This window comes from Capra hircus, assembly GCF_001704415.2.
Source record: "Capra hircus breed San Clemente chromosome X unlocalized genomic scaffold, ASM170441v1, whole genome shotgun sequence".
In the NCBI taxonomy this organism is placed as follows: Eukaryota; Metazoa; Chordata; class Mammalia; order Artiodactyla; family Bovidae; genus Capra; species Capra hircus.
In genome coordinates this window covers 48,099,645-48,243,823 of record NW_017189516.1, presented here as the reverse complement: position 1 = coordinate 48,243,823, position 144,179 = coordinate 48,099,645, and the positions used below count along the sequence as shown (strand labels likewise).

The 144,179-nt window shown below is 40.6% G+C and overlaps 3 protein-coding genes and 1 pseudogene across 4 annotated transcripts in view; 3 read left to right on the top strand and 1 right to left on the bottom strand.

Annotated features, from left to right (window-relative positions):
• The window catches only part of LOC106503841, a 3,727-nt pseudogene extending 1,961 nt beyond the window's left edge, over positions 1-1,766 (bottom strand).
• The window catches only part of MBTPS2 (membrane bound transcription factor peptidase, site 2), a 48,065-nt gene extending 8,748 nt beyond the window's left edge, over positions 1-39,317 (top strand). Inside the window, exons 4-11 of one of the 2 annotated variants that reach the window (XM_005701028.3) lie at positions 7,205-7,308; positions 9,260-9,387; positions 19,756-19,874; positions 20,778-20,958; positions 29,086-29,180; positions 29,534-29,729; positions 35,050-35,125; positions 36,226-39,317. In XM_005701028.3, coding sequence (XP_005701085.2) covers positions 7,205-7,308; positions 9,260-9,387; positions 19,756-19,874; positions 20,778-20,958; positions 29,086-29,180; positions 29,534-29,729; positions 35,050-35,125; positions 36,226-36,448 — 1,122 coding nt within the window. In that variant the 3' untranslated portion in view covers positions 36,449-39,317. Of the gene's footprint in view, positions 1-7,204; positions 7,309-9,259; positions 9,388-19,755; positions 19,875-20,777; positions 20,959-29,085; positions 29,181-29,533; positions 29,730-34,438; positions 34,501-35,049; positions 35,127-36,225 lie in introns of those variants that run through there. The other variant, XM_018043875.1, reaches the window with a different exon arrangement.
• YY2 (YY2 transcription factor) lies at positions 13,953-18,364 on the top strand. Its single transcript, XM_005701001.3, has one exon. The coding sequence runs from the start codon at positions 14,683-14,685 to the stop codon at positions 15,829-15,831; it is 1,149 nt and encodes a 382-aa protein (XP_005701058.1). The 5' UTR covers positions 13,953-14,682; the 3' UTR covers positions 15,832-18,364.
• A 53,443-nt stretch (positions 39,318-92,760) lies between the features above and the next one.
• SMS (spermine synthase) lies at positions 92,761-141,880 on the top strand. The gene is made up of 11 exons (XM_018043925.1): positions 92,761-93,099; positions 113,042-113,162; positions 116,612-116,702; positions 117,254-117,318; positions 123,184-123,359; positions 124,209-124,363; positions 124,792-124,881; positions 132,865-132,979; positions 133,957-134,036; positions 139,985-140,100; positions 141,366-141,880. The coding sequence occupies exons 1-11, from the start codon at positions 93,051-93,053 to the stop codon at positions 141,403-141,405; spliced, it is 1,098 nt and encodes a 365-aa protein (XP_017899414.1). The 5' UTR covers positions 92,761-93,050; the 3' UTR covers positions 141,406-141,880.
• The last annotated feature ends 2,299 nt before the right edge of the window (positions 141,881-144,179 follow it).

Sequence of the window (144,179 nt, the reverse complement as noted above, 5' to 3'; positions counted from 1 at the left end):
GGCTCTTTGATAGACTCCAACTTAGACTTGACTGTAGTGGAGGAGACTTCAGTGATGCTTACGTGGCATCATCCACAGGCACAAAGAAGCTAACAAGCTTTTTAAATTAATTTTTTATTTGATAAATTTGACATAATTTGTAAATTTAAGGTATACAGCATGTTACTTTCATACATTTATTTATTGTAATATTGCCATTGGAACAATATCTATCAGATTATATTATTATAGTATAGTATTATTGATTTTAGTCTTTATACTGTGCATTAGATCTCTGTGGCTTATTTGCCACTCATTGCAACTTTGTACCCTTAAACGCTCATTCTTATCAGCACCCCCTATCTTCTGGTAACCACCATTTTATGCTCTTTTTTTTTCTTTTTAACAGATTGGACTTTTTTAGATTCTATATATAAGTGATACCATTTAGTACTTGTTTTTCTCTGACTTATCTCACTTAGCATCAAGTGGTCAAGGTCTATCCATGTTGTTGCAAGTGGCAGGATAGCTTCCCTTCTCATACATGAATAATATTCTATTGTGTATGTATATTGCTACATTGTTTTCATCCATTCATCTATTGGTGGTCATTTGGGTCATTTCCATAATCTTTGCCATTGTGATAAACATCGGTTCAGTTCAGTCACTCGGTTGTGTCTCACTGTTTGCGGCCCCATGGACTGTAGCACGCCAGGCTTCCCTATCCATCACCAAGTCCTGGAGTTTACTCAAACTCATGTCCATCAAGTCTGTGATGCCATCCAACCATCTCATCCTCTGTCGTCCCCTTCTCCTCCTGCCTTCAATCTTTCACAGCATCAGGGTCTTTTCAAATGAGTCAGTTCTTCACATCAGGTGGCCAAAGTGATAAACACAGATATGCATATGCCTCATCAAAATATTTTCATTTCCTTTGGGTGTATACCCAGAAGTAGAATTGATTGATCATGTGTTAGATCTATTTTAACTTTTTGAGGAACCTCCATATTGTTTTCCATAGTAGTTGGACTAATTTATATTTCCACCAACAGTGCGTTAGGGTTCCTTTTTCACCACATCCTTGCCAACACATGAGTTGTCTCTTCTTTCTTTTTTTAAAAAAAATTTATTTGGTTGTGCTAGTTCTTACCTGAGGCATGCAGGATCTTAGTTTCTGCTTGCAGGATCTGGTTTCCTGATCAGGCATCAAACCCAGAACCCCTGCACTGGGAGCACCAGGGAAATCCCTCTTCTCTGCTGATGATAACCATTCTAACAGGTGTGAGGTATTATCTCACTGTGGTTTTGATTGGCATGTTCCTGATGATTAGTAATGTTGAACATTTTTTCATGTGTCTTTTGGCCATTTTGAGGTCTTCTTCAGAACTAGTGCTTCTGCTCATTTTTTAATCAGATTGTTGGGGAAGGGGTTGTTTGTTTTTGTTAGTTGTTTATATATTTTTGATATTAATCTCTTATCCAGTACATGGTTTGCAAAATTTTTCTCACATTCTGTAGGCTGCCATTGATTGTTTCTTTTACTATGCAGGAGCTTTTGAGTTTAACATAATGTCATTTGTTGATTTTTCCTTTTATTGTTTGTGCTTTTGGTGTCATGTCCAAAAAAAGTCATTAACTGAATGGCAACGTGATATTTAGAGGAGAAATTATTTCTTTTGTTTTCTTTTCCACTTATTCATAGAGCTCACAAAATATTGACTCTGTTAGGAGAGCCATGCATTGGAGCCATTAAGAAGTCCACTGCTCTCTGTGTATCTACCTGGCATGTTTTTGTTTAGGTTTGTTATATCTCCTGACTTTTATATGAGCGCTTGTAGCTCAAAGAACTAACTTTCTGTTTATTCTGTAATTATCTGTGGCCTCATTCAGTATTAATTCCCAAAAACCTGATACTCTATGTTATTGAGAGATCAGTATTCTGGTACATCTAATGCCCTGTGTGATCATGGCTGAGACAGATGGGCAGTCAAGTACCATTGCCAGCAAATAAGACCTACCATCTGTTGGTGTAGTCACATACTCAAATCCTTACCTTATTTCATTATTAAACCCATTGACATAATAAGGAAAAGGAATCAATATCCTGTTGGGTCAAGCCTACTGATTTATTTGAAATAAAGGTAAGATAACCTGAATAATTTATGATATAGAGGAAATGTATGAGAATCTTAAGTACATCAGTTTAGAGAGGTATCAGAGATAAGAAAACTATAGGTCTGAATAGACAGATACCTGGCAACATGGGAAAGGAGCAGATATGTAGAAAAAGGTACACTGATGTTGGCCTTGGAGTACACAATGAAGCAGGGCAAGGGCTAATAGAGTTTTGCCAAGAGAACGCACTGGCCATAGCAAACACCCTCTTCCAGCAACACAAGAGAAGACTCTACACATGGACATCACCAGATGGTCAATAGTGAAATCAGATTGATTGTATTCTTTGCAGCCAAAGATGGAGAAGCTCTATACAGTCAGAAAAACAAGACCAGGAGCTGATTGTGGCTCAGATCATGAACTCCTTATTGCCAAATTCAGACTTAAATTGAAGAAAGTAGGGAAAACCACTAGACCATTCAGGTATGACCTAAATCTAAAACAATGGAAGTGACAAACAGATTCAAGGGATTAGATCTGATAGACAGAGGACCTGAAGAACTATGGATGGAGGTTTATGACATTGTACAGGAGGCAGTGATCAAGACCATCCCCAAGAAAAAGAAATGCAAAAAGGCAAAATGGTTATCTGAGGAGGCCTTACAAATAGCTGAGAAAAGAAGAGAAGTGAAAGGCAAAAAAAGGAAAGATATACCCATTTGAATGCAGAATTCCAAATAATAGCAAAGAGAGATTTTTTTAAAAGCCTTCATCAGTGATCAGTGCAAAGAAATAGAGGAAAACAATAAAATGGGAAAGACTAGTGATCTCTTCAAGTAACTTAGAGATACCAGGAGAACTTTTCATGCAAAGATGGGCAGGTCCTTGATGCATGCCCAAGGACAGAAATGGTATGGACCTAACAGAAGCAGAAGATATTAAGAAGAGTTGGCAAGAATACACAGAAGAACTGTTCAAAAAAGATCTTCACGACCCAGATAATCATGATGGTGTGATCACTTACCTAGAGCCAGACATCCTGGAATGCAGAATCAAGTGGGTCTTAGGAACCATCACTAAGAACAAAGCTAGTGGAGGTGATGCCATTCCAGTTGAGCTATTTCAAATCCTGAAAGATGATGCTGTGAAAGTGCTGCACTCAATATGCCAGCAAATTTGGAAAACTCAGCAGTGACCATAAGACTGGAAAAGGTCAGTTTTCATTCCAATCCCAAAGAAAAGCAATGCCAAAGAATGCTCAAACTACCGCCCAATTGCACTCATCTCACACTCTAGCAAAGTAATGTTCAAAATTCTCCAATCCAGGCTTCAACAGTATGTGAACTGAGAACTTCCAGATATTCAAGCTGGATTTAGAAAAGGCAGAGGAACCAGAGATCAAGTTGCCAACATTCATTTGCTGGATAATAGAAAAAGCAGGAGAGTTCCAGATAAGCGTCTACTTCTGCTTCATTGACTATGCCAAAGCCTTTACTGTGTGGATCCCAACAAACTGGAAAATTCTTTTTTTTTTTTTTTTTTGAAAATTCTTAAAGAGATGGAAATACAAGACCAACTGACCTGCCTCTTGAGAAATATGTATGCAGGTCAAGAAGCAACAGTTAGAACTGGACATGGAACAACAGACTAGTTCCATATTCGGAAAGGAGTATGTCAGGGCTGTATATTGTCACCCTGCTTATTTAACTTATATGCAGAGTACATCATGAGAAATGCCAGGTTGGACGAAGCACAAGCTGGAATCAAGATTGCCGGGAGAAGTATCAATAACCTCAAATATGCAGATGACACCACCCTTATGGCAGAAAGTGAAGAACTAAAGAGGCGCTTGATGAAAGTGAAAGAGGAGAGTGAAAAACTGGCTTAAAACTCAACATTTAGAAAACTAAGATCATGGCATCTGGTTCCATCACTTCATGGCAAATAGATGGGGAAACAATGGAAACAGTGAGAAACTTTCTTTGGGCTCCAAAATCACTGCAGATGGTGACTGCAGCCATGAAAGTAAAAGATGCTTGCTCCTTGGAAGAAAAGTTTTGACCAACCTAGACAGCATATTAAAAAGCTGAGACATTACTTTGCCAACAGAGGTCTGTCTAGTCAAAGCTACAGTTTTCCCGGTAGTCATGTATGGATTGAGAGTTGGGCTATAAAGAAAGCTGAGCACGGAAAAATTGATGTTTTTGAACTGTAGTGTTGGAGAAGACGCTTGAAAGTCACTTGGACAGCAAGGAGATCCAACCAGTCCATCCTAAAGGAATTCAGTCCTGAATATTCATTGGAAGGACTGATGCTGAAGCTGAAACTCCAGTACTTTGGCCACCTGATGCAAAGAACTGACTCGTGAAAAGACTGATGCTGGGAAAGATTGATGGCGGGAAGAGAAGAGGACAACAGAGGATGAGACAGTTGGACGGCATCACCAACTCAATGGACATGAGTTTGAGTAAGTTCTGTGAGTTGGTGACGAACAGGGAGGCCTGGCGTGCCACAGTCCATGGCCTCGCAAAGAGTCGTTCAAGACTGAGCAACTGAACTGATGTTCTTGAAAAGAGTTGCTTAATAGGGTCTGAGTAGAGAGAACTTCAGATAATGAGCATCATAAAAATGTACATATCCTCTGACCATTTATTTCCACCTCTGGAACTCTAGGTTAAGGAAATCATTCCAAATTATAGAAAAAGTAGTATTTATCAAGCTTTTTATCCTAACCTTTATGAAGAATTGGAAACAACCACAATACATAATTGAGGATTGCTTAAATTATGGGATTGTCATTCAGGGTAATTTTATGAGCACATTAAAAATGATGACTATGAAAGCTAGTTTCTTAACTAGAGAAAGAACTCTTAGAATCAATGAATTTAGAAAGCAGTCCAAGCAGCATGGTTTGAATCTCTTCTTCAGTTACTAAAAAAGGCTCCAAAGTGAAATCCCTTTGTTATACACAAAAAGAAACTGTAATTGAATTAAAATTAAACTGTGAAATTAAAAAAGACCTTGAAAGGAGAAAAATCAAGTTTCTGTTTATAGGAACACAGAATGAGAAAGACATGCATAAAATTAATGGCAAAACCATGACTATAGATATATTTGACTACATAAAAATTTTTATGTATAAAAAACCAAAAGCAAAATAAAAAGACAAAAAACGTGGGACTACATCTATGGCATGAATCACAGAAAACAGATGATTGATATTTTAAGTGATCTTACAGTCAATAAGAAAACACAGTACTCTAAGGAGAAAAAGAAAATGGACAAGTCAGGAGTAGGCTACTCAAAAAAGATCTCCCGGTGGTCAAAAAGTAGGGGAATGGGTGTTCAACTTAATAAGCATCAAAGAAATAGAAATCAAACGATGGGATGCTTTTTATTCCTCTGAAATTGCAGATTTGAATAAAATGAGTTTGCCCAAGGTTATGGAAGGGTCTGCTTTTGGAGAGCAGTTTGATCTGTGTCAAAATTTTTAAAGTATAATTGTTTTTATTACCTCTCTGTTAGGCATGATGTAAATGGTAGACAAGGATTATCTCTTGCAATCCTCAGAATCACCCTTTTAGGTAAATAACATGGTTATTTCCATATTAATGATGTAGAAATTGAAGTGTTAGAGGAATAATCCAAACTTCAAGGTTCCTTATATAGTATAATGGAGCCAGAACATCAGACACACCTGATGTCCCCAGAGTGTGAACCAACCATGCTTGCCTAACAGTTTATCCCCTAGATATTTATGTATCTAAGACTGAATATGTTTATCACAGTATTTTGTAAGAGCAGAAACCTTTCAAAACAATTGAAATGCCCAACAGTCTACTCCATGAAATACAGTGCAGGTATTAAAAAGCATATTGAACCAGAAAATATTTATGGGAAAATGTTTGTAATACTATTAAGTGAAAGGGGCAGATTTCAAAACCATGTTTATAATAAAAATATAGTTTTTAAAGACGGAGAAGCTCTTTTGCTGACGGAGAAGTCAGCAAAAACAAGACCGGGAACTGACCGTGGCTCAGATCATTTTCTCAGTCAGCACCAAAGAATTGATGCTTTTGAACTGTGGTGTTGGAGAAGACTCTTGAGAGTCCCTTGGACAACAAGATCAAACCAGCCCATCCTAAAGGAAATCAGTCCTGAATATTCATTGGAAGGACTGATGCTGAAGCTGAAACTCCAATACTTTGGCCATCTGATGTGAAGAACTGACTCACCGGAAAAGACCCTGATGCTGGGAAAGATTGAAGGCAGAAGGAGAAGGGGACCACAGAGGATGAGATGGTTGAATGGCGTCACCAACTCAATGGACATGAGTTTGGGTAAACTCTGGGAGTTGGTGATGGACAGGGAAGCCTGGCGTGCTGCAGTCCATGGGGTCGCAAAGACTCAGACACGACTGAGCGACTGAACTGAACTGACTGATGTTCCATATGGCTTTCTTTTTGCATTAAACTTCAATTTTAATATATTTATGTGTCATTTTGATAGTGCTTTTCTCACCAATGTACTAGACAAACTGATGAAATAGAAAAAATGAAGGGTATGGTGCTCCTACACCAATAAGGCACTTTTATTATGCTCCCTTTAATGATCAACTCTCATATAACTTGATAGTAGTAAAATGAAACTGGCTGAAGAGGGGGTGGAGACTTCCTGTATCACTCACATAAGTACTTGAAACCTTGCAATAACACTTTGGCAGAAGGACTGGGAATTGTAACAAGAATTCCCACATTGGGCTTCCAGCCCTGAAGGATGAATCAGCTGCTGACTCCTTCACTGTCCCTCTGACTTTCCTGGCACTCTGCCAGGTTCCCTAATTCTTCCCCGTGGTAAAGAGTTTGGGAAGCTAATATTTCAATGTTTTAATCTAGTGTTTCCTATTCGCTTTAGATTGATGTGCTTAGTTTAAAAAAAAACAACTGGTGTTTTAATTTTTATTGTGATGGGAATGGAGAAGTGGACAATCAGTGTTTATATTACTTTTAGCTTACAGAACATTGGATTTGGAAGTTTAGATGTTAGTACAGAGTGAACATCCAGGTCTCTTGGTGCCCAAGTGTGTATTTGTTGTTGTTTCTATGAACAGGTTCCTGGCATTAATTTACCCGTCAACCAACTGACCTATTTCTTCGCTGCAGTCCTCATTAGCGGTGTTGTACATGAAATTGGACATGGAATAGCAGCTATTAGGTAATATTTCCCTCTTTCTCTCTCTATATATATACAGGATGCAAAAAAAAGCATTTCATTTAGAAGGACTTATTACTAAAATGTGGGACTTCCCAGGTGGTGCTAATGGTAAAGAACCCACCTGCCAGTGCAGGAGAAATGAGAGACACAGGTTTGATCCCTGGGTTGGGAAGATCCTCTGGAGTAGGAAAAGGCAACCCACTCCAGTATTCTTGCCTGGAGAATTCCATGGACAGAGGAGCCTGACGTACTACAGTCCATGGGGTCACAAAGAGTCGGGCATGACTGAAGCAACTTATCATGCACACATTACTAAAATCTGCTACATTTGATACTTTTTCTTTCTGTGACTACTGCCCAGTGCATATCCACCATTATTACTTTAAGCTACCTTCTCTTTTGTAGACATTAATATATTGATGAATATGCTTAGTTAATTGTGCACATCTATAATCTGGGTCTTTCTATCCTTTGTCCTTTGCCAGCATGGTTATATCCTCATGGTGCATCACTATTTTCATCCAGTCCCGAAACCTATTCTTTATATTCATCATTGGATCAGAATGATAACCACTGCAGTCAAATCCCACCCACCTGCCTTCTTAGTACTTACTTTGGTTCATCATCTGAAATACTTTCCTGCTTCTACTCATGGCCTCTGCTGCCTACAGCAAGAACACTGAAAGCTCTGGGTTTGTTAACAAATATCATAGCCTGTCTAGAAAACCAAGTGGGAAAAGATAAGGGAGGATGAGACCTGGGACTTGCTTCAAGTATCATGCCCTGTTCTTGTCTTGACTCTCCAAGTGTATCATTGTAATTATACCTGAGCATTTTAAAGTCTCCTAAATGTGTGAAATCGTGATAGGGGAGAGAGGTTGAGTCACAACTCCCCTTTATTCCTGATAATGAACACACATACTGATGGGAATGTGTTTCATCCTTTGGGTGTGTAGACCACATAAAAAGTTTTAAAGGAGAAGATTTAATCATTTCTTATTACTTTCCAGTTGCTTATGAAAAGAGTCTGTTGACTCTCATCTTGACAGAGAGTCTTGACCCTCATCTTGACAGAGCATATACTGTTACACAGGTGTGCCATGTAGTGGTTTAAATGGGCGGCTAGTTTTTTTTCTTTCACCTTTGCTTCCTCTTCTTTAGCTCTGTAGCTTTTAGGGTTTTACATAGAAAAGCATTGTTATTAACAGTTTAATAATTCATAATGTGTTTGTGAAATAGTATGGGTAATTTTTTATAAAATCCCAGTTGCTGAGGAAAAGTGAATTTCACAGTCATCTTAGATATTTAATGCTAGGTGACAGCACAAAATATTTAGATGATGCTTTTTGTCAGAGTAGCTGTGTGGTCTTATGAGGCTTTTAAATGTAATTCCATTTTTAGAGAATGAGTTGATTAAAAAAACAGTTCTCTTGAGGACAATCTGAGGCATTATGTATTTTAAAATGTACTTAACATTAATTCAGCAAGAATACATTTAGATAAAATGCCATCTTTACAATAGCTAAGACAAATATAAATATTTAAATTATTTATTAATATTTGAATTCTATTTTCTACCATCTCCTTCCCTGAAAATAATTCAGTAAACCATAAAAATGTTTTTTTTTAATTTCTCATAGAAATACTATTGCTTTGTATTTGTGACTAATTTTAAGTTATTTGCTCAGCATATTGGTTTCTAAAAATTTTGAAATTATAAGTCTATTTCAGAATGCCCTGTTTTACAAAATATAATTTCACTGATAACTAAATCTGTATGCTATTATAAAACTATGATATATATGTATATCATATATAATTCTTTGTCCAGAGAGACTTGTATTTTAAACAAGAATTTGAATCACATTGGGGCGTTTTATGATTATATGCATTATTAATTTGAAAAATGTGATATTAGTAGTAAATTCCTTTTTCTTATGTGATTTCTTAGGGAACAAGTTCGATTTAATGGCTTCGGGATTTTTCTCTTCATTATTTATCCTGGAGCATTTGTTGATCTGTTCACCACTCATTTGCAACTTATATCACCAGTCCAGCAGCTAAGGATATTTTGTGCAGGTAAAATATTTAAATTTCTTTATATATCTGTGTGTTATTAGTGGTTTTATGGAAAGTACTCACATCACAAATGAAAACCATCTCACTTTGTGGTTGATAAACTCAGATTATAAGACTTTGAGTTCGAAGTAGTAGAGCAAAATAATTTACATTCCAGTTTTTTTCCCATTTTTTAACATGAGTTATTTTTAAAAGATTAAAAGTAAAATGAGCAGAGCATACCATGAAAATGTGGCTAAAGCATTGAAGTAGACATGTTCAGTTCAGTTCAGTCACTCAGTCGTGTCCCGACTCTTTGTGACCCCATGAACCACAGCACGCCAGGCCTCCCTGTCCATCACCAACTCCCGGAGTCCACCCAAACCCATGTCCATTGAGTCTGTGATACCATCCAACCATCTCATCCGAAGTAGACATGGGATGTCACTAAATAATCATAAGCAGTATAATCCATGATGAAAATGTAATCATGCGTCTTACTGAATAAAGTAACAGATCATCAAAACAAAAATAGAAAAAAGTACCAGGAAAAAACACAAATGTAATAAAGGAGGCTTGTCTCTCAGCAAATGGCAGTTATGTACAAAAAAGTCTTTATCGTTGAAGCTCTGATTACTAAGATAAAAGTCAATAGTAACGTCAAACGCTATACCATGACAGTTTATTTTCAAGTGCCCAGGAAACTAATAAAAATTGGCCAGTTAAATTCTAAATCATAATTGCAGTATTTTTTAAAATGGTAATGAAGTAATGTGTAAAGTTTTGCTAAAATGAAAAGTCACTACCTTAGGCAATTGTTATGAAATAAGAAATGAAAGTAAATCAGTTAAGTAGTCAACTAAAGAAATGAGAAAAGAACTATGAAATAGGTAAGAATTGATGTAATTAGTATAGATAGATAGATACAGTTCATCAATCGTGTCCAACTCTTTGCGACCCCATGGACTGTAGCCTGCCAGGCTCCTCTGTCCATGGAATTCTCCAGGCAAGAATACTACATCAGTTCAGTTCAGTCGCTCAATTGTGTCCGATTCTTTGCAACCCCGTGGACTGCAGCATGCCAGGCTTTCCTGCCCATCACCAACTCCCAGAGCCTGCTCAAACTCATGTCCATCAAGTCAGTGATGCCATCCAACCATCTCATCCTCTGTCGTCCCCTTCTCCTCCTGTATCAGGGTCTTTTCCAATGAGTCAGTTCTTCGCATGAGGTAGCCAAAGTATTGGAGTTTCAGCTTCAGCATTAGTCCTTCCAATGAATATTCATGACTGATTTTCTTTAGGATGAACTGGTTTCATCTCCTTGCAATCCAAGGAGCGAGCGCCTTTTAATTTCATGGCTGCAGTCACCATCTTCAGTGATATTGGAGCCCAGGAAAATAAAGTCTGTCACTGTTTAAATTGTTTCCCCATCTTTTCGCCACGAAGTGATGGGACCAAGGGATTCTCAAGAGCCTTCTCCAACACCACAGTTCAAAAGCATCAATTCTTCGGCACTCAACTTTATAGTCCAACTCTCACATCCATACATGACTACTGGAAAAACCATAGCTTTGACCAGATGGACCTTTATCTGCTAAGAATACTACAGTGAGTAGCCATTCCCTTCTCCTGGGGATCTTAGCAACCCAGGGATCAAACCCCGGTCTCCTGCATTGCAGGCAGATTCTTTACCATCTGAGCCACTAGGGAAGCCCCATAATCAGTGTGAAAATACACAAAAAGTGTAATAAATTAGAAAAAAAACTTTTAAATTCAAGAGTTCTTGGAAGAACAAAAAAAGATTAAGCAATGGAGAAAACATTTATACAGAATTAGCAGTCAGATTGGGGAATGACAACTGATACAGAGAAATTTTAAACAATTATAAAAGTGTTCTTTGTTCATCTCTGCAAAAAATTTTCACAAACCTGGATAATTATTTTTTAAATAGCCTAAATTAACCCCAGCAGAGATAGAAAAATATATATAAATAGGATGATTCAGTTCAGTTCAGTTCAGTCGCTCAGTCGTGTCCGACTCTTTGCGACCCCATGAATCGCAGCACACCAGGCCTCCCTGTCTGTCACCAACTCCCGGAGTTCACTCAGACTCACGTCCATCGAGTCAGTGCTGCCATCCAGCCATCTCATCCTCGGTCGTCCCCTTCTCCTGCCCCCAATCCCTCCCAACATCAAAGTCTTTTCCAATGAGTCAGCTCTTCGCATGAGGTGGCCAAAGTACTGGAGTTTCAGCTTTAGCATCATTCCTTCCGAAGAAATCCCAGGGCTGATCTTCAGAATGGACTGGTTGGATCTCCTTGCAGTCCAAGGGACTCTCAAGAGTCTTCTCCAACACCACAGTTCAAAAGCATCAATTCTTCGGCGCTCAGCCTTCTTCACAGTCCAACTCTCACATCCATACATGACCACTGGAAAAACCATAGCCTTAACTAGACGGACCTTAGTTGGCAAAGTAATGTCTCTGCTTTTGAACATGCTATCTAGGTTGGTCATAACTTTTCTTCTAAGGAGTGTCTTTTAATTTCATGTCTGCAATAGGATGATTACCACAGAAGAAATTAAGGAAGTTGAAGAATGGTCCTGAAAGTTCAATATGTAGAATTATTTCAAATCTTGAAGAAAAGATTTTTCTTTTCAATTCCAATTTAGCATAAACTTTCCAGATTACATATAGAAGGAAACCAAGAATTTTTTTTAAAGTCGGTGTACTAACACTGCTGTATCCTGTAAATCACACAAAAAAATTCTATAGACAGTTGGTGTATTTAAACAACACAAAGATGGCTTAACATTAGGAAACGTTATATGTGAATGTGGTAAACACTGATTACCCTTAAGGGAAAAATATCACCTCAGCAGATATTGAAATGGGTATTTAATAAAATTCAACATCCATTAATGCTTAAAAAACGAAAATCTTTCGTAAAAGTGGAAATAGTTGGATATTTACTAATGGTATAAAACTTAAAAGCATTTCTTTTTTTTTTTTTTAGTTTTTTATTTTTTAAATTTTAAAATCTTTAATTCTTACATGCGTTCCCAAACATGAACCCCCCTCCCACCTCCCTCCCCATAACATCTCTCTGGGTCATCCCCATGCACCAGCCCCAAGCATGTTGTATCCTGCGTCAGACATAGACTGGCGATTCAATTCTTACATGATAGTATACATGTTAGAATGCCATTCTCCCAAATCATCCCACCCTCTCCCTCTCCCTCTGAGTCCAAAAGTCCGTTATACACAGCTGTGTCTTTTTTCCTGTCTTGCATACAGGGTCGTCATTGCCATCTTCCTAAATTCCATATATATGTGTTAGTATACTGTATTGGTGTTTTTCTTTCTGGCTTACTTCACTCTGTATAATCGGCTCCAGTTTCATCCATCTCATCAGAACTGATTCAAATGAATTCTTTTTAATGGCTGAGTAATACTCCATTGTGTATATGTACCACAGCTTTCTTATCCATTCATCTGCTGATGGACATCTAGGTTGTTTCCATGTCCTGGCTATTATAAACAGTGCTGCGATGAACATTGGGGTACATGTGTCTCTTTCAATTCTGGTTTCCTCGGTGTGTATGCCCAGCAGTGGGATTGCTGGGTCATAAGGTAGATCTATTTGCAATTTTTTACAGAACTAGAACAAATAATTTCAAGATTTGTATGGAAATACAAAAAACCTCGAATAGCCAAAGCAATCTTGAGAAAGAAGAATGGAACTGGAGGAATCAACTTGCCTGACTTCAGGCTCTACTACAAAGCCACAGTCATCAAGACAGTATGGTACTGGCACAAAGACAGACATATAGATCAATGGAACAAAATAGAAAGCCCAGAGATAAATCCACACACATATGGACACCTTATCTTTGACAAAGGAGGCAAGAATATACAATGGAGTAAAGACAATCTCTTTAACAAGTGGTGCTGGGAAAACTGGTCAACCACTTGTAAAAGAATGAAACTAGATCACTTTCTAACACCGCACACAAAAATAAAACTCAAAATGGATTAAAGATCTAAATGTAAGATCAGAAACTATAAAACTCCTAGAGGAGAACATAGGCAAAACACTCTCAGACATAAATCACAGCAGGATCCTCTATGATCCACCTCCCAGAATTCTGGAAATAAAAGCAAAAATAAACAAATGGGATCTAATTAAAATTAAAAGCTTCTGCACAACAAAGGAAAATATAAGCAAGGTGAAAAGACAGCCTTCTGAATGGGAGAAAATAATAGCAAATGAAGCAACTGACAAACAACTAATCTCAAAAATATACAAGCAACTTATGCAGCTCAATTCCAGAAAAATAAACGACCCAATCAAAAAATGGGCCAAAGAACTAAATAGACATTTCTCCAAAGAAGACATACGGATGGCTAACAAACACATGAAAAGATGCTCAACATCACTCATTATTAGAGAAATGCAAATCAAAACCACAATGAGGTACCACTTCACACCAGTCAGAATGTCTGCGATCCAAAAATCTGCAAGCAATAAATGCTGGAGAGGGTGTGGAGAAAAGGGAACCCTCCTACACTGTTGGTGGGAATGCAAACTAGTACAGCCACTATGGAGAACAGTGTGGAGATTCCTTAAAAAAAATTAAAAGCACTTCTATTAAAGCACTGGTCTCTAACCTTTTGGGAACCAGGGACCAGTTTTGTGGAAGACAAAAACCAGGGGTTGAAGGGTGGATATGGTTCAAATGGTAATGCAAGTGATGGACCAGTGCTAGTCTATGGCCCAGCACCTTGTATTAAAGGAAAAGACAGGCATTCCCACTATCACTGATATTGTTAAACGGTCTATAAATGTGGGTCAGTGCAATTAAATTTAAAAAAGCATAAATATTAGAAAAGGATAGGTCTTCTCCTCCCCCCCACCCACCCCCGCTATACTCATACAGGTGGTGGGGTAGAAGGGGATAATTCAATGAAAATGAAACAAAAAAATATGCAGAGCCTGGTTGCTATACTGAAAAGAAACACTTGCTTAGCACAGGTCCCGGGGCGGGAGAGATGGCGCATGTGCGAGCGTACAACTGTGGGCACGTACTGCACTGTGGGCACGTACAACTGTGGGGCGCCTCAGCGTAGAAGCGCATGTGCAAGGTGCCGCAAAGCGCATGCGTGCTGCCCACCCAGGAGCACTTGCGCCTCTTCCGTCTCGTGCTCTGCAACCGCGCACACTTGCAAAGCACGCGGTTTTCTCCTTTCGGCTTCTTTTTTTCCGCGGCCTTTTGGTCACCAATCCGCTGATTAGTAGCCTCTGAAGAGCCCTCAGCCATGGACTCCCACGAGTCATTCTACGTCGCAGACGACCTGGAGTTGTATCCAGAGATTGTGGGGCTGCAGCAGGTGCAGGTGGCGCCCCTCCCTGAGGAGAGCCTCTACGAGGAGACCCCGACTGAGGAGAGCGTCTCTGTGGAGACCATGGGGACTGAGGCGATCAATGAATACAATGATGTCGCCAGCAATTGGTTCCACGGTGGCCACCACTATCCGCCTCTGATTGCGCTGCAGCCTCTTTTTACAAACAGCCCAGCCCAGGGGGACTGCGACCAAGAAGTCATGGTGCAGACGCAGGAGGAGGTGGTGACCTGCTCCCAAACCGAAAGCCTTCAGGCCAGTGACCAGACTATCATCCCAGGCCTCGACGACAGCTACTTTGAGCAGACCTTGGCTCCTCTGTCAGGCTCCAAGTCTTCCTTAGCCTGCAACCGCACCAGGAAGCCCAGCAGCCACGGCCAGAAACGCAACGGTAAGAAGGGTTACCCGGGCGGTGAGGCGACGGCGGCGGGAAGCAGCTCCGGGGCAGGCCCCAAGAAGTGGGAGCAGAAGCAGGTCCAGATCCAAACCCTAGAGGGTCAGTTTTCTGTCACCATGTGGTCTGCAACCAATAAGAAAGACCCTGAGGCTGGACAGACTGAGAACTCAGTTCCTGATTATTCAGAGTACTTGACGGGTAAGAAACTGCCTCCTGAGGGAATTCCTGGCATTGATCTCTCAGATCCCAAACAACTGGCCGAATTTACTAAAATGAAACCTAAAACCAAAGATGATGTGCCGAAAACAGTAGCTTGCCCTCACACAGGCTGCTTGAAGATGTTCAGGGATAAAGCCGCTTTGAAAAAACATATGCACACCCATGGTCCCAGAGTTCATGTCTGTGCAGAATGTGGCAAAGCTTTTGTTGAGGGCTCAAAATTGAAACGGCATCAGCTGGTGCATACTGGAGAGAAGCCGTTTCAGTGCACCTTTGAAGGCTGCGGAAAACGCTTTTCCCTAGATTTCAACCTGCGTACCCACGTGCGAATCCATACCGGAGATAGGCCCTACGTGTGCCCTTTCAGTTGTTGTAATAGAAGGTTTTCGCAGTCAACTAACCTGAAATCTCATATCTTAACACATACTAAGAATAAAAATAACCAGTAAAAAGACGGGAAGACTCTTCCCAGTCTCAGAAAGCATTTTCCAGTTGTGTAATTGAAAATGAATATGCCTCTCTTTCGTATACTGTTTCTAGAAAAGAATTTTGTGACTGACTCCAATATATCTAAGGGTTAAGTTTTGATAGATTTAGTAAAAATAAAAGGTGAAAAAAAAGGAAAAAATAATTCTTCATATAACATTGTTAAGAAGTTTTGTCTTGTTCTGTAGTTTTGTCTTGCTCTGTAATACCATTTGAAAAATAGGATTTTGTAATGCTTGCTTGTGAATCTCACATCAAAAGACTGCTCTTTAAAAAAAAACAGACTGTTCTTTGTCCAATTGTGATAAAAATGGGACTTTTCACACTACTTTAAAAATGAAGTTTTGCCTATTGTTGCAATTTTTGAAGTTCTGTATTTTCTAAATGTTCATGTTTATACTTTTTAAGAATATGTTTAGTACTAAAAAAAGAATATGCTTAGTAGTTCTGTGTATGGTTTTTCTGGAAGTAGATAACTTTGCTTGCAGGTTTTCTTTAAATGAGTGAGAAGTTACATGTATATATAACATTTTACAGTTTAAAAAAACTTATATAGGTTTTGTTTGCTATCTTAATTTTGGTTGTATTCTTTGACATTAATGCATGTTACATAACAGTGTTTTAACTGCATTGAATTAGTAGTTTTGAATATTAGATAAGTTGTAATAGTCAGTTTAAACCTGTTTTAGTCTTTTTACTCCCCCCGCACCCCAAATACTGCCAGGTGCTGTTGTTTAGTCCTTTCTTTGCCTGTTCAGTTAGGGAGTGGTGCTCAGCTGTGGAATACATTGTGTACGTAATGACTTTTACCATTTGGCATGTAAATCCTTTATAATAGACAAAAAATAAAATACCTGTTCTAAAGAAAAAAAACTTGTCTTTATAAGTATTGTAGCCAGAAAAATAGAGAAAATGGGGAGGGTGCTAGTGGCATCTGGTGGATGGGTAGAGGCCAGGGTTGCTGCTAAACATTTTACAATGCACAGGTCAGTCCCCTACAGCAAAGAATAATCTGGCCCCAAATGCCAGTAGTGCCACTGTTGAGAAACCTTGCTCCAGAGAAAGTAAAAACGGTAACAAAATTCATTTGGTGCACTGAAAAGCAAATCATTAATGAACAAGAGGTTGTTTAAATAAAGGAAATAAAGGTACCCACATTGCAACTTAGCAATCATTGGCAAATGTGAAATCTAGCAGGGTGGTCTGGTACCAGCTGCATCCCTGATAAGAGATAGGAGGCTCCCCAGAGGGTCAGCGAATCAGTGTGTCTATGTGCCCCTCTGAGTGTTGCTTGGATGAGAAGAGCCAGGTTTGTACGGTGGGGTCATCCTGGTAAAGAAGAGATAGGGTATAACATTTAGGCAGTTCTGTTGGACTGTACCATCGTGAGTAGTTGAGGAGAAAGCTGAATATAGCACATGGGAGTGGTGGCAAATCTAACCAGTGGGGATGGATTTTGTAAAATTGTGAGACTAGCAACAGGGTGTGGAGTGGTGGGAGGGGTGGAATAGCTGTATTCCTAGATTAGTTTCACTAGAGTAAATTCCAGTGGGTCAAAAAATCAGAGGGGTTGTTTTTTTTTTTTTTTTGTTATTTTTTGTCTTAATTTTGTTTTTTTAATTAACCTCCAATTAAAATAAATAAATTTATATTTTTAAAAAAAGGAGCCTGAAAAAAAAAAAAGATCTATGAAAGCAATACAAGAGAACACAGATCTTCTATAATCTTGAACTGGGAAAAACTTAATACAAAGGAGCCATTTGACCACACCAAAACTTAAAATATATGCATAGGCAAAACTATAAACCTAGCCAAACAAACTGGAGGAAATTATCAAAATACCTCATATAGAAGACCAAATTCCTCAATGTATGTATTGCAAATAATAATAACATAAATAAAAACAAATAATAAAACAATATAATAATAACATAAAAACAAATAACATAAAAATAACTTTTAATTCAAAAAATGCAAACTGACAATGGATAAAAGTAAGCAATTCTCAAAAAGCAATATAACCATTTAATAACCGTGAAAAACGTACAAACTCATTCATATTTAAAGAAATAAAAATGAAGACAAAGATTTTACTTTTCACCTGGCAGATGACAGTCTAAAATGATGATAGTGTTGTTTAGAGTTGTTTAGAGGGTGGGGAAACATGACAATTATAAGAATATAATGCAGACTTGGAGGTTCACTTTAATGCATATATTTTTGACCTAACAATCCATTTTTGTGTAATTGTCCATACCTTCAGAGACGTGATCTTAATCAGACGCATAACATCATGAGCAAAGTTGTTGCAACGCTGTATGAAAAAGTTAAGACAGCCTAAGTGATCATTAGTAGGGAACCTTATTAATAAGTCAGTATGTTTTTTTAAAAAATAGGTTACTCTAGTGGATATAAGGAATAAGTTAGATATGAATGTGCAGATAAGGGAAAAGTCAAAAGTATATAAATGAAAAAGCAAAACACAATTTCAGATAAATAGCTGGATACCATTGGTGTTTTTAAAAGATCTCTCTGTGTATAAAACAGAAAGGATTGTTTACCCAATTATGGCTTGGGCTAGAGGAACATCTTGCAGTGTTGTGGTACATGAAACATATATTATTAGCTAGAAATCTGGCTGCTGTAATACCTAAAAATAACAGTGACTTAAATACTCATAAAACATTAGAAATGTAAGTAGTTCAATGCTGATAATGGTAATTCTATGATCTGGAGGACTGAAGCGCTTTCTGTCTTAGCTTTACGATTTCCAGCGTGCAGCTTCTATGTCGTAGACTCAAGTTTAGCTCCATTATAGCTACATTCCAGCCAGTAAGACAGTCCCCTTCACCTCTGCTCGCATCCTTTTGCTGAAGTACAGTCATATGGCCACAGTCCCCTTAGATCTGGGCGATGTCTTTAAGTTACATTTCTGTCATTACAGGACACTGGTGCTGTCAGCCTCCTAGGATTTTGGAATGTGTGGGGTGGGGGACATTGGTTGGTTGTCTCGGTGACATATATATGATATGTATCCTGTCTTGTAAGCGGCAAGACCTGCACACCTAAGAATCACACTGCCCAAAGAGCTGGTATTTCCTCCACCCTCCCCATAAGAAAAACTGTACTGGAGAGCAAGGATTGGTATGGCAGGGGCTGTTACCTGGTGGTATGCTACTGAATTTTTAGCATATAGCCCTGGAGGAAAGGGTAGAGAGCTCTGATAAACCAACATTTGCTCCTGTCTGTGGTATAAATACTCCCACCATGGCCAATTTGAAGGCACCAACTGGTGCCTCCTGGTGGAGGAATTGGTTAAAGAGGCCCAGTCAGCTGTGGCAAGCTGGTAGGAGCCGGTTCCAGCACAACATTCAGTTCATCTATCTCTATAGAGATGGTGCAGATAGTTTATAGTCTTGATGTAAGATACATACCCCAGTTCAGCAAGAATGTTTTTTACTGCATCATAACTTTTATTTGATAGCTCTGAAATTCCTTTCAAAGATCACAAGTATGTTTAAATGAATACATAACATTTTCTGAAAAAAAGCTATGGTAAGTAAAAGATACTCTATTCACTATATACACATACACACCCCTTCACATGTATAATAAATGTATATATATTGAGAGAGAATGGAGACTCTAACAGGGTTAAATCATTAGCCTGTGGTCTTCCTAGTGTTATAGTAACACAGTCATTTTAGATTTCAATATTTGAAATGAAAGAAGCTTATAACTGAACATGTCTTCTGTACTAATAAATTGATCTATCTGCCTCACAGCTTCTTTTGGTGACTTTCCTAATATATCAGAATGCCGAGGTGTAATGAAATACAACTACCCTGCCCCTGGTTGAACTTATTCTTTTTGTTCCCTCTTTTCAGGTATCTGGCATAATTTCATCCTTGCACTCCTGGGTATTTTAGTTCTTATTCTCCTTCCTGTAATTCTCTTGCCGTTTTACTACACTGGAGTTGGGGTGCTTATCACTGAAGTTGCTGAGGTAAATGATAAGATTGTCTAGGGTATTCCACCAGATTTTGTGAAGTAACACAGCATTTTATGTCAGGAACTTTTATTCAGATTCCTCTCGTGTACAGAATGTTTAGTTTTTCCTAAAGAAATTACAGTAATCCTTTCAAATGGAAGAAATAGTTTTGTGAAACACACTGGCTCTTTTAAAATACTGAAAATTGTTTCTGTTCTGAGTTACAAGAATGATATCAAGATTTTCTACCTGTAATTTGTTGATAAAATGCATCATTTACCTTTACTGTTTGTTTCATAATTGGGCTTTTGAGTCAAATGTCTTTATTCCTAAGAAGTAAGAAAGATGAAACCTAAGCTAGCCAGCCAGAACATTTCATGGGAGTTTTAAGTTATTAATGTCTTCAACTCTGTCTTTCACTCCCTTAGACTACTATGATGGTATCAAGTCGTCTCTTCGCACTTTGGGAAGAGAAAAATTACCTTTGTGAACAACTGACTCACATACTGATGTGCTGACAGTATTGTCTGCATATTTGGGACTGTGTTTAGATAAGGTCTTGTCTTATCATTTTCTCCCTTGGTGGTATAGGAAAATGAAGGCATTCTGGCAACCACTTTCACAAAAAATTTTAATTAGCAGCTTGGGGAAAACTGTCATTTTAATCTTAACTGTTGGTGAGTGAGGTTTGTTTGTTTTTTCAGTTGCAAAAAATTCAAAGTCTTAGTGAAGTATAAAAAGTATAATTGTTGGGTTTTATTTTGTTATTTTTCTAGGACTATACATCATGGATTCAAAGCTGGATGATCTTTGCATTATTCAAAACTTTCTACTTAATTCAGTGTCTTTATTATTTGCTCAGATTAATCATAGCTTGTCTTCACACATTTTCTGATTTGGTTCTGCCCTCTTACCAAGGACTCACCTGCAATTGGACCCAGAGGCCTTTTTGTGGGAGACCTTGTCACCCATCTACAGGATTGTCCTGTTACCAATGTACAAGACTGGAATGAATGTCTGGATACCATCACCTATGAGCCCCAAATTGGTTACTGTATAAGTGCATCAACTTTGCAGCAGTTAAGCTTCCCAGTTAGAGGTATGTATATTTTCTTAGTATGATTTAATTTAGGACTGCAAGCAGCAGTCCTTGCCATTCGTTAATTCTTAGATTATGTGTATAGATTTATTTTGTTCTAACTTCCTTAAAACAAATCAGTAAAGTAATAATAGGCCTAAACGAGTAAACATCCTTCTTGGTAAGTTAGATAATAATATGTATGTTTTGTCTATTATATTTTGTTGTTGAACTTCTAATAAATTTCATCTTTGATTTTCAGAACTCTAGAATCTAATTCAGCATTTAGATAACACTTGTGTTTAGTCAGCATTCAAGCTCAAACATAACCAATTAACTAAATTCCAGTGATTAAATACCCTTGTGCTATGTGGATGGTGGCATGTCCAAAGCTATTTGGGGTAGGGTTTTTTTGTGTGGCAGGTGTCCAGAGAAAATCATCTTGATGTCCAGAAATACTTCCTGAAGTCAGATCTGTTGTTCTGTCTTGGAGGCAGCAGAGTGAAGCAAGTTTACCTTCAGAAGCTGCCAAATGTATTTTCAGCTCTTCCATCTCTGGAAAATCAGTCTCCCAACTCTTAATACAAAACCCTGGGGGTCCAAATTATTGAAAGTGTTGGAAAGTGCAAATTATACTCACATTTTTAAATCAAGAAATTCCTGAGTACTTTTATACATCTACTGGGGTTAAGAAATATGATTAATTATTAAAAATAATTTTATTAAAGTACCATGTGTAAAGTGGCAAAGTAGTAAGAACTGGTTTAAATTTTTTTTCATATGTAATCTTCCATGTATAACCTATTATTTAAGATTAATTTTTATTTGTTTGGCACACTGGGTCTTAGTTGTGGCACACAATATCTTTATTTGCTGCATGCAAACTCAGTTGGAGCATGTGGGATCTAGTTTCCCCACCAGATATTGAACTCAGGACCCCTTCTTTGGGAGCTTGGGGTCTTAGCCACTGAAGCACCAAGGAAGTCCCTCTAACTCATTTTTTTTTCCTCTAACTCATTTTTAAGAGCTCTTTTTATTGCAAAAACTTTTCACACATAAATAATTGTCAAGAAAGTAGTATAGGGAATTCCCTGGAGGTCCAGTGGTTAGGACTCTATGCTTTCACTGCCGAGAATGTGGGTTCAATCCCTGTTGGGGAAACTAAGATCCTGCATGTCATGCCTTGTGGCCAAAAAGAAAGAGGCAGAGTAATATAAATGAAACCTCATGCATCCTTCTCTCAGCTTCAGCAATTATCAACACTTTGCCAACTTTTTCATCCAGCCTGTCCACCTTTAAAGGAAATATTTGAAAGCACATTCCAGGTATCCTGTGATTTCACTCATAAACCTCAGCATATCTTTAACAGATGATGACCTTTTAGACATGACCACAGTACTATTATCACACCTAACAAAATTAACAATAATTCCTAATATCTAATTGGTATTCACACTTCCCTGGTTTTTTTTTTTTTCTTTTTTACAGTTGGTTTCAGTTGGATGGTATGTCTTTTAACAATTCCCTCTGACACTGTTTTAAAAAAATCATTTGTTAAAGAAACTGAGTCATTTGTTTTGTCAAATTTATCATTAACATGTTCAAGTATCCCCCACATTTCCTATAGGTGGTAGTTAGGTCTAGAGACTTGATTAGATTCAGCGTCCACTTTTGACAAGGGCAAAAATACCTAGGTAGCACTCAGTACTTCAAATTGCATCTCATGCTTTTCCATGTATTGCATCTTTTCAAATAGGTATATAATCCACAGTATCTTCTTCTGTAAGAGAAGAATCCATTATTTCATACTTAAGTCCTTTATCATTTTCCTCAAGTTTGTCTAAATTTGGTATAACTAGTATTGAATTACCAAAGCCAAAATGACATTATTATCAAATAAAATTTCTCTCCAATAAAATCATTTTATTTAGGATATCTATGTTTCAATGTTTATAGTTAGTCTTTTCCTGGCAAACAGAATGGAAGTGAAATTTTTCTTGAAATACTCCAGAATTCTTTCCTTATTAACTTTTTGAGTATTTTACTATTATGGATCCTATGCTACATTTTGGAGGTATTTACTTAAAAACCCAAAGCAGGTTTACCGCACTCCCACACTAATAAAAAAAAAAATCAATCCCCAAATAATAGTTCTTCAGTATATATTTCATCTCCTTAGAAGTGACTGCATTAGGATACTTGTTGATTTTATATTGTGACTGTATCTGATAAACCTGTACCTTCATTTAATCATTTTTTAATGGAGTGCCTATACTTAGCCAGATTGCAAAAATCTTAATGACTGTAAATATAACTTAAAATAATATACTAGATTAATTTAAATGACAGGCTTGGACATTTAAGAAAGCTACGGATTGATATTGTTTTACATGTATCTAGGTACATTTGTTTGGAGAAGGCAATGGCACCCCACTCCAGTACTCTTGCCTGGAAAATCCCATGGACAGAGGAGCCTGGTAGGCTGCAGTCCATGGGGTCCGCAAAGAGTCAGACACGACTGAGCAACTTCACTTTCACTTTTCACTTTCATGCATTGGAGAAGGAAATGGCAACCCACTCCAGTGTTCTTGCTTGGAGAATCCCAGGGACGGCGGAGCCTGGTGGGCTTTTGTCTATGGGGTCGCAGAGTCGGACACGACTGAAGCGACTTAGCAGCAGCAGCAGCAGGTACATTTGTTACTGTACATTATAATTGAGAGCATAAATATAGCCAAATATGGTAATATAAGGTAACCTATAATCCAAAAATAATTGATACTCAATTTAGAATAAAATTAGGTATGCACAATTAAAATTTTAAGAATTTATACCACTTCAAAACAGTAAAGCCACTTTGAAAAGATCTGACCCTGAAAGTGCCCATAAGCTGTCCCAGCAATCATTTCTGGCCTTATTTCATACCCTGACTTTCCTAGGTGTATTATTAGATTTGTAAAGCTATTCCCTAAGATATTAAGCATACTAGATGTTCTCCTTTAAATGTTAACAGGTGGATTTCTGGCAAATTTTTAAAAATGTGGTAAGTCTACATGAAATGACCATTCATTTTATGAAATTGTTGGGACCTTCTGTTTTTCTTCTGTTGATCCTTTCCTTTTTTAAACATTAACCTGCTAACCTAGGAGCGGCATCAACAGAGCCAAGGCTGGGTTTATTCTATGTCTCCCCTTAGTGCATGGAGTAAGCCTAATGAGCTTGTCCCACACTCCTTGGAGATCGAATGGTCTTTCCAGGAAGCCCAGAAAGGATGCTGGGTGAGGGCTTGGAGACCTTTGTACCTAGAATAGATCTCTCCTTTCATTCTGAGTCAGAACAGAACAAACTTTTCCCCTGTTCATATTCAAACCTGCCATTAGTTCCATTTGAATGGAACTAAAAGTTACAGACAAGAACTTGTTTGGTTCTTTTAGTGGGACATATTTTTGGCCTCACTGCATGGCCTGTTAGTTCCACAAGCAGGACTCATATCTGTACCATCTGCAGTAGAAGCACAGAGTCTTAACCACTGGACCACCAGGGAAGTCCCTTTGGACTATTTTCTAACAAGTAGCTTGCATTCTCTTTCTTTAGTTTGAGGGGACACTTCATATATGCCTAAAGCTAAGTTCCTTTTTTCTTTTTTGTAAGTGTTATCTTGAGTATTTGAGCTGCATTTTTTAAAAGTGTGAGATTGAATACTAAAGGCAACTACTACCTAAAATTAATCTGTGAGCCCAGACTCCTGCAGCCTCTTTGAATAACCTATATTCCTGTTCAGAGGAGGTGAGGGCATATACGTATAACTGCCTGGCAAAGGGAGTGTTGTCCTGTATTATGCATCTTTAACTGAAGTGAGAAAAGACCATTCCTGACCTGGTTTAAGATAATGTAAGGAAAACTCTGGAAATCTTTTCCATACAGTTTGAGTACCCAGATTGTTTTTATGCCCAAATCTCTCATGTTCAGAGAAAAAGTGTATGTTCTCCCATTGTGAGTATCAGGGTAGGGTCAAGGTTTCTTTGCTCTTATCCATTGAAAAGAGAGAGAGTGTGTGTGTGTTTATAATTTTTTAAACTGTTTTTTACTAGGTGGTGCTGGTATAAATTCTATAAAACCAAGAATAAATAGGTTTGCCTGCCTATATTGGAACTCTAGTTACAGTTAAATATTTATTAAACTAGGGTAAGAAAATTGTTCAGTTCATTTTAGTGATGTAGAAGGTAGTGAAGACTGAACTATAGACTGGAAAAGTTTCTTCCTTCCAACCTTATTCTAAAATAACCTCTGGTTTAGACCATCCTTTGAAGACTAGACTATATCTACAAGTATCTTAGGGTACATTCAAAATATATAGGTTCTCCCTGTAGTGGAATTGTGAAACTAATCTGATCTTAATTTTCCTAGTTGTTTCCCCATCTGGGAAGATTTAAGGGACAATTCTAATCTCCTAGAGTTAAATCGAAGCCAAGAAAGCTTCTGGGACTTCCCATTGCATTCTCTCTTTTTTTTGGCTATACAGCTTATGGAATCTTAGTTCCCCAGTCAGGGATCGAATCTGAGCCACCCGCAACGGAAGCACGGAATCTTAACCTCTGGACCACCAAGGAAGTCCCCCCACTGCAGTCTTGAATATGCCTTCCAATGTAGAATTGAATCAGGCTCTTGTGTTGATGCGTGTGTGCATGCTCAGTGGTGTCTGACTCTTTGCGACCCCATGGAGTATAACCTGCCAGGCTCTTCTGTCCATGGGAGTTCCCAGACAAGAATGCTGGAGTGGGTTGCCATTTCCTTCTCCAGGGGATCTTCCCAACCCAGGGATCGTACCCATGTCTCCTGCTTAGCAAGCAGGTTTTTTTTTCCACTAAGCCACCTGGGAGGCCCCTCATGTTGATAGCAGTATAGTAATGTGAAAATTACCTTTGGCGTCCCTGTTGTATACGTTAAGAATTGGAAAAAAAAAAGTATTGAGTCACAGAAATTAAGTGACTTGTCCTTTAATGTGACCCAGTAGAAAAGATTGTAAAATAAAAAATATTTTTAAACATATATATTTTTAAAATTGATAAACAGAAATGTCACAGTTTACTTCTCACATGATAACAAAATATTAAACTCTTTAAATGGAAAATTTCATATTTCAGGAGGTACTTCATCTTATCAGGGCAGCCACAGCCATTGATTTGTGTTTTGATTGGATTAATCACCATAAGAAGAAAGCATAACCCAGAGGTCACATATTAGTGATACGGTAGAGGCCAAATCCAGCCTTGGCACATGTGTATGATTTGACTTGCCTGGCAGTCCAGTGGTTAAGACTCCACACTACCACTGCAGGGGGCGTGGGTTCAATCCCTGGTCAGGGAACTAAGATCTCACATGCCTTGAAGCCCAGCCAAAAAAAGAAAAAGTTTCTCATGAGAGTCCAGACTTTGTATTTATCTTGAAATAAAATGGATCATCTCTTGACCCTCAGTCCCAAGTCAAATGGCCTGGCTGCTTACGCTACTTAAAATAGGGTATGTATTCTCTAATTCCTCACAGTCCCCACCATTTCCAATTTCCAATTTTTCCAATTTCCAATTTTTTCCACATACTATCCACTTTAAGCTTTTTATTAGACATGCCATATCAACAGTGATATTAAATTAATGACTTTCAATTCTCTGTTGCTGACACTCCTCCATGAAAAGCTAAGTATCAAGCATCAGAGGTAAATTTTTAAAAATCATTACTGATATAAAGGCAAGTAGCATAGAACATCATCTATGTATTCAGTGCATGTTGAGCTATCCACCTTACATAAAATACTGAGAAACCTTTCCTTCATAGACCTTACAGTCTAATCGAAGAAATAGACCATGTCCACATTACAGTACAAAGTTAAATATAAGGAATGATGAGAGATATTGGGAGTTGTGAGAGTTGATGGCAGTTGGTCTTGACTGAAAAGATGAGGACATGTTTCATAACAGCAACTCTTAAGCTGGTCCTCAACAGTGAGTTTAATTTCAAGAGACTGTTATAAATGAATCTTGGCACTACAGATCAGGGAACTGCTAATGATTTGGTTCAGCAAGAGAACAGTATGAGATAAGGTAATTTAAAAAAAAATAGAAATCTTTGTTTTAGGCTATGAAGGGCTTTATTTGGAAGCAATGCAGGGTCTTTGAAAATTTAAATTATTAAATAAAAGAGCTACATTCTCAGAGTTTTACATTGGAAGGTTAATCTGAAGCATTCAGTATCTAGGACAAGTTTATAAATCAGGTAGGTGGTAAAATAGATGCATTAAAATTCTCTTCAAATGGGTCAAGTGAGAAAGAATTGAAGTCTACCCTTTAGTGGGAATAGATAAAGAGAAGAATAATGAGGTAAATATTGGTGTGACTTGGCAACTGATTAGAGAGCATACTGAGGACTTTTGCCTGGATTGATTTCTTTTTTTTAATTCTAAACACCTTTTTACCTTAGAGTTTACCATTAGGGCTGATGAGTGATTATAGGCACGAGTTTGTGCCATTAGATGCTCATAGTTTGGTTTCATATTTTAAATATTACTCATCACCCAGAATTTAAATACCCACTCAGTTATGGTAAGAAAACAAAGCAAAACCACCCGCACAGCCAGCCATTGCAGAGGAGAAATTGGTGCATCTGTTAGTTTACTTCACCTGTGTTTTGCTCATGTCGGCAGCAATTTGTGTTTAAGGAGATCCAATCTAATCAAATAATCTAGAAAAGAAAGATTTAAAAACAAAAAATCTTTGCCTGAAATAAAAATCCTTATAAAGTCAGATTGCGTATCAACAACCATTTTCATGCTGCTGCTGCTGCTAAGTCGCTTCAGTCATGTCCAACTCTGTGCGACCCCAGAGATAGCAGCCCACCAGGCTTCTCTGTCCATGAGATTCTCCAGGCAAGAACACTGGAGTGGGTTGCCATTTCCTTCTCCAATGAATGAAAGTGAAAAGTGAAAGTGAAGTCCCTCAGTCTTGTCTGACTCCTAGCGACCCCATGGCCTGCAGCCTACCAGGCTCCTCCATCCATGGGACTTGGCCAGCAAGATTACTGGAGTAGGTTGCCATTGCCTTCTCCAACATTTTCATGCTAGGACTCCTAAAGACACTCTTGTTAATAGGAAAGCTTTTTGTAGTATTGGAAATCAGGTTTTTTGTGACCCCATGGACTGTAGGCCACCAGGCTTCTCTGTCCATGAGATTCTCCAGGCAAAAATACTGAAGTGGGTTGCCATTTTCTTCTCCAGGGGATCATCCCCACCCAGGGATCGAACCCACGTCTCCTGCATTGCAGGCAAATTCTTTACCACTGAGCCACCTGGGGAGCCTTTAATTGGTCCTTGCCACACATCAGTTTTGCTCTACAAGTTTGATGTGCTGAATGCAGGAAACCTTCCAAAATAAATGGATAGGAAAAAAAAATTCTGTCCCAGCTGTATGAGTGATTTAACTTCCTTATTCTCCCCTAGATACAGTGAAGCAGTCTACCAAAGAACTTGAAAAAATAAATGACTAATGGGAATAGTTGCCCTTTTTCCATTGCCTTCCATGAATAACTGGGTTACTAGTATGCAAGCAAATATGTGCACATCTGTGTGGTCAAATTGGACTGCCCCAGTTCTGTGGGGAAAACCTGAAGATAAGCCTGGAGGTGGAATAGATATTTGATATGATAGAGATGTCCTTCAGGATGAGAGTCTCTTAGGCATCCTCTTGCTCACTCTGCTAACACCACAGTGCAGGAGTTCTATAATGATACTGGATCAACAGCATTAGGTCATCTAAAAGTAGCTCATTAAGTATTTGTGCTTGACCAGCTGGAGTTACTGCAAAACCTACTGAGACCCTGGCACTCCAGCTTTCTGAGTGGGTAAGTTTATGTGAAGACAACTAAGCTGTGGTCATTGCTGCTTCTTGATTCAACTTGGATGTATCTCTTTTTGTAATGTAAAATCAAACTCTGCAGCAAGTAGCCAGCAATCTGAACTGTCAGTTATACAGTTGTTTCTGAGTTCATATGCATTTTACTTAATTCTTTTTGTCTTGGAAGCAAAATTCTTATTACAAATGTACTTCTGTGCATTGTGTACTTCTTTTAATAACAGATTTTAATAAACCATTTCTCTTTAAGCGTACAAACGGCTAGACGGTTCGACTGAATGCTGTAACAATCACAGCCTTACAGATGTTTGCTTTTCCTATAGAAATAATTTTAATAAGCGTTTGGTAAGTTATCTTTGAAACAGTCTTGATTGCCTGATATAATTATATAATCATGTAGAACTGAAATGGAATCCTTGAAAAAATTGCCCTTTTGGTTTACACCATTTTATTAAGATCTCTACATTTCACATGTCATATTTCATCTGAGAATCTTTAAAACGTTTATAATAATAATATCTTATTTGGCCAGAGTAGAATAATCTAATTTATAGTAGATATACATGAATGGTATTTCCTTTATTGAACTTCATTCCTAATATGTTTGGTGACATAAAAGATACTGAAAGAATTTAACTTGGTGTTTTGCTTGTTAATGAATCATTTTTAGTATTGACTAATTGATGTTCTGTCCCTAGCATACATGTCTACCTGCCCGGAAAGCAGTTGAAGCCACCCAAGTCTGTAGAACCAATAAAGACTGTAAGAAAAGCTCAAGTTCAAGTTTCTGTATAATACCTTCTTTGGAAACTCATACACGCTTAATAAAAGTGAAACACCCACCTCAAATTGATATGTTATATGTAGGACATCCGCTGCACCTTCACTACACAGGTGGGTTTTATTGTGGTAGACCCTCAGAATATCGCTGTGATGGCCTATATTTTTACTGGTAGAGACTCAGTACACACCTTGCATTAATTTCATTTGTTTGATCACTTTTTAAAATCTTGTTAACTTGTTCTTAAGCATTAAATGAAATTTAAGCAGTAGGAAAATAATCTGAATTTATAAAGCAAGATGGAGCTGAACCCCATGTCTACTTATGGAGAAAGACATATTTTTTCTTCACTATCATTTATGTCCAAGTTACATAGATGACCTCTCAGATAATCTCTGAGTGTTTATTAAATTTCTCCAAGCTCCCAAATCAGTAGCAAGAGTAGCATATGCCAGAGAATGCCAGTAATCATAGTGATAATGATGATAAAGTAATTTGTGAATAACACATGAATTTTATATGAATATAATTTCAGAATCAGACCAGCGTAAATGCTTTAACAGTGGCAACATGATTGGATTAAACATATAGCTTGTCCATATGGCTCAAGATCATACAGAAGAACTATGCAAAAAAGATCCTAATGACCCAGCTAACCACAATGCTGTGATCACTCATCTAGAGCCAGACATCCTGGAGTGCAAAGTCAAGTGGTGGTGATGGAATTCCAGCTGAGCTATTTCAAATCCTAAAAGATGATGCTGTGAAAGTGTTGCACTCAATACACCAGCAAGTTTGGAAAACTCAGCAGTGGCCAGAGGACTGGAAGAGGTCAGTTTTCATTCCAGTCCCAAAGAAAGGTAATGCCAAAGGATGTTCAAACTACTGCACATTTGCACTCATCTCACACGCTAGCAAAGTAATGCTCAAAATTCTCCAAGCCAGACTTCAACAGTACATGAACCAAGAACTTCCAGATGTTCAAGCTGGATTTAGAAAAGGCAGAGGAACCAGAGATCAAATTGCCAAAATCTGTTGGATAATAGAAAAAGCAAGAGAGTTCCAGAAAAACATCTGCTTCATTGACTACGCCAAAGCCTTTGACTGTGTGGATCACAACAAACTGTGGAAAATTCTTCAAGAGATAGTAATATCAGACCACCTTACCTGCCTCCTGAGAAACGTGTATGCAGATCAAGAAGCAACAGTTAGAACCAGGCATGGAAAAATGGATTGGTTCCAACTTGGGAAAGGAGTATGTCAAGGCTGTATATTGTCATCCTGCTTGTTTAACTTTTATGCAGACTACATCATGTGAAATGCTGGGCTGGATGAAGCACAAGCTGGAATCAGGATTGCAGGGAGAAATATCAACAACCTCAGATATGCAGATGATACCACCCTTATGGCAGAAAGGGAAGAGGAACTGAAGAGCCTCTTGATGAGAGTGAATGAGGAGAGTGAAATAGCTGGCTTAAAATGCAACATTCCAAAAATGAAGATCATGGCATTCGGTCCCATCACTTCATGGCAAATAGATGGGGAAACAATGGAAGCAGTGACAGACTTTATTTTGGGGGGCTCCAAAATCACTGCAGATAGTGACTACAACCATGAAATTAAAAGATGCTTGCTCCTTGGAAGAAAAGCTATGACAAGCCTAGACAGCATAGCAGAGACAACACTTTGCCAACAAAGATCCATATAGTCAAGGCTGTGGTTTTTCCAGTAGTCGTGAATGCATGTGAGAGTTGGACCATAAAGAAAGCTGAGCACCAAAGAATTGATGCTTTTGAATAGTGGTGTTGGAGAAGACTCTTGAGTCCCTTGGAGTGCAAGCATGGAATACCAGTTGAGCTATTTCAAATCCTGAAAGATGATGCTGTGAAAGTGCTGCATTCAATATGCCAGCAAATTTGGAAAACTCAGTAGTGGCCACAAGACTAGAAAAGGTCAGTTTTCATTCCAATTCCAAAGAAAGGCAATGCCGAAGAATGCTCAAACTACCGCACAGTTGCACTCATCTCACACACTAGATGGTGATTGTAGCCATGAAATTAAAAGACGCTTACTCCTTGGAAGAAAAGTTATGACCAACCTAGATAGCATATTAAGAAGCAGAGAGATTACTTTGCCAACAAAGGTCCATCTAGTCAAGGCTATGGTTTTTCCAGTGGTCATGTATGGATGTGAGAGTTGGACTGTGAAGAAAGCTGAGCACCGAAGAATTGAAGCTTTGAAACTGTGATGTTGGAGAAGACTCTTGAGAGTCCCTTGGACTGCAAGGAGGTCCAACCAGTCCATTCTAAAGTAGATCAGTCCTGGGTGTTCATTGGAAGGACTGATGCTAAAGCTGAAACTCCAATACTTTGGCCACCTCATGCAAAGAGTTGACTCATTGGAAAAGACCCTGATGCTGGGAGGGATTGGGTGCAAGAGGAGAAGGGGAAAACAGAGGATGAGATGGTTAGATGGCATCACCAACTCGATGGACATGTGTTTAAGTGAACTCCGGGAGTTGGTGATGGACAGGGAGGCCTGGTGCCTGCGATTCATGGGGTCGCAAAGAGTCGGACATGACTGAGCAACTGAACTGAACTCCTTGGAAGGAAAGTCATGACCAACCTAGACAGCATATTGAAAAGCAGAGACATTACTTTGCCAACAAAGGTCCGTCTACTCAAGGCTATGGTTTTTCCACTGGTCATGTATGAATGTGAGAGTTGGACTGTGAAGAAAGCTGAGCACTGAAGAATTGCTGCTTTTGAACTGTGGTGTTGGAGAAGACTCTTGAGAGTCCCTTGGACTGCAAGGAGATCCAACCAGTCCATCTTAAAGAGATCAGTCCTGGGTGTTCATTGGAAGGACTGATGCTGAAGCTGAAACTCCAATACTTTGACCACCTGATGTAAAGAGCTGACTCATTTGAAAAGACCCTGATGCTGGGAAAGATTGAGGGCAGGAGGAGAAGGGGACAACAGAGGATGAGATGGTTAGATGGCGTCACCGACTCAATGGACATTGGTTTGGGTGGACTCTGGGAGTTGGTGATGGACAGGGAGGCCTGGCATGCTGTGGTTCATGGGGTCGCAAAGACTCAGACACGACTGAGCGACTGATCTGAACTAACTGAACTGGGCTGTGAGGAGATCCAACCAGTCCATCCTAAGGGAAATCAGTCCAGAATATTCATTTGAAGGGCTGATGCTGATGCTAAAGCTCTAATACTATGGCCATCTGATGCAAAGAACTGACTCATTTGAAAAGACCCTGATGCTGGGAAGGATTGAAGGCAGGAGGAGAAGGGGACGACAGAGGATGAGATGGTTGGATGGCATCACCGACTTGATGGACATATGAGCTTGAGCAAGCTCCAAGAGTTGGTGATGGACAGGGAAGCCTGGTGTGCTACAGTCCATGGGGTTGCAAAGAGTTGGACATGACTGAGCAACTGAACTGAACCAAGATCATACAGTCTAACTTATTTTGGTGTATAAGATTTTATATGTTCCCTTTTTAATAACTTTTACTGAAATATAATTCACATATCATATAATTTACCCGTTTAAAATATACAATTCAGTAGTGTTTAATATTGGAGAAGATAATGGCAACTCACTCTAGTACTCTTGCCTGGAAAATCCCGTGGACGGAGGAGCCTGGTAGGCTGCAGTCCATGAGGTCACTAACAGTCGGACACGACTAAGCAACTTCACTTTCACTTTTCACTTGCATGCATTGGAGAAGGGAATGGCAACCCACTCCAGTGTTCTTGCTTGGAGAATCCCAGGGACAGGGGAACCTGGTGGGCTGCCGTCTATGGGGGTCACATAGAGTCAGATACGACTGAAGCAACTTAGCAGCAGTGTTTAATATATTCAGAGTTGTGGAACCATCACCACAATCTAGTTCCAGTATTTTTTCATCATTCCAAAAAAAGCCTATACCCATTAGGAACCTATTCTACTTCTCAACACCCACCTACCCCATCCCTTGGCAACCACTTAATCTACTTTGTTTCTGTAAATTTGCCTGTTTCCACACATTTCCTATAAATAGAATATTTTGTGATTGGCTTCTTCCCCTTAACATAGTGTTTTCAAGGTCTGTCCATGTTGAAGTTTGTGTTGGTGCATCATTCCTTTTTTATGGTGAAGTAATATTCCATATTGAAAAGCAGAGACATTATTTTGCCAACAAAGGTCCGTCTAGTTAAGGCTATGGTTTTTCCTGTGGTCATGTATGGATGTGAGAGTTGGACTGTGAAGAAAGCTGAGCACCGAAGAATTGATGCTTTTGAACTGTGGTGTTGGAGAAGACTCTTGAGAGTCCCTTGGACTGCAGGGAGGTCCAACTAGTCCATTCTGAAGGAGATAGGTCCTGGGTGTTCTTTGGAAGGAATGATGCTAAAGCTGAAGCTCCAGTACTTTGGCCACCTCATGCGAAGAGTTGACTCATTGGAAAACACCATGATGCTGGGAGGGATTGGGAGCAGGAGGAAAAGGGGACAACAGAGGATGAGATGGCTGGATGGCATCACGGACTCGATGGACGTGAGTCTGAGTGAACTCTGGGAGTTGGTGATGGACAGGGAGGCCTGGCGTGCTGCGATTCATGGGGTCGCAAAGAGTCGGACACGACTGAGCGATTGAACTGAACTGAACTATTCCATTGTATGGATATATTACTTTTTCTGTATTTATTCATCAATTGAGGGACATGTGGGTTTTATGTTACTCTTTAAAAGGCTCTCTCATTGCTCTGTAGTCATATCCTAAGATACAACTTGGGTCATTCTTCTCATTTATTGTTTTAACACTAGGTGTCTCTGGAGTACAGATATTATATACATCCTCAACAAATGTAGAAATAACCCTCTTCAAGGTAATTTTCAAGAAATGTGTGCTATGAGTTCTATTTAATTATAAGTTTTTAAGTGTTTTAACAAAAACAAAGTAATGGAATCCACAAAGTGAAAGAAATCTTAAAAATCCCCTAGTATTAATCCTTGTTTTAGCAATGAAGAAAACACTGAGACCAAAAAAGATTAAGTTGCATAATAGTTGGAGTGAACATGATTTTAAGGTTACACCTCTTTGAAAAGATAAGGACTCTTGATATAAATTCTAGTGTAAAGTCATTCTCTGTATTTGGTAGTCATAGTTGGTATATAATCAGTTTTTATTCTAGTCTCACCTCACAATATAAATGTACATTGAGACATGAATTTCTGTATCCCACTCTTTTTATTAGCTGCTCTAGAATTGATTTACTTTTATAGTTGGGCCATCGAGCCCGTCTGCATATGTTTGGGTAGGGCTTTCTCAAATCAGGTTAATGGGCTAGTCCAGTCTATACCCACATAGTAAAATTCATTATTCTGTTGCTTACCTGTATAAATAATATTAATTATTTCTTATTTTTCTTTTTTAGTGAGCATCACCAGTTTTATCCCACGTTTCAAGTTTCTAAGCATAGATCTGCCTGTGGTTGTGGAGACATTTGTCAAGTATCCTTTCTGATGTGACAGATATTTTAAAAGTGTGCTGCTTAGAACTTGATCAGTTTTATCTTGACTAGAGAGCTTGAATAGACCTTACAAGTATCAGTCTACTGCTAACACATAAAAAAAAATGGACTTTAGAGTTGAGAAAGATCAGATTGTACCTAGGAAGTTAAAGAAGAGAGATTGATTGGGAAGAGAGAAAGGTTAAGGTGTGGAAGGGAAAGAACCTAGAAGACAAATTGAGAGTTGAAGTTTAGAGGTCTAAAACCTTTGAGCATGTTTATAAAGGATGAAGTCTTCAGCTACTAAATGAGGCGATGTGTTCCACCCCTCCTGAGCCTGTTGACTCTGACCAAATGGAGGAATGCATAAGGAACATCAAATTGATTTCCACTGCTGAAACAGCACTCCACAGAATCTCATGTGTTCTTTAGCATATTATGTTTGCATATAAAGAGATTTTTAATTGGTTATTATATAGAATTTTAATATATTCGAACAGTTTGAAAAGGTTCTTTATTTTTGTCACTTTTATATCTTTAATTTCTTTCTTTAATGATTTGCAAAAAAACAGAGACAGAAAGTAAATGAGCAAATTTTAGTTAACAAATGAGTTACTGAAAAAAGGATACAGTCAAAATTGTACCTTGTAGACTGCAGCTTTATCTCAGAGATAGTTACACTATGGCCTTACAGATGATAATAAAATAGAGTTCAAGGGACTAAAATCTTAATAAATCTAAGCTATACTTTGTAAGGATTGAAGAGGAATTTTCCCTCATTTCTTATTCTTTCCATATTCCTTTCTCTTGTATCATTAAAGAGAAAGCCTTTCAAGGAATTTGTTACAGACTGCCTTAGTTTACAGGTGGTTGGCCTTCATTTTTTTTGTCAAGTTTTTTTTAACTTTGAAATAATACAAATCATTTGTTTTAAATAGAGATCTGAGAAGCAATAGCATTTACTGGTGGGCAGAGATTTTTAAAAAGGAGAGAAGTCACCTGTAATCTCAAATCCACTCCTCGTAAAATACACACTTCTGATTCCTAGAAATGGCTTTGCATGCAGACCTTACAGTAGGCTCCTTAACTGATTGCAACCAGGTATCTGATTTCCCTCTCGGGAGCTCTGGCAATTGTTAATGCAGTGCCCTGCTTTGCTTTGGACGGACAGTGGATTTTAAACTCTTTCCTAGATGCTACTCTTACCTCAGTGATTGGAGACAATGATGTCAAAGATCTGATAGGATTTTTCATCTTGCTTGGTGGCAGTGTACTTTTGGCTGCCAATGTGACCCTGGGCCTCTGGATGGTTACAGCACGGTAATATTTGGACTCATCTGATAGAATCTCTGAGTTACAATATATAATACTGAAAACCTTACTTGGTATGAAATAAAAAGTGATTCCTTAAAATTGCATTTTAGCCAACAACTTTAAGTTCTTTATTCAGCATATCCGAACTCTGGGATGGGGGAGAAACAGAAGAAATGAAAGACATACTCCATGATTAGTTTTACAGACTGAACCTACAAACTTCAGATGTTTGTGGAACAATTGAAACAAGTGCAAATTCATGTTAAACCATTTTTGTGTGGCTATATACTGTATTGAAATACTGTGAAGGAAAACAGAATTGGGTAGGATTAATTGAGAAAAAACTTCTTGAAAAAGCATCATTAATCCAGATTTGAAGAAGACCAGACTTTGGCCAAGTGGGAAGGTGAGCATTTTCTTGGTCTATATTTCTTGTCTTTAATCTTGTTGGAAAGTATTTTAAAATTCAGTGGTATGTTGGTGGCTCAGATGTTAAAGAATTCGCCTGCAATGCTGGAGACCTGGGTTCAATCCCCGGGTCAGGAAGATCTCTTGGAGAAGGGAAAGGCTACCCACTCCAGTATTCTTGCCTGGGAAATCCCATGGACAGAGGAGCCTGGCAGGCTACAGTCCATGGGGTTGCAATGAGTCAGACACGACTGAGCAACTAACACACGCATTGTTTTGTACTCTTGACAACTGAGGTCTGATTACAATTAATAAGATTCTATACAAGAAACTGCCAATGCAAAAGGGAACATCTTTGTTAAATGATCCCAGTAAATGAACACCTCGGAAGTAGACTCTAATATCATGAGACATGTCTTGCCACCCAAGAGTTGCCTCTTTGATAATGTGCCCCCATACCCTCATAAAGCAGCAGCAGCCTTGACATTCAGAATGAGCTGTAGGAAGTATCTCCTACCTGCAGCATGTGAGCTTGAAACAGTTAGGGGTGAACCTCAAAACTGAGCCAGCTGGCTCTTGCGGCAGATCACAAGACAGATCACAGAACCTTCTGCAGCCCTGGTTACCTTTCTCTACGAACTTCAAAGCTTGGAACTGCTCCAGAATAGACATTTTCTCTTGTGCTGCTGGGGCTACCTTGGACCTAGCTCCTAGGCCCCTGTCTTCAAGAAGCAATTACTCTAAGCCATGAAGCATACTCAGTCCTCACCAGTGTCTTCCATGTTTCTCTGTGTTGGGGAATTAAATACGTAGTTCTTCCTTTCTGCCTTTCCCCTAAGCTACCTCTGTGGGTCCACAAAAGACTTGGTAGTAGAGTGAGAATGGCTACATGTGAAAACAAATGTGGATTTGCTGGAGCCTGGTAACTGACTCGAGCCCGAAAGAGCCCTGCCTAGTTTGAGATCTTTCAGACTGGTGATGCAGCCCTGGAGGATCTAGGAAGTCAGTAGGCCAGTGTGAAGCTATTGGTATTAAAGCTATATGAGCATGCTGTTTCTTTGATGAAAAATCTGTGCTCTCATATACTCAAAAACATCAATAGTCATATATCCAACTTTTTCACTAAGTGAGATATTCATGGGGTTCACCTCTTTCAGATTCCTGAGTTGCTCTTAGGCAATAAAACTTTTTAATCATTTTTAAGGAAACTTTAGATTGTGTTATAAATCTGCCTGCCTTCTTGAAGTTGTATATTGAATATAATTTTAATATTTTTAAATGACCTCAATTACCACTACTTAAAAACTATACAAATTATTGGTTTATCCTAGGGAAAAGCATTTGTTCTATTCTCAGGCAGACAGTCTTTCAGGGTTAAAGTATATTAGCAGAGTAATGCACAGACCTATTTAAAGCTTGGGGACTATCATGAAATATTTATATTATTGATTTGATTACATGAATTAAGCAGTTTACTAGTGGAATTGCTATATACATGCAGATCATTTTAAAAAAAAAACAGAAAAAAATTTAATAGATGAAATCTTACTCATAAACTCCTTTCTCTGGATGAAAAAAAAAAAGCACATCATTTTCTTATGGCTTTTAAACACCTTGGTCTTCTGCTCCATCGGGTCAGAATTTGGGAACAGTCTATTAGGATATTGAGCAGTTCAGTCCTGTTTTTACAGAAATAGCCTCATTGTGTAAGAAAGGAAATGTTATGTGTTGTCTCTTCAGCCTCATTGTGGGCACTTATAGAGCAAGGACCATGTCATACTCATCTCTCAATCCCTGGCACAATGCATGAGACATCAAAACTACTTAATAAATGTGGTTGAATGAATGATGTTTAGTGTTATTTATGGATTAGAAAAGCATGTTTCTATTTAAGTAAGCTGTAAAACATGTTATTGAATATTTCGTGTAAATATATGTTAACATAAAAAAATAGCTTGGAAGATCTTTGTGTCCCTGGTAGATTATCATCTTTATGAATATAGTTCATTTTGGTTTCTGTAGAGCCATTTAAAAAATGAATTATTTTAAGGATTTGGAGAAAGTGTTGTGTTGTCACTTGTTCAACAGTAAAACTGTATTTTCAGTGTTCCTACTCTGCATTGTCTACATTTTTGAGGGTTGTTTTTGATCACTTAAAACCTGTAAAGAATGTATATATCCTTTTCAGCATCTCTGTTTGAAAAGACATGCAGTTAAACTTGACCTTTTGATAACTGCTCTTATAGGTCATGTTTTAATGGTAACTTGTTTAAACAAGGGCTTCATGGGTATGTGGCTCTTAGTCATCAGTTTGTCCTGTGGTATTTATTGAATGTCCACATACTAGTGGTACACAGGTATTTTTTTCTATAAATCTTACAACTGAGTTTAACTTGAAGATACCATAGTTGCTGGCATTCAATGTTTAGCAATAAAAATAAATGTGTACCAGCATTCTGTTTTATCATCTATGTGTTGTCTTTTTTTTTTAATTTGTATTCTTTTCTGTCAAAATTGTTCCAGTACAATCTTAGATGTTTTAAAGTTCTTGATTCTAAACGCAGCCTCAGTTTTCACTTAAGCAATCATATATGAAAGTTGTTGACAGATCACAGAAGTCTTTTTAACATGAAATCCCTGTGCTCTCACTACTGTTTTCAAAATGGCTTATTCATGGATGAGGAAAGAAGACTATCATGTTTCATTACTGTCTGGCAGAAGTCTTCTCTAAGTTAGGCGATGTTTTTAGGAATTCATGAAAAGAAGTGTTTTAACTATGATATTTGGTTCTTCTTCACTTTTTGCCCTGGTGCTTCCTACCATGTCCACAGAGCCAACCTCCCAGACACACACACATGCACTCTCTCTCTCCTCTTCCCTCTCTTCCTCTCATTTTTTGGCTTCTGCTACTGCTACTGCTAAGTTGCTTCAGTCATGTCCGACTCTGTGCGACCCCATAGACGGCAGCCCACCAGGCTCCCCCATCCCTGGGATTCTCCAGGCAAGAACACTGGAGTGGGTTGCCATTTCCTTTTCCAATGCATGAAAGTGAAAAGTGAAAGTGAAGTCACTCAGTCGTGTCCGACTCCTAGTGACCCCATAGACTGCAGCCTTCCAGGCTCCTCCTCCATGGGATTTGCCAGGCAAGAGTACTGGAGTGGGGTGCCATTGCCTTCTCTGATTGTTTGGTTACTAAGGGCCAAAAAATAGCCTAGGGATTTAACCCACCTTCTGATTGGTCAGCCCTCATTTCGTTCCTCCTCTTTGCCTCTGATCCCCATTATGCTACAGTGAAGAGCCACAAGACTAGATGATTGATTATATATCAGCTTTACTGAGATATAATTAAACACTATAAAGTTCAGCTGTTTAAAGCATACAATTCAATGTAGACCAATTTTCTTTTAATAACTCATCAAATAATACTATACATATGCTTTAGTATAGTCTAACTTTTTAAGTACTTGAACATGTGATCAAAGACAGGAAGGAAAAAAAAACTTTATTTCACAGCTATGTGAATTCTGGGAATGATTTTCACCATTGGAATAGAATTGGGTAACAAATTTATTTTTAAGGTAAAGCATGTGTATATGCTTATTGAAACTAAACCTTTTAAAATCAGCACATATGCAAGCTACTCTTGCTGTTTAGACCATGCTAATTTGAATAATCCATTGTATATTTTATCAGACCATGGCAAATGAATTCAATGAGGGGAAGGCCTCTTATTTCAGAACGTATTGCTACAATAGGTTATATTCAGGGTGGAGGTAGAAAAAATAGCTAAAGGAAGTTACGGTTCTAATTATCAACCAGGTTATATTGTGTAGTTTGATTTCCCATTACAAAAGAAAAAATACCCTTATATCTTAATTTTATTTAGCTAAAGCTCAATGGATATTCAATAAATGTCCCTTCTTATTATCTGAGTGTTTCTCAGACTTTTGTACTTAAGTGCTCTTTACACTGTAGAGGTGGGAAAACCCTGAAGTATCTGAGTATAACCTTGTAATTGGCTCTCCATCCTATAAAATTGAATCTCACTTTATGTTACCTTTTTTTTTTTTAATTTGACTTTGCTGGCATGTGTGATCTACTTCCCCAACCAGGGTTAAAACCTGGGCCCTGCTTTGGGAGCATGGAGTCTTAGCCACTGGACTACCAGGGAAGTCCCTCAATTTATTTTAGCTTCTTGTGAATTTTACATTCCATTAATCAGGCATCAGGAAGCCAATCCTCTTCTTAAAGATATGAAACTCTAAACTGTAAAAGAATTAGATGCTAAGAATATTAAGATTTTCTTCATGTCTAAAACACATTGATAGACAGATTCCTGGCAGTCCAGGGGTTAGGACTTGGCACTTTGACTTCCATGGCCCAGGTACAATCCCTGGATCTGGGAACTAAGACCCTGCAAGCCATGCAGTGCAACTAAAAACTAAAACACATTGGTAGAAAGTAGTTTATAACAGCTGGTCTGTAAACTAGTGACAGTCTATGTTGGTGTCCTTGGATCCATAGTGAAATAAAGATAATGTGTGTGTTGTTAAAACGTTACCTGCTGCCCTTTATCAAAGAGCTCTTCTTTATTTGGGGTATGGAAATACGATAATTTCACTTAGCATTTAATGGCTCTCTAACTGACACACATTCATTGGCAAGGTGTGAGGCTTTCTTGTTTACCTACATCTTCACCTCCTAAATTATCTGACTTTCATGTTCTGTCAAATCCCTTGATGCAAAATGGCATTTCCTTTAAATTTACATTTCTCATATTATTAATAATGTTGCACATCTATATTTGCTTAGCCATTTGGACTTTTCATTCTGCTAATTGCTTATTGTTATCCTTCATTCAGTTTTCCATCGAGCATCCTAAATTTTTCTTATTGATCCATAGTAACTTCTTATACAGTCTACATTAGGGACTAACAGACTACAGCTTGAAAGCCGAATCCTGCTCACCAGCTATTTTTATAAATAAGTTTCTATTGAAACACAGCCGTATTCTTTCAGTTTTGTATGGTCTATGACTGCTTTCATGCTATAACAACAGAGTTGAACGGGTGCAGTAGAGACCATATGGCCCATAAAACCTAAAATATTTGCTATTTACACAATAACCCATGTTCTAGATATCAACTCTTGTCCATTTCAGATGTTACAAATAATTTTTCCTAGTCTATCACCCATCTGTAAATTTTTATTTATGAGATCCTTTGTTGAACAAGGATTTTTCAGTTCAGTTCAGTTGCTCAGTCATGTCCGACTCTTTGCGACCCCATGAATCGCAGCACGCCAGGCCTCCATGTCCATCACCAACTCCCGGAGTTTACTCAGAATCACGTCCATCGAGTCGGTGATGCCATCCAGCCATCTCATCCTCTGTCGGCCCCTTCTCCTCCTGCCCCCAATCCCTCCCAGCATCAGAGTCTTTTCCAATGAGTCAACTCTTCGCATGAGGTGGCCAAAGTACTGGAGCTTCAGCGTTAGCATCATTCCTTCCAAAGAAATCCCAGGATTGATCTCCTTCAGAATGGACTGGTTGGATCTCCTTGCAGTCCAAGGGACTCTCAAGAGTCTTCTCCAACACCACAGTTCAAAAGCATCAATTCTTCGGTGCTCAGCTTTCTTCACAGTCCAACTCTCACATCCATACATGACCACAGGAAAAACCATAGCCTTGACTAGATGGACCTTAGTCGGCAAAGTAATGTCTCCGCTTTTCAATATGCTATCTAGGTTGGTCATAACTTTTCTTCCAAGGAGAAAGCGTCTTTTAATTTCATGGTTGCAGTCACCATCTGCAGTGATTTTGGAGCCCAAAACAATGAAGTCTGACACTGTTTCCACTGTTTCCCCATCTATTTGCCATGAAGTGATGGGACCAGATGCCATGATCTTCGTTTTCTGAATGTTGAGCTTTAAGCCAACTTTTTCACTCTCCTCTTTCACTTTCATCAAGAGGCTTTTTAGTTCCTCTTCACTTTCTGCCTTAAGGGTGGTGTCATCTGCATATCTGAGGTTATTGATGTTTCTCCCGGCAAACTTGATTCCAGCTTGTGCTTTTTCCAGCCCAGCGTTTCTCATGATGTACTCTGCATATAAGTTAAATAAGCAGGGTGACAATATACAACCTTGACGTACTCCTTTTCCTATTTGGAACCAGTCTGTTGTTCCATGTCCGGTTCTAACTGTTGCTTTCTGGCCTGCATACAGATTTCTCAAGAGGCGGGTCAGTTTGATGTAAAGTCTATTAATTTCTTGATTCATTGTTTGTATTTTGTGAGTCTTACTTACAAAGTTCTGTCCTGTCCCAAAGTCATAGCAATATCCTATACTTTCTTCTCTGTGCTTTAGAGTTGTACTTTCACAATGTGATCTTTAATTTCTAGAATATATGGTTTGAAGTAGGAAATCCAGGTTTATTTTTCTGTATAAAATGAACTGTCTTTAAAATAGATGTAATAATATTTTCTTTATAAGATGTTAAATAAAACAGTTTACATAAAGTTCTGCATATGGTGCCTAACATGCTCAAGTCACTGCTATGTATGTAAACTACTTTCAGAATGCAGAATTATTACATAAATTTGCCCTCATATCTCAGTCCACACTGGCATTAGATCTTGCCTCCTTTTGATCTGCCATTTTGGTTTCTAGTGCCTTCTAGCTAGCTCTGGCTGTCCAGAGTATATCCTCAGGACTTGACCCTTTTAAACATTTCTTCCCATAATCGAAATGGACCTAATATCATATTGAAGATGTTAACTAAGGATTTTGTTCACTGAAACTATTTAACCTGTGTTCATGGGTATATTCATATGATGATAGTAACACGGACATTTAAATCTGGTCTTACCCAAACTGTCTTAACTCAAAAGAAGGCACTATGATGTACCAATACAAGAGAGAATTCGGGATAGAATAGACCTTGAGGACTAAATCAGATAATATAAAGCTGTACAAAGTCTAGGATATTGCATTTCAAAATAAGCTTTTTTTTTAACAAGTTAATTTACCCTTTTTTGGTTAGAAAAGATGCCAAACTACTTTTTAAAATTGATTTTTAAATTGGAGTATCATTCCTTTCACAGTGATTTGTAAACTTTTTTTAATGTCTGTTTTTTTGTAGAAATTTTTATCCACATCCTTTGCCCATATTTCCCTGCAGTGATTATCACCTTCTTATTGCTTCTCATCGTTCAAGACTCACATTTTCACAAAGGGTTTGCAAATATATTGGACCGTCTCTTGACTTCCTTTACAGGTCCTTGACTTTCATACTTTATTCCTTCATTCTGTCTTCCCTGTCACCCACTTTGTTTCCATCTTCTAATGGCTTCTAGTTTTCTTCCTAGGCCCTGTGTGTCACCAGAAATCTATAGTGGGAGGTAGCACTTAGCGATGTACAGAACATTCACTTCTCCAGTTCAGGCCATCCCCTTTTCTGTTACGGAAATACCTGGGAAAAAGAGGTTGGTAATTAGGAGTTTACTTTGGGAATATAGAAATAGAACAGAAGGAGATAGATAATGTAACTTGGGGGCCTTTATAGACTGTTTCTTACTAGGAAAGAAATGTAAATTCATTATAGAAAATATGTTAAATGAAAGTAAATTTCTTGAAAAAAATAGCATGTATTATAATTAGTAAACTGCTTTTTAAACTTTACAATGTATTACAAGCATTTTTCAATATTATTAATATTCTGCTGCTGCTGCTAAGTCGCTTCAGTTGTGTCCGACCCTGTGTGACCCCATAGACAGCAGCCCACCAGGCTCCTAGTGTTGTTTTAATGGATATATAATATTCCAGTGTTAAATATGCCATAAATCAATCAGCAACCCCTATTATTTCCAATTTTGTGATATTATAAACAAAGCTGTGAGGAATATCCTTATAACTAAAACTTTCTGTATATCTATGATTTTGGATAATTCCAGAAATTTTCAAGATAATACTGAAAAGAAAAATTGTGATCTTGAAATTGAACAAAGTTTTATATGTACATATTGCCTTGTTGCATTTACATTCTTCTGTGTTAATTGAGTAAGGAAAAAAGGCATCTCATTTTAATTCACATTTCTTTGCCTGTAAAAGAGGTTAAACAGTTTTAAATGGCCATTGTATTATTTTTATTTATCCCCATCCTTTGCCCATTTTGCATGGAGGTGATTATTGTCTTCTTACTGCTTTTCCTCATAAGCTCAGCTCCACCATTTGATTTGTTACATGTGAATGTATTAAAACATCATTTAAATATAATGCTTATTGTTGTTTTCACCTATTATAGTCTGTTGATCTTTGCCTTATGCTTTCCACTTTTGACAATGTGTTTTGAAAGTCTTCTCAAGATTTTATAAACATTCATAAACGTTTTCTTGCAATAATTTTATGATTTCATTTTTCAAGCATTCACATTGTTGATCTATATGCAGTATATTTTGATGTTGATGCAAAGTAGGCATATAAGTTTGTGATTTGCTATCTCCAAATGATTAACCAGTCATCTCAAAAGAGATGGTTTAATCTTAGATTTCTCATACCAGCCAAGAAAAAGCATAAACTTATATCTTTTAGAAAGAATAGATATAATAAGTGAAATTATCTCTCATTTGATAAATAATTTTTATTTATATAGGAGGCAATTATTTATTTTTTTCTCAATTCAGTAATACAGAACTGAATATATTTCATGTTTTAATTGATAAAATAATTAATTTTCCTTAAGATAAGTTTTTACTTTTATTGAAATAGTATTTCTCATTCTAAACAATATAAATTAGCAGTCTGGAGATTATTCTCTTTTTTTGGGAGATTATTCTTATATATATATCATTATCTAAAGGTACTGTTTTCATCACATTCTTAATTAATATTTTTTATTTTTGCTTCTTAAATTTTCTAACTTTAATTCCTCTTTCTGTGGAATTTTAAGTATTAGTCTTTAAAGGTTAAAAACAAAATCTGTCTTTGTAATAAATGTCCTGATTTTAAAGTAGGTATCTTATCTTTATCTGTTTTAGTTATATAATGATTAAGTATGGAATACTGCATTTCTTGATTACTTGTTCTTATATATGCATTAATTTTAATCATAATTTAAAATCAGGAAAATAAGAGGTTAGGATACTATGAATTTGTGTTTTATATCTTACAAAAATTGAACTTTTTCTATTCATAATAAACGATCGTTTTAAAAGACGCTGGTTAAGTGTGCTTTTTTCCCCCATTTAAAATCATCATGGGAAAAGATGGGATCCAGAGCACAAGTAAAACAGCAAGAGGGATGCCCTTTGTCAAAGGGGAGAAAGAAGAAATATGGGTCTGTTAGGGGAACCACTGACTGAAACCGCCTGTGCTGGGCAGGCACCATAATAAACACTTGTATGAGTTATCTTACAACAGTACGTCCTGGTAAGGAATGCAGAACTAATAAGCTACCAGCAACCGGAAGAATTCAGGAAAGGCCAGAAGAAGAGAGGAGACTCCAGTCATGTGTCCTACTAACCTCCAGAATCCTTCTCACTGGCATCCATCTTGGCTGAATGATTAAGGTGAAAGTCCACACTCTCCTTATAAGACTTGGCCTCTGCTAACCTGAATCTCTTGCCACCCCATGCCTACAATGCAGGAGTATTCAGAACATTCTTACTGCTTTAAAAATAAATGGTATTATAAAAGAGAAAAATTGTCTTACTTACTGTAGAATCCCCAGAGCCCAGAACATAGTAGGTATGCAATATTTCTTAAATGAAGGAAATAACATATGCGTCAGTTATAGTGAGTGCAGAATGAGGATGAACAATAAAAATGGAACATTTTAAATCCAATAAGCATCTATTAGAGTAGCATATTTACAAAAGTCACTCTAAAATCTGGCAAGTTAAAAAACCAACTAGATGATCTTAGAAGCATCTTTCAGCCAGGACATAGTAACGTCACTTGCTTACTGTCAATATCTTAGCATTTTCTTTGACTTATTTTTTGTAGATAAAGATTAATTGCTAATGGGATCCTTTTCATCCAAAGAGCTCAACGTTCCAGTCTAAAATAAGCACACTTGCTTATTTTTTGTCTGAGAACTGTGATTCTGGAAGCTGTAGAAAGTTACAAAAATGGTAATATCTTGCTAAGCTTGTTTTTTGGCCTAAGAGCTTAGCTTGGTCGCTGAAAGGATGGACACTTCAAAATATGGCTGGAATAGAAATGTAGGTTAAATTCCATTTGCAACCAGGAACCTACTAACCTGCTGCCAGTCTTCAGGGAAATTACAGTGGCCATTATAAGGAATGTTCCAAATAGGTAAGATCATTTTTAAAGTGACTTAAAAGCAAGAGTTCTCAAACAGATGAAATGGAATATCAATTTTGAGTAATATGCAGAAGGCTCTAAACGTTTTCAAAATTCCAAACTTGATATTCAGAGCCTGCTGGGGATGTTTTTAATGCCTTCTCTCCTTAGCTAAAGCAAAACCTTGTACCCAGAAGGAAAGATGCAAATTAGAGAAAAGGTAGTTAGAGCAGGTTAACCTCTTTATCATTCAGGCTGCCTTCTTCCCGAAGTTTACAATTTACCTGCTGTTTACTCTTTGCCAATTCCCCAGGCCTCACCTAGTCCTCTCAAAATATGGAAAAGAACCAGTACATTGGAAACAAAATTGACCTGCACTTAATCTATGCCTTTGTGATGTAGATTTTCTACCCCCATCTTCTTCAGCACCATTGTTTAAAATGAAAACTTTAGGAAGATGTTTCTCATCGAAATGAAGAAAAAATAAAACAGGAGGTACTTGGTAATTGGGCTAAAGAGAAATTTTGAAAATCCTCCACAGATAACTGTAACTTTTCTGTTTACATCTGTCTGTATATATCTACACATACACATATATAGATTTAGATATATAGTAAATTAATTTGTTAACCCATTCATCTGGAGCCCCTTCTCTGGGAGAAGCAATAAGCTGCTAGCTGAAAGATTTCACATTCAGGAAACTTTATCCTCTAAACAGACTTTCTTTCTTAGAAAAAGGACACATAAACTTGTTGCCAAACTTAGAAGTATGTTTCACAGTGGGCATTTTAAGACTACATCTATATAGTAAATGTGTGATGTTTTTCTACCTCTCAATGGTATTGCCAAACTTAATTTGTAAGAGCTCTATTTAGTTGGTTTGAAGCCAAGAACTTGAAAGGATTGGGCAGTAACAGAAACTAACCCAAATGCTTTTCAAGTTCAAGTAATCTGGGATAATCTCTGGTAAATAAAAGTAGTTTAAGTTCATTGGTTTAGTTAACATATGTCTTTAAAGTTATCAACACTAAATATAATGCTGACAACCAAATTTTATTCTACCTGGTCTTATTAGTCAAATAACTTCATGTTATCTCTGTTATGGAATTTGTCAACAAAAATAACTTGGAATTATGGCTGATTTTTGTCTAATGTCCCATGAAGTTTTGGTAGGTAATCTAAACATAGTCAGGAGTGTTATCCGAAAAACTGGATTTGCTTCTTGGTTAGTGTCAAGCCAAAAGATATAACCAAGCCAAAGAGCAGAGAAAGGAAGGATTTCTTACTTGCAGTAAGTAAGGGTACAGGCATATTCGTGAAGGGGCTTGAGTCAAGGAGAATTCAGCATAAAACTGGGACAGAAGACAGAGTCCAAGCTTTATAGGTGGTTGAAGTCATGAGGGTTAGTAAAGGTCAATTATCATCATCCCTTAGGTTCCATTTGATCTAGTGGTTGGGTGCTTCAGGGTAGTCTTTACCATTGAAGCAGAACTAGGAGTCTTCACAACCAATTTCTTATCTTTGCTGTTTTCATTTCTCTTCTCTGGTGACAGTTTGTTCTTCTGTTCTCTTAAGATCATTGTTACTGAGACCTGTTCAAGAACAAGCATTGAGGATGACTTCAGTAAAAATAGCTTCTCTTTTGTCAAGAAAGCCATGCCTGGTTTTCTTTCTCTGTGGACTCCATACCCTATCTGCTTAGAGGAGTAAATGATTTAGATAAATGTAAGTAGGATAAGTTTATAGGTAAACTTTTTAGAAACAATTATATTTTCAGTTCAGTTCAGTTGCTCAGTCATGTCTGACTCTTTGCAACCCCATGAACTGCAGCATGCCAGGCCTCCCTGTCCATCACCAACTCCCAGAGTCCATCCAAACCCATGTCCATTGAGTCAGTGATGCTATCCAACCATCTCATCTTCTGTTGTCCCCTTTCTCCTGCCCTCAATCTTTCCCAGCATCAGGGTCTTTTCAAATGAGTCAGCTCTTCGCATCAGGTGGCCAAAGTATTGGAGTTTCAGCTTCAAAATCAGTCCTACCAATGAACACCCAGGACTGATCTCCTTTAGGATGGACTGGTTGGATCTCCTTGCAGTCCAAGGGACTCTCAAGAGTCTTCTCCAACATCTCAGTTCAAGAGCATCAATTCTTCAGCACTCAGCTTTCTTTATAGTTCCAACTCTCACATCCATCATGACCACTGGAAAAACCATAGTCTTGACTAGACAGACCTTTGTTGAGAAAGTAATGTCTGCTTTTTAATATGCTGTCTAGGTTGGTCACAACTTTCCTTCTAAGGAGTAAGCGTCTTTTAATTTCATGGCTGCGATCACCATCTGCAGTGATTTTGGAGCCCAGAAAAATAAAGTCAGCCACTGTTTCCCCATCTATTTGCCATGAAATGATGGGACCGGATGCCATGATCTTAGTTTTCTGAATGTTGAGCTTTAAGCCAACTTCTTCACTCTCCTCTTTCACTTTCATCAAGACGCTCTTTAGTTCTTCTTCACTTTCTGCCATAAGGGTGGTGTCATCTGCATATCTGAGGTTATTGATATTGCTCCTGGCAATCTTGATTCCAGCTTGTGGTTCCTCCAGCCCAGCGTTTCTCATGATGTACTTAAAAATAACATCCAAAATCTTTTTGGTAACTTGAACCTTTTGCATTGTGTTAAATTAACTGATAGAAGTTTATTAATTATCTAGATTATTTCCAAATAAAATAATGAAACATTAATTACTGAACGATTTGGCTTTCTGTTGCTTAAAAACTAAAGATGAAAATTGAATCTCTTTGTAAACATATTTGGTGCCAAGCTGAGAAATTATGAGAAAGCACATGTTTCAAGAAATTATAGTAAAAATAAAAATTAAAAAAATTGTAAAAAAGAAATTATAATAAGTATTTATGTAAGTTTGCCTATCTTCATAATGCTAATATAAAGGATAGTTCATAATTGCTTACTTATTTTTTGGTAGAAATTAAGGTTTCTAAGGGTTAAGAATTCTAATTAATATACACAATGAAACTATTAGAAATAATAAAGGAAACAACTCTTTATGCAAGGAAAGTACTGTGTGGTTTTGGTTATAAAAAAGTATGAGGAATAGTTTTGTTAAGGGAAATGAGAATTTTGTTTAAACTAGAGCTTCTGGTTATGAAGGACAAACTAAATGTATGCAAAATGTTGAAGAGAGGAAAGGAGAAAATTTTGCCTTCTGTAATCAAGCTGGCTAAAACAATAAATATTGTAAGAATGCTAAAAGTAAGATTTAGTATCAATAGTATATAAAACTAAAACCAGGCTTTCTTTCATCTGCTAAAAGGACAAAGTGTTATTGGACCATTGGTGTGCTCTTGATACGAAATTGTAAAAAAAAAAAAAAGATTTTGGCTACCTTTTCAGTGATCTGCCTGGAAAACAAAAATTCTGTTTTATCAGAATGATTTGCTGTTTCCTGTGTTCATCAGCTTTTTGATTACTTATGAAAACCAAGTCCTAAGTTTTGCTAATAGATAATTAAGTATTAAGTTTCATAATGATCTGTGATCCTATTAAGGCAAGTGTTCTAAAACTGTTTTTAAAATATTTTTTATAAACTTCCCCAAATCAAATTCCAAATGAAGTCTTTTGACCACAAACCAACTTCGAAATTTTCCAGAGGGCCCTTAGGACATTCCAAAATTTTGTTAAACTCCTAAGTTGGCTTCAGTCATGTCCAACTCTTTGCAACCCCATGGACTGTAGCCTGCGAGGCTCTTCTGTCCATGGGATTCTCTAGGCAAGAATACTAGAGTGGGCTGCCATTTCCTTCTCCAGGAGATCTTCCCAACGCAGGGATCGAACCCACATCCCTTACATCTCCTGCATTGGCAGGAGGGTTCTTTATCACTCGTGCCAACTAATTAGGCTTATTTGATATATTAAACTACATGGGAAACATTGTCAAGTAAGAAGTAGTACTGAGCTTTCTTTATGTTGTACAGGGATATCAGTGTTCTAGAAATTCTGTGAGATTCCTAGAAATCTGATATATCCTGGTATAAAGTAACTTTTACTCCTAGTCATTATCTTAAAATATTGTATGATGTCCTCTGCGACACCAATCAGAAATGGACAAGTAAGTGATCTTATTGCTATTCTCTTACCTCCTGAAATTGCTGCTGTCAAAATTGAGGCTCATACTAAAAAGATTGAACCTCATTACCAGAGCGTTGCGATAACTGACTTTCATGCAAAGGCAGCAGCAACAGAATCTAAAAAGATTTTGGCACATGTGGATGCAGTCCAATCTCCTTCTGCAAAAAATTATTCCTTATTGCCATATTTTTGTCATTCTGGTCTCCTCGTAACAGCAGCAGTCTGCTCCTGAATCAGAGAAACTAATATGAGTAAACAATAGCTGTGAATTAAACAAACAGTCAGGGTTATGGGAAAACAAAGACAGCCACTTGCTTCCTCCTGGCTCCCTGGCAAACCAGATATTTTGGTTTTTGCATTCTTTCACCCACCGTAGTGCATGTAAGAAAAACTAGTTTTGTACCTACAAGCCTCAGACCTCCTCCCACTAGACCTTTTAAACACCTGCAAGGGGACTGTTTTCAACTGTCACTTACTGTGGGTTACCGATATGTTTTTGCTATTGTATGTATGTTTTCTGGATGGTTGAAGCTTCTCACTTGCTGTTAGGGTAATGCTCTGACAGTGGCAAAGAAACTATTAGAAAATGTGTTCACCACTCGGGGTATACCTTCCACAGTCTCCAATGATAAAGGCACTGGGCAAATCATACAGGCCTTAACAAAACTTAGCAAGCTTCTTGGAATTATCCCTTTCCCTATCACTTGAAATTATCAGGCAAAGCTGACAGAACTAATGGAAAAGCTGGATTCATCAGAATAAGAATTAATAACATGAAACTTAACTGATGAGGATAGTTATAATTTTTATGACTGTGTTAAAATATTGCTGGTCCTGCAATGTTTTTTCCAGGTTTAAAGATATATTTTCTCTTAAGCTACTCAACAATTAGGTAAGATATACTTTTCTAAGCAAATATGAACTACTTAACGTTTTCTCCCTACCCAGTCCCTCCAGAATTCAGAAACTCTCAAAGAGTATTCTTATTTTCATACAAGATGACACAATAGTGTACAATTGGAAACACTACCTACACTTTCACTATAATGGTATTACAGGTAAAGCGTGAGACTTCTTACAAAAAATTCCAGCAAAGTCATCCTAAAAAGAACTTAAATATCAGTCACTTTTCTTGTTCATTTTACTTACATAAATAATCAGGCAAAGTTTATTACAAGCAGGTTAGTTTACTGTGATGATCTTTGGGGAAAAAATGGGGGTAATTGTAGGAAGAAAAATCATGTTTATACCTATGTAGAAATTAGATTTCAGTCCTGTTAATTGTCTTTGAGATTTTGTTATATATGTAAACTGAACTGGATCCTGAATTCTTCTGATTTCCTCAAATATCTGGCTACAACTCACCAAACTAGCTTTTCCAGTTTTCTCTTGCCCTTCTAGTTTAGAATCACTAAGAACAAAGACTGCCCTTGAATCTGCTTGGAAGGGACTATATCATATCTGCTTCACTACTCAAATGGCAGTCAAACTTCAGGGACTTAAGCCTTGGACACATCTCACAGCTGAAGAAGACCCTACCTGATAGCCGGTCCTCTGCAAACGTTGGAGACCTCCAAGTGAGATCTATGAGGTTGAGAAGTAGCTGATACTGATGTGGACTGCTTCTTCCCAAGATGCCAGATGAAGACTTCACGCTTTAACTAAACATGAAAGTGTTCTTCTCTTTCTTCCCTTTACTCTGGCATTGGCCTGGAAAGATAATGCCCTCATCTGTATCTCCCAGGTCATTGTTAAGGGGAGAGTGAACCTCTGGAATTTGGAATGACTTTTTATTTCAGGCTAGGAAAATCTTTTCCCACATGAGTTAAAAACCTGAGTGACCTCTGAATGAATCTAACAACTAAATGCAGAAGCCCCTGTGAATGAATCCATTAAGGGTATTTTCTTAACAGGAATGGTTTGTGCCCACAAGTCTCATCTTGGTCTGTGATAGTTATCATCCTTGGGCCTATGAATACCTGAATGGTTGTACACAGCTGGGCTATGCCTCTGGGTTATCTGACTGTGCCTTTGTCTTAGCTAAAAAGGACCTACCTTTAACTCTTAAAAGTATTGTAGAATTCACTGCTAAAACACTGGCTGCCCAACAAATTCCTTAGGTTCACTGTCCAAGATTGTTTTTGATAATAGAAAAACCTTTGATTATCTTTTAGCTAAGCAAGGAGGTGTCTGTGCTGTGGCCAGTATTGTTATTCCCAAACTGAGTTCACCTCTTGGTGGGTGTCGTCCAAAAAAACCCAAAGATCCAGGAGAAGGAGGTGATGTCGAAAACTCAGCCTCTGTGCACCAAGGCCAAATCAAATCTTGGAGACGAGGTTTTGGGTGAAGTAGAAAAGAATAGCTTCATTGCTTTGCCAGGCAAAGGGGGTCACAGTGGGCTAATGCCCTCAAAACTATGTCCCAGGGAGTTCCCTGGCAGTCCAGCGGTTAGGAGTTGGTGCTTTCACTGCTGTGGGCCCGGTCCAGTCCCCTGTCAAGGGAACTGTAATCAAACAAGCTGTGCATCATGACCAAACGGAAAAAAAATTAAAAACAAAACTGTGTCCTAACAAGGGAGGATTTGGTGATGAATTTTATAGCCAGGGTTCAAGGGCAGGATTGCTGATAAGGAGCAGTGTGTGTGCAGAGCCTGCATTCCTTTACTCCGGCAGGTAGTCTCCTGATGCCCAGGTAGTCTCCTGATGCCCATCTGCGTATCCTACCGTCTGGATGGGGAGTGCTTCATCACGTGACTTCTGACAGGTTTTCATTCTGTAGAGAAGCTCAAATGTATTGTTATGTGTATCCCTTGAGGTGCAAGCGGGACCCTGGCCCAGGGCTGCACTACTGGTTCTTGACTGCTCGTCGTCCCTTGTCTCTGCATTCCCTCACTTACCTGGTTAGCAACTGTTTGGCCCTGCCTTTCAGCCTCAGGTCAAGGATGCTGAAGTCTATTCCGTACAAATAAGAAATGGGGCACACAGAAAAGGCTTCCCTGGCCAGGAGCCCTGCTCAGTTTTAGAAGGAGTTGTTACTTGCACCAAATAAGCAGAACCCTGGGGATCTTTTCCAAAGCAGTGTCTCCGCAAACACCAAAATTGAAGAAGTTTAAAGCTAAGGGTACATGCATACTCATGAAGTGGCTTGAGCAGAGGAAAATTCAGCATAATATTAGAGCAAAGGTTGACAGTCAAAGCTTTAGTTGATTGACATTCTGAGGGTCAAAAAACGTCACATCTTCATTCCATCCTTCACCTGGCTGGGGGCCTTTGTTCCCACAGAACTCAAAGATATGTATCAGGTTGTTATGTATATCCCTTAAGGCAAAACTAGTACTCTGTTTTATCTCTGAACTTTTTTTCTTTTTTTTTTTGGCTGCACCAGGTCTGGGTCTTAGTTACAGCACTTGAGATTTTCTATCTTTGTTTTGGCATGTAAGGTCTTTAGTTACGACATGAGGGATCTTTAATTGCAGCTTGCAAGCTCTTATTTGAGGCATGTGGGATCTAGTTTCCTGACCAGAGATCGAACTCAGGCTTCCTGCATCGGGAGCTTGAATCTTAGCCACTGGACCACCAGGGACGTCCATAAACTATTGTTTCTTGACTATTTTTCCTTTGTTCCTGCATTCCCTTACTTTCCCTTAAGATCATTAATTACTGAGGTCTGTTCAAGGGCAAGCTTTGTAGCCAGGCTTAGATCACAAAATGGCTTAGGCCAAAAATGGCTTCTCTTATGTCAAGAAAGTCATGCCTGATTCTATTTCTCTGGGGACCGCCTACCCTATCTACATGTACCTTGTCCACTTTAAAGAAATAAAATGCACAGTCTGTAAGCTGAGAATTAAGTTTTATTCCATGGACTTTCTGAACTTAAGCTCGGAAAACAGCCTCTCAGCACTGAAGGACTGCTCTGAAGAGGTTAAGGGAGCAGCCAGAATATATAGGAGTTTTTGCAACAAAAAACCCAGGTAGTCAGAATATCAAAAGATTGCTGTTTATTAAAGAAAACTAGACATCCTAAGTTAACAAATTTAGCATTTTTCTATGTAGGGGAAGATGAATGAGTCTGGGCTCTTTGAAATCATTCCTTTGGTATACACCTTAACTATCTAGGGCCAGTGTCTTGCTTTTTTCCCTCCTGAATCCCCTCAGGGTACACAGTCCAAGTGGCTGTAGTGGCTGTCGTTGCCTGGGTGGCCTCAATATCCTTTGTTTACTGATAAGGCAGGCAACATTCTCGTTTGTTTGTTTCTTTTTTGGAATGATAATAACTGTTTAATCCAGGAACTGAGTGTCTGGATTCATTATATTTAGTTCATTCTTCTTTTCGGTGAGAATTTGAAATTTTTCACAATAGAAAGTTTGGGAAGTTCAAAAGCAATGTGATATCCTAAACTGGATCCCTAGAATTTTAAAAAAGGTGCATAAGTGGAAAAACTGATGAACTCTGAGAAAAGTCTGAGATTTAGTTCATAGCAATGTACCAGTGTGGGGCTTCCCAGGTAACCTCAGTGGTAAAGAATCTACCTGCCAAGCAGGAGATGGGGATTTGATTCCTGGGTTGAGAAGGTCCTCTGCAGAAGGAAATGGCAACCCACTCCAGTATTCTTTCCTAGAGAATCCCATGGACAGAGGAACCTGGTGGGCTACTGTACATGGGGTCGCAAAAGAGTTAGACATGACTGAAGCGACTGAGCACACACCAGTGCTCATCTCCGAGCTTTAACAGAGGTACCTTGGTTAGGAAATGTTCAGAGGAAACTGTGTAAAGGGTATATGGGCATTCTCTGTGCTAGCTTTGCCAGTACTCTGCAAAACTAAAATTATTCCAAAGTCGAAAGGTTAATTTTTTTAAGTTAGGTAAGAAACAACCAAGGAGGAAAAAAAGGCAAAAATTGCAAAGCACCCAAACATACTTGTAAAAGTCTTCACAGAATCGCCCCTTGTGATCCTGCCTAATTGAGGCTCAGTTTATTTCAGGAAATTCATCAAGAGATTTTGCATCATAAAAAGTCCTAGAAAACAGGACTACTGTCACTTCATGATTGCAGCTCTTCTCCTTCCACTTGGTAAAGAGATCAGCAAGGAAACCATTCACAGATTTCTCAAAATATAGATCCCCATAAATATAAAAATTCCACATTTCACAGCTCATCTGAATAAATATGTAAACCATAGCTGATGTAGAAGGGAACACCACCCTGGTATCTTCGCTGATGAAACCACACATGACCTTCTCATTCTTGACCCACAGCTCACCAGCCTGTGCCCTGATGCCAGCAAATTCCGCCTTCTGAGTGATATAGGCACATGTGCTGACCAAACTTTTATTTAGTTGCCACATATCCCCACGGCCAATATATTGATCCTTAAAGGTTAATTTCACAGGGTCAAGGGTCACATTCTTAGGGCCTACAACATTCACATACACATCTTAATGAGGTCTTAGCCGGAACACCTAAGTCACGGTCTGGTCCACATTGAGTTTCTTTCTGCAAATCCTCCTTAAGTGACTTGACCTGCAAAAGCAGAGGGCTGTACTCGTCGTTGGGGTGGGCAGTCTCCACCATGTCTCCAAGCTTGATGTGCGGAAATACTCTGGGGTTCACAACTCGCTCATTGTCACTGCCCCCGAAGCCCTTCTTGTGGACGACGAGTGTGCAGACCTTTGTTGTTCTGATCCTGTGCTGTTTCCTTCAGCTGTTCCAAGTTTGGGGGAGAGAAGTCATCTTGCCTCCCCGCAGCTCCGGAGCCCCTTCCCGCTTGAGGCCAGGGCTCTGACGGCCGGACCCTGCCCGGGTCCCCGCGCCTCCTCCGGGCGTCCCTCCTGCGCCCGCAGAGTCCGCGAGGATCCCGTGCCGGATCTCCAGGCGCTGGCCGGCCCTCCCGGCCACAGAGCGCTCACCCGTGACGCTCCGGTGGCCGCAGGCGACATTCTCTGTGCACAACCTGCGTCACTATTTGCGGGAAAGTTGGAATTAAATTATGTAAGATCACTGAAGAAGCCATGTGTCTTAAAACAGGGTCTTTCAATGGAGTCTTTCTTTGGTTTGGGCCTTGGAGATATCGGTGAAAAACGTTGCCTCAAGCCATCAGCCATTTCCGCTGCCCCTGAATATGAGTGAGCCTGAGGGAACTCAGGATGGAGACGAATGGGTTGCCCACTGCCAAGCCGTCAGCCATTGCAGCCACCCCCAGTGGTGCACCCCGAAGAGACTCAGGTTGGAAAAGAACAGGGTACTGGCCCTAGAGAGCTGAGGTGCATAGCAAAGGAAAAAATTCAAAGAGCCCAGGCTCTTGCATCATCCCATATAGAAAAGCACTAAAATAAAATGCATTAACTTAAAATTTCTGGCTTTCTTTAACAGTAATCTTTTGATGTCCTAACTACCTGGTTTTTGTTGCAAAAACTCCCACACATTCTGGCTGCTCCCTTACCTTTTGGGAGCAGTCCCTTCGAGCTACCTGAGAGGCTGCCTCTAGAGCTTGGGGCCCTCAGAAAGATCAGCCATATAAAACGTAATTCTCAGCTTTTAGGCTGTGCATTTTTTTCCCCTCCCAGTCAACAGGGACTATGGCTCCAAAGTAAACTTCAAATATTGGAAATTATCCTGCTTATGGTTAACTTCCCTTATAGCTCTGTCGATAAAAGAATCTGCTTGCAATGCAGGAGACCCTGGTTCGATTCCTGGGTCGGGAAGATCCCCTGGAGAAGGAAATGGCAATCCACTCTAGTATTCTTGCCTGGAGAATTCCGTGGACAGAGGAGCCTGGCAGGCTACATTCAGTCCATGGGGTCAAAAGAGTTCGACACGACTTAATAACTAAACAACCAACAACCAACGGTTATCATAATGATTTTCTTGGCATTGTGTCCTCTCAAAAGCTTCAAATGCATGTTCACAGCCACAGACCACCAGGCAAATGATCCCCCTACGGTAGGACTGTCAAGGAGGGGATGAAGAGAATGACCAGATTAAGGATTATGACCTGTGACTGTCACGGGGATTAAACAGAAAGTCATGACCTGTGGGTCATCAAGGATCAACAAAGCTGTGGGAACTACAGAGCGGAAGCTGAGAATGGTGCTGATGCCTTAAATTTTGATCACTGGTAGGCTGAGTTTGATGAAAAGGGAATTGTTAGAAGAAATCATTAGACCCAAATGGAATCCTTTGCCACCAGGGACAACAGCAGACCAAGTCTTACTTGCAGTTTCAACCTCTCCCAGAAATGTGACCAGATGATCTGAAATTTCTTGATCAATAGTAGTGAAGTAATCTTCATGATAAAGACCCCTGCTGTTCCCTCCCCCCTCCTCCAAAAGATGAGGGCCTGGCCTGAAACAATCCTGTCTTTTCTTTTGTTCATACCTTCTTGTCCTACCCTCCTTCTACCTATCTTCCATTTTGTACAACCCTTCAGATTGCCCTTCTGTTTACTAGATGTGATGCTGCCAGATTCATGAATCATTGAGTACAGTCAATTAGATCTTCAGATTCACTCAGTTGAATTTAGTTATTTAACAGAGCTTAAATGAAGCCTTCCTTCCTGGAACTCTCTCTTTAAAAATATTGTTGTTTATCTAGTTTTTCTGGATATGAACCTGAACTTTACTAGGATTGTAAAAATTCCTCCCCACAGTGTGGACTATAGATGTGCATTCGATGTAAATTATGTGGCTATTAAAAAAAACTACCCAACAACCAAAATGGTGGAATGGATAGATTAAATTATGTTCACATAAGGCCCTTGGACTGCAAGGAGATCCAACCAGTCCATTCTGAAGGAGATCAGCCCTGGGATTTCTTTGGAAGGAATGATGCTTAAGCTGAAACTCCAGTACTTTGGCCACCTCATGTGAAGGGTTGACTCATTGGAAAAGACTCTGATGCTGGGAGGGATTGGGGGCAGGAGGAGAAGGGGACGACAGAGGATGAGATGGCTGGATGGCATCACTGACTCGATGGACGTGAGTCTGAGTGAACTCCAGGAGTTGGTGATGGACAGGGAGGCCTGGCAAGCTGTGATTCATGGGGTCGCAAAGAGTCGGACACGACTGAGCGACTGAACTGAACTGAACTGAACTGAAGGCTATTACAATTGTTTTTATAGCACATGTGGTAACACAGGGAAGTAGTTCATTAAAAAAGAGAACAGGATACATGGCTACTTAAAAAACCGTTGGTGCCTCAGTGTTTTCCTACACGTAGAATAAGCACCTACTTTGCTTGTAGAGATAATGTGAAAACATTTCACTTGGAAAGAAAGTTACTACCCAAATCTAAGATCTGATTCAAGAGATAAGGTAAAGAACACCAAGTTCATGTTAACCTCCTTGGTGCTTATAATTCAAATGTCTTTTTTTTTTTACTTGAAAGTTAGCAACCCATTCTTGTGTCTTTGAAAGTCTGACCTAGAACACGAGAAGGAAATTTGTTTTCTTTTTAAGAACTCACTCATTGGCAAAGACCCTGATGCTGGGAAAGATTGAAGGCAGGAGGAGAAGGGGACAACAGAGGATGAGATGGTTGGATGGCATCACTGTCTCGATGGACATGAGTTTGAGCAAGCTCCGGGAATTGGTGATGGACAGGGAAGCCTGGCATGCTGTAGTCCATGGGGTCACAAAGAGTCAGACACATGTGGTAATATGGGGAAGCATTTCATTAAAAAAGAGAACAGGATATGAAACTTTGTTCACTGCATGACTATATTTAGCATAAGAAAAGAAATCAAGCAAAATCCTATAAAAATCATATAATCAAAGCTGCTTACCCAGAAATTCTACTACTACTTCTTTTTTAACATTTATTTATTTGGTTGCACCTGGTCCTAGCTGTAGCACTTGTGATCTTTGATCTTCATTGCAGCATGTGGGATCTAGCTCCTGGACCAGGGATCAAACCCAGGCCCCCTGTGTTGGAAGCATGGAGGGGAACCGTTGCAGGACCATTGGAAATCCTAGAAATTTTACTTCTAAGAGACAATCCTAGGGAAATGATTGGCTGTAACAAAATTAATCACCATGCAAAAAAAGAAACAACTTTAATGGTTGTTTAGTGAAAAAGTAGAAACAACACAGATGCCCAACAACTCAAACATAAAGGATTAGTGAAGTTAATTATGGTACAAATATATAATAGAAAAATGAGCAACCAATAAAATGATGTAGAATAATGTTAATTGACTTAACAGTATGTTCACAATATATTAAGTGAAAAAAAATGCTGGTTAAAAGGACTGCATACATTAAAATCCCCTTAAAGAATAGGAAGAGATAAGAATGCTTGTATGCATAAATACAAGTCTATAAGAATATTTTCCCCAAAGATGGCTGGTTATCTTTGAATGGTGGGATTATGGTATGGTTTTCTGAAAACTTTGCTTATAGAGATTTTTCATATTCCTATAGTTAATTTATAATCACAGTGGTTGTACTTCTGGCACCTTCTACGGGAGTCTGTTGCCAACTTGGTCTTGTTAAGATAGAAGCATTGAAGAAAGTGCACAGATGTGTCAGGTGGAGGCCAGAAATCGCAAGAGAATAGGACAAAGTCTTTGTGAAATCAAAAAATAGTAATGCACTTGTTAACTGTGTATGGCAGAAAGAGGACAGAAAGCATGCCATACACATATAGGAGGCAACCTTTCAGATTTACTCAAGAGCACTCAACTAGGTTAGAAATGTAGTGTATCCCTCAAAGTCTGCTCTGATTTACCATACAAGCTCCCCCTTGTAAGTAGAAGTCGGGAGGGAGGGACAAGACCAAGTCCAATTTATTAACCTCAGTTCAATCCCATAATTTAAAATGTCGTTGTAGGTAAAAGCCTCTACTTGGATGACTTAGCTAAGTGCTCAGTAAGATTTAATGCCCCTCTCTCTGCTCCTCTCCTAGAAGGCATCTGGGTGTTTGAGGGAGGGACGTGGCTTCCTTGACCTTAATGTGGCAAAGGGTAGATGTTAATCCTGCCAAGGAAGAGCAGGCTCCAGACCCCGCACCTCTTCCTGTCCTCTGCTTGCCCAGCAACCTTGCTAACAGACCTCCCGCCCTAGTGCTTCAGCCTGGAGCAAGGAGCTCAAGACAGTCGCGCCATGCCCTGTGATCTCTCTCCCAGACTGCCCTGCCCCTTTCTTTTCCCTACAAGTAAGCCCAGAAGGATTGGGGGCATACTTTTCCCCCTTCTCTTCTTTACAGCCTGGGAAGTCTTCCTTCTATTCTGCACACAGAGCCTATGCATTAAAAAGGAAGCTTTGTTATTTAGAAATCCCCTTCTCCAAAAAGCCTGGGCTTTCTGTACATCGTCTTATTAAAAAGAGGTCAAGAAAACCAGCTTTGAAATTCAAAGCTGCTGAGTGGCCACTCTGTTCTGGGCAGCACCTGTCTGTCCTGTCTTTCCTGGGACAATAAGCTTGATGACTTTGTCAGAAGGCTACTACGAAATAGGATTTAAAGGGGGGATCAAAATGCATTGGTTTAATTCTTATAAAATGTGTCAGCTGAAAAACTAGTCACAACCTGAAAGTAGAGAGTTATTTTATTTGGTGGGAATGTTAAGGACTCCGAGCCCGGGAGGCAGCATGTCAGTTGCCCTGACAATGGGAGTCAGGCTATATACAAGTTTGCAACAAAGGGGGCAGGCGTCTAAACATCAAAGATTATTGTTAAGTAGTGAGGAAAATCAAATATCAAGGTAAGGAATTTAAAGTTCTTCTGTGTATTGGAAGATGCAAGCCTCTGGGCTCACTTTATAAGCACCTCAGCTATCTGAGGCCAAATCCTGGTTCTGTACCATCCGAGCCACCAGGGAAGCCCCTAAATCCTGTTTCTTGATTGCTTACATCCTTAATTCCTTGTTTACCATAAGGAGTGGCAAGTGTGGCGGTTGGTTACTTCTTGCATCCCCCACTCCCCCAGCTCCTCAGTAATCACTTTGGGGGTGGGAGTGGCAGTATCTGCTGGATCGTAGGCAGTGTGTCCCCATTTTGGAGTCCTCATTCACATTTGGAGGCCCGATATCATTGATGGCTATGACATTTCTTGCCCCCCGATATGGCAGGAAATATTTCATTTCAGAAATGCAATCCCTTGAGAGGTGAACTTAGATGAGCTAAAGTAATGAGATTCATTTTCTTGGATGTCTTGTGAGATGCATCTCTTTCACCATAGAGACAAAGTGTAATTTTAAAAGACCTGACCCTGATGAAAATATAGAGTGAATACTTGTCATGGGGTTATGCTTTAATGGAAAAACCAGCAGGATAGTAAATCTGGTACAAAAGAGGATTCAGAACAGAGAGATGTATATGTTCAAAAACAAAAAGAATGCTAAAATAAGTTTCCTAAACTAGAGGGACAATAGAACCATAACCTTTGGGACTGTCACTTCTGCACAGAAATCTTTTGCATCTCTACTGCACAAAAATCTACAAGTTAACTGTGTCTGAGCCTTAATCAAGCCACAGGGCAGTCCCATGGAGAACTGAATCCTTGGGTGGGCCTGTTAGAGAAAGAACTTTAAATGAAGCTTCAGTCTCACGTTGAAAGGACAAGCAGTCATCCTTTTGCCTTGTTTTCAAGTGATAGGTAATTTTTTCTTAATCAGGTCAAATACTACATACATCTCACCCTCCTTAACAGACACCAACCCAGTCTGGTGAGAGCTACTGGAACAAACAGCCATGAATGAATTTAAAAGAGCCTACACAAATAAAAGATAGATGTTTAAGAAGTCTCCGTTCTGCTTTAGAAACACAAGTTTATCTTTAAGAACCTAGAATTGTGATGTTGCTCCAAACCTACAGTTTTACAGATATTTTATTACAAAGTACACTTTCTGTTTTTAGATTCATATCTAGATTTAATTAGGCCTAAATGATTCCATTACCAAAGCAGATTAATCTGACTAAATGAAACCATAAGGGCACGTGATAAGTTTTTAGTCATCTTGTTTTATATATGTCATCACAGCCCATGAAATGTATGCTGGTCTATTAGGTTACTGAACCGACAAACATTATTTCATGGGTAAGGGATATTCAGAGTTGGTTTAAAACTTTAAGGAATTTAGCCCAGTTCACATTTAAACCACTCTCCAACTGATAATAGTTTCCAAAACATTTCTGATTTTTAAGAAGCTCATAACAGCTCATTTGTAATACCATCCTCCATATCCAGATGGTTTTTGAAGCATCCTATTAGAGAAAAATAAAAGAAAACAAATATTATAAACAAACAAAGCCAGCTCTGAGCAGCAGTTTCCCCATGGAATTTCATTTTCTGAGAGTAAGATCATCTGATTAGAAAGCTCAAATTCTCTGAAACTTTCTATTGAAGTCTATGGTGTGTAATATGAGCACATTTCCATAGCAAGGTTATTCAGCTGTGGAAAACATAATAACTCACTTAAAGCTTTTCCTTTAAAAGTTGATGAAAGCTAAGACACCACATGTTGGTGCAGAAATGAGAAATATAATGGTGTTTGTCACTGGCTGCTTGGCTGTGTTTTTTGGTTTTTTTCTCCCCACTGCAAGAAAGCAAAAACAAACATTTGGGAAGGCATTGGAACTCAAAAGCATGACCAAAGCTAAGAAACTTAAGTAACTGTGTCACAGAAACATGGGAACACAGATTCTGTTGCCTAATCCAAATAGATAATTAATCATGTTCTTGACGTGTGGAATGCAGATTCGCCTGCTATTTGCAGAGACTAGCAATCAGGCTTTCTTGAACACTGGTGCCTGGAATGGTTGAGAAATTCTAAGTCAGAGATTCCAAAATCTGCAGATTCTGGGGCCAGTAAACTTTGAAAACAACATTGAAAGCTAACGTGGTGTTAACTTCTTATTTTGCCAAAAAAAAATTATACTTGGGGGAGGGGAAACCTTTTTATTTACAAGTGCTGTCATTTCACGGAAGATAGGCCTTCACAGGCTAGTTCATAGTTGGATTCATCAGTGAATTTGGGGTCCAGGTATCTTTGGGTAACTTCTTTCTCAAACCTTCCGTTGGCGACTAACAGGCACATTGGAGTACATGTCATCCATGACCAATCAAAACGAATCCTCCTCAAAATGATCAAAATGAGACAGGTGATTGTGACAGGGTTAGACTTTCTCCAGATAAGGACTTGGTTCTTGAGAGTTTTTCTTTAGGATCCTCTTATCTTAAGGAGGATTTTTTTCAAAAGGTGAGGAGGTAGGAGATTGAAACATTGACCACATTCTGCCCTGCCTAACATTTATTTATTTATTCATGAAAGAAATGGGAAATTTTATTCAAGCCAAATTTGTCTGAGGATTATAACCCAGGAAGAGCATATCAGAAAGTTCTGAGAACTATTCCCCTTACCTGCCTTGTAAACAAGAATCAAATCAATTCCTTGAATGCCTGTTACTAAGAATGTTGGGCTAAGCTTTGGGGCAAAGTTTCTCAAACTTAAGTCTACATAATTACAGCCTGAGAGCCTATCAAAACAGCAGATTTCTAGGTTTCAGTGTCATAGGCTGTGAATGACATCGATATGGCAGCACCAGAATCTCAATTTTTAGCAAGCAGAATGTAATTGTTATGCACACACTCCATGGACCCCCGCTTCTTGAGAAACATTGTTCTAGGAGCTATAGGGAAATAACACTTCCAGTTTCAGTAATGGCACACGTATATAACTTATTAAACAACAAAACAGATACAAAGGGATTCCACTAGGCAAATCAAAATAATCATTGACTGTGTGAAACAATTATTATTATGTTCTGTGGGGTTAGATAGATGGATATTTAAATGACAATAATACCATAAAGGTTTAGGAGGGCTTTAAGTGGTATTAAATGTTCTAAATTTCTCACATTTGGAGGAGAGGAAGGATACCAGTGAACATTAGATATTTATGAGTAAAGAATACATGCTGTAATTCTGGAATAAATATCAAAAGAATAGAAGAAGAGTACATGATTTGTAAGCTAAAAGAGAGTTTTTTAAATGAATGATAAGGAGACTTCCCTGGCAGTCAGTGGTTAGGACTTCACCTTCCACTGCAGAGGATGCAAGTCGAATCCCTAGTTGGGGAACTAAGATCCTGCATGCCTCTCATCCAAAATAACAAAACAGAAAACAGAAACAATGTTGTAACAAATTCAATAAAAGACTTTAAAAATGGTCCACATAAAAAATATTTTAAAAAGTGAGTGATAAAAATGATCAACCCAAGAGGAGGCATGGGGAAAAAAATGAAAGAGGAACACAGGACAGGCAGGGAAAGAGATATATATAATAAGATAGCAGATTTAAACAAAAATGTATCAGTAATTATGTTGAATGTAAGTGAACTCAATTCCCCCCCCTTTTTTGATCCATATATCTATTTGTTTTCAGATTCTTTTCCCATATAGATTATAACAGAGTATTGAGTAGAGTTCCTGGTGCTATACAGTCGGTCCTTGTTGGTTATCTATTTTATGTATACTAAAGTTTATATGTTGATCCCAACCTAATTTATTCCCCCATACCTTTCACCTTTAGTAACCATAAGTTTGTTTTCTAAGTCTGTGAGTCTGATTCTGTTTTGTAAATAAGTCAATTAGTATCATTCTTTTAGATTTCATACATAAGTGATATCATATGATATTTGTCTGATTTACTCAATTTTCCAGTGAAAAAAACAAAGGTTGTGAGATTGAAAATAAGCAAACAAAACTCAGCTATATGTTATTTAAGGGATACGTTTAAAACATCAGAATAAAAACAGGTAGAAAGAAAAGAAATGACACGTACCCCACAATTGCTAACTAAAAGAAAGCTGATATAGGTATTAATCTCACCAAGGTACTCTGTACATCCCACTTTAGGTATGATCATGGAAAACACTGGACAAGGACAAAGCCAAAGTTCAGAGAGCACCAGGTGCAGAGCCTGCTTCCAAGAGAACAGACCCGAGTCCTGACGCGAGAACTTTCTTCACTCAGAGGCAGGGAATGTGTACTTCTTGTCCAACATGGTTCATTTTTCCTATGCACCAATGACTGCTAAGTGCTTTCCTTTCTTCTCTTTTCCAAATGGAAGTTTTCGTTGTAGATAATTTGTTTTGTTCCACGTTACATATGGAAAGTTGAGCAGTAGTGGGGGAGTAACGTCCTGTTATTAGACAGATAGCTGGAGTTAGACTCAATGGAGAAGGCTGCCCATTACCCAGAGATATTAGACTTTATTTTGTACTCAGTGAGTGGATTGTACCTTGGATTATTTTCTGAGGGAAGGGGCAAATGTATTTTATGGCTGGAAATAAGAGTGTGCATGGATTTAGATGGCCAGGGGTTTAGAAGTGTCAGTTTGCTAATTATTCGTGGTGTCCATTCTCCCTTTCTGCGTTTCAGTAATAGAGCCTTTCTGAGTGTGAGCTTACCACACAACTGCCCAGCAACATGCTACATTTCCCGTCTCCCTCAAAGGTAGGTGTGGTCACGTGATCAAGTTTGGGCAAAGGGATGTGAGCAGAAGTGACGTGTATTATCTCTATAAAGATGAAGCTGCTTGCCCTGATTTTTTCCCCCCACCAGTTGGGAAATGGCGGTGATTGGAACAATCGCTTCAGTGGTAACAGAGATGCTGAAAGGGACAGAACTGCCCACCAGCTTAGGTTCCTGTATGTTGTGGAACAGAGCTGTCCTGTAGCCCTGGACTGTTATATAAGAAAGAATGAAAGGCCTATCATATGTAAGCTATTGTACTTTGGGGTTCCTTTGCTACAGCAACTTTACCTACACCCTAACTAATACAGAGCTGTGTTATGAAGTAAGAAAGGGGAGTTAGAAAGGTGGGAGTGAGGAGGAAGCAATTGTTTTGAGCCTTAAAAACAAGCCCAGGCATCATGATTGGAGAGACTTGGAAAGGTCTGAAGAGAGACCAGGCAGATGGTGGTGCACAGTGCAGCTGCCTTAGCTACCTTGTGTGATGTTTATAATTCTGTATCTCTAGGCACACCTTTCCCAAGAATTCCATGACCACGTTTCCAAGGGCTGGCCAGAATTTCTCCCTGGAGGTCAAATAGGCTCCTCAGACTCAGCCTTTCAAAGCTTCATTTTCTTCCTGTTTAAGCTGGGATGTTTGTTAAGAAAGTTTTGTATATATATGTTAAAGATGTTTTGTATATATATGTTAAAGATATTATATATATATGTTAATGTTTTATATATATATATATATATATATCCTGTGATAAACTATAATGGAAAAGAATATCAGAAAGAATTTACATATGTATAACTGAATCACTTTGCTGTACAGCAGAAATTACCACAACATTGTAAATCAACTGTACTTCTATGAAATGAATTTTTTAAAAAAATTTTTCTACTTTTCAACATCAGCCTTCACCAGGTTGTCCTCACTAGAAACTAAGGTTGCTCTGGATTCCTCCTTTGCCACCACACGCAGTTTCTCATAAAGCTCTGCTACTTCCATTCTTTGCTTTCATTTTTATATTCCCATGGCCAGTGCCTTGATTCAGATCTCCGTGATCTCTTACCTCAAATGTTACAGTAGCCTTGTTTATAACTTATCCCTCTGATTTCGATTTCTCCCATGCTTCACATTCCTCTCGGGGCTGTTTTTCTAAAACACATACCTGACTATGTCATGTCACCTGTCTATACACTTTCCTTCCATTTCTTATAAGCCAAGGAGACCAGACTTGGTGCAAATCTGGTCTCATTTGAACTCCGATCAAGCCCCTCAGTGTGCTGTGGATCCTGAGCACACTGGGTGTTGGCAGCGTCCTCTCTGCCTGTAATGTCCTAGTCTTCTCTTCACAGACTCCTACTCAGCCTTTGAAGCTCAGCTTAAATATGACTCATGAGAAAAATTTCCCAGAATTCTCTTCCTTAGTTGCTTAGTTATCCACCCCCCACAACAGTTAATAAGTGAATGAATGAATTAAAGTTTGAATACTAAGAAGTAAATCCCAAAGAATACACCCTGAAGAAAGGCAGAAATTTTCAGAAGTATAGAATTTTACTGTATTTTATACACATAGTAAAAGGAACTTAAAGTTTTTAAAATTAATTTTTATTGGAGTATAGTTGACTTATAATGTTGTGTTACTTTCTGCTGTGCAGCAAATTGAGTCAGTTATACATATATCCACTCATTTTTTTTTTCTTTTTGGCTACACTGTGAGGCATGCAGGATCTTAGTTCCCTAACCAGGTATCAAACTCATGCCCCCTGCAGTGGAAGCAAAGAGTCTTAGCCTCTGAACTGCCAGGAAAGTCCTATCCATTTTTTTGTAGATTCTATTCCCATGTACATCAGTACAGAGTATGGAGTAGAGTTCCTTGTGCTGTACAGTAAGTCTTTATTAGTTATTTATTTCAATATAGTATTGTCTATATGTCAATTCCAATCTCCCAATTTATCCCTCCCCCTCACCCCTGTGAATCTATAGATTTTAAAGCTCATCTAAATGTGTTTATAGATGAGGTTCAGAGAACTTAAATGACTTTCCTAGGATCAGACAGCAGAACTGGGAACAAGACATGGATTTTCTGGTTCTGTTTCTAGTGTTGTTTTCCTACATTTTGCCATGAAAGTCCTAGAGAATAATTTTAATAGAAGGGTTTGTCTGGAAGGTTAAATTTAAAATGTAGAAGTTTGAGCCTGAGGTTGCACTTTAAATCACATGGAATGATCAAAATGTCACTGTAATTTTGTCACAGCAATGATTATCTAAGTTGTGAGTCATTTTCCAAGAATCATTTTCAGTAGAGATCTTGCATATGTACCAATGTGCATGTTGAAAGCCAGAGAACATTCAGTGCAGGGGCTCTACATGTTTCTTTTTTTTTTTTTTTTGACCCAGGGGCCCTTTCAGTCTGACTTCTCAGAATAATGTTTCTGAATGCATAAAACTTTGTACACAGGAATACAAAGGAAAACTACACCAAAAATGTGATTATCAAATTATTAAATATCATACATGTATGATAGATGTACTTCTTTATTTAATCTATTAAATAACAAGATCTAGGAGCAGTCTAAGAACTACCCATGATTTTGAAGTGGCCATGAGTGTAAGTGATATTTCAAGGCATCTGTGACAACTGTCGTGTGATAGGAAAATACTTGTGATATCTATTGGTGACAAGTCACAGGTCCTTCCAACACAACTGTGCTTTGGTACTTATAATCGCAGTTGAAGGAAACCCTTAACTTTTGTTGGAGATCATTGAAAGTGAATCTTTTTCTCTCTCAAGTTTACTGATCTGCTAAACCCCAGGTTGGGAATGCCTGGGTTAATATACTCTCTTCATTTTAAAGGTGAGGAATCTTTTATGTGAAATGTGTAAGATAAGTTCGAATAAAATTAATTCAAAGAAAATCACTGATGGTGTCTATGCAATTGGCCTCTCTCTACTTAGCTGATCTCCCTCAGGGAGCGTGGGCTTAAAAGCAACTTGGAAAAGGGAAGTTGCTTTCGAACCATTTCTGCCTTCTGCTCTGTGTCCCTGGTCCCTAAGGCTCTCTTGGGGCAAAGGCCCTTGGGGAGGGGAGATATGAGAACCACAGGCAAATTAGTATCGCAATAAATTATCCTGCCACTGTGCTAAGAACAAGAAGAAAGGTGACATAATTAATTTTTAAATAAATGCCAACAATATGTATCCAAGTAGTATGTACAAATATGGGAATCGAGTTGTATACCTGAAATTCATCTAATGTTGTATGTCAATTATACTTCAATACTTAAAAAACGAAGAATGTGACTGTAGGTTTAGGATACGAATTCATCTGAATTATATTCTGTTTTTTCGTTGTTTTGTTATTTTTGTTTCCAGTTTGTTTTGCTGACACATGGGCGCTCAGGCCTTGGCCCTGCTGGAAGTACTCATACAGCCTTTGCTTCTGCTGCTGCTTCTCGGCCTTCAGGTCTTCTTCGTGCTTGTTGAGCTGTTGGCACGTGCCATGTGTTTTATTGGGCTGAAGATCCAGGGGCTTGTTCCTCTTGCCCGTATAGAATTTCCTGAGGTTCATTTTCTGATTCGGGTTAATGACGCTGAGTACAGGCAATGGATTTGCCAACAACTTGAATCTTAGCGAGTTTGGAAACTGTGCCACCTGTCACTTTAGCCACACATCTGGGACAGCTCTACTTTCAACTTCATCCTCAGCTCTTTCTTTTTCCAGGAAGGTCTCAGGCCTTAATCTTGGCCAGGGCTGTATAGTCTGCCTCTGCCACTTTCTCAGAGGGAAAGAGCTCTGTTTATTTATTTATTTTTTAATTTTGGCCATGCTGCCCGGCATGTGGGATCCTAGTTCCCCAATCAGGGAATCAAACCTGCACCGCCTGCATTGGCAGAGTGGAGTTGTAACCACTCGACTGCCAGAGAAGCCCCTATTCTGGTTGTTTTTAATTTGACTTTTAAAAAACATACATTTTGTAGGGTGTGGAGTAAGGCTCTAAAATATTTTGAAACCAAATAATTAACTAAATATGTCAAAAATTTACTGAGTTCGTGTCACTACCATTGATTTATGGTGCCTCCTTTATCATGTATTAGATTATTACATGTACTAGTGTCTACTTCTTGAGAATATAATTTTTAAATTCTTGTGCCACTCCACTCATGTGCTATACTGGCTCATTTAATTACATCTCTGAAATTTGTGGTATTTGAAAAATAGTAACAATAGCAAAAAAGCAATAATACAAAAAAATGTTCAAAAATGCCTGTTAAAGAACAGAATGCCCAACCTTGAATTGAACCGATATTGTCCAGAGGTCCTGAGCAGCTGAATCTTTCGAACCTTTATAAGTGTGACCCATGGTAAGAAATAGATTCTTTTTATTTGAATTCATCACAAGCATACACGTATACACATATATGCAATTCAAACAAAACTTTCTCCTGACAGACATCTCTTAATAAGTGATGGGGCCCGCTGATATTTCTTATTCTATGCCATTTCAGTCCATTCAAAGAAATGCTGGCCAGTGATCTGCTATTTGTGAGGAAGGAATGAGCTGAAACAGTTTGATAAACATTGGACTGGATGAATTCCAAGGACTCTTGAACTCTGAGATTCTATGATTTATTTGTGGATTATATAAATAAGTACAGTATTAGGGAGGGCAGATGTTTTCAAGACATGCTCTTATTTTATTTTTATCTCCAACTCTTTATTTTGGAAAATTTCAGAACTACAGAAAAGTTGAAAGAATAGTTCAATAAATGCCCTTTACCATTTACATAGATTGGCAGTTTTTTTTATTTTAAACCACATTTGTTCCTCTGTCCAAACACATACACACACAAACATACACATATTTTAAGTCTGTTCTTTTTCCTTTTTCTCTGAACTTTTTATTTATACATTCCTTTCTATTTATACATTCCTTTCTATTTATTGATTTCTTTTTGGCCTCCTTGGGTCTTCGTTGCTGCACACAGGCTTTCTCTAGTTGCAGGGAGTGAGGGCTACTCTCTAGTTGGGGAGGCTCTAGGGCTCGTGGCATGTGGAATCCTCCTGGACCAGGGATTGAACCCATATCATCTGCATTGGAAAGTGGGCGCTTAACCACTCGACCACAGGCAAGTCCTGTTCTTTTTTTAATTTGAATTATAGTTGATTTACAATCTTGTGCTAGTTTCAGGTGTACAGCATAGTGAGTTTTTTTCAGATTATATCCCATTATAGGTTATTGCAAGATAATGGATATAATTCCCTATGCTGTACAGTAAATCTTTGTTCCTTATCTATTTTATATATAGCAGTTTTTAATCTGTTAATCCCATTTTCCTAATTTGTCCCACCCCCATAAGTTTATGGGCTTCCCAGGTAGCTTAATGGAGAAGGAAATGGCAACCCACCCCAGTATTCTTGCCTGGGAAATCCCATGGACAGAGGAGCCTGGCAGGCTACAGTCCATGGTGTCACAAAAGAATCAGACGTGACTTAGCTACTAAACAACATGAATGTATTCTTCTTTTGCTGAACCATTTGAAAATAAGTTGCAGACATTCTGATACCATATCCTGAAATATAGTGCTTCATTCAGCTTATATCTCTGAGAATAGGGATACCCTCCTCTAAAGTCACAATATTATCATATCCAGGAAATTTAACATTAATGCAACTAGTGTACAGACCACATTCCCCAATTATCCCCCAGATGTCACTTTTTTTTGGCTGCACTGAGTCTTCGTTGCTATGTGCAGGCTTTTTCTCTAGCTGTGGCGAGCAGGGACTGCTCTCTAGGCGCAGTGCACAGACTTCTCACTGCGATGGTGTCTCATACTGCAGAGCTTGGTCTCAGAGTGTGGACTCAGTAGTTGTGGGGTACAGACTTAGTTGCGCATGTGGGATCTCCTGGACCAGGGCTTGAACCTGTGTCTCCTGCATTGGTAGGCGGATTCTTAACCACTGGACCACCAGGGCAGTCCCTCCCCAGATGTCACTTTTACGGCTATTTTTCTCCCAGGATCCAATCAAGGACCTTGCAGTGACTCTCCCATATGAGACCCTATGAAAGAACTACTCAGCTAAGCCCAGTCAACCTACAAGACAACTAAAGATAATAATGTACTTAAAATTTTTTATTGACCTAATTTCAGATTTACAGAAAAGTTTCAAGAACAGTACAAAGAATTCCCAGCTATCAAGTCCCCAAATGCTTTACTATATTTGCTTAATTCTTCTCTCAGTTTCTATCATCTATCACTCTCTATATTTCTCTCCCTAGTTTTTTTCCCTCAACTGTGTAAGAGTAAGTAGCAGTATGATTCTCCTTTACCCTTCAATGTTTCCTAAAAATGAATTATCTTATGTAATCATGTTCATTGTTAAGTCGCTAAATTGTGTCCGACTCTTTGCAACCCATGGACTGTAGCACGCCAGGCGCCTCTGTCCTTCACTATTTCCTAGAGTTTGCTCAAATTCATGTCCATTAAGTTGGTGATGCTAACTAACCATCTCATCCACTGTAACCATATAAAACTGTAAAAAGCAGTTATGTAACATTGATGCAATACTACAGCCTGATTAAGATTTCACCAATTGTCTCCATGATGATTTTATAGCAAAAAGCAAACAGAAAAACCCCAGAAAATTCCAAGATAATGTGCTGTTTTCAGCTATCATGTATAGTTAGTCCCCTTTAATCTGGAAGACTTCCTGAGGTATTCTCTGTATTTTGTAACATTGACATTTTTAAAAGAACATACTCCAGTTACTTTGTAGATGCTCCTTCCCTTGGAGTTTGTGCACTGTTCCTCATTGTTAGATTCAGATCGTGCATTTGGGGCCAGAACACTTCAGGAGTGATACTGAGTCCTTCTCAGGGCATCCTACCTGGAAGCACATCCTATCGACTAGACCTGTTACTGAGAATGTTAATTTTGATTGTTGGGTTAAGCTGGCACCTGCCAGTAACTGTAAAGTTACTGCTTTCCTCTTTGTAACAAATATATTTCTTCTGAAGAGATGCTTTAAGACTCTGTAACTATCCTGTTACCACTTCAAATGTCACCTACTGGGTTTAGCACACATTGATAATTATTGTCTGAATCAGCTATTATTATGATAGTGGCCAAATGGTGATTTTTATATTTTCATCATTCCTTCTACATTTATTATCTGACTTTCTACTGTAAGAATGATCTTTCTTTTATTTATTTACTTGTTTGTTTGTTCATTCAGTTAAGTGTGGACTCATGGATCCTTACTTTATTCAATAAATTATAACTCTTAATGTTATTATTTATGTTCATGCTCAAATCGTTCCAGAGTTAGCCAGTAGGATTTCTTCAAGCTGGCTTCTGTGAACTTTTAACATGTCCCCATCATTTTTTGAGCTCTCTTTTACATTTTAGCACAGATAATCTGCATTCAGTTTGTATTCTCCTTACTCCAGCCATTTCTCCAAGGATTCCTTGTTCCTTTTAGTGAAGAATATTATTTGAAAGCTATGATCTAGGTCCTAGGTATGTTTATTGTTACTGGAATCATTACTTCTAGACCATCTCAGCAGACAGAGCTGAGAAACAGATGTATAAATGTAATGAATACATATACAGTCACACACAACTATATCCACTTCTGTATCGATCTATCTGATATCTCTACTTCCCATCCAACAAACACAGCAATGTTCAGTCGACTCCTCCCTCTTTTCCATAATTGTGGAAACAGAAAAACCTGGATCCCATTATGCAGAATATATTTATTCATTGGCTTAATCATAGAAAGTAGTTTCAAAATTGCGAACTTTTCCCTATCTAAAAGAAAAACTTTCTTATTAGAGAGTTCAGTATTTGTTTAGAGTTTTTTTCTCTTTAGCCTGAGGGCATGTGGTGCAAATTCTGTGTCTCAAAGTTACTAGGATTAATACTCCCTCCCCAATGTTATTATGTTATTTACTTGAAAAACGCTTTGGTTCATTGGTTTCTGTTTGTATTCAATTTTAAGGTCCCCCTCAATTGTTATTTTAAGCCACTAACTTCTGAGGTGGTTTACCAGACAGCAGTGGATAACCCAGACACCCATGGCATCATATCATAGGCATAAGATGTCGGTTTGCCCTATTAACAGTGATGAAAAGTTGTATCATTTGGCTAAATCTTGTCTACCAATTGCTTCATTATAATTAATAAGTAATCTGTGGGGTGTCTCATCATTTTTCTTCAATAACTTGCCACATGGATTTAAGACCACCATAACAGTAATAATCAAGGGACTCTACTTCAGAGTTACATTTTTCTCTGTGGAAATATCTGCCTTAATGCCATTGGAATACAGACAGAAGGTGAGCTCTGGTAACTGATTGCCCAGCAAGTGGACTCCACAGCTGGCTTAAAAAGGTAGAAATCCAGGTGTGATGAAAACATTTGATTCTATTTGTAGATCAACAGAGTCTGTGCTTAAAACAAACTCTGTAGGTTTGCCAACTGGTGATTCTGACCCCAAATCATGAGATTTGGAGAAAGAAGAAAAGCAAAGAGCAGTCTTTTTATTTTAAGCTGTCAAAATGGAGTTAGGATCCGGTGCCCACTGAGAGAAAGTCTATTAAGGACCTTCTTTCTCTTTCACAGCAATGCAGTTCTTTCCTAGTCAGGATGAACATCCCACTGTACAAAACTAGTTGGGCCTACGTTGCCTTCTTGGTTCCGTGTCTCTTCATTTCTGCTTTTGCGTGCTAAGTTGCTTCAGTTGTGTCCAACTCTTTGTGACCCTCTGGCCCGTAGCCCACAGGGCTTCTCTGTCCATGGCATTCTCTAGGCAAGAGTACTGGAGTGGATTAGCATGCCCTCCTCCAGAGGATCTTCCCGACCCAGGTGTTGAACCCATGTCTCTTAATTCTCCTGCATCGGCAGGTAGATTCTTTACCACCAGCACTACCTGGGGAGCCCCTGATGTAAATGTAAATATGTTTGTAGTTGTATTTATTTTATAAGGCATTGTCAAAATATTCACACTTTAGGCACACTGAATAGGGAAGGGCCAAAAAAAGCACAGCATCTCAGAAAGCAGCCCAAAGAACCTAACGTAGTTATAGAAAAGACAGAGAATTAATTGCACAGGCTCAGTGCCATTGCCATCATCATCATTTTTAAAAGTAGCCCTTGAATTGGGACTTCCCTGGTGGTCCAGTGCTTAAGAATCCACCTGCTAATGCAGGGAACGTGGATTCAATTCCTAGTCCAGGAAGATGCCACATGACACAGGGCAGCCGAGCTCATGCGCCACAGCTATTGAAACCCATGCTCTACAACAAGGGAAACCACCACAATGAGAAGTCCACGCACTGCAACTAGGGAGTAACCCCTGCTCGCCACAATTAGAGAAAGCTGGAGCAAAGTAATGAGGACCAAGTGCAGCCAAAACTAAATAAAAACATTTTTTTTAAAAAAGGTGGTGCTTGGGACTTCCCTGGTGGTCCCGTGGCTAAGACTTTGCCCTCCTAATACAGGGGGCCCAGGTTTGTTCCTTGGTCAGGAAACTAGATCCCACATGCAACTAAGACCTGGTGCAGCCAAATAAATATATATATATTTTTAAAAGTGATACTTGAATTAACTGACAAGTACCTAGTGTTGCTAAACTGCGGTAAGAAAAGGCCTCCTGCAGTGAACCTGTGTTAAAATTATAAAATACTTTGAAATTTCTCTTTGTATAAACTGTAGCTATAAAAAGGAAGACAAAAAAATATTTTATTTTCTATTATTACATTTTTCTGGCCTTGTTGCATGTGGGATCCTAGTTCCTGGATCAGGGATCAAAGCACACCCCCTGCAGTGAAAGCGTGGACTCTTAACCAGTGGACCACCAGGGAAGTCCAAGAAAAAACATTTTAAAATCGGGTATGAGTCCACCCATAGGTAATGGTAAACATCTTTGTTTATATCTTTACTCTTTTTCTAGAATGTATATACTTAAAAATATATGAAAATAGGACTGATCTATATTTTCTTTGTAACATATTTTTTTCTCACTTAACAATACTTGATGATCATCTTTCTACATCATCACATATTCTCCTAGGATATGAAATTGAAGGGTACCACTATATGGAAAGAATGTTGGAATAAAATTGCTGACTAAACTACAAAGTTAGATATAAATGCAACTATTAGTGTTATTTTTATTGGGCAGAAATTCTTTGCAATTGTACTGGACCAAAATATATACAGTTTACTCACAAAGGTGGCGCTAGTGGTAAAGAACCCACTTGCCAAAGCAGGAGATATAAGAGACGTTTGATCCCTGGGTCGGGAAGATCCCCTGGAGGAGGAAATGGCAGCCCACTCCGGTATTCTTGCCTGGAGAATCCCATGGACAGAGGAGCCTGGCGGGCTACAGTCCATGGGGTTGCAAAGAGTCAGACACGACTAAAGTGACTTAACACGCATGCACTTACAATCTTACCAATCTTTTCTTCAAGTTAACATGTAAATATGTAACTTCATAGAGTCTGGACCCTCAGTTCAGTTCAGTTCAGTTCAGTCACTCAGTCGTGTCCGACTCTTTGCGACTCCATGAATTGCAGCACGCCAGGCCTCCCTGTCCATCACCAACTCCCGGAGTTCACCCAAACCCACGTCCATCGAGCTGGTGATGCCATCCTAATCAATAGTAATTAATAAATCAAAGTCACATTTTTCTTTGGCTCCACTAACCAATACGTAGCCACTAGCCACACATGGCTACTGAGCACCTGACGGGGTAGTGTGACTGACCAGGAAACTGAAGTTTTAGTTTTTTAAAAACATTTTACTCAGCTTTAATTTAAATTTAACACTGAAGCAATGTAAAATATTTTCCCATTAAATTCAACTTGGTTTCAGTAGGACTACATTTCACTTTGTTACATCAGGTGAATATTACTGTACTGAATTCTGAGAATTGTCTCCAATATTGCATGTAAATTCATCATACAACTAGCTAGTGTCAATGAATGGAATCCACTTAAATTATTTTTTCTACATATTAAGTTTACACTGAAATTATTTATTTGAATATTTTATAGACAGCACTGTTTACAGTGACACCTTTGTGAAATACTTATACTTTAGATGATAATGTAATTAAGCTATTTTAAAATAAAAAATAGTATGGACTTAGCCCTGGGTGTTCTTTGGAAGGAATGATGATAAAGCTGAAACTCTAGTACTTTGGCCACCTCATGTGAAGAGTTGACTCATTGTATTAGTCTAGGGTATACAGTATAGTACTTCAGTTATTTTTTTCTCATAATACTCCATTACAGGTTATTATAAGATAATAAATATAATTCCCTGTTGTTGTTTAGACTCTAAGTTGTGTCTGACTCTTTCGCAACCCTATAGACTGTAGTCTTCCAGACTCCTCTGTCCATGGGATTTTCCAGGCAAGAATACTGGAGGGGGTTGCCATTTCCTTCTCCAGGGGATCTTAGCAACCTAGGGATCGAACCCACCTCTCTTGTGTCTCTTGCATCAGCAAGTGGATTCTTTTCCCACTGAACCACCAGGGAAGCCCATAATTCCCTGTGCTATACAGACTCTTTGGAAAAGACTCTGATGCTGGGAGGGATTGGGGGCAGGAGGAAAAGGGGACGACAGAGGATGAGATGGCTGGATGGCATCACTGACTCGATGGACGTGAGTCTGAGTGAACTCCGGGAGTTGATGATGGACAGGGAGGCCTGGTGTGCTGTGATTCATGGGGTCTCAAAGAGTCGGACACGACTGAGCGACTGAACTGAACTGAATTTTTAAATTTAAAACAAAGATATACTACTGAGGCAGAATTTAATGGGGCCGTGGATACTAGCATTAATACCAGAAGAGGGAAGAAAAACAAATTAGAAGAGGGTATTTCATGTAAATTTCATGTAATTTGCTGCAGCAGACCAAGATTTAAAAGCTGTTTATTATGTAAAAATTGTTTAAAGATAGTAAAGTGGATAGTATTAAGAGACATTTTCAGTAAGTACAGAGTGAGTTTGATGGGAGCAGTCCATAGTCCAAAAAGAGTCAATAAAATTAGTTGCCTGCGTTCAAAATGAGCGTCCAATAAAAACTGTTTAAAAAAATGATCACAGACTCTGAACTTGTAACTTTGGCCAGCTATTTTTTTTAATGTTGGTTAGCTTTATAATGGGTTGGATTCTTACACATGAAAGAAAACAGTTTTAGATAGTGATAGCAAAATAAATTATTTCTGTTATGGAAAGTCTGTTTTAAAAATATAAAAGGAAGACTGAAAAAGTTATTCTGAAAAAAAAAGAGAATGATCTTCAATTAAACTGTAAAATAATTGTCTGTAGAATACAAGAGCTTTCTAACAGTACCCAGGATTAATTGATTCAAAAATTGGAAATATTGCAAGTACTTTTCTTTAGTTTTCGATGATTCATGTGATACAGGACATGTCTTATTAATACTTTGGGTGTGTTTTGTCTCACAGTACTGTTGTATTTGCCAAAAAAAAAAAAAAAAAACACCCAATTCGTAGCCTAAAAAATTGTGGCATAGATATTTTTGAATCTTTTACATCTGTCAAAGAAGAAATTCAGTTAAATATGAAAAAAATATATCAGTACTCCAGCTGTTAGGTCAAAATTTTGGATCTCTTGGAATTTTAAAAACAAGAGACTGATGTTTTTCTGGTGACTTCATATCAGTGTATGATACATACTGAAAATATTTGTGCTCCATTCTCTGAAACAGACTCTATGAAAAACATCATGGATACAGTTGTTACAATTGTTCAGCATATACATGCAAATGCTGTGACTCACCACCAGTTCATGGAAGTGTTGAAAGAAGTAAATAGTAAATTTAATGATCTTGTATTTATTACCGACGCTTCTTGCTTGAGCCACAAAGGGTTTTATAAAGTTTTACTGTGCTGTTAACTCCAATTCAAGATTTTCTGGAAACAAAAGTAGTTCTTGCCAAATATTCATTAACAATAATTAAGAAAAGGCAATGTGTCTTACATGTTTTCTCATGGATTTCACACTGCATAAGAACAAGATAAATTTGAAAGTCCAAGGAAAAGCTTATGATTTAGCTAGACAGGTATAAGAATTTATGTTAAAGTGGAAATTTTTTCATGGTTCAAAGCATTAACAGTAATTTTATACACTTTTTCAACATGAATCAACGTATAGAAGATTTTAATTGTAATAGCATTCTGTAAATAGACTGTAAATACTGGAAGAAAATTTGAAGAATGCCTCATTTATGTTGACAAATGTAGAATTGCTTCGCAAAAAGCACAGTACCCCTTGGGTTTAACGTTAAGAATACTAAGTTAAAAAAAAAAAGAATACCAAGTTGACACAAATTAGTGCATTTGCTTAACTTGGACAGATGTTGTTTTGAAATTGACACGCTTTAACTTTAAAGTCATATCAATTCTTAAATAAACTAGTTCTATCAGGGCAGATGCAAATGTTGAAGGAAAATGATTTTTGGTACTCTTTTCTAATATATTGAAAAGACAATATTTTGGATATATTGGGTAAAGTGATATGCATTATTAACATCTATTTTTCTAGTTTCCTTTTATTTATTTCTTATTATGGCTACTAGCAAATTTTAAATCGCATATGCGGCTCCCCTGGACAGCACTGCTCAGAATCAGGTAACACAATCTTACTTATCTGACATCCTCCAGTATGACATCGAAAGAGCACAGGATGGTTATTTTATTATTTGATAAGTTATCTTATTCCCAAATTTTGGATAATTTTTCTTAACATTATTGGGTCATGAGAGACCGTGACATGTCTGAGACTTGCAGTAACTCACCAGGTTTTGAGCCTGTGTCTTTGGAAGAATGATAGCAGTTGAGTCAAAAAAGGAAGTCTATGGCCCGACTGTAAGAAGTCCTTTTCTTTTTTTCTTTAAATTTATTTGGCTGTGCCAGTTGTGGCATGTGGGATCTAGTTCCACCGACCAGGAAGTGAACCCGAGCTTCCTGCGTTCGGAGCACGGAGTCTTAGCCAATGGACCACCAAGTAAGTCCTTATGAGAAATCTTTAAGCATTTGATCTTTCGTCTGTAGGCAATTGGCAGCCATTGAAGAGTTTTAGCAAAGGGTTTTTTTTTTGTTTGTTTCATCATTAGATTTGTATTCCAGAAAGGTAACTGTTGAAGCCTGTGGGGCACGGTTTGCAAGAAGCCAGTTATTACTATGCCAAATAGAAAGAATAAAGACTCAAATGTAGGTAATTGGGAATAAGGGGTAGGGGAAACGATGAGATTGATTTAAGAAAAATTTGGAGATTTGTAGAGTGTGGGAAGTGAAGGTAAAGAGTCAAGAATGAGTCTGAAGTTTTTGATGTGCTCGGCTCAGTGAACGGTGATGGTACAGACCATCACTATTTTCTAACATGTAAATACCTCAAGATTGCGATTACTTGAAAAAGATCAAGTTCAAGAGTTCAGTTTGGTCATTTGACTTTGACTCTGTAAGGTGTCGGAGAAGGCGATGGCACCCCACTCCAGTACTCTTGCCTGGAAAATCTCATGGACGGAGGATCCTGGTGGGCTGCCGTCTATGGGGTCACACAGAGTTGGACACGAGTGAAGCGACTTAGCAGCAGCAGCTGTAAGATGTGAACATAACCAGTAGACATGCCCAGAGCTCGAGGGAAAAGGTGGGAGCTAGGAATGGAGATTTAGCAATTTTCTGCATCTAGGTGGCTAGAATTGTAGGAGTAGATGAGATAACCTTGATAAAGAAGTTTTCCACCTTGGCTGCACCTTACAATCACTCAGAGGGACTGAAAAATCCCAATGCCCAGGCCATATCACCAACCAATCAAATCAGGAATGAGACCCAGGCATGATAACTTTTTTTAATTTCCCAGGTGATTCTGTTCCCAGTGAAAGGCTCTTGTCTCAGAAAAAATTCAGAAATGAGACAGGGAGGTCAGGTAAGTTAGTAAAGTGAGGATTTAAGTGATAGTACGCTCTGGAGATGAGAGTGGGCAGTTTCAGGAGCATAGCTGCCCTGAGTTTCTTTGGCAAGCTGGTTATGTGGGGTGTACAAATGAAGGGGTGGAATATTCATTGGGGAGGGTGAGTTTGGGGGGGTCATAGTCCCTGATTTTCATCCCACTGCCACCTTCCCAAGGGGAGGAGGGATTTTTGTCCTTATTTTGCTTTAATTGGAAGTGTCATGGCCTTGGTGCATGATGGGTACTTCTTATCTACAAGGCTAAGTATGTTGTAATGACAACATAAGAGCAAAAGTCAACGTTCAGCTGCTGGAGATTCTCACCTTTCTTTGTCTGCCTCCACGGCACTTTTCACGCCCTAAATGAGTGCTTTCCTGTAGTCTGGAGGTCTTGCTTTTCTTTTCTGCCCATGGACCCCTGCTGTTTACAAGCTGTGTAGTTTCCTGCCATCTGCCTCAAGCACCCCTTTCTCTGCTCATACCTAGTTGCCTGCCTTCTGTAACAATTCTCATATGCAGCCAGGTTTGAGAACCAACTTCAGGGTAAGGAAAGAAGATATGCCAAGGTAGAACCCTGAAGAAACTCAACATGTAGAGAGACAACAGAGAGCAGGGCAAAGAAGTAGTGGAAACCCAAAGAGATTAATGTCATGGAAACTATGGGAAAAGGAGGTTTCAACAATATGGAATAATTTCAAGGAATAAAAGAATCAAGAGGAACTTCCTTGGTGGTCCAGTGGCTAAGTCTCCATGCTCCCAATGCAGGGGGCCTGGTGTTTGATTCCTGGTCAGGGAACTAGATCCCACAAGCTGAAACTAAGAGCCAATGCAGCCAAATAAATAAATATTGAAAAAAAACAGAAAAATGAAAACAGATTGTCAAATAAGATGGAAGCCCAATCATGTTGAGGGAAACAGTCCTATAATCATATACATGTGTGTACACGCACATACCAGTCAGCACCAACATGAGGTTTTCCCCATTATCCTGAGTAACAAGTGGGAAGGACCAGAAGAGGCAAAAGGCTACATTGATCCAGGGTTGGGAGTTTGCAGGGACAAAGTAGAAGGGCTTAAGAGGTTGAGGATGTGATGACTAACCACAGAGAGAGAATAAGGAAATAAGGTGAGTGATACGGTGAAGGGAAATTGGGTGGTTTGGGGACTGAAGGTCTTGATATGATCAAAGAATGGGTACAGCACATATACTGGGAGTAGCCAATGGCCTTTCCATGAAGCTGCTTCCTCCTCCTGCCCCACCCCAAGTATCCGGAATTACTGGAGTTGAGATTAAGGAATTGAGGCAGGGCGGGGGCTGAATCTTCCACAGAGAAGCCAAAACTCCACCCAGGATGAGGCAGCATGGCATTGAGGTCACACAGGTGTCAAAGCTGTCAGTGAAGGTGAGCTGAGGCCTGGAGGCCTGGTAGAGAGTGACTAGTGATAAGGCATGTATCTCCTAGGTTGTTGTTTTTTCATTAACTCTGGCAACAGTGGGTTGCAAGTATCAAAAAGGCCCCCTTCCTGTTTTTCTCAACCCTGCACTTTAAAAGGCAGACTGTTTGTTTCCCTGAAGTCAAGCTTGTCTATTACTGAGAGATTTAAACGTGTCTTAGATGCTGCTGTGTTATATATAATTCAGGAGCATTGCTTTTCTTTTTTCCTTCTTTTTATATTTTTACATTTTTTACACATTCAATGTTTTTGGTAACTTTTCATTTTGATATAATTTTAAATGCATGCACTAAAAAGCTGTAAAAAGAGTACAAAGAATTCTTTTATACCCTTTATCCAGATTCAACCATTGTTGATATTTTGCTCCGTTTATTTCTCAGTCACTCTCTTTCTCTTTATTTTTACGTTCATGTTTTTGTTTTCCTGCAAACCACTGATTAGTTGGAGACCTTATAGGCCTTTACTCAAAATGGTTCGGTCTGTAATTCCTAAGAACAAGGACATTCTCTTATGCAACCACGGTACACTGATCAAAGTCAGGAAATTGACCACTGTGATAAAGCTGTGGTTCAATCCACAGTCCTTGTTTCACTTTTGTTAGTTGTCTTAGTAGTGTCTCCTATTTCTATTTTTCTTTCCTGGTCCAAGATCTAGTCCAGACTAACAAATTGTGATTTAGTGGTCTGGTCTTCTTAGCTTCTTTTCATGTGGAACTGTTCCTCAACTTGACTTTGTATTTCTTGACCTTGACATTTTTTAAAGAATATAAGTCATTCATTTTGTGGAAGGTCCCTTAGTTTTAGTTTATCTGATATTTCTTCATGAGTAGATTAGATTCATTTTTGGCAAAAAAGACTATAGTAAGGATGTTGGGTTCTTCTCAGTACATCCCAGCGGGAGGCATATGATGTTGGTTTGGCCCGACTGGAGATCTTACCGTTGTTTTATAACAGCAATGGAAGGTTTTTTGAGCTTTATTTTTCCCACTTGGCAGGCATCTCACATTGCAGTATGATTTTCTATTTTGCACAAGCATGATAATGTGAAGTTTCTGAATTAGTTTTGATTAATTGCAAATAACCAAAGCACAATAACCTGTTTTTTTCTTAAAGGAAGCAAGTTTAAAATAATACCCATTCATTTTTACTTGTGAAGTTTTAATGACAACTGGTATACTTAGATCAAAACAAAATATACTTAGACCCAGCAGGCAAGAGTGGGAGCAGTATATATATAATATATATATATATAATATATATATACTATTTCAGACAATAATGAGAAAAGTATATATTTGTAAATCTATTTTTTAAATATTAATTTATTCTTAAAGTCCAAGACCTTTATGATTAACAAGGCGCTATACCACGTAATATACTGTAAAACCAGAAGAAACCCCTATGGCATACTGGAGAGAAGTGAATTATTTTTGTAGCATGGATCTTAACAGTAACTGCTGTATAATGATTTTAGGCAGATTCTCAGAGCCTGACAGAGGGGAGTCATGGGACTGGTTGTGCCAAGGGGAAGAAGCTGAAAACTGAGCCAAAGAAGATTTTAAAATAAGAGCTGTGTCAACATGCATAAATTCACTTGCTTTGAAGAAGCTGTAATGGGATCCAGGAACAGGAAAAAAGAATATTTATTGTTTTGCCTTTGCATGCCAAAATGTAATCTCTTCTTTTCTTCTCTCCTTTCCTTAAAACAACAATTATCTGCATGTAGAATGAGTGAGTTTTAAATGAACCATTCAGTGCTCTTTTCTGCTCTCACTTCCAGTACTGAAAGGCAACACCATAGACTAGAAGTCTCCTGACTTTGGAGTCAGACTGACTCCATGCCCTTGGCCTCAGTGTCTGCCTTTATTTTTCATTTTTATATTTTAATAACAATCCCTTTTATTTATTTATGTATTGCCCATACCACAGGGAATGTGAAACTTTCCTAGCCAAGGATCAAATCCATACCCGTTGCAGTGGAAGCACAGAGTCTTAACCACTGGATCACCAGGGAAGTCCCAATGTCTCTGTCTTTAAACAGGGGATAAACCTTGTTGGGTTGCAAAGATTAGAAATGACATATGCTTCCCTGGTAGCTCAGATGATAAAGAATCTGCCTGCAGTACAGGAGACCTGGGTTTGATCCCTGGGTTGGGAAGATCCCCTGGAGAAGGGAATGGCAACCCGCTCCAGTATTCTTGCCTGGAGAATCCTATGGACAGAGGAGCCTGGCGGGCTCCATGGGGTTGCAAAAATCTGGACACGACTGAGCAATCCAAACTTGAATGAGAAAGAACTTACAGTACTTGACAAATACTATGGTCCATAATGGACATTCAATAATGGAAGCTGCACACAAGGACAATGGAGTTTAAAGAAAAGAACCCTGGCCTGGGAACTGGGGCACCAGAGTCCTGTTACCCAAAAACTAAGTTCATCTCTTGGTGGGTGTCAAGTCAAAAGACACAACCAAGCCAGAGATCGATTAGGAGGAGGAAGGAGTCATTACTTGCAGCAAGTAAGGAGAACACCCACCGGGGATCTTTCCCAAAGCAGTATCTCCCCAAAGACCAAACTGGGGAAGTTTTAAACTTAAGGGTACATGCATATTTGTGAATTGGGCAGAGAAGAATTCAGCATACCACTGGGGCAAGGGTTGACAGAGTTCAAGCTTTAGGTGACTGAAGTCTTAAGGATCAGAAAAGGTCAACATCCTCATTCCATCCTCCACCTGGCTGCGGGCCTTAGTTCCCACAGAACTCAAAGATAATGTTTCAGATTGTTGTGTATATCCCTTAAGGAGGAACTGGGACTCTGTTTTATTGCTGAGCTATTGTTTCTTGCCTGATTTTCCTTTGTTCCTGCATCCCCTCACTTCCCTTGCAATCCTCAATTACTGAGGCTTGTTCAAGGGCAAGCATTGTGGCCAGGCTTAGATCACAAACTGGCTTAGGCCAAAAATGACTTCTCCCCTTTCAAGAAAGCCATGCCTGGTTCTCTTTCTCTGGGGACCCCCTATCCTATCTGCTTACAGTCCTGTCCCTGAGCCTTCATCTCACTAACAAGCATGTCAACTTGGGCTGTGCTTTTTCTGGATTGTTGTCTCATTTGAGAAGTGATGGCTGGAGAGAAACACAGGCCTAGTTGGAGGAGCACTAGCATGCTGCCACTAATGCAAGCTGGAAAGTTCGTCACTAGAGAGCTGACCAATGAGCTGTGGGAACACAGGTGAACAAGCAAATGAGCAATCAGCTCTGCCTGGATCAGGGGTGGCATTTGAGCTGGCCCTTGAATGCTCACGTGTGGGCTTTTCCACTGGAGAAAGGAGGTGTTTCAGGTGAGGACAAAGACTCAAACGCCCAGCAGATGAAAGGGCATGGTGCTGCAAAATGGTGGCTTATGTCCAATCCCAATGCAGTCAGCTTCTGGGACTATCTCTGACTGCTGCGTTGTAGCAAATACATTTAAGATAAGTGGACCCTCTGTGAGCTTTGCAAATTTTTTACCCCTCCTCTAGGGAAATGGTGACTGAAATGGGAATTGCCCTCTAAACTCCCAGGTACTCACCATTTGGACTGGGGCAAAGGAAACTACCAATTAAACATTAGTCTTAACTCACTAATAACTGATCATTGCATGGGGTGTTCTATGTGCCAGGCACTGTTAAAGTGCTATTATACTTCTACTAATTTATTTAATCCTCAGAACAATCATGTGAAAGAGATGCTGTTGCGATACCTCCTTCATAGTTGAAGAAACTTAGAAAGATTAGATCATTTGCCATAGGTCACCTGCAAGCAAATGGAAGAATCAAAATTAGGATCCAGGGTGGTTGACAAAGGCTTTGATCCTAACCATTCTGCAAGCTACCTCCCTAGAGACAGAGGAAGCAAGGAATCAATATGATAGAAAAGTATGTATCTATTGTTTATCACAATTTTTTTAATTGAAGTATAGTTGTTTTACAACAGAAATGTATTATATATATGTAACTAGTGCTAACAGTTGAGAATTTAGTTACATCTTTGAATATAGCTGTGTGGAGTAGGAAATGGCAACCCACTCCAGTATTCTTGCCTGGGAAATCCCATGGACAGAGGAGCCTGGCGGGCTACAGTCCAGGGGGTTGCAAAGAGTTGGACACAACTGAGCAACCAAGCAGGCACTGAGTATAGCTGTAGTGAATGCTGCATTCAGATGAGAAGCCAGGGCATTACTTTTGGGACCAAAACATGTTCTATTATTTTCTTGGTAACAATTTTGATTGTGTCATTATTTGAGCATCGGCACTTAGGTAATGCCTTACAACAGTTTAGTCTCCCCTCCCCATAAGGCGTCATTCTTTGCTGGAAATGAGAGGAAAGGAGGAAATGGGATGGGTTGGACAGCATTTCTTTTCTTTTTTTTTTTCCAGATGGCAATTTAAGTGTTTATTTATTTATGGCTACACCAGCAAGGCATGCAGGATCTTAGTTCCCTGACCATGGGTTGAACCTGTGCCTCCTTCAGTGGAAACGCAGAATCTTAACAGCTGGACCACCAGGGAAGTCCCTGGATAGCATTTCACTTGCAGCAATGAGCACTTTGTAAAGAGTCTCAAGGAGGTTCTCTTTAAAAAGTTTGGCACTATGTGTCTTCTCCAGGCTGAGTGATGGAGCCTCAGGCTTCCAATTTCCCGTCTAAGTCAGGCTTTCTCAAACTGGAGTAACGCTGTGGGGTGGTAGAGGGGAAAAGGAGGCACAGAGAGGTTGATGAACCTGTCCACTGTCACACAGCTGGTAGGAGGTTTGGTAGGAATTCATCCCAGAAATTGTTTTGTAGAGATAGGTGATGGCTCCAGAGAGGAGGGAGACAGGACACCTTCTCCAATAGCATACTCTGTAATGGAGAGGGAGCGTCTGCTGGTGGGAGGTGGGCAGACTTATGTCCCTCAGCTTTGGGGAGTTGTAAGAAAAATGGGGATGCTTTGAGACAATCGGCAGGATGATCAGAGGCAGCACCATGAAGGGGTGAATAGCCAGACTCTGGAGCCACCTGCCTGGGTTCGAGTCTTGGGCCCAGCACTTATAGCTACATAACCTCTTTGTGCCTCAGTTAACTCATCAGTAAAATGGGGATAATTGTACCTACCTCTTAAGGCTGTTGTAAAGATTCAATAACTTAGCATTTGAGGCCGAAGGATGCTCTTCTCTGGGAAAACCACAACCGTGAGGCTGGTTTCACAGCAGCCTTCAATTCTGCTCCATTTTGCAAACACTTCACTTTCTCACTTCAAGTCCACTCCATCAGGCATTTACTTAAAATTTGCTATGGGTGATGTAGTTCACTTAATAAAAATTTCTATAGAGCTTTACCTTACAAATTTGGTTTAGTCTTTTTTTTTTAATTGAAGTAAAATGTACATAACATGGAATTAGCCATTTTACAGTGAAAAACTCCCTGGCATTTAGTACACTTACAATTTGGGCACTTGTATGTAATTGCAAGACATTTTCATCCCCTGCCAAAGGAAATCCCACACCCATTAAACAGGCACTTCCCTTCCCTCCTTCCCCCAGCCCTTGGCAAGCGCTAGCCCTGTTTCTGTCTGTATGGATTTACCTACTCTGGATACCTCAAGTGGAATCATACAGTGTTTGTCCTTTTGTGACTGGCACCTTCCACTTAGCATAATGTTTTCAAGGTTCATTTGTGTTGTGCCATTTATCAGTACTTCATTCCTTTTGTATGGCTGAATAGTATTTTGTTTATCCATTCATCTGTTGATGGAAATTGGGTCGTTTCCACCTTTTGGCTATTGTAAACGGTGCTGCTGTAAACACTCATGTACAAGTTTCTGTTTGAACACCTGTTTTTCCATTCTCTTGGGTATATATACCAAGAGTGGAATTGCTGGGTTGCATGGTAACTGTATGTGTAGTGTTTTGAGAAATCGCCACAATGACTCTGCCATTTTACACTCCCACCAGCAATTCCTCCACATCCTTGTCAACACTTGCTATTTTCTGGCTTTTGAATGTCTTTATTTACTTGTATCAGAGCCATCCTTGTGGGTTTATCTATTGGGGTTCACAGTGCTTTGGGATCTGGCAGTGTCACACTTCACTTTACATTGGAATCTCCTGGGTTTTTATATATTTATTTTAATAACCCAATGCCTGAGCTGCAGGCTCAGGGAGCAGCAAGAGCTTCTAAAGTCCCCTAGGTGATTCCAGTGTACAGCCAAGTTGAGAATCATTGTATCAAGGATTCCAGGCCCCTCTCGGACATATACTCTTTAATCAGAAATTTAAATCATGTTTAACTAGCTAGGCGAGGCCCACATGCATCTGAGAAATGGTGGGGGAGTGATCCAGATTTCTGTCAGCCATTGTAACCCTAACAGCTAAGGCCAGTTCTTCTTTTTTTATTTTTAAGAAAGGAAGTGATTTCACCACAGCTGTACACAGGAGGGAGGGAGGCAGAATGTCTCCAAGGGTCCCAAGTGAACTGGTGAAAAAGCAAAAAACAAAACAGTGAAACAAAGGGCTACTGGGGAGCACTCCCTGCCGGTCCCCTACCTCTCTTCACAAGGAAGGTCTGGACTGTAGCCCAATAGGTGGCCTCTGGGTTCTTATAGCCCGAGGAGGTGTCCAGTCAGCACCCCCACTTCCCTGCCACCACCACTGCCTTCTCCTTTTTAACACAGTTCTTTTCTGTTTTCGATTTTCTTCTTCCCAGAAGGTAGTTACTATTATTAACTATGCAGGATAATGTGGTTCTTCTGAGGTTTTAAAAACTGTTGCAGATGTGCAAGTTGGCATGACTGCCAATAAGCAGATGGACCCCTGCAACATGAGTTTTGGATGAGAGAAGTGTCTCACAGTAGGTAGCATTTTGCTAAGAGGGTCACCTGCAGTTTTTCTCCTCTAAGTACTGACTTAATCTTATTGTCACGATCTTCCACCCACTACCACTGCGCCTCCTCCCCAGCCCACCCCACCCCGTAACAACACCTGGGGTGGAATAGCCCTGCAGCGTGGGGATCCACGGGGCAGCACAGAGAGAGGGCTCAGGAAGGACCACATGTAGCAGTGGGGCCTGGCTTGAGTTCTCTGGGGAACGCTGAAGGAAGCTGGGCATTGCTCTGGATTGGGTGCTGTCAGGAAGCAGGGTTGAGTCCTGATGGGGTGTCTTAGTAACTTTACAGAGAAGGGGGAAGACCAGACTAAGGCTGGGATTGGTGAAGAAGTCAAAGTTGCTCAAGGAGCCAGGACCCATGGACGTTGGGTGATTTTGGTGGTTTGGACAAGTTCCTGCTCCGTGTTCTCACAAGATTCTGGAGTGGTCCTGTTTTGGTTCAGTCCCATCTTGAACTCAGAGTGGCCTTGTCTGATGTTGGAGTTCTGGGGAATTGTTTGTGTTCAACAGGAGAGTGCCTGGCCAGCTTTTGTCAGATACCAGGCGTTGCTTTTCTCTGTCTCAGGACTCCTTTGGGCCAAGAATAGATGAGGGCAGTCAAGAGGACATTAATCCATGATGGCTACATTTTTACCATTGCCAAGATTTTGTTGATGATGAGGAAGTTGCTTCGAAAATGCAGGCTGGAGTTGGGTAAGTCTCTTCTGCTTTTTAAAAATTTATTTATTTAAAATGGCTGTACTGGGTCAGATTGTTGCAGTATGCGGGCTCTTTAGTCATGGCATGTGGGATCTAGTTCTCCAATGCAGGGAACCCAGGTCCCCTGCACTGGGGAACTAGATCCCACACCCCAGCCACTGGACCACCATGGTAGTCCTTCTTCTGCTTTTTTGTTGCAGGATAAGTTGCTGAATTCTCTGATGTGACCACAGTTGCACAGAAGACATCAATCAACTCTAATACAAACAGTTCCCACAAACAAAGTGATTATTTGTCCTCTAACAGGCCTTGAAGCGAAGGGCCTAGATTATAAAACCCAGGCAAGCAGAACACCTTCCAGAATCCAGATAGGTACTCACAGCCCAGTTGGAGTTATTTAAAAAGGCCTCAAGCCTTTGATTCCTGTCCATGTCCTACCTTTAACAATCTTGCCAGGATCCTGTCGTTGGTAGGTGATACAGCCATTGTAAACATGCTGAAAATTACCCCACCAATGCTGGCTCCATTTCAAGGCCCATTTATCCCTGATGCTATGCTAACATTATGAAGCATTTCTGTTAAACTCCGCTTTTGTTGTGGCTGTCTGATGAGTTAATGGCCGAGTGTCTTGATTTTCCTCTCTGTTTTGCACCTGCAGAGTCAAGGCCCGGCACTAGCTCTGGGCACTGTCAGCTGTCCTGCCAAGACAAAAGCTGTTAAGCAGGACTAGCTACATAATTTGTAGGCCCAGTGCAAAATGAAAACAAGGGGCCCCTCGTTCAAGATTTATTAACAATTTCAAGACAGTGAGAGCAGAAAGTTAAACCAAGTATAGGACCCTTCTGAGCCTAAGGAGGCCTGTCAGAGCCCTGTTGCCCCTGCAACATGGCAGACAAGGACAACTGGGTTCCCAGGGCCCTAACTCCAGAGGAATGGCCAGAACTGGAGAACATTCCAGGAAGCAAACAGGAGCGGCAGTCTGAAGATTAGAGACTGGAGGCCAAGATAGCAGAATAGCTACTGAAATTGAGGAGCCTGGGATCCACAGAAGAAAGCAAACCGTTCAGGGCAACAAACAGGTGGCCTGGGCAGGAGAAAATCAATGTGGGGGCTGAAAGCAGATCCAGTTCTTAACAGGATGGTCTATCGAAGGCCACTGATGAAGAAATTGGCCCAGTTCTTGACGAAAGGTGAAGGACTTGGCAAAATAGCCAATAGGGAGTGTTTGCGGAAGAGAAGAGTTTAATATCTAGGTTCGCCCTGGGCTTGTAACAAGGAGGTAGAGTTCACTGATCTAGGCTTTGTCCGGCCATTTCAGCAATTCCTGAGGAACTTGGGAACTCAGTGAGAGGCACTTAGGACTGATGTGATGATGGAGGCCTTTGCCCAGTGATAGTGTCATCAAGAAGGCTTTAGCGCCCAGATACTGATATCCTCTCCTTTGCACATCTTGTTGAATACCAGCCAGAGCCCCGAAGTCATAGAGAAGCCCGCAGCAGAAAGGTTCACTGCCATGAACAGAGCCAGCCATCAGTGATGGAAGAGCAACTCTAGAAGCTGTAATTTCTCAAATTAACATTAACCACGTTTGCCTCTCACTTGCTTCTTCCCGGTGCCCATTTTTCACAAAAAAAACGTAGGTAACTAACATGTCATGCCCAAGAGCTTTCTATTCGGTGCTGAAACGCAGAGCCGGCCCCGGCTGATGGTAATGGAAATGACAATTCTAATGGATTAAATTGTAGCATTTGAAGAGTTAAGAAAAAGGCGGCAGTGCTTTTAGACTCCAGGGTGGATCCAAGCATTTCATTTTCTTGGCTTGGCCAGGAAATCAGAGGGGCCTGGGCTTGGGGGCCGGTCTGGGGGAAGTGGGGGGGGTGGGCCCCCCGGAAGTCGTGCTGCGCGGTTTAAACCTAAGGTGACCTAACGGATGGCGGGAGCGCCCGCCCGATCCTCGGCGCGGGGCGCGGCCATTGGTGACGCACGCCGGGGAGCACGGCGCCCACGTTTCCACCATTGCCTTCGCGCGGCCTCACACCCGGCGCTCCGAGTCCCGGGCTGCGGTCGTCCTCTTCTTCCCTCCCAGAGGCGGGCCCGACCCCGCCCCCGGCGCCCCGGGTGGCTCCCGGCGGCCCCTCCCACCTCCTACCCTCGGCCTCCCCGGCACGGCGCACTCCCCGCCGGCCGCAGCCTGACACGCCGCGCGGCCCCCCCAGTCTCCCCGGCCGTCTCCCCCAGGCATGGCCCAGGGCCTCGCCTCACTATGGCAGCAGCACGGCACAGCACCCTCGACTTCAAGCTCGGCGCCAAAGGTGAGGGCGCGCGCCCGCCACCTGCCCTGTCGCTCCCGCCACCGAGCGAGCTGGGGCCGGCGGGGCCGGGCGGGGCGCGCGCCGCGGGCCGAACAATGCGGACGGCCGCGCGGCCCCGGCTCCGGCGCGGGCGTCTCCCCGGCTGCCGCGTGCACCGGCGCCCGCGCGGAGGCCGCGCTCCTCCTCCCGCCGCGCTCGGTCCCGGCGGGAGCGCGGGGCCCGGAGGGGCCGCGCCGGCTCCCTCCTCGACTCGGACCGAGCCGCCTTCCGGGGCCCGGGTCGTCCACCCGCGTCCCACGAGGGATCGGCCGTCCTCGTGGGGGTCCCCGCGCGGGAGGAAGACTCCGGTGGGGGGGGGAACGGGCTGTTCCCCGTTCCCCGTTCCCAGTTCCCTGAGGCGGGTAAATTCCCCGGGGGCGGGGGCTCCCCTCGTGGGAGCCGGCCTGGGGCAGGACCGCGCTGGGCTCGCAGAATTCTCAGACAACTGCGTAGGAGACAGATTCCCCCGGAAAGGAACGGGTCAGGGGAAAAGGAAACGATGATTATATTATTATTGGGCGGGGAGGGGGGGTTGAGGTCCGGGCGCGGGAACTGTTAAGTCTCCGGATCAGGGAGGCTTCGTAGACCGCGAGCCGTTCAGGACAGAGGGCTGGGAAAGTCCGGACCGACTGCAGGAATCGTGGAGACGAAGGGTATTCTGCACGCCCTTTCCTGGCGCTTCTAACAGGGGGTGGGGGGGATGGGTAGGACTGCTGGTCTTTTTTCTGGTGGCTTTTAAACCTGCGAGTGCCGCAGACTTGAATCTGCGCTTCCCGTCCGCCCCACTTGGAGGTCTCACCCAGGTCTTGCTTTTTCACTGTCTTCCTCCTTATTGGCTAGAGCCACCTTTTCTGTTACTGTTACAAACATTACTTTCACACTTTCTCTCCTCCAGCCCAAGCCCCCCCCCTTTTTTTTAACTTCTGAGTACTCACTCAGCATTCTCCCTATGTAAACGTTTCCAAAGGCATAAGATGAGAGGGAAAAAATAAGACTTTAGGGACAGAAGGAAGACCTACGTTTGCGTCGCGTCTTGACTGGCTCTGGTTGTGACTTTCTCAACCTTTCTGAGCCTTGTGGTAACAATGGAGGACAGTGCACACTTCGTAGGGCTCCCCTGCTCCGGACTCGTCAATGGAGTTTCTGTAAAACACTGCAAGGTTGTTAACAACCTTGGGTGTTATTTGGGTGGTGGGGAAGTGAGAAGGAGAAAAAAGCATTTCTTAGTTCGCTCCTTTCTGGTGTGGGGCTGGAGATGCCTGGGGAGAATCAGGAGAGGAAATGGTGATTGCAGATAGCTAAAAAGGTTTTGTTGAGTAATTAGCCTGCTAGCTTTAGGGCTTAGTGAAGCTTCTAGCATACACAACTTAGAGGTGAGGAGAGTGAGGCTTGGGGAAGAAATAGTGGTTCAAGATCACTCAGTTGAGTTTTGGTGACAAGCATGTATGAACACTCACCTTTTCTCATTGAACGTGGGTTTTCTAGGCTGTCAGGAGGGTAACGATGAGGCTGGAAGATTTGGCACTTCCCTCAATCTAAGTGCCCTTGCTTGAAGCCTTAAACACTTTTCAGCTTAATTCAGGCCGTTCCCAATGGCCTTCTGTGTTCCTTTGTAGAAGCCAGAGGAAAAACGAGAGAACTTGTACATTTGGGGCAGTCACTGGCTAGAGAGGGAGAGAGAACTCTGGACCTGCAGTTTGGAAGGGAGCAGGAGAAAGAAGCTGGCAGGTTCGAAGTTGGTGAGCTGGGGAAGTAGTATCTAAATAATTTAGTTGTGTCCAGAGAAAATTAAAAAAAAAAAAAAAGACTGAGAATTCCCAGCCAGTTACTCTTAATTTCCAGATTGTTAATCTTCAAGATGAAAAAGTTTTGATGGCAAGGTGAAGAAAAAGAGATACTAAGGGGACATGTGAGTATGCTTCTGTGTTAGATCTTGAGTCCCTGCAGAACTGTTTTGGGAGAAGGAAAACCCTGATTCTTATTGTATTCCCCCATCACTTGATTTTGGGGGGAGTCATGTCACTCTTGGTGTCCTTAGGTATCCACCCTTGTAAAATAAAGGGATCTGGCTAAACTAGGATCAAAGTTTTTGGTTCTCAATAAGGGGCACTTGGTGAGAAGTCTACCACCTGTGAGGTCTCCAAAAACATTTATTTTAATTGATAATAATGAGTCAAAAGACATTACTCTTGGCATGTGAGTATTGGATGTGACTCAAGGGTGAGTCAAATGCCTGTAGAGCCTGGAATCATGTTCTTCTTCCCGTTTGTCAGTAATTCTTCCTAGTGCTCCAGTTCCATGATGTGATTTTACTGGAATTAAACTTGAACCACTTAGTTATTTTACTTTGTTGCGATTCTGTATAACAGTTACCACTGCAAGCCAGCTAGTGCCCAGCAGCCACTGGGCCATTGCAGGCAATTATAGGTTGGGCCTGGCTGTGCCTGTTTAGTTCTGGTTGATGAGGTAACTCAGGAAATTTTAATTTCTGCTGAAAAAAAAAAATCTCATCTTTGATCTTGTAAGTGAAGTATTCGACTGTGAAGACCCTTGAGCCCAGAAAACACTTTGTGATTTCTCAGCCTGAGGCTAACAAGAATAAACACGTCCCACATTGGTATAGCTTAAGCATCTCTGGGCAGGTGGAGGACACGTGGTTCGTTTACATCAGGCAGCCAGCAAGTGTGCTTTATAGATAGAGGAGAGTGAGGTGCGCGTGACTTCTGCCTGCCCTGGCAAGGTAGCAGTCTTCTTTTTCATGTCCATTTCATCCCTGGGCTGTGGGAGTATCTTTGGAAGCTGACCTTCATGGTCTGGGATGCAGACCTGTTGGTTCTGATACATGATAGATGTTTGAGAAGTACTGGTTAAATACAATACCTGATTGGTGTTATGTTAAAGGTGGAAAGCTAGTTCAAGTCCACTAGAGGAAAACCAGGCACACGTTTACCTTTAGAATGTGGAGAATGGGTCCGGAGTGGAGAAATGTGGCCAATGATATTGGGTCCGCCTTTTGGACCACTGATCTATAGTTTAGGTAGGGAAACAAAGTGACTTGTGTCCTTCAAATGAACAAATTAGTTTCATAACAACAACCTTATTTAATAAATTAAGAACATGGATGTTCGCTGATGGCTTCATGGTTAGGATTCTGGGCTTTCAACTGTCATGGCTTGGGTTCAATCCCTGGTTAGGGCCTGAGATCATCCTGCAAGCGGGTGCCACTGCCAAAAACAAACACAAAAACAACATAAGTCTCCCTGGGAATTAAGGGCTTAGCCAAAAAAGGTGTAGGGTAGGGGTTCTTTAATCGTATCACCTTTAACCCTCATTGGGAAAGCCTGTGGAACGCTTCTCAGTATAAGAATTTTAAATGTGTAAAATAACCCATTTTTTTTTAAAGAACATCTTCAAAATAAACCCTCTAATATGTGGCATAGTAAATAGTAATATATGCTTCTTTAGTAACGCATTAAAACATAGTCTAGCTTCGGGCCTCATAATTTCCATAATTTTGAAGTAGAGCCATGAAAATTGGTATTTCAGCTATTATTTGATAAACAAAAACTGTGCTTCTGTTGTGACAATGGCCAGGTAGTTGGTAATGTGTGGTTTTACAAGCAGCAATGAATAAAATGTTAAGTTTCAGTTAGTGAAAATAAGGCTGTATATTTTTCTCATCTATGTTCACAGCGCCTCTGATTTGTGTCCAGTGGCCCTTAGGGAGTCCATCAACCCATAGATCCTAGGAGCTCGAGAGAGGACTGGGACTGTCATTTCTCTATATTGTTCCTTTTGGGAGGAGGTTAGGACTTCCCTGGTAGCTCAGACAGTAAAGCGTCTGCCTACAATGCAGAAGACCTGGGTTTGATCCTCTGGAGAAAAAAATGGCACCCCACTCCAGTATTCTTGCCTGGAAAATCCCATGGGCAGAGGAGCATGGTAGGCTACAGTTCATGGGGTCGCAAAGAGTCGGACAAGACTGAGCCACTTCACTTCCACTGAGGCCAAAGCTGTAAGCAAATGTCCCTGCTTCTTCAAAACATCTTTTTGAAAACATGAAAGCCAGTGTTTACTAGTTGTCTCCTGGGCTAGGCACTGCCTGAAGCTCAGAAGACATTATTTTATGTAATCCTCACAACAGCCCTATATGGTGGGTTCTCTTATCCCCATTTTAAAGGTGAACACATAAGCACATTGAAGTTTTTCTCTTCAGTGGGGTAGCTGTGATTCACAGCCCTGTCTCTCTGATTCCAAGGCCTTTTTGTTCATTCCACAACTGTGAAGCCTTCTCAGTGGCCATGTCCCCTGCTGCACCCTCCACCAATTTATCGCTATGTTCCCTCCGCTTGGTCAGGTGCTGTCGGCATCCAGGAGGCCGAGGATGCTGCTAAACATTGACACAGTACTGACAAGCCATCATACCTGTGGTGCTGAGGTAGAGGAATCCCCAGTGTAAGTTCTAACCAAGCTATAATCTGGGTGGCAAATCATTAGCCAAATTTCCCTGGTCTTTTTTTGGAAGTCTCCGTGGTGCGGGCGGGGTGGAGGATGGGCCTTACCTTCCCCTGAGGTTTGTACTGAGGTCGATTAGCGCTGCCTACCCAGCAAAGCCTGTGGCTTCAGGTGACCCTCCCTCCCTGAGTTCCTGAACCATCGATCTCTCCATCAAGCTCCTGTTCTTGTATGTGTTTACTGAGCTGCTTTCTGGTGGAAACATATCATCTTTGTGTATTTTCAGTAGCTATTACTATAAGCATAAAAGTTGTCAGTTTTGATTGCATCTAGCTTTTTTGTTCTTTTGTTCAAGAGTAGAAAAAGCTTTCTCCCTTTCCCTTCAGCATTATCATTATCTTTGTCCCATTACACTTTATCCACCACCATGACACCACCCACACCCACACCCCTGATTTAACAATAAAACTTGGGGCGGCTGCTGAGTGGGCAAAAGGCATTCACAGGCCCCACGCTAGACTGACATGAATCACAGTCTTTGAGGGCTGGTTAGTACCTGGAATTTACATTTTTAACCAGCTTTCCTCCCAGCACTTCTGATGGTGATTAAGTATGAGAAACACCACACAGTAATAGGATCCTCATTAAAAACAAAAATCCCCTTGTACCAGAAACCGTGCCCATCCACGTCTTTTAAGTCCTGTGGCTTGTACCTGCTACCCTCTCAAATTCCGTGCTCACCTTTTCCCTGGCTACTGTTCATGGACACAATCTCTCAACTTGTCTCCCTTGTTGGGGAAGGGCTCAATCGATAGATCCCTGCCCCCTTTCCCATTTCAAAGCCTTCCTGTGACGACTCATCATGCTACAGAATGACTTGAGACTCCTTATCAGCACTTGCAGGGTCCGTGAAGGTCCATTTCTACCCATTCTGTATCCTCACCCAACACACTCTGGAGTCTCACACTCCTTGTGCTTCCACATAGCACCTGGACTTAGAATTAATTTTCCAGCAGCCCCAGGGAAGGTATTTTTTGTGTTACGTAGGTATTCTCTCATACCTTAATTGCCTTTGAAAATGTTTTCTAGTCTGCCTGGGGAGGTCCCTTCTTGGAGTCAGCCTACGTTTGGCATGCTCTTCGCTCCCAACTCTGCAAGACTCTTAAGAGCTCTCTGATCGTGCTCTGTTTGACCCCAGGCTGAATAATTGCACATTGCTCGGAATTCATCTTGTGAGCTTGCCATTTAAAAATTGTGTAAACCTTAATGGTTTTTTCAAGTATAGTTCTGAAACTATACCCATATCTTTAAGCCTATAGAGGTAGCATATGGTAAAATTGTTAATACTTTTGCTTTATATCAAAAATCCTCACCTCATTCTTACTTGGTAGTTCTCTGGTTGTCTTAGATGCTTTGGAAAGGATGATAGCTATTTAAGAAATTGACTCTATAATCCAGGTATTAGGAATAATCCCCACCCCAGCTAACAAGAGGTATTTTTTTCAAGTAATCTGAAGCTCTGCAGGTGATGGTTTCTTAAAAAGTGTTTTCCAGTTTAATAATCAACTGGTAGATGGTTTGTCTTGTGGGTTTTTTGTTTTATTTTTGTGGGGGAAAGCTGGTTTCATTTTGCAGTGGAGGAGTTAGCAGTTTGAAATGTTCTTTGTCTCCTATTTTTTTTTTTTTTTGGCTGCCATATGCAGCATGTGGAGTCTTAGTTTCCTGACTGGGGATCGAACCCCCACCCCCTGCAGTGGAAGTGCAGGGTCTTAAGCATTGGCCTGCCAGGGAAGTCCCTCTTAATTGTATAATGCAAATGGTTTTATTTGAAGGCCTTCCCTACCTTCTTGGGAGGTAGACTGAAGTGCTGTGGTCTCTCAAAACTTTGAATAGTTAGAGCTTTGGGTATTGAACTTGGGACCATGGAAAGATTTGTAATTATGGACTTTGTAATTTGAATTGAGACCACCGTGGTTATAGTAACCCTTGGCAGGTAAGGATTAGTTTGAAAGTTACTGGATTGTGGTTGAGCATCTGTTTAGAAACGTGTTCAAGAAAGCTATTATTGAGTTTAGTTTTTGGAGTTACGCATATTCTGGGCATTTTAATCCACCATTTCACTGCAGTTGTAACCTAAACCTGCTGGTGTGCGCTGTGGCTCCAACCACCATTTCATGGTAGTTTAATTACAGGCTCAGTTCTTTTGAAAAGTCGGGAAACCTCCTCAATTGAATTCTGCAAACCAAGTATGTAAACCATTGCACAAATGCTCTTTTAAACCCTTACAGCTAGGCACTTTTCCAGACCCCGGGAAAAGACAACTCTGCAGCCCTAAGTTGTGGTGGGCTTGCATTTCGTTAAACTGACAATGTCGCTTATGTTCTGGAAAGAGCCCCTGAACTAGTGGCTGTACTTGTGATGAAAGATATTTATGCACTAAGTTGCAAAGTCAAAAGGAGCTGGTAAGATCCAGTAGCATATTCTGGGATCCTGAGCTGACTTGACCCTCTGGGTAGTTTCCTATGTACCTTAATTTCACCCTTTGCATAAAGGCACCAATGATACCAGAATCCCACACGTTGTGTTGTTGGGTGGGATGTCCAATAAAATATTTGGAAGAGTGTCAAGCGATACATAAAACACTTCACACCAATTGCAATACTTAGCGCTGAGCACTTTGAAATTCTGCCAGTGGGTAAAGATGATCAGTTATAAAGAGGTGTGAATTTCACTTACTGAAAGATAAGGAAAGTTTTGCTGGCAAAAAAAAGAGGCAGAAAATAAAGGGTTGGCATGTGATTGGAAGGTTGGTCTGCTTAAAGGACCACTCTAAGTTACTAAAGCAGAAGTTTAAGAAGACATTTTGATTTTTAAGATAACACTTCCATGGGTTTCTGTTGCATGACTCTCTTTTCCCTTGGAGTGGAAATTTCTCCTGTGAGACACCTGAGCAGTTTCTAGGCTACTGTTACATTTAACACCAAATTCAGATCACAGTGGTCAAGCAGTACTGATAAGATAATGGGCATTCTGAATTTCTAGAAAATATTAGAAGAGATCTCAAACTGGGTTCACCATGGGGCCCTTTCTCTTTTTTTACTGAGGTGCATTGTATTCACAGCGTCATAATGGACAGCGTCATAATTCGATATGTGTATATATTGCAAAATGAGCACTGCAGTAAGTCTAGTTAACATCTGGCACCATACATAAGTTGAAAATTAGTTTTTTCTCTGGTGAGAACTTTAACATCTCTTCTTAGTAACTTGCAAATATGCAGTATGGTGTTAACTATAGTCACCAATGCATAGTCACCATGCTGTGTATTACATCCTGTGACTGACTTACGGGACCCCTTTTCTTAGAACCAGTGCTGTGGATCACACTTGGGAAAACAGTAGGGGTTTAACACTGAATTTTTGAACTGTTTGATGCTGTAGCTAAGCGGCCCAGTTAGTTCTGGGGTTGTAGGAAGTCGTGGGCCTGTCAGTCCAAGTGTTTGATGTTCTAAATGGGGTCTGTCTAGGTCGGAGAGAAAAAGAGCTTAACACCAACTTTTCTGTTTGGAATATGATAGGTCATTTAAAAAGAAACCATTTTGTGGATGTTAAATTGTTAATAGAGTTCGCATGTGTATTATTTTTCTTTGCATAGAGGGTATGGCTTTCCTTGAAGAAACTGCAGAAGCTGTTCAAGTATTGGTTTATACATTTGTCTTTTTAGGTGTTTTCATTTTAAGTTATGTGCTCATTTTAGACTACCTACAGGGTGTAGGGAAATGGGGAAAAACCCAGATCTCTGATCTTACGACAAGTAGGTAACCACTGTTGATGTGTTGGTATGTGAGACAAATGGCTTATTCTCGTCCTATATATAACTAAAGGAGACAAAACTGTGCTGAGATTAAAAGCACTGGATCTTTGGAGCCCAGTTGCTTGACTTTGGATCCTAGCTTTACCACTTAACTTATTAGCTCTGTCACCGTGAGTACATCTCGATGCCTTGGCCTTGTTGAGCTGGCTGCACTTTCAGTACTTAGCAGACATTCTTGTCTCCTTACTGATAGCATTCTGTCCATTAATGTTAAGTATGATGCTGGTTGTAGGTTTTTTTGTAGATAACTCCTTATCAAGTTGTGGACGTGCCCCTCTGTTCTTATTTTCTGGGAGCTTTTATTTTGAATGGGTGTTGAAGTATATCAAATACTTTTCCTCATCAATTAATACGATGTGTTTTTATTTTCTTTCCTAATTTATTAATATGGTATGTCAGATTGATTTTTTTTAAAGTATTGAACTTGTATACCTGGAGTAAATCACATTTGGTCATGGTACATAATAATTTTCCTGTATTGCTAAATTAATTAAGGATTTAAAGAATTTGTTAAAGATTTTTGTGTTTCTATTCACGAGGGGTCTGGTCTGTAGGTTTCTCTTTTGGAGCTAACTTTGTCTTGTTTTGCTGTTAGGGTAATGGCTTCATAAAATGAATTTGGAAGTGTTCTCTCCTTTTTTATTTTCTGTAAGAGATTACGTAGAATTGCTGTTTAATTCTTTAAATGTGTGGTAGAATTCTCTAGTGAAACTATCTGGGCCTCAAGATTTCTTTTATTTGGAATTTTAAAATTTCAAGTTCAATTTCCTAAGTTATAGGGCTGTTCAGATTACCTGTTTCATACTGGCGGGTTGTGGTTTGTGTTTTTTGAGGAATTAGTTCATTTCCTTAAATTGTCAAATTTATGTGTATACAGTTGTTTGTAGGATTCCCTTATTATCCTTTTGGTATTTGCAGCATTTGGAATGATAGTTCTTTGGTTCCTAATACTGGTAATCTGTATCTTTTTTTTTTTTCATCAGTCTTGCTAGAGTTTGTCAATTTTATTGACCTTTGCAAAGAAACAGTTTTTTGCTTCACTGATTTCTCTATGGTTTTTTGCTTTCAGTTTCATCGATTTCTGCTGTTATCCTGTTCCCTTCCTCTCCTTGCTTTGGGTTTTTTATTTATTTTTAACTAAAGGATAATATTGTGTTGGTTTCTGTCATACGTCAACATGGTTGCTTTGGGTTTCTTTTTCACTTTTTCCAAGTCCTTGAAGTGGGAGCATAGCTTCATGAGTTGAGACTTTAAAATGAAGGCTGATACTTTAAAATATTCTTAACTCTCTAGTGTGAGGCTATTCCTAATAGTTACTAATGTAACTTTTATGTTTTCCTTAAAATGCAGGGTTCTTAGTTATGCAGGTTATTAGCTGTTATTTTTTTCCATATTTAGTAAGTTGCTAAGCTAAATGTAGAAAATGTTCCTTGGATTATTCCAGTCTCGAATTCTAGAATGTCACTTCTGGAAATTCAGCTTGCTGAATTACAGCTGAACATCCCTGTGCTTGTTGTTTAAGAATTTAGAATTGGAAAAGATCTCAGACTTGGGGTCAGCAAACTAAGGGCCTTGGACCAAATCCTGCCCTTCTGGCATCTTTTTGTACCGTCCTCCAGCTAAGAATGATTTCTGCGTTTTTACTTTTTTTTTTTTTTTTTTAATTTCCAGCAATGCTGCAGAGGCTTATGGGATCTTAGTTCCCAAACCAGGGACTGAACCCAGGCCTTTGGTAGTGAAAATGCCTAGTCCTAACCACTGGACTACCGGGGAGTTCCCGCTGCCTTTTTAAAGGGCAGTAATTCAGTTGCATACAAACGTTTGTGACAGGACCCAACTCAGCCTGCGAAGCCTGTGGTCATTTCTGTGTGGCCCTTCACAAAGCAAGCCTGCTCACCGCTGCCTTTAGATATCTAAGCCAGCTTCAGAGCCGTCTGGAAAATGTGCAAGTACAGGTCCCAGGTGCCTCGCCATCTGTCGTAGCACATGCCCCTCCCTGTGCCCTCTGTCTTTGTTGCTGTGCCATTCTCCAGCCGCATTCACTTTGCAGGCACCCCCTGGGCCCTTCTGAGGTGGGCAGACTTGGGTGTCGACTTGGCTGAGTCTGGCCTAGCCAAAGCCAGAGCAAAGGAGGGTGCCTGGGCTGCCTCGGGGCATTTCTGACATGAATGTGATTTTTGACATCCGAGTTCACAAAGTCCAAACTGCTTTATCTCCGGAAATCGTATTTCATGGTTGATTTGCAGCCTAGCGTAAAAACTCTGGCAGAAACCGTAGCATTTTTTTAATAGCAACATACATGTTTTTCATAATAGGTCTGAGCTGGGAGAGAGCCTGCCCACCTAAAGTTAGCGGGAAGAAAGCTGGATATTCATATTGTTTAAGTGAAACTTATTTCATCCTTCCTGGACTTAAAAAAAAAATCCTACCTTTTCTACTCTGGGAAAGAAATCTTGTTCTCCTTTGGAGTGGAGTCGAAGGCCCTGCCTCCTTGGGTCAGCCTGTCGGGTGCCCTCCCCCTGCCGCTCTGGGAGATGGGGGGAGGTGGCAGGTGGTGGCTGGACCCCTCTCCATGCCCCGTGGTGGACAGCATTATTGAACTAAAGTGTCATAGGAGCAGCTCGGTCGTCCTGGGCCAGGCGCCTCAGGTCTTCTGTCCTCTAACCTCAGACCCTGTCCTTCCCCTCTTGGCACCTGCTTGTCCTTTTGGGGGTGCTGCTGGGCCTGCTTTAGCTCCCTTGAATGTCCCCTTCCTGTCTATCAGGGTGAGCCTGACCCTGCGAGAGGGTTTATTGTGCCCGTGACCTCTTCTCCGTGTCCTCTGACCTGGTGATCTTCCTTTAGTCTCCTCCACGGACCTCCGGGCCGGTTGCCTTCTTTTGCCCCTGAAAGCCAGAGTCATGGTGTTTCTCCAGCGGCTCCCAGGAGAGGGCAAGTGGCTTGATGTTCAGCGCCTTGTGGCCACGAACAAAAACTGTCAGCTCCGCCCCCCCCCCACCAAAAGAAAGCCAGGCTTTTGCCTAGTCTCCCTTTTCTTTGCTTCATTTTATAACTCTTGGTTTTAGCCTCCCACGTGGGCTAAGTCAGGATGTGAGGACTGGAGAGTCCCCCCTCCCTTTGCCCACTGAGCCTTGCGGGTGGTGGCTGTACTTTGAAAAGTCTCCTAGTCTTCAGGGAAATGGCCGTACCAGGAAGAAGAGCTACACTATGGTGGTATTAGTGTTCTGGTTCCAGAGTGTAGAGGGATGACAGTTGTGTCTCATAGATTACTCTTTTTTAAATCCTCCTCTAGTTTCCTAAGGAGATTGTTTCTAAGTTGCTGTTATTTTAAAGTAGAGCCAGGAAAAAAAAAATAAAGTAGAGCCAGGCTCCTGCCACTTCCCCAGTAGGTGTTGGGGGCCCACATGACTGTGGGAAATGCCCTTTTCACTGCTCCTGCGGTGGGAAAGGGGAGGCCGGGTGGCAAGGCAATTAGCAATGTGTTGACAGTATCCTGAGTGCACCACAGTGTGAGTTTTAAGAAATAGTCATTGTGGCTGGTACTGTAAACAGTCCCATATGGTTTTCCTTAACATACGTTTGCATGAAAAGAGCTAGGGTGTTATTTCTGTGTTGTATGGCTGTCAATTCAACTTCAATAGGTCGTTTGGTTTAATTTTTTCCTGATTTAGTTTTTCTTCTCTGTGCATGTCAGAAACTGTGCTCTGAAAATATGCCCAAAGTGTTGATGTCATTGTTCCTTTCAGAATTCTGCAGCCCCACCCTGATGCTGGGATTTATTTATTTATTTTTATTGAGGCAGTTGTAATTGACATAACATTTCAGGTAATGATTCAATAAGTGGAAATGTTGCAAAATGATAGCCCAGTGTCTGCTTAACATCTGTAAGCACATGTAATTACAAATTACTTCCCTTGTGATGAGAACTTTTCAGGTCCACTCTCCCAGCAGCTTTCAAATACACAATACAGTATCCATAACTAGCTTCAATGCTGTGATCGCACCCAAGGCACTGCCAAGGGCTGCAGACATGTGTTAGTGGCAGGAAACCATCTCCAAGGCCTCAGACAGCATCTACATGAGGCAGCCCTTCAAGCACACGCTCAATGATGAGGCTGGTGATTGGTGGGGATGGGTACAGAAGACCACCCCTTGCGACCCCTTTGGACTGGTGCCTGTTTTTCTTTTTTTTTTTTTTCTCCTTTGGCTGAGTGGCTTGCAGGATCTTCATTCCCTGACCAGGGATTGATCCAGCACTCCCTGTAGTGGAAGCTTGAAGTCTTAACCACTGGACCACCAGGGAAGTCTCTGGGGCCTGTCTTATGGTTGATCGAAGGGTAGAAACTAGCTTCTGGAAGTTTGTTGCTTTGATTACCCCCCCCCCCCCGCCCCGCCGGTAACTGAGAGTATAAAAGTGCCATTTGTTTGTTTGAATGTTTTTGGACCACTTTACTGAGAGAGATGACTCATACAGTTGCTTAATTAAAGTTCAGTGGTTTTTATTATATTCCAAGTTGTGCGACCATAACCACAATTTTACAACATTCTTGTCACTCCAGAAAGAAACCCTGTGCCCCTTTGCCATCGCTCTGTTCATTCCTTGTAGATCCCTATATCCCAGGCCTGGCAGCCACTAATTTGCTTTTTGTCTCTAGGGATTTGCTTTTGCTGGCCATTTCATATAAATGGAATCATACAATGTGTGGTCCTTTGTACCTGGCCTCTTCCGCTTAGCATGTGTTGTAGCTTATGTCAATATCACATTCCTTCCATGGCAAAATAATTGTCCATGGTGTAGATAGTATCATACTTTGCTTATTCATTTATAACTTGATGGGCTGTTGGGTGTTTTCACTTTTTGACTGTGAGTCATGCTGCTTTGAACATTCCTGTTGGCGTGGGTTTTGTGTGATGAGATTAATCATCCTGCAGCTGTTATAAACGGGGACTATATGACCAAGTTGTTGAACCTGAGACAGACTGAGGAAGCACCTGCTTGACCTTCACTTTAATCCCTGGAAATGAATTAGGTTTTTGAATGTCTGAGAAGTCTTCTGATACACAGACCTGTTGTTAAAATTAAATTTTTTAAAAATAATAATTTTAAATTTAAGTGTGTTTTGATAAACTATGAAGACATCTGTTTATCGTTTAATTTCAGTAATGTGGCCTTGTTGCTTCTGCCTCACAATATTCTTTTTTTTAAAAATCTAGCATACTCAGTGTGCGTTCAAAGGATGTTGTTCTTGAACCCTTAGGCTGTCAGCTGGGGTGGAACGGGGCCCATGAGGAATGCTTATGCTATTTTGTTGTTCTCAGAGTGGTTATGCCAGTGGGGTTGGTAACTCTGGAAGATTTTTTTTAAACATGATATATTTTACATAGAGTAAACTCGAGTGTACAGTTCTGAGTTGTAACCAAAGCATACGGTCCTGTGAACACACCACTGTGAAGATGAGGATACCTGGGAAGACTTTTAAAGCAGATACTCGACTGATTTCCAACTGTATTCGGAGTCCCTTTTCCTTTGCTTCCTCTTTTAGGGGTCTATCAGGAAGACCAGAAAGCTGGTAAACTGCACAACCCACGCCTGGCTCTTAGGTTCTCTGACACATCAGAGTCTCCGGTTTGGGGGAAAGGGATTCTCTCTCTGCCTTTGTGCTTCCTCTTGTGGGGAGCTGCAAACAGATCTGCCAACAGCTTCAGGGCCATCCTCCCACAGAGAGAGTGCAGATGTCTGAAAAGAGGAGGCGGGAGTAGGGGTGGGCTGTCTGACCTGGATGTGTGTGGAGGAGGTTGATCAGAGGGCGCCCGGTACCAAGTATCAGGGAGGGCAGGGAGCTCTGGAAATTCCAGAGTCGGGGGAGTGGGAGGTGGAAAGGAAGGAGGCTGGGTTTGGGGCCTCAGCCCTTGGGCATGGTGCAACCATGGAAATAATTAACAACCTCTTGGAGCTTAAATTACTCGAGCTTCATGGGAGAGACCTAGGAGACAATAAAATTGGGGGGCGGGACGGTCCTAATTTTTATAAGCCAGGTGCTGCTTAAATGTGGGCGAGCAGAAAGGAACGCAGCCTAATTATGCAGAGGGGACTAGTGGGGTTGTGGCAGGGTGGTGGTCCCACAGAGGCAGAGACTGGGTGTTGTGTAGCTTAAAGCCCTCACACCTGAGGTCCAGAATTTTCTTAGGTGAAGTATTTGAAGTCAGAAAAAACTTAAAGGTGCAAGTCACGGTCACGGGGTAGAGTCCAGAGTTTTTCTGAACGTGTGACAATTGCTTATTTTCTGAGGCCAGCCTCTCTAATGTAATTTGCTTAGTTAAGGAGGTTACCGTATCTTAGCCTCTTAAAGCTGAAGAAGTGGAAATCTAACCAGGGCATATTTCCCTGCCTTTTTGCCAGGGCACCAAGTGTCATAGGATTTCATTGGCAGGACTCTCTCTTCTATTTGGGCTAGTAAGCTTGGCTGATGTAAGTACATGGCTGATGTACTTAACTTATGTCCATAGGGCTGCCCACCTTATGGATCAATGATTAAACGGCAGTGCCTAATTTTGAGGGATTGAACATTGGTGCAGGCTCCTTATAGGGACCCTGTAGGGGTCCTCCTGTAGGGGACCTTATAGGGACCCTCATTTCCTCATTTGAAGAAATGAGGTGAAGTAAGTGAGGGCTGTAAGTGAGGAAGGTAAATATGACATGAGGTGAACAGTGGACAGTGGTCACTAGTTAAACGTCATTCTTGCTTGGGCAGAGTTTTCTAAGAACTTGTGCCAAACAACATTTTTATTAGCCTAGTTTGGACTACCATGCAATCCATTTGAAGTAAGTGAGGGCTGTCCTGACCAGTGAGTTTGAGTGGTGCAGAGAGGCTCTGGTGGGGGACTTGGGGGAGAAGCTGGGGGTCTCTTCAGGCAATCTTAAGTGGCAGGGTTATTAACTATTGGTGGGAAGGAGTAGGGAAGTCTGAGCCAGGTTTTGATTCCAGACTTGAGATCAGGACAGTGTGGTGAGCATTAGGGCGGGAAGAAGGTTCCAGCTGGATATACAGATTTGGGATTTGGCCGGGGTAAGAGGAGTGAGGTTCATTCTCCCGAGAGAGGCCTGCCTATAAATGGGTCTCTGGGACAAAATGAGGCAGGGAGATGAAACCTTGTCTTCCCTGGCCTTCTTTTGATAGTGGTGTATTTAATTTGGACCAGACCTCCAAGTTGATTCCTCTTAAGTTCTTGTTGAATAAACACAGACAAAGTGGGCAGTGGTCTGGAAATGAGGACATTGAGTTGCCTGTTGGACAAAGGACACATTTTGCCCTGGGACAGGTCGCTGTGTTGCTGAGCACTGTGGAAGGCTCTGTCTGAGTGCTTCACTAGTTAAACGTCATTCTTGCTCGGGCAGAGTTTTCTAAGAACTTGTGCCAAACATTTTTATTAGCCTAGTTTGGATTACCATGTCGACTTGAATCCGGCGTGCTTATATTTCTTTTATCATTGAATCTATTTTCACATTTTCTGATTTGTAGGCATTTATGACATTGCTATCTTGCATTCCCAAATTTGGGTAATCATTCACATCATATTTTCAACCCAAGTTGAGTAACTCTGTTACAGCAAGTACATTTTGTTTGGTCATGTTACATGTTCCTTACTAGACAGGCATAGAGGTTGAAATTGGATAATTAATTGCAGAGCAGTGGCTCTAGCTATAACTGGTGGCTATAGCTAGCAGGGAGTTTGGACTTTTTTCTATTTCTATCGATATAACCTTTTGGTGACTTGAGTGTGATTAGTTTGGAGATGGAGTTTGGTTTTCTTTTTTGTATTTAGTGGTTTAGATCAGTGGTTCTCAAACATGGCTGCATATTGGAATTTCCCAGGGAGCTTTAAAAATGTGATGCCTGGGTCCCACCCTCAAAGTTGTCTATAACTGGTGTAGGATGTGGCATCAGAAGTTTTATAGTTCCGCAGGTGGTTATAATGCACAGCTAGGATTATGAAAACTGCTGGTCTGGGTGTTCCAACAAGATACAAAAATAGGATGATTAATTTAGCCAAATGAATTTTTCATTTGACTCACAAAACATTTATTGAGCACTTGGGATCAAGATGACCAAGAAGGCCACCTCGTTAAGGCTTTTGGAATTCATTTCTTTGACTTCCAGTTTTCATTTTAAAAACTTGGCTCTGGAAAAGAGATCCTAGGTAGGTGTTTCAGCTCTAGCTCTGCTTTCTGGAGTCTTCTCCAAGGGCCGGGAGCAGCTTGGCTGACAAGGGAGCACCCAGGTCTGGAGGAAGGTGAATATGACATGAGGTGAACAGTGGACAAAATGGCGTGATCCCTGTGTCCCTGGCAAGGCTGGCACACTTGATGGCCACAGGAGCTAGGCGGCGGTGATCGCCGGAAAGGTCATTCAGACCTAGGGTATTTCTACTGAATTGGGAAATAAGCCCACAGTATAGACATACAAGAACACTAAATTGGATTTCTTTTGTAATGTGTTTTCTTCAATTTGCAACCTGGCTGGAGGTTAGCCCCTTTGCCTTTCTGCTAGGATGGTCGCCACGCTGGGCTTGGCTAGCAGTCAAGGGCTTTGTGTGTACCAGACAAAGACACCCCCTTTTCCTACCCAAGGGATAGAGTGTGCTCCAGCTCAGCCCCGGGGCTCTGGTTCAGCACACAGCCTGGCCAGTGACCCACGGGGTGGCCCTGCCGGCGCTGCCCCCTCCACCATCATGGGGGTTTGTGTTCAGTTGTGGAATGTGCCAACTGAACTTGGGCCTGAGGCCATTTGCAGGGAGTGATGATTTGTTTTATACACTTTCAAAACAGAAAACATCTGTTCTGGCCAAGGAGGGATTGAATAATTGCATAGTGGCTTTCCTAGTCACAGTTCAAGTACTGCCGGGTGCACTTGTCTTCACCGCCCCACAGCTCGGTCACTTCCACGGTGGCCTGACCCCCCACCCCTGGCTTCTCAGACCCAAAAAGAACGAGATCACATGTTTGTATCAAGTTTGACATTGAAATTTTTTCCCCCCCAGAGGCCAAATTCAGTCTTAAAACCATGGCTCTGGGGGATAAAATTCAAGCTTCCCCCTTTTAACTTCCTAAAACCACTTTCAGAATAGCAAAGCCATCTAGATTATTTTTTGTCAAATGAGTTTCCCAAACATAGAGTTTTGCTGGGAATGAGGGAGCCTTACCTGGGACAGGAGGTCGCCTCTCGCATTGGGCAGTGATTGTGCTCGGGTGGGACAGTGGTGTGGATGCCCCTCCAGGGGTCGCTTCCTGATGTGGGACTCAAGGCCCCTTCCTGAAGAGGCCTCAGGTCATTTGGCTGAGCACAGGGCTCGGCTAACCCCATACTCCCTGACCCGACCCTGGGCCCCATGGCCTGCCAGGCGGCACCGTCTGAAAGCAGGGGGCCCCTCCCTTTGGGGTGAGCTCCTGTTGGTATTTTTTTATGAGGGGTTTGAAGTCCTTTTGCTGTGCCCACTTGCTCCTCTCACACTTGGTGGTATCATACAGGTTTCTGGGCGGGGAATGCTTGTCTCTGCCTACACACGGCATGCTATGTAGGCATACACACAGCCTGTCGTTCAGTTTTGTTCTAAATGTTGTCCGTGAGGTTTGGCAGTGCTACCCTAATTGCTCTGTGTTTGGAAATGGAGAAGATGAACGAAATCACTCCTTCCCTGCCATCTTTGCCACTGCATTTGCTTTTGTTTTTTTAAGCAAAGTTAAAATCTATATTTTGGTGGGTGTATTAGTCAGCCAGGGCTGTTGTAACAAAGTACTACAAACTGGTGACTTCAAGCTGCTGTTGCTGCTGCTAAGTTGCTTCAGTCGTGTCCGACTCTGTGCGACCCCATAGATGGCAGCCCACTAGGCACCCCCATCCCTGGGATTCTCTAGGCAAGAATACTGGAGTGGATTGCCATTTCCTTCTCCAAGAAGCCTATTCTCTCCTAGTTTTGGAGGCTAGAGTCTGAAAGCAGAGCATCAGCAGGGCCACGCTGCCCTAAGGGGTCTAGGGCAAGTCCTCACTGGCCTCTTCCAACTTCTGGTGGCTCTGCATGTTCTTGGCTGGTGGCCATCACATGCCAGTCTCTCCCTGTCTTCACCTGTTCCTGCTCCTCCTTCCTATGTCTTCCAGGCTTCAGTCTCTGATAAGAACTTACTGGAATTAGGACCTACCTGAATACTCGAAGATAATCCATCTCGGCATCTTTAAATTAACTACTACATCTGCAAAAACCCTTTTCCAGATCAGGTTGCACTCCCAAGTTCTGAGGGTTAGAATGTGGCCATATATTTTGGCGGGGGTGGGGGGGGGGTCACTCTTCTACCCTCAACAGTGGGAATAGATGAAATCGTCTGGCTTTCAAACTCCAGTTAACTTACATGTTACAAATGTCTGCATAGGCCAGAATAGGACATATCTGCTGCCCAGTGTGGGCTCTGAACCTAGTTTGTAGCCCTCATTCCGGTGTTCCAAATGTCATTGGAGATCAACTCTGTAGATTGAAGGAATTCTTCCAGTCCATTTTGGCACTCCTTAGTTTATGGAAGGAATTCTAGTGTAATTTTCTTGTGAAACCACACTGCGGTCAACTGTGGATCTTCCATTTTTTGTTTTTTTTTGTTTTTGTTTTTTTCTTTTTGCCCTTGGTTTAAGCACAGGGTGCTTTGTTTTGACGCTTCTCAGCCTGCCCTCTTTTCCTTCATGTGGAAAAAGCATCAGCCTGTGGTGGGTTCATGGGACACTACAGAGTAACTCCTTTTGTCTCACTGTGGTTCTTTATCTTAACCTTCTCAAGGAATGAGTACTTTGGCAGATACAACTAGAGAATTAATTGCATTTTGCTTTTCATCTAAGTATCATACTGTTAGATGTTCTTGAAGATTCTGGATGCAAGTAAACCTGCAGAGGTTAATGCAGTTTCTATAACCTTGATCTCAGTCCTTGACTTGAGCTCCACTTTGGTGGGGGTTGGGGGGTAGCTGGTGGGATGGGAGAGAGGGGCATCAGAATGCCTAGCAAGTTGTAGCATATTGAATTTTTCAGTTTCTGCCAATTAAAAGTAGGTTACTGAGTGGTGCAATTTCTTTTGTTTTTCCCCAATAATAAAAAACAAGGCATCCTTATTGCAGAACACCTGGAATACAGAGTCCAAAGTTTTGAAGTCATTTATGATACCCATCAACAGTGGATGGAAACCCTTTTCTAGTACTCTAGATCCTCATTAAGTTATTTCATCTAAAGTGGAATGTCTTTTATCGTGTTTTTATTTGATTTCTGGCTAGGCTGAACATTTTGTTATGCTGTTTCTAGTTGGCTGAATTATCCGTCTGCATTTTTGGCACAGTTCTTCTGTGGTTGGTGTTGCCATTCTTACTGTGTTACCTGGTAATCTGCAGCCTCGCCCTATAGTGTTGAGAAAGTTCTAGCTCATGACAAAGGGGATAAGTGATGTCCATAGCTCTGTTCAGGGTTTCTCAAAAGTTCATTCATCAAACTGTGCTTTGCTTCTCAGTGTTTCATCTGACCATCTTGCCTTTCCCCCTGTTCTCCAGCTGATGGTGAGACCATTCTGAAAGGCCTCCAGTCCATTTTCCAGGAGCAGGGGATGACGGAGTCAGTGCACACCTGGCAGGACCATGGCTATTTAGCGACGTACATAAACAAAAATGGCAGGTGAGGTGACCGTGAGTGCTCCTATTCGGATCTGAGCGCTTCAGCTCTATGTGTATGTAAAGAGTGGTGGGGGGGGGGGCATCCAGAATTTTTTTCCTTTCCTCCTTTGGCATCTTTGAGGAGGGGACTAGAATCCAGTGCTTCTAGCTGCGCAGTAGAATCATGTCACAGAATCCCACGTCTAGGCACTCCCCCCAGAGATTAAGGCCACTGAGGGTTGCTGTTTCTCTAAAGACCCTCAGGTGATTCTGTGTGCCCAAGACTCAGAAGCCTCGGGCAGCATAAGCAGTGTGAACTGGCAGGCAGTGATCCAGATGTGCTGTGCTGCACTCGAATGGTTGCTGCTGCAGCAGGTCTGGGGCCACACCCCATCCTCTCGGAGGATGTTGATACTGTGGGTCAGTTGACCCCACTGTGAGTAGCACTGTAATAAGTGGTTATCAGTTAATGCAGACTGTAGTCAAATGCAGGATGACAATGTCTGCAAAGAGCTTGATAGGAAGCTAGGGGCCTCCAGGAGTTTAAGATTTTGGGTTTTGTTTTCTCCTTAAGACTTTATAGATGATCTATCTAGACTTTTTCTCTGATCAGTATGGAAATGAAAGTCAACCTGAGACTAGGGAAGGAAACCTAAATTAAGAAATGACTGAGAACAGGGGACTTCCTGGTGGTCCAGTGGTTGGGACACTGCTCCCCATGTGGGGCTGCCTGGGTTCCATCCCTGGTCGGGTGGCTGGATCCTGCATGCTGCACCTAAGAGCCTGTACAGCCAAGTGCAAAAGAAAAAAGAAATGACTGATACCAGAAGATACTGGTGCACTGAGTTCTCTGTATTTCCCTAAGTCTATGTAGTATCTTCTAGAGTCTAAAACTGTTAAGAGTCTTAGTAATTTGCACTATTAATTTTAAAACGTGAACTCCTGTGTATTTTTGATGGCTTTCGTTCTTTTCTCCCAATGGAAACTAAGTCCTAGAGTTCCACAACGTTTCATTAATGTCCCACATTCTCCCCCTTGTTTTTCTAATTAAAAGAACCCCCCGCTCCCATCTTAGGCTCAAAAGACAATGTTGTGAGGTGAAGGAAACTTGTACTTTTGAGCCCACCTCCCCTTGTCTTATTCTTTTTGCAAGTCTATGTAGTTCTTCCCTGTGAACATATCTACACCTCTCAAAGAAACCCTAACCCCAGTGCCCTCAAGCCCAAATCTGTATTTCTGACTGCATAGCAAACCCCCATGTATGCATGGAATAGATCCCTCCAATGTATCTAAAGTGATTTCCTCTCAAGGGTCACCCAGACCCTCCACTGTTTCCGTCCTCGCCCAGTTACTGGCAAGTCTCCTGGAAACAGAGGTCTGCAGCTGGCCTTACAGCTTCTGGCCTCTCTTCTCCTTTCTCTCTGCCCCCTCTCTCCCTGTCCTAGGTGTGGTCCATAACTTGGGGACCACAGCAAATCAGACCTTGCTTCTCTGCCACCTTGTAGGTTCTTCCTCTAATCCAGCTGAAGCCTTGAAGCTCTTGTTGTGTAGTCGCTCAGTTGTGTGCCTCTTTGCAACCCCACGGACTGAAGTCCACCAGGCTCCTCTGTCCATGAAATTTCTGAGGCAAGAATACTGGAGTGGGTTGCCATTTCCTTCTCCAGGGCATCTTCCCAGCCCGGGGATGGAACCCACATCTCCTACATTGGCAAGCGGATTCTTTTCTGCGAAGCCACCAGGGAAGCCCCTTGCATCTATCTCCTACCACCTCCTAAGGACCTTTGGGGCTGGACAGGGCCAACCATTCTACTTCAGTTCTTGAATCTTCTACCCTAGACACCAATCCCAGTTTTCTAGAAGACTTAGAATTCTTCCTGGAAAGGAGTTTTTGAGTGATAAGAGCTGTTGGAAATGGCTTCTGAAAACAAAAGAAAATTAACATGTTTAGTTTACTTTTTTCCTTGGCCTTGCCATGCAGCTTGGTGGCTCTTAGTTCCCTGACCAGGGATGGACCCCGGGCCCCCTGCAGTGGAAGCACAGAGTCCCAGCCACTAGACCATCAGGGAAGTCACTAACGTGCTTAGTTTAAAGACTTGTTTCCACAGTGGTCTTCCTTTTCTCTCACTTGCTCACCTGGGACCCATCTCCATGCTGCCTAAGATCTTGGTCCTCAGTCACCTTATTTTTGGTCTCCATTCCCCCCCACCCCGCCCCCTTGCAACTTTTCCTCCTTCATTATTTTTGCTTTTAATCAGATGAGGTCAGTGCTTGTCCCCACCTTCTGGCATTCTCTGTTTTCCTGCGGTTCTCTGGTGGAAGATTCTTTGCTAGAACCACCTAGCTGGTTAAGAGGTGGCACTTCTCTATCATTCTTTGGCCCCTAGCTCCTCTCCTTTGTGTGGCAGATTGGGGTGGGGGGTGATTAGCTAGTTCAGGAGTACATGAGTTAGTGGTGTCCCTGGCCTGAACTTGATTTTGAGGCCATTTAAGGGCTGAAGGTGAAAATTAACTAGTTGTATTTATCTTTTTTAATCCAAGCACACTGCTTGTATTCTCTGAACAGAATTCTTCATCTTATTTAGTATTATTATTCAAATGTTTCTTTAACCACACCTTATAGTGAGATAAGTGATTTTAGAACTTCCCTGATAGTTCTATAGCTAAGACTCCTTGCTTCCAATGCAGGGAGCCCGATTTGATCACTAGTCAGGGAACTAGATCCCTCATGCCCCAACTAAGACTGGTGTAGCCAAATAAATATTTAAAAAAAGAAGTGATTTTATATCAGATGTGCACATACATATCTGCATATATACAAATATACATGTCTAATTGAAGGAAAAGTTTCTTCAGATAATTCTTATGCATGTGTGATACACTATTTTTATTTCATAAAAAAGCTGGTCAGACACAGTGAATTAGAGGTTAAAGCTTTTCCTGTAAGGAGCTCCTTTTCTTTTCCTAAACAACTCTTTAAAAATGTAAGAAGCATATTTGATCTGCATGCTTTACAAAACATGCCAAAAGCTGGATCTGACTTGCAGGCCGCTAACTCAATGAATGTAGCCACCACCTGCCTGCAGTCAGAAAAACACGGCTCTGTTTTGAACTCCGAGGGAAATTGGGAGAACCGAGTTTGCTCTGCCCCACCCTCCCATCCTTTTAAGGAGGGATCAGTCACTGCTGAGGAACCTTCTTAAAAATGAGATTCACAGGACTTCCTGCTGAATCACTTTCTGGGCCAAATAACCTGTTTGAAAACCTTAGCACTTGATGATTCTGTCTAAAATCTTGCCTAAATGATTGGCCTCCCTGCCCCCATGAAGAGGCTCTAATAAGAAAGCCACAGGGTTAATTATGTTATTTAGGGGAAAAAAGAGCAGTGGTTTTGCCTTTTAACTGGGTTGGTGCCTTTTTTCTTTGAGTGCCATGATACAGTTCCTAACCTTACAATTATGCTCTCCTCTGTAGCTTTGCCAATTTGAGAATTTACCCGCATGGATTGGTGTTGCTGGATCTTCAGAGCTACGACGGCGATGCACAAGGCAAAGAAGTCGATAGTGTCAGTTTTCCACTTTTATTTACTCAAGTATTTAAGGATCACAAAAACAGCTCAGTTCAATGATAAAATCATTTTCACCTAATTGCTGACTTCCCAGTTAATTTTAAACTTGGCTGCCTTCAGATAAATGATTTTAGAAGAAAAATAATTGTTCCTCAAGTGATTTTTAGTAACCTGGTTCTCATCTTTCCCTTGACCATTTGAATAGTGAGTAATGACTTGACTTTGCACCGGAGGGAATGTAAACCTTTAACCAGGATATTATAGCTGCAATATCCTTGAGCCTTCCCCTTTCCTATTACTTAGGATATCTTTTGATACTCTTGATACCATAGGCTGAAGTGAGATTGGCAGTGGGAGGGGTAGATGGCAGGGGAGTATGGAGTTGGGCCAGGCCCGCAGGCTGCTGGAGAGCTAGGGGAGGACAATTACATCTGGACACCTGCCAGAGTAACAGCTCTGTCAACATGACCTTCACCTCCTGGTCTGTAATATAGCTCTCTACTCAGCTTATTTGATAAGCCCATTGATTTCTTTTCTTGTAATTGCAGCTTTTGAACAAAGTAGAAGAAAGAATGAAAGAATTGAGTCAGGACAGTACTGAGCGGGTAAAGCGGTAAGTCCACTCCTGAACGTTCTTTTATATTTGGTTCATTGATAAAATGGGCTTCCTTGGTGGCTCAGATGATAAAGAATCTGCCTGCTAATGCAGGAGATATGAATTTGATCCCTGGGTGGGAAGATCCCCTGGAGAAGGGCATGACAGCCTACTCCAGTATTCTTGCCTGGAGAATCCTGTGGACAGAGGAGCCTGGCAGGCTACAGTATATGAGGTCGCAGAGAGTTGTACACAACTGAGTGAGTAAACAACAATAAAAACAATCAATAAAATAATCGCAATGGTGGTAGCAGTGTCTATGTAAGATGTGGAAGAGATCAGTCAACTTCTGTGTGAGTGTGAGTGTGTCTGTGTGTGTGTAAGGAATGTACAGTGATCCCAAGGGGTGAAACTGTAACACAGAGAATCAGATGGGGCTGGCACCTCAAAGAGGAGCTAGAAAACTGCTCCTCAACTGTGTCCAGTTGACAGAAAAAAATCATCTATCTTTCCTCAGAGTTCTGGGCCCCACAGTATAATTAAGCAGTTTTAAGAGATTTTGACAGGGTGGGATGATAGAAAATTTGCCTCAGTGCTTTCAGGTAGGATGATATTGACATTGCAAGACCATCAGAGCCAACCTACCTTGAGCACCCCCAGTGGGTTTGTTGCAGGAAGGTGGACTCCTTCCAGGGCCCAAAACTGGGCTCTTGTCTAACACTTGGAAATGAATTGTCCGAGGAGACACATGTGCTGACAAAGCAAGAGGTTTTATTGGGAAAGGGCACCCGGGTGGAGAGCAGTAGGGTAAGGGAACCCAGGAGAACTGCTCTGCCTGGTGGCTCACAGTCTCGGGATTTATGGTGATGGGATTAGTTTCCGGGTGGTCTTTGGCCACTCATTCTTTTTTTTTTTTTAATATGTCTTTATTTGGCTGAGCCAGGTCTCAGTTGCAGCATGTGGGATCTAGTTCCCTGACCAGGAACCGAACCCTGGTCCTCAGCATTAGGAGCACACAGTCTCAGCCACTGGACCACCAGGGAAGTCCCTGGCCACTCATTCTAATTCAGAGTCTTTCCTGGTGGCACACGCATCACTCAGCCAAGATGGATGCTAGCAAGAGGGATTCTGGGAAGTGGACGGACACGCGGTGTCAAAAGACCTTTCCCAAACTCTTCCGGTTGGTGGTGACTTATTAGTTCCGTATTCCTTATCAGGATCTCCTGTCATAAAACAACTCATGCAAATGGTTACTATGGTGCCTGGCCCAGGTGGGCGGTTTCAATCAGTGTGCTTCCCCTAACAGGTTCTTTTCAGTTGATGATGAAGACCATTAAGCTTTTGTTGAGTGCAGCTACTATGCCACCTGTGTCTGTTTAAAACTAAGTTAATAAAAAAAAATTCATTTCCTTACCTCTTGTCACTAGCTAATGGCTAGTGACTGCCCTATTGGACAACACATGTTGGACAGCACAGACGTATGTACTATTGGTGTCAGATGTTAGAAGAGCTTTGATAGAAGTAAAGTTTTGGCATTCTTTGGGAGGGGTAGAGTCTGGCAGGTCCTGGGAATTAAGAATGTGAATTAATCATGGCTGCACAATAAGTTATTCTGAGCGGTTTGGCCTTGCTCTGCCTGGTTGGTTCCTTATCGGACCCCCCAAAATGGGTCTGTCCCTGGACAGCAAGGAGTTCAAACCAGTCAGTCCTGGTAATCAGTCGTGAATATTCTGATATTCTGAAGGACTGATGCTGAAGCTCCAATACTTTGGCCACTTGATGTGAAGACCCGGCTCATTGGAAAAGACCCTGATGCTGGGAAAGATTGAAGGCAGGAGGCAAACGGGACAACAGAGGATGAGATGGTTGGATGTCATTACCGACTTGATGTACATGAGTTTGAGCAAGCTCTGGGAGATGTTGATGGACAGGGAAGCCTGGCATGCTGCAGTCCATGGGGTTGCAAAGAGTCAGACAGGACTTAGCAACTGAACGACAATAACAGCTTGCTCATAAAGGCAAATACATAGACGCAGTAATACAGAGAGACTTGATTAAGGTCAGACCATCACTGTTAGAAGTGACCAGAATACAGACTTCTCCAGTTCAGGGCATTTTCCACTAGAGGGAATCCTTACTGGCTGTTTAAGGATATTTAAGTACTTAATGGTTCATCCTGCTAAATTTGATCAGCCTGGAGGAAAGCCCCAGGGCTGGTGTAAAATAATTAGAAACTTGTTTAACCTCCAACTTGAATGCAAGGCAGGAAACTGCCTGTGAAGAGAGCAGGACCGCAGGACATAGTGTAGAACTTGGTGGCTTGGTTGAAATCTGTCAGAGCAGCCAGACTTATTTACCCCCCCCGAGTTCAGTTTACGGATCCTCAGGCCCTTCCTCATCCTCAAGGAACTTGTCCACACCCACACTCTTCTGAAATTTCCCTCTTTTCCTGTTTGCAAAGTTTACCTAATCTTTCCGGAATTGATCCATCTGAATAGAATGGGTTCCCACTGTGTCTTTAGTTGGGTGATAAAGAATTGGCCAACATCAACATGCCAGATTTTTGTTTTTATTGGTGTGGTTTTTATTGGGGTTACTTCTAGGATGAATGAATAGATGAAATGCGTTTATGGGCCTCAGCAGTCATGAAATCTGGTTCCTGTGTGGTTGTGGTGTGGGAATTTTTGAAGTGAGAGTGCAGTTACACTTCCGATTTCAGTTCAAAACACAGCACAGGCCTTGTTTTTCCTTGTCACTGTTTTTACATCTTTTTATAAAATCAGGGTGGAGGGGGCAGGAAGTTATTGGGAATACTTTGTTGTAGGCCCTTTGTTTTTGGCCTCAAAAGGACAAGAATGTTGCGCTTTGCTGTCTGAGAAATGACATTGTTAGAGACTGAATTATTAACATCTGAAATGATTACTCCCCTGTGGGCAGCATACCTTTAATTTCTCCTACCTGGTGAGAATTTCAGTCTTTGCAAACTTCTCAAAGATGTCCTTGTGTGCATCCCTTGATGGGAACCAGGACTCTACCCCAAGGCTGCCTTATTGTTTCTTCTGACTGTTCTTCCTTTGTGTCCATATCCCCTCCCTTCTCTGATTAGCATGTGTTTGAACCTACTCCCTGGAACTCAGGGAAGATCCTGGAGGCTGAAGGAAGCCTATTTCCTGTCGTCAAGAAATGGAGGGACAAAGAAAGACTTTTGTGCCTAGGAGCCCCCAGGGTCCTGCTGGGTATCATAGAATGAGTAATTCATCAAGGTGAAGCCATCCTTAAAGATCTTGCTTCTTTGGATCTCTTTAAAAACGACTGTGTTGCAATACTCTACCTGCACCTAAGGCACCATTGACACATTTGAGAATGGACATTGTTTACATTGGTTTTGTGCAAGAGTTCAGTAACTGCCAATAGCTGGCTGGCTGTCAACCCCGAGGGGTGGATTTCCTCCCCCAGAAGCCCTTGAGTTGATGTTGCTTCCATCCAGTGTCACAGGGGCTCCGCTCCCACCACTCATCAGCCAGGGGTGGGAGACGCTTCTCCCAAGTCCCGTTTGCCTGCTCACGGGGGTTGTCCTGCTGGGGCAACGACATTTTACAAGAAAAATTGTTAGCTCTCTAATTCCAACAGCTGCATTTGTTCCAGAAGATGAAGAAGTGGTTAAATCAGGAGGAGTTGGGAGTAAATGATAGTTTATGGAAACTTGCTTTGTAAATTCAGTGCCTTTGACAAATATTAGTATTTCCTCATGGGGCTTCCCAGAGCCAGTGCAGAAGACATGAGAGATGATGGGTTCGACCCCCTGGGTCAGGAAGATCCCCTGGAGAAGGGATTGGCAACCCACTCCAGGATTCTTTCCTGGAGAATTCCGTGGACAGAGGAGCCTGGTGGGCTACAGTCCATGGGCTCGCACAGAGTAGGACATGACTGATGAGACTTAGCACGGACGCAATATTTCTTCACTGAAAGCCTTGTTAACCTGTAACAGGTTCAGACTGTATTCTTGGAAACAAGTGAGCAGGGAGAGCAAAGACGTTTGAGAGCAAGTCGGAGGTAGCCCAGCATTTTAGGTACCTGGGGTTTGCTTACCGTGAACCCCGCTGTATTTAAGGACGTAGAACTTGCAAGTGGTTGTGGTGTATGCGCAGTGAGCTCTCACCTTGTTTGTGTTCCTCTTCATTTGACAAGCCCCCTTTCTAAGTCTGGTTTTCCCTGTCATGTAGTGACCTCTGCTGGCAGTTTCTAGTTACTCACTCTGTGTAAGATACTCAGGATTTACAAAAAGGACTGAATGAGAAAATCATCAGTTGGCAGACATTCTCATAATAATTGGTTCAGGCAAGAATCTTCTCGACGCCACTGGTGAAGGAACTTGACCCGGTTTTCTTGACTCGGATTTCATGGACTTGCCCCCAGCCCCGCCTCCCCACACCCTGCTTCATAATTACAAAGGGACAGAAGGTACCTTTGCAAATGGAGGGATCTTGGGGGCATTGGCTTTAACTACATGGTCACGCTTAGCATTACCAATTAGGACAGGCATACGTCTCAGTGTCCCTGATGTGATGGTTGCATAATGTGCCAACGTGACCCTACTGAAGAGATCTTCAGGCAAACCCACCAGAGGGATTTTCTGTAGAACTCTTGGCCTGGACTTTGCTGAGATGTGAAAGTCATGAAACCCCCGGGGAAGGGATGGCAGTGACAACTATCTGTTTTAGATGAAATGAGGGTAGAAAAGCAAAATACAGTTTGGGATTCTTAGTCAAAAGTAGAATGGTTATGAAGGAGATAGTTGGGCAGTTGGGAACACTTAAACATGGATTCTGAGCTAGGTGATGGTATTACATGTGTGTGCACTTGGATGAACGTGCTAGTGGCAAAGTGGTGATGCAGGCATTCTTGGGAGTCCTTCCTGCTAGGGTATTTGGGCGTGAAGCATGATGTCTCTAGTGGCCGTTTTCTCCTTCAACTTAAAAAAAATTTTCTTAGGGAAAATTTATAGTATTACAGAAAGGTTTTTTAAAAAAGGTAAATTCTTGAGACTCTCCTGGTGGTCCAGTGGCTGAGACTCCAAGCTCCCTATGCAGGGGGCCCTGGTTTGACTCCTGGTCAGGGAACTGGATCCCACATGCTGCAATTAAGAGATTGCTTGCTGCAACTAAAGATTATGCATGTTGCAACTAAGACCTGACACAGCCAAATAAATAAATTTTTTTGCAGAGGTGCTTTTTAAGTTATTTGTTTGTTTATTTTGGGCATGCCTGGTCTTTGTTGCTGCCTGGGCTCTTCTCTAGTTGTGGCAGGTGGGGGCTACCGTCTAGTTATGCTGTGAGGGCTTCCTCATTCTCTTCTTGTGGAGCATGGACTTCAGTAGTCGCTGCAAGTATGTGGGCTCAGTAGTTATGGTTCCGGGGCTCTAAAGCTCAGGCTCCAGTATTCTTGCCTGGAAAATCCCATGGACAGGGGAACCTGGTGGGCTGCAGCCCATTAAGTCACAAAGAGTTAGTGAGTTGGCAACTGAGCGCACACACGGAGCACAGGCTCAGCAGTTGTTGTGAATGGGCTTAGTTGCTCCATGCTTGTGGCATCTTCTGGACCAGGGATTGAACCTGTGTCTTCTCCATTGGCAGGCGGATTCTAACCAGGGAAGCCCCAAGTTAGTTCTTAATATATAACAGTGTTGAAATTTGGTAGTGGCCATTCTTACATAGCCCTCAAAGTTCAAGTTTTAAGTTGGTTGTATACTATTTAGGAGTCTGTCTGAGGCTATGTGGCTCCATGTGGAACATTCTTGTTCCTAGGTCTTCTTTTAAGGCAGCCTCACCTAAGCAGTTTGTTGTAAGGCTCATTCCTGTTTTCCTTCTTTACCTTTTTTTCCAGATTACCACCCATAGTTCGAGGAGGGGCCATTGACAGATACTGGCCCACTGCTGATGGTCGCCTGGTTGAGTACGACATCGATAAAGTGGTGTATGATGAAGACTCACCTTACCAGAACATTAAAATTTTACACTCAAAGCAATTTGGGAATATTCTCATCCTCAGTGGGGATGTTAGTAAGTATTCCATCTCTACCCCAATCATATAACAAAGTGACAATTTTAGATTGTGTTTTCCTGACATACCACCATTGTGGGTTTGTCCAGGTGTGTCATTGGGCACTGCTGGTTACTTTTGTGTGTGTTTGGTTTTTGAGATGAATATTTACATTAGATTTACCTGTGGCTTGTCTGAGTTTTCATATTTTATAGTAGAGTCATGAAAACTTTGTCTTGACATTCTTTTTTTTATGTATACATAGATATAAAATACATATTTATTAACATTCTCTTACAGGTTATTGTTAAGATATTGAGTCTAGTTCCCTGTGCTATACAGTAGATCCTTGTTGGTTATTTTATATTAATTGCTTATTTATTAGGAAGTCATAGTTGTGGAAAATTTCAAACCAAAGTAGACAGAACAGTAAGATGAACCCACATATACTCACCATTGAGTGTCAACAGTGATCAACTCCTGGCCAGTCTTGTTTCCCTTAAACTCCAGTCACTTTTCTCCCTCTCATATTCTTTTGAAGCAACTCTGCTGTTATATTTCATCTGGAAATATGCAATTGCTTGTTAATTATCATATTAGAACAGGCTAAAGACTGAATTTTCTTCTAAACTAAACTATATATGTGTATAATCTATGTAGGTAACATGTTGGGTGTTAGATGAGTAGGGATGAAGAAAAGTCCACAATCCAAAAGGAAAAAAAAAACCACCAAAACTCTATATACTGAGTTTTTAAAGACTGAAGAGGAAAACGTCTGAATTTTCTAGATTCTAGCAGTTTCTGGAATGATAAGTCGGGTACTCTGAGGCTTTGGTTAAGTCACCATTTTGGATGTTTCTCCTCCCTAGATTTGGCGGAAAGTGATTTGGCGTATACCCGGGCCATCATGGGCAGTGGCAAAGAAGATTACAGTGGCAAAGATGTACTGATTCTGGGAGGTGGAGATGGGGGCATATTATGTGAAATAGTCAAACTGAAACCAAAGATGGTGACTATGGTAGAGATATCCTTTGCTGTATAAGAGATTAAGTTTGGTGAACTTTGTTCCCTTCCTCCTTTTTTGTCTTAATACTACAGTTAATGTTATAAGATTACTTTGAACAAAGATTTCAGCTTAGCACCAGTAGCCTTTTTATATGGCTACCAACAGGCCACCAACAAAGCAGCAGAACTGAGAATTAAAGAGCAGGCAACCTTTGTACCGTGTCGACTGCCCAGCAGTTGCTGAGATGGCTTCTCCATAATGCAGTGCCTGTTGAGTGTCCTTGGTGCCCAAATGAAGTCATCGTCACATTCTTCATTGTTTTAAACTATATGATACCCAAATTAGTGTGAAAAATGTTATGTTCATCTTTACCTTTTAAAAAAGTATTTCAGAATCCTTTGACATGTTCAAATACAGGGGAAATTTCTCCTTAACCTATTTTGAACATTGACCAAATGGTGATTGACGGATGTAAGAAATACATGCGAAAAACGTGTGGTGATGTCTTAGACAATCTTAAAGGAGACTGCTATCAGGTAATTATTTTTACCAGATAAATGCTTTTTTTATTAAGTCAGGTGATGATATGATGTTGTTGATCACAATTGTGCCTTCTTAAAACAGCTTTAAGTGTAATTGGTTAAGAAATCAAATAATTGGGACTCCCCTCGTGGTCCAGTGGCTAAAGATTCCAAACTCCCAATGCAGGGGGCCTGGATGTGATCCCTGGTCAGGGAGCTAGATCCCACATGCCCCAACTAAGACCCATTGCAGCCAAATAAATTAATAAGTAATATTTTTTTTAAAGAAGAAAATTAAGATGATGGATGATCTTGTAGGGGAAGAAAAAGTTTGCTTCTATCCTTCCAATGCTTGCCTGGGACCCCTTGTAATAGAAGACTAACAAGAGGAAAAACAAGTTCATTAATGCTTTACACTCATGTATACATGGAAGATACACAGGAAAATGAGCAACTCAGAGGTAGCTTTAGAATTTAGGCTAAAATACGATCCTAACAGGGAAAGGAGGACGTAGGTGTCTTAGGTGAGAGTAGATAACTTAGGAAAAATAGACGGGGCCCTTAGAAGAGTAGAAAAAGAGGTGTGATACTGCGTAACAAAGTTTGGGTGTGGTGTCAGCCTCTTCTGCTGTGATAAGAGGCCATCTTCCCTGGTTGAATCCCTCGGGGAGAGATCTATGATACTTTAGTTCCTTCTGGGGCTCTGTCTTTAGGTAGATAAAGGGGGGTTAAGAGGCCATCTTCCCTGGTTGAATCCCTCGGGGAGGGATTTATGATACTTTAGTTCCTTTGGGGGCCTCTGTCTTTAGTAGATAAAGGGGAGTTAAGAGGCCATCTTCCCTGGTTAAATCCCTCGGGGAGGGATCTATGATACTTTAGTTCCTTTTGGGGGCTCTGTCTCTAGGTAGATAAAGGGGAGTTCAGAGAAAGCCTCTCTACATTTGCTGTTTTGAGATAGCCTGTTCTGCTGCCCTTTATTCTCTTATATGAGTTCTGTATATATTTGTATCCAGGGAAAGTGTGTACATCTCATAAAGAAAAGAAATTGCCAATTCCAGATGCTTTGAATTTAGTAACATGAATATATTCTTATATAAAAGATGTCATGTACCTTTTAAAAATTATTTCTTTATTTTTGGCAATGCTGGTCTTTGTTGCTTTAAGCGGGCGTTCTCTCATTGCAGTGAGCAGGGGCTACTCTCTAGTTGTGGAGCACGGGTTTCTCATTGTGGTGGCTTCTCTTGTTGTGGAGCACAGGTTCTAGGCGCACGGGCTCAGTAGCTGTGGCTTGTGCACAGGCTTATTTGCTCTATGGCATGTAGAATCTTCCTGGACCAGGGATTGAGCACGTATACTCTGCATTGACAGGCAGATTCTTACCCACTGCACCACCAGGGAAGTCCTCATGTACCTTTTTATGACCTGGTAACCACTACCTTTTGTCTATTTTAGTGTGAGTCTGTTTCTGAGTCTTTGAGAAGGGATTTAAGAATTTGATTAGAGTGTAGATGATTAAAATGTTTGGCATAGGAATAAGTTTGCTTCTTGCTAAGTAAAGTGAAAGGGAAAAATCACTCAATTGTGTCCGACTCTTGTGACCCCATGGACCATGGAATTCTCCAGACCAGAATACTGGAGTGGGTAGCCTTTCCTTTCTCCAGGGGATCTTCCCAACCCAGGGATCGAACCCAAGTCTCCCTCATTGCAGGCGGATTCTTTACCAGCTGAGCCACCAGGGAAGCCAAGTTCCTAAATTCTACTGTGCTTGTAAGTTGACCAATCATTACAGTTTGTAGGATACATTTTGTATTGTATTTTGAGTATCCAAATATTAGTGCCCATACCCACATTATTTGGTAGAGCAAGATAGCTAAGGAAATGGATATGTTTATTTGACTAGAATCTTAAATATGTATCTCTAGTTTTATAAACAGTTTAGAGTGCTTTAATTTGTTATATAAATTACTTACTCCTACCCATGTTCTCTAAGGTGTGTGTGTCCAAATTTGATTTCATGGTACACTCGTATTAATTTTTTTAAGCTGAGAGAGAAATTATATCTGTGTTAAAATGCGGTTGTGATAGTTTTATGGGCAAAAGGGAAAGATAACATATTTCACTTACACTATTGTAAAGTTTAAAAAGGGAGGGATGATGCAGCAATTCTAATCCTGGGTGTTTATTTGAAGGAAAGGGAAACACTAATTCAAAAAGATAATGTGCACCTCCATATTTATTGCAGCATTATTTATAATAGCCAAGATATGGAAGCAACCTAACTGTCCATTAACAGATGAACAGATAAAAAGGATGTGGTGTATATTACACAGTGGAATCCTACTCAACCATAAAAAAAAAGAAAAAATGAAATCTTGATATACTTGGATGGACCTTGATGGTATTATTTTCAATTAGCATAAAGTCTGACAGAGAAAGAAAAATGCTGTATGATTTCACTCATGTGGAATATAAAATATTTTTTAATAAAGGAACAAACCAAACCAAATAAAAATACATAGATCCAGGGAATAGAGTAGTACTTCCCAGAGGGGCAAGGGGTAGGGGAGGCTGAAATGTGTAAAGGGGACCAACTGTCTGGTAATGGATGGAAATGATACTTTTGGTGGTGAGCATACTGTTGTATACACAAAAGTTTAAATATAATACTGTACAACATGAAAAGGGAGAGGGAGGATTCAGGTTCTTCAGAGTATGACAGACTTTTCACAATGACTAAAATATCTGCAAATTTTATAATTTGTTTACAAACATTTGCATTGTGAGCCAGACCCTCTGCTTAAGTGTTTTAAAATTTAATCCTCAAAGCCTTATGTGGCTGCTTTCTGTTTTATAGATGAAGACAGTAAGTTAAAGAGTTCAAAGGGCAATTTATTCAAGATTATAGGGTAACTTTAGAGGAATGTTTCAAATTCATGTCTCCCTGACTCCTTAGGTTGACTTACTTATATGGATTAAGAAAAAAATACAAGAACAGCACATCTAAACCTGCAGTACTATAGAATCATAGACTGTTGTGATTGGAGGCAGGATGTGGATGTAAGTGGAAAGATTTACTAATGGCCCCAGAAAAAAACTTCTCGACTTGCGAGTCCAAGCTCTGAGGACAGAGCACCAAAGGCAGATGGTGACATAGACGGGGGACCTTTAGAGAAGGAAAAATATTTGACATAGGTTGGCTCTTGAGGAAGTTTAGTGCCCCAGTGCATCCCCCTCCCCATTTTGGGAACAGAATAGCTACCAAGGGGAGTCTGACAAACTCTTCTGATGCTAAGAGTTTTCCTAAAGCTCTAAAGGGGAGAGGGTTCCTGGTCTGTGGGACAGCAGTAGGCAAGCCCCTTAGCCATTTAAATACAACAACAACAAAAAGACAAAACAGGTTCTTGGTTGTACCTTAAATGACTATAATGTTGTATGTCAATTATATCTCAATAAAACTGAAAAAAAATCATTCTGAAAAAAGCATTAAAAAAAGAAAACAAACCGGGTCCTTGCAACTGTTTGTCATTTGAAAACACAATTACTGTTAACTATTTTTAGAAAATGTTCCAGTGTACACCCCATTCCTTTTATGATGGAATAAATTTAATCTTAAAATTAAGGTACTACAGAAAGAAAAATGAAAGCTTTTTTTGTATATATGTATAAGATTTGCAAGCAGTGAATCTAGCAGTTTTAAGGAATTTTTGTCCCCTAAATCTTGTCCCCAAAAGATTTGTAGTTGAATGTCAAGATGTGAATCTTAAATCTATTATCAGCATAATGCATTATATATATAAAATAACATTACAAAAACGTACTTAGTTTTGGTTGTGCTGGCTCTTGGTTGCTGTGCACTAACTTCCTCTAGTTGCAGCGAGCAGGCGTTAGCCTCTAGTTGTGCACGGGCTTCTCGCTGAGGTGCTTCTCTTGTTGTGGAGCACTGGCCGTAGGGCATGCAGGCTTCTGTAGCTGCAGCATGTGGGCTCAGCAGTTGTGCTGCACTGGGGCTTAGTTGACCTGAAGCATGTGGAATCTGCCCGAACTAGTGATCGAACCCATGTCCCCTGAATTGTCAGGTGGATTCTTACCCATAGTACCACTAAGGGAAGTCCTTAGTACTCTTTTTTCTTTTTTTAATTTTTATTTTTTCTTTATTTTACTTTACAATACTTTCTTTTTGTTAACATTTTTTTTATGAAGCCACCAGGTTTTCCTTTTAGGATTCTTTACTTCCTTACCCAGTTCACGGGTATGATTTGAAATTTATTAGAAACTAGGGCATGTCACGGAGAAGGCAATGGCATCCCACTCCAGTACTCTCGCCTGGAAAATCCCGTGGACGGAGGAGCCTGGTGGGCTTCAGTCCATGGGGCCACGCAGAGTCAGACACAACTGACGTGACTTAGCAGCAGCAGCAGGCCATGTCAAAAAGCCTTTCCTGTGAGTCTTCTTGAAGATGAAGCACTTTTGCAAAAGCAGTAGGACAGTAACTGAGTGACAAGACTTAAAAGGTACAGTGAAACAACTGATCTCAATGTAACTGACAGAAGCCTTGGTTGTGATAACTAGAATCGGGGTAACGTTTTGTTAGGACACACCAGAATTATAGAAATTCCATGTTATTTTATTAATTATTTGGCCACACCCTGTGGCATGCAGAGATCTTAGTTCCTTGACCAGGGCTCAAATGCATGCCCCATACAGTGGAAGCATGGAGACGTAACCACTGGACTGCTAGGGAAGTCCCCATCTAATTTTCTTTAAATTATTATTGGAGTATAGTTGATTCACAATGTTGTATTCCATGTAATTTTAAGAATGTAAAAACATTTGCCCACACAATATAACCTGAGGAGGCTTATCACTCATTTGGCAATATTTCCCACGTAATTTAACATACTGAATTGTCCTAATTAATTTAATCTCTGAGATGCCTCAAGGGTTCCTCTGAAGCACCCCAAAGTTAGCTGGAGGTCAAAAGAACTTCAGATCAAATTTGATATTTGGGGCATTTGTCAGAAATACTAAAAAGTCAAAGAAGATGATAAGTCACTGTGAAACAACAACCATTCACCCAACCAAAGTGACAATGAAAGATCTCAAAAGTAAATACATGAAGTTAAAATTAGATCTCTCAAAAAGGCAAAAGCAGCTTAGCACTCTTTTATTTTTAGCTGGGAAAGCAAAGAGAGAAAACCAAAAATTCAAATTCTAGTCTTGCATTATCAGCCTATTCTTGATAATAAAATTTATTTACTTAAATTCAGTCTAATCATAGCCAATACTGACCAGGCACACGCATGAACTTTTCTAAGTGTTCCTTTTTCACAAACTTTCTAAAACTTTCTATATCTATATTATTTTGTCCCTGAGTTCTTTACCATTCAGAAACAACCAACTCTAGGACAGAATTACCTTTTTTTCCATTTAACAAAATGGATTTCCATTCTTCGTACCTGCTTTTACTGCAGACAGTAAAAGCTTTACTTGTGTGTTGAAATATTTCTCTTTTTTAAAAACATTTGAAAAAATGTTTTACCTAGAAATCCTCTTGAAAGTGAAAGTGTTACTTGCCTAGTTGTGTCCGACTCTTTGTGACCCCATGGACTGTAGCCCACCAGGCTCCTCTGTCCATGGAATTCTCCAGGCAAGAATACTAAAGTGGGTTGCCATGCCCTCCTCCAAGGAGTCGTCTTTACCCAGGGACTGAACCTGGGTCTCCTGCATTGCAGGTGGATTCTTCATCATCTGAGCCACAAGGGAAGCTCTTACATTTAATTTACTCAAGTGTTTCATCGTAGTTTTTCTTGTTGACAGATTTTATAACAATATGAGCTTTATTGACTTTCTTAGATGCAATAAAAGTAATATACTTAATACTTATGACTCTAGAAACATGTCTATATTAAACCAGCACACTTAAAGGCTAGATTTAATACCAAATATCAGTTTAATAGTGAATATTTCCTAGATCATATGACCCTGAAATTCATTCTGACTAGTTTTTTATATTTCTGAGAATTTACATAAGCACTTAAGTTAAAAATAGAGCTCATCCACAAACCAAGCTTAGCAATGCAATTTGGAGATGGAGGCACATTGTATTTATAATGTATGCATAAATATGCATATGTCTGTACAGACACAGATCTAAAACTGTACCTGTTTGAGTTTAAAAAGCACCCCCCACCCCACCCCACCCCGGGATCACAGATGATTCAAGTTTCTGCAAGTCCAGGTAGATCATTTTCATCTTGAAGGCACAAAGATCTGCATGTTTCTCCTAGAAAGCTAGCTTAATACTAATTGCACACACACACAAAAAAACAGTTTCAGAATGTCAGAAGAGCCCCATCTTGGCTGTTTTCAGGGTGAGATTTCCTTCAGTTTCTACATACCTGTCACTCACTCATATTCACATGCTTCTCTTACAAAAGAACTTGAATCAGCATTCAAGTTCCCAAGACCCCCTTAATGAGGGTCAAAACCAGAAGAGAGAACAGCATTAGGACTCATGTACCGAGATACTTGGGCACACATGCCAAATAAAAGCCAAACTAATTCCAAAAGTCTCCTTTAGATCCAATAGTATAAAAGCCTATGCATAAGGAACTCTATCCTATTTCCCTTCCCATTTATAAAACAATTCTAGTTGAAGGATGTTCTAATTTAGAGGGCCATTGGTGTCCAAGGGGTACTGAGGCCAAGCAGTGTTACAGTGAAATTTTTTCTTTCATTCATGGGAGCAAAGCTGATCTCCCCGTTTTGCAAAGTGTACCCTAGTGGACTATAAGGTGGAACAGAACTATCATCACCTGTACTTATGCACGGCTGCTGCTGTCAAATACCAAGCAAAGGGCACACCAGTGCAGTGCAGAATGGTCTCAAGGTCACAGTTCCCTTGCCCCAGAGAGGAGATACCAATCAGTTCCCCATTAGAGATGAAGCCGAATGACCAAGCCATACTCTTAAAGGGAAAACCCCTTGCTGTAAGTGAAGCCAGTGAAGTTGGAAGAACACCCTGGTGCAGAGACGAGATCAGGTGAAGTATAGTTCAAAGTTGCACTCCCATTCCCACACGGAGGCCCTCGAACAGATCGGTCTGGGTCCCAAGAGAGAATTAGGGTGACTCACAATGAGCCCAGAGTGGCTTGCTTTCCAAAAAGGGGTGAACTTAGAAGGAGCAGGTAGAATTCCCAGCTTACGCATGTGGGATAGAGACCCCAAACCCATACCTAAGGTGGGTGGGCTGTAGGTCACAACGTTTGTTTGCCGAAAACCTCCTTCCAAAAGGGCAGGCATCACCTGTCCCTCCTAGTTCTCTTGAGTGGAATGAACTCTGGGGACTGTTGGAGATTCAAGGAAAAGGGCTGCTGTTGGCCAGGACCGATCTGCCATGGGCACCGGCCCTTGGGTGGCTCAGCAGATGTGAAACCCAATCCGTGTGCCTGGTGCACAGTGAGGCCAAACAAACTACAGAGTTTGGAGGAAAGCAAGGTTTCTTGCAAGGGCCAACCAAGGAGAGGACTTTCCCGGTGGATCAGTGGTAAAGAATCTGCCTGTGATGCAGGAGACGTGAGTTCATTCCCAGGGTCAGGAAGATCCCATGGAGGAGGGCATGGCAACCTGTTCCAGTATTCTTGCTGGAGAATCCCCATGGACAGTGGAGCCTGGTGGGCTGCAGTCCACGGGGTTGCAAAGAGACACAACTGAGCAGGCACGCAAGAGCAGGCTTGGTGACCTCTCTTGTTTATTTCTCTATTTGTAAAATGGCGATGATAGTAATTCCTAAAAGGAATTGTTCCACTTAATTGAAAGGCATGCAAAGCATCTGGTAAGCCTGGAACTTTTAGTTCCTGGCAGGTATGGGTGGAAGTGGCTTTTGTTCCTCTGGTAGGTGCTGCAGCCCCTGTGTGCATTTCCCCGTTCTTTCTACAAGTGTTTAACCACTTTCACATATGTTGGCTCACCTGCATCTATGCCTGTTCTCTCTGGAAGGTTCTAATAGAAGACTGTATTCCAGTACTGAAGAGGTACGCCAAAGAAGGGAGAGAGTTTGATTATGTGATTAATGATTTGACAGCTGTTCCAATCTCCACATCTCCAGAAGAAGGTAGATTCTGTTTTTCCTTTTATTTTAAACTTTTTATTTTGTATTGGGCTATAGCCGATTAACAATATTGTGATAGTTTCAGGTGAACGGTGAAGGGACCCAGTCATGCATATACACATATCCATTATCCCCCAAACCCCTCTCCCATCCAGGCTGCCCCAGCCAAGATAATGTTCACAGAAATAAGGAAATGTTTTTCTTGACATCATGTGAGAATGAAAGGATCTTAAGACATTGTCTAGTGAAGTTCCTTCATTTATTAAAGGTAGTAAACTGAGGCCAGTGGTGGAAAGATGGCTAGATTTGGCTTTGGTCAGATCCTGTTTTGCCACTAAATGAGCAAAATTAACGCAGTCGTGTGAAACAAGTATAGAAATAAAATGACTCATAATCATACCGTTGAGATATCAGCTTGTTTTATAATTTACATACTGGGATTTTTTTTAACCTGTACCAGGACAATCTGGTGACCTTTCTGAGCAACACCAGAGACAAGGCCCCTTCTCATGCCATGCACTCAAAGTCACTGCTGGCTTAGGATTTCAGTGTTCATGTTTTTTCTATTACCTTGTCTTCCTGCTGAGTTTCCAGACTCAGGTCTCCACCCTCACTCTTGCAGTTTCTCTCCTGAGATGTGACTGCTTTTCTCCCTGCTTAAAGGTGTTCCCCTTTCAGATTTCAGCCACTGCTTTTGTGTCAAATCTTTATGGGTGTGGTGAGAGCAGTGTTATGTACATCTGCATTTGCTTTTGATTTTGCTTGTATATAGGTGTATGTGCACATGTGTCCAAGACACACAATATATGACATGTTCTTGTTCACAAGCTCTGGAATATTGGGTCTCATGGCTATGTCTTTTTTTTAATTTTTGTTTTTTTTTGAATCATTGAATATTAATGTGAATGTTTGACTTTAGATGTTGTTTCTCATGCATGCAAACCGATATCTATAAAACTTAATTTTTTTTTAACATCCAGATTCCACATGGGAGTTTCTCAGACTGATTCTTGACCTCTCAATGAAAGTATTGAAACAGGATGGGAAATATTTTACACAGGTATAGACTTCTGTTTTTTTTTCCCCAAAAAAATACTTAATAAAAATTTTACATTTTGTGCTTCACACACCAAAATACTTAGACATTGACATAAAGACTAATGATAGCACTAACTATTTAGTTACTTGTAAAATGAAGACTAAATAAAGGTTTAAAGGGACTGGGTATAGTACGACAATATGCTTTTCCAATGCTGGGACAGTACAACTGCTGAAAACAATGGTGAGTGGGAGAGACCGGGACAAGTATATGCAAAAATCTTACATATTTTCAGTAATCATATTGGTGGTGATGGCATTAGTATTGCTTTTCTTAGTTGTATTTGCAACGTGGCATAAAGCCATTGAGCATTTATGCAATATTTTAATTCTATCCTCAGCATTCTCAATATGGAAGTAGGTAGTTGAAGATGTAATATAAAAGTGGATAAATGAAAGTGTGTTGTACTGAAAAATTTTTTTATATCTGTGTTCTCAAGCAGTAAGTTTGTAAATAGCTGACCTGTCCCTTTTAGGGAATTAATGAGTTCTGTCCTGTCCTGTTGAGAGTTTCCCCCATGGCTCAATGGTAAAGAATCCACCTGCAATGCAGGAGACATGAGTTCCATCCCTGGGTCGGGAATATCCCCTGGAGGAGGAAATGGCAACCCACTCCAGTATTCTCGCCTGGGAAATGCCATGGACAGAGGAGCCTAGTGGGCAACAGTCCATTGGGTCACAGAGAGTCGGACGTGGCTGAGCAACTAAGCAGGCATGCACCTTGTTCTGTTCTGTCCTGTTACCATACCTTCCGATTTATTAAATTTGGGCTTTGGTTGTAGAATGAGCTTCTGCCGCCAAATGAAGACACAGACCGTGATTTCTACCCCCTTCCCCCTCTTCCCCCTCCTGAGAGTGTTTAGTAGAAAAGCCGTCATAAACTGCAGTGGCTGCACTATGAGCTTTTGCCACAGAGGGAGACACAGACCATGATATGTATATTCCCCCCCCCCCCCCCATATTCTCTGGAGAGTCTTTAGTGGAAAAAACCATCATAAACTGCACTGGCTGCAGTATCAGCTGCTGACATTAGAGGGAGACAAAGACCGTGATTTTCTTTTCTTGTTTTTTTTTTTTTTTTTTTTTGCCTTCGCGCCTCATCCTCTAGGATGCAGTATGAACTGCTGCCACCAGATGGAAGCAAAATTGTATTTTCCTCATTTTCTCGGGTATTCTTAATTTTAAAAGAAGGTTTGAAGTCAGTATTTCCTGATACATAAAAATACATATACATATATCTTACTTAAGTCCTTAACATTTTGGAAATGACGGCAAAAGCAGCTAATTGGTGATCAGTCTTTTTACTTGGTTGAAAAAGCCCTTGATTCATAAGCAGAAGATAAACAGTATTGTACTCTGGTCCCTGTAATTAGTTTTTAAGCATTTTCAGGAGAACTCTACCTCCCCCCCCCCCACTTTTTTTTTTTAAAGCATTAGTATATTTAATGGACTTTTATTTTTGATCTTCCCCACCCAGGGATTGAACCTGGGTCTCCTGCATTGCAGGCAGATTCTTTACCATCTGAGCTACCAGGGAAGCCCAAGTATATTTACACGTCAAGAACTATGGGAAAATTCCTGATTTTATTCTTCTGAGGAGGGTTTGTTAAAGTAAGCCCTGGGGAGTTTATGAGGCCTGAGATTCATAATGCTGAAAACAAATTGGCAACTCCTTGAATTTGTTTCCAGCCGATCCTGTTTTCTTCCTCTTCCCCCTGCACAGAACACCCCTAGAGGTGGCAATTAATCCTTGATCATCTCATACTTGCTGCAAGTGTTGGCACGCTTCAAGGGGAACAGACTACAAGTCTACAAGTGGACTTTTATTTTTTTTAACCCCTGATGCTTAGGAATGATTTTTTTTTATTTTTTTAGGAATGATTTTTAAAAACATTCTAATACTGCCTTTTTAAAAGCCAGCGGTCCATAAACCATGGGCCATTTTTCACCCCTTGCTTGTTTTTTGCAGTTTTCTTGACATACAGCCACGCCCATTCATTACACAGTGTCTGCAGCTGCTTTTGCACTACAGCAACAGCTTGGAGCAGTTGTGGTGAAGACTATATGATCTGCAAAGCTTAAAATATTTTCTCTCTGGCCCTTTGCAGAAATTGCTTACCCTGCTTTACAGGAACTCTACAATGAAACCTGCTCAAACCAAGTGGCCTAATTCCTGTAAAAGCAACCCAAATTCAATGAGTTGGGTTTTCGTAAGTGAATATTTCTCAAGCAGAGCATATATTGATAGAACTGGGTTCTTTTTTGTTTCTGCAAATAGAAATCCCGTGGGGCTTAAGTTGGGAAAGAAAGTGAGGCTCTGGCATCTTTAATCAAAAGAGACTGAGAACAGTTTGGATCTAATGCAAACCAGTCAGTTTGCAGTAGACAACAGGTGCTCTTGGGAAGAAAGTGTGACTAGTATCTTTTGTTGCAAATATTTGCCTGGTAGACTGCTTTCTCAGTGTGGACAACTAATAGAAGCAGTTGCTTCACAGATGGTCACCACACATTTGTTAACACTAAAGATCAGGCTTTGATCACCTGGCCTTTGCCAACCAGCTTTTACTAAAAACCACCTTAAAGACTCAAGGCTGTGCTGGTTTCTAAGAGTTAGCCAAAAGATGTCTTAGGATGTGCTTCCCACCCCTGCATTCAGTATAGTTGGAAACTCAAGGCGATATCATTTATGATACCTGGGAATCCCATAGTATGTCGGGTGGTTCAACATGCCATATGGACCACAGGGGCATAGGCCTGTGAGGAAGCAGTAGTCGGGTAAGAGCCGCAGCATGCTCTGACTAAGGACGCACTGATGGTATTGCCACAGTGGAACACTTTCCTTATGTAGCACATGGTATGCTCAGGAAATGCCCTTAATACACTCACACCCCCCTTCCCTTGGCCTGTAGCCTAGAAACAGAGGAAAGGTTAAAGATGGGACAAAAATGGTGTTTGGCTTGTTAACTTGGTGACTTACAAAAGCTAAACATCCCTGCCTAAAATTGCTTACATCACCATGGAGATTTTATGATGTCACTAATTTCACTGTGGCTGCTTGAAGACAGCCTTGTCTGTGGGCCACAAAGCTGGGGAAGTCCTCCTGGAATGTGCCGATTTATGGAGCCACGTCTGGTGGGCCAGGAGGCAGAGAGTTGCTTTTGTGGAACTAGAGGCAGATCCTGGGACTTGACTTCCGCCCCTCCACTCCCCATTAAAAAAAAGCTGTAGTTTATTTGAAAGTACAAATGTGTGTGTGACATTCATGTTAGTTGTGAAACAAAGATATGAGCCCCCCTCCTCACCTCCCCCCACCTCCCACAGACCTCAATGTTACCAGTACGCTTGACACATCTATATTTCTCCATCAACCCCTCCAACCTTCCGGAAGTAACTCATTTAGAGGTTTTTTTTTTTTTTTTCACCCTCTTTTTGAGGTATTTCACATATGTGTGATTTCCTAAATCATCACATTATTTTTGCTTGTTTTAGAAGAGATAAAAATGGTGTCATTAAGGAAATAGTCTTCCAGACCTTTTTATATTACAGATATGACATAAACTCTTTGAAAAATGCAAACAATATTAAAATCTATAAGGTAAAAAAGCAGGTGTCACCCAGAGCTAACATGGGGCAACAAGAACCTTGTAGAATGGAAGACACTATATTGTGGTTTACCTCCCAGGTGTGCCCCTGCCTTGCTATATTAGTCTCTTCCTCTCCTTAATAGGTGCTGAATTCTGCTATTGGATTGTTGTTATGTATCCCCTATATGTCTTAAGAAAAGAACAGTGTAGTTGCATTCAAGTACACAAAAAGGTGAAATGTATCATGGTACTTTTTTGGGGTAGGCATCTGTTTGTGGGGATTTTTCTTTCTTAAACTGCTTTTTGACCATTTGGGATAGAATAAATGGAAACTGTTCTATTTACTTACTATATTCTTGGTAAGGAGGTCTTCCTGTATTCCGTCTATAAAGAGAGAGTATGGTGTCATTTTTAAGATGGCAAGGAAAAGCTTGAACTGTGAACCTTGGTGGTATTTCCACTCTATAGCTTCCCTAGTAGTGAGGTGTTCTAAAAACAACTGGGCAGTGTTTTCTATTTGTGCATCTTAAATTACACATGTGGTGTTTATATACTCTCATGGTGAACTTAATGTTGAAACCAAATTATATGCTGGTCAGAGGCACTTGGGCCAATTCCCACTGTAGGACCCTAGATGATGGGTTACTAAACAGGTTGGCACTGAAGTATGACGACATGCTGATCGAATGTGCTCAGTTAAAACTGCCCAGGCCAGCTCTCAGAATAGTCCTGTCTACCCACTTCCCCATAGCTGGCTGGTTTTTTGATTTTGAAATGCCATTCTTAGGAATGCTTGTATCACAGGATGCTTTATTTGTGAATAATTTTCATCTTGGCTGTTTTGAGGCAAATTGATAATGAAGTTCTTATGAAGGAATGTTATCAGCACGTATATTCTAGTCGTCTTCCAAATGTTTAGAACTTCAGAGGTTAAAAGGAAATAGTTGATATTAAATGCTCATCTTGTTTTCTAAATCCATTGTGAGAAAATTGTGGGAAAATTGTGCTGAATTGATAAACCCTACCTCAGACCTACTTAATGAAAATCTGCAATTTAGCAAGGCCCCCTATGATTCATATACACATTAAAAATTGAGAATTGCAGCTCTAGAATTAGGCAGATTCTGTATCCATTCACCAGCTTTCCTGGGTCTTGGCTACCAGCATTTCTGATTCTCTTCACCACTTTTTTTTAATAGTCATAGAGTGGCTGCCACAGCTCCACATAATCACATCTAAGTTGCAGGCTGGAAGAAAGTTGAAGGAGCAAGGTCACTGTGTTTATCCTTGATTTGTCTACAGTCAAATATCACTTATATGTGGAATCTAAAAAAATAGTACAAATGAATCTGTAAGAAACAGACTCACAGACATAGAAAACAACTTATAGTTACCAAAGGTGAAAGGGGACCAGGAGGGATAAATTAGAAGGTTGGGGTTAGTAGATACAAACTGCTATACATAAAATAGATAAATAACAAGGACCTACTATATAGCAGAAGGAACTATATTCAGTATCTTTTAATAACCTACAATGGAAAATAATCTGAAAAGATGTGTATATATAGGTGTATATATATATGTAGCTGAATCACTTTGGTGTATGGCTGAAACTAACACAATGTTGTAAACCAGCTATACTTCAATAATTAAGAAAAAGAACACATTTCAAAAAAAAATCTTTATCAGCAGATTTATACTATGTTTCCTTGACCACTCCTACCAGCTGGGGAGACAAGAAATGGCAAGAAACAGAGAAAAATTAGAACAATGAAGTCAAGACAAAATGTTTGATAAAAAGTAAACGAGGAAATACCTTTAGTGTATATATCTGGAATTGACTTTTGTTGGAGAAAGCACAAGGGTGTGAAATAGTTCTGTGTCAACATCTTAGACTCTTAAGAAGGTTGTAGTTTAAGTCATTCTGGAAATCAAGAACAGTATGTTTCTGATACTTCATCCTCAATACTGCAGTGACTTTAGGGAAAACTTATTTTGAATGGGTTATGTGTATGAATCTTTGCTAATTGCATGGTGTTGATACAATGACTGTGTCACTAATGAGAAATTGGTCTCACTGCTTTCTGTTGCTTCATCCTCGAATAGTTTAAAATGGCTTGGTAAATGAAGTAGAAGGATAATGAGCTAATGGACCTATAAATAGAATGCAATGCAATTTGTGAAAGTACAGAAACCCTATCTCATTTTCAGAGATGAACTTTTATCTAAAGCTAGAATTGTTCTCATTTATTAGAGACCTTCCAATGAGTGGGATCCTCCATAGGACTTAAGATTCCTATTGTTTGCTTTTCTCTCTTTGATTTAGGGGAACTGTGTCAATTTGACAGAAGCCCTGTCACTCTACGAAGAACAGCTGGGGCGCCTGTATTGTCCTGTGGAATTCTCGAAGGAGATCGTCTGTGTCCCTTCGTACTTGGAATTATATCCTTTGACCACATCATCGTGTTGCCTAGCCAGAACCCCCATGTAAAAAGCATGCCCATTTACCAGTTTCAGGAAATAGAATTAGTTCTGTAGTATACAGAAGGCCCTGGTTTTCAGACTTGGCTGTATGTTGTAATAATACCCTGGGCGCTTGAAAACAATACAGATTCCTGGGTCCCAGCCTCAGATGCTGGGGTGTGCCCTGACACAGCCTCCCAGGTGGTTTGGATGGTATGGCACCACTGGTCCTCACAGTACCACCAGACCTGTGACATCACCTGGGAGCTAAACAGGCACATTCTTAAGCCCCACCCCAGCCTGCTGTCCAGTCAGAAACACTGGAGGCTGGGGCCGCGTGGCCTGTCTCAACCAGCCTGCCAGGGGATTGACGTGCACTTCAGAGTTTTGGAAAGCCACCCTAGCTGGAGCAGGCTGGCTGAAGAAGCTCGTTGTCCTTTTACGTTTATATTACCCTGCTTTAATATTAATTTCGACACTTGGCTTGATGCTGCTTTGCAGTAGAGATAGAGCTAGAAATGATGCCAGGCATCACAAAGTCAGTGTTGGTGTCCTCCATTTAGTTCCACTTAGTAAAGTTGGTCCAGAGAAGTAAGAGAAGAACCTGGAGAAAAGCAAAGGAGAGCATTGTCATTGGACTTTCATAGTGCATTTCTTCCTCCTAAAAACTGGGCAGTGTTCTGCAGACCAAAGCTTCCTCTCCCTGCCTGGCACCTTCATCAGGGTTGCTCTCCAGAGCATTCTGTGACAGTCAGATCTTTGTTTACATGCTCAGAGACTTTTGAAAGCAATTGAAGACATCTGGAGAAAAGGTTTCCACCCTCTGGCTCCTCTCTGGTCCCTCATCCTTCCACCGTTTTTTCCTTCTCTTCCTCGGTCCCTCTCCTCCCACCTCCGCCACCCTCCTCCTCCCACTCCCTCTGATGTTTCTCTCTCCTTCCCACCCTTCCTTCTCATGTTAATTCCCTAAAACATTTTAGAGTCTTTGGAAGCACAAGTGTTCTCTGAGAGAATATTTGTGTCCCTTTAACCTTTTCTCTGCTAAGCTCCCCCGCATCTCACCGCAATGTCACAGATGGTGGGCATCCAGGCTGTGAAGTGCCCTTGCCTCAGAGGCCTTTGCTCTCATTACCACAGCGCTGTAAGCTTTGAAGTGCTCATTCATCTTCCAGTCTATAGGCCAGTAAACAAAGTTTAAGTGATGCCTTCAATTACCTCCTCTTATTCCTTGACTCCTTATCCAGGTGGGTATTTTACACTGTTTGGAAGAAAGCTAAACCTTGAAAATCAGTGTCCCCGAGTCATGTGTGCTGCAAATAGCCTTCCTGACCTTTCTATGCTGTACATGAAATTGAAACAAGTCAGGCAATTGATTGTGAATTCCTTCACGTTCCCTGTTTTTAATTATTTTTTTAATTTAAAAATCAAATGGAAAATGTATATTTTGATGAACTAGGATGATTAGACAGCACAGTGAAGGCTGCTAAATGCACTGAACCCCTAGAATGTGATTTTTGTTTTTGTTTCTGTTTTTCTGCGTGGGCTTTTTTTGTTTTGTTTTGTTTTGTTTTCATTTTGGTAGACTTTGAATTTGAATTTGGTTGTTTGGAGGAGTGAACATCATTGTTTTCTTCTGGAGGGGAATTCTTCATGGAGTTTCTTTCCCACCCAAATTGATATAGATATTAAAATTTGGTGCTTATGAGGAAAGACTTTAAAAATGAATAGCAACGCTTCAATTAAAATTACAAATGAGAAATTTCATGTGTCTGTCGTTTTATTTCAGTCAGGTCCTCTCTTGCTCACTTCTGATCTCACAGAACAAAGGTGTCTCCTTGGTCTTTTTTTGGTTCTGTCCTATCAGTTGGTGCCATTTATCTCTTTATAATAGGATGGCCTTAGGGCCTTTTTTGAACAGTAGTAATGACTTAATTTACCACCTTGGTAAATGATACACAACCTATTACATTCACCACTTCTTCATTATAAAATTGACCTGGAGGATGGGAAAAGATTTGGCCTTACTGTCAAGTTGAAAGGCAAAAGCTTATTTCTCTTAATAAGAGTTTCTCTTCCAACTCTTTATCGGTATATTAGATGTGAAAATAAAGATCACTGTGGATTGCTGCTGTGAACTTGTCTGAGTTTTTTAGATGCACAGATAGAGGATAGTTTATGTAGAGGCCCACAGCCATAGGAGCAGCTTCAACTCACCTAAGGAAGTGCGTGTCACTGCTGGGTAGTGTATGTGTGGGTCACAGTTCACATAACAAGGTAAGTTTATATTGACTCAGACTGTTAGACATCACTGGGTTATCCTGTTGTTTTTAAAAAAGTTTATGCTTTATCGATGAAATGAGTTCATTTACAATGAATTTGTAGGAAGAAAACCGTTAAAAATATCCACTGTCTGTTCTAAGATAGAATTAGTGTCAGCCCATAATATTCTTCTGAGATAGGTTCATGGTATGAAACATATAATCTTTCAAAATGAATATATGTCTACTTACTCTTTTTTGTGGGATTGGCATGGGAAAAAAAATAATGAACAAAAGCAGTTAGACTCATGTGGGAACTAGATTGGCTTTCAGCAATTACTTTTCTTGTGCCTAGAGGTTAAAAATAGCATTGATAGATAGACACTAGGAACCCTACTCACCGCCTTGCCTCCCCACCACCAACTTCCTCAGTCTTTCGAAGTCTGTATACTGTGTAAGATTAAACAGTATGGTACTGTTTGAACACAGAGTGGGTAAACGGAAGTGGAGGTTTTGGGGCGTTTTTCTTTTCTCCATTTGAAATGTGAAAGCAAGTGTATCTGCTGTCTGAATATGGTGGTGTTAATATGTGATATAACTTTATACTTGAAGACTAGCTTGAGGCTGAAGCTAAATCTGCTGATGTAGCAGGTCCTGCCAAGAGCTGAGAGTTAGGAATGAGATGGATCGGGTTGGGACAGACCATGGAAGATGTGTTCAGGAGAGACTAGCGTGTGGTATGGGAGGAAGAAGGAAATGGAAAGAAAATTTTTGTTTCAGGTGATAATCATGAATTCTGAGCACAATCATTTCTTTCTAGTAGGGAAAGGATGTCTAGTGTTTTTTGAACATCTTTTTGAACTGCTAAACGTATGCAAACTGAACTCTTGATAATTATCAACAACCTTCAGTTCTGCTGCATTTTAAGGAAATGTAAAATCTAAGCACTGCTACATTACTCTAATGGCTGTAGTGTTATTTACTGTTGTAGTCCCCTTTATCATCTAAAATAGAATATACTGTAATATATAGCTGCTTTTTAATTAAAGACAAGTGGCTGTAGTTTAAATTCTATTCAGCACACCAGCAGTTACCAAGAATTTGCTTATTAAAAGAAGAAATGCTGCCTTCTGACAGTGTGATTGGCTGTTTTAAGAACCTGATCTATGGTGATCCTACTGGGCTGGAGGGAGGCTGGGTTGACACTGTTTCTACTGCGCAGAGCAAAAGTGTGCTGCTCTTCCTCTGCAGTTGAATAGACGCCTTCTTGCTTAACTTGCTGCCATAAGAGTTCGCATTTGTTTCAATAAATTGATCAATTTCATTGTTCTCATGACTCCTGGGATAGAGTAAGGGGTGTGTGTATGTGTTTATGTGTGATGTATCATTGCTCTGTGTGTGTATGTGTGTGATGTATCATTGCTCTGCGCCCAATAAATTGATCAATTTCATTGTTCTCATCACTCCTGGGATAGAGTAAGGGGTGTGTGTGTGTGTGTGTGTGTGTGATGTATCATTGCTCTGTGCCCAAGACTCTAGAGCAGTGTGGTCCTTCAGCAGGTTGTTATGTTCTATGCACATTGTTTCATTTGCTTCAGCTGAAGTTTTTTCATTCCCAGCAAGACCATCTCAATGAACGAAGCAGCATGTTGGTCTCCACCGCAGGGCACAGTCCTTCCCCAGTCTTGGAATAGCACTGTGAGTAGCCCTGTTCTTAAGGCCAGGTGGGCAGCATTATTTGATTCAAGCTGCTACATGGCTTTGAGATAACACTTCACCTCCTTCTACATCACCCCGTTG

Excerpts from the sequence above, each read along its gene's own strand:
- YY2 (XM_005701001.3), top strand. The coding sequence starts at position 14,683 with ATGGACTCCCACGAGTCATTCTACGTCGCAGACGACCTGGAGTTGTAT.
- SMS (XM_018043925.1), top strand. The coding sequence starts at position 93,051 with ATGGCAGCAGCACGGCACAGCACCCTCGACTTCAAGCTCGGCGCCAAA. Across the intron at positions 117,319-123,183 it reads AGTACTGAGCGGGTAAAGCG|ATTACCACCCATAGTTCGAG; the intron begins GTAAGTCCACTC and ends CTTTTTTTCCAG. Across the intron at positions 134,037-139,984 it reads ATGGGAAATATTTTACACAG|GGGAACTGTGTCAATTTGAC; the intron begins GTATAGACTTCT and ends TCTTTGATTTAG.